Genomic DNA, 104,499 nt, shown 5'->3' with positions numbered 1-104,499 from the left:
ATAACGCTACAAATTTCTTAAAAAAATTACGTCGTGTTTAATTTGGAATGAAGAAAGTACATACGTATTTGATTAATTAGACGGGAGATGCATGTGTCCCTCCTTATGTTATAAAGGAGATGTACAATGTACACATATCTATTAAATTTCTTGTTCATGGCCGTTTTTAATAATTCGACGATATACAAAGTATAAAAGATTCAAATAGATAAACAATGACTTTATGTCTTTATAGAACCAAAGACAAAATGATGAATAACTAAAATGGAAATCATTCAAAGTAAGCAATAGGATATATAAAGCTAAGCTAAGTAGAGAAGAAGAAGATAGTGCAAGGACTAGTTGTTGTCCTTGAGTTGTGACAAGTCCTATTATTGGAAACACATACAAATCAAATTATGTGCAAAGAAAATTGACTTAAAAAGTCCAAATCCTTTGAATCCACCACATTTTCTTAATTTTCCTTGTGTAAAGAGGAAAGCCATAACCCATATCCATGTGCTAAAGCAATGCTTTGTCGATTTAGTTGCTAAAGAAACTTTAAGTGGCCATTTATCATAATTTAGCATTTGTTATGATGAAGAAAAGAGGGGTATAAATGAGTGGTCTCTAATTTAACTATATACATAAGCTTAGTATTTGTTTAATTATGACATAGGCTCCACTATAAACCTCCAATCATCATAATCAATTGTGCTGATGCGAGTAGCTAGTATTTAATGTAATTTTTTTCTGATATACGTTAATCAAAATATAATTAATATTTTCGCCATTCTTTTATTACTAAAACAATTACATATTACATAGTACAATTTTCTACGTAACTGTTTGATTTATTTTGTTACTCTTGATTAGGTTGTGTTTTAATAAAAACTAGATTAGTGTCCGTGCGATTGCACGGTAGTAATAATCTTTTTTTACATAATTAATTTGTCATATATTATAAAAATGAGGCAAGTCATGTGGAATAAACAAATGCAATGTACTTCCAAAAAATAAGCTAAGTAGAATAATTTTTTTTTTTAAAAAAAAACTTAAAACTGACATCATATATTGTATTAACGGGAAATTTTTAATGATAGCTTGACATATGTCTAAAATAATCGATGTAAGCATGACTTGTTTTAATAATAATTAATAGTTTTTTGAAGAAAAAAATAATGTTATAAGTTGGTACATTTATTACAAAAATATTTAACAGACAACTAACTCAATTTTTAATATTTCACAAGATTTCAAATCAACACTACAAATAGAAATGTTTTTTTTTTCCATTGAACCCCATTATTATACAACTATATAATGGTAATTTAAATGTTAATATTGTATTTTACTTTGGCTTTGTCCATACTTCAACCTTATAAATTATTGCTTATTCTCCCTTAATTAAAAAATCTCAAGAATCTTGTGTAACTATTTTAAGCAAACAAAACACGAAATAACAAGAAATATTATAATAAAGATAATATATAAAATTAGAAATAATATATTATTATAATAGTTGCATTATACAAATATTCCAAAATAAAAGTTTTTTGCTAAAAAAGGAGAGGGAATTTTGGAGGGAAAAAATAGCACCAGAAAGTGACACGTGTCATTCCTGATGTCTGTTTTAGTATTTGTTATTATTATTGATTATGAAAAAGTATATATTTTGCAAATACATATACTAAGACAAATTCCTTAGTCTTTATTTAATTATATTCAAAGTGTTAAAATTTGACCACCATAAAGAAATGCTGCATAATAAAGGGGACATATTTATTAATCTAGAAAAGAATAAATACTAACTCAAATCATACTTGGTATATGAATTCAAGTTTAGATTAAAAAAGTTAAGCTATAATAATAATATAGTGAAATTAATTTTTTACAACTTGCTTAGAAAGACTATTACTCAACACCTTAAGGGCCAATGGCATGTGGTCTACTAGTTGGACGTACGATTAGGACGTCTGATTTCTTGGATCACAAATTTGGTGCGCATATTATAAACGTTTGGCCTTAATTTAATGTTGAGAAAATACCCTTTTCATCTAGAAAACACTGCTTTCATTATCAAATAATATGAATTAACTCCTAACTAAGAAAAACATCATCTATCTTTTCATTTGCATGGTTGATATATGTGCTTGATCACCTTTGCTTCGTCTTCTACAGTCACAATCAACTACATAGTTAGATTACATATGAAACACAAAATAATTCCTATGCTTTTTTTGATTAAAGTCGGACCATAAATACTTATAGAAAAATAGGAAACAAAGATATTAGAAAGAAAGTTAAGAATAGCGACATTAAGGATAAAATAAGATATAATCGATTGCATTGTTTTGATATGTCATGCAGATTTTGGAAAAAGTAATGATAAGGAAAGTAAAGAGTTGGGATCAAAGAGGTCTCAAAAGAAGCCGAGGAACACCAAATATGACTTCGATGGAAAGAGTTAAGAAAGGCATGAAGAAGTTAGGTTTGCACGAACATATAACATTGGTTAGAATGAAAGGTGAAGATCACGGTTAGTGAGTATAGCCGTACAGGACTACAGGAGATGAAATCTTAGTTTATGTAACCGACCTTATCTTTAGGATAAACTCTTGATTGATGGGAAACGCATCAAAATTATATTATTCAAATTCAAATAATTCAAAGAAAGTGAAACAATTACTACTTGCACCAAAAAATATCTGGCAAAAAAGAAAGAGATTTGGTATAAAGGGAAGAGAATATATGGATTCAGGTGCTCCAAATTATAGTACTTTAGACATAATATGCTGTGATGATATCAACATGATTCCATGGAAATCCACTCTGGAAAAATAACACATAGAGTTGGCCATAACATTAGCACCCAAAGCATTCCACCCAAACTGAAGGGAAAAAATATGCAAGTCAGATGTCACCAATAATTACACTAAAACCTAAGTCAAATGTCGACTTGTTTACATAGACTATATTAAAGTCTTAAGAGTGGTACTCAAGACTGGAAATTGAAAACCCGTTATGTAGGCTCCCTACTCCACCAAATTAAACTATCTTAAGCTCTTATTAACTACTAGTACTGCTTTATTGGTTAGTGCATCTTTATGATATAGAGCATTCAATATATTCATTTGTAATTAAAAATTCCCACAACAATTAAAGTAAAATATTTTTTATTTATTTATGTATGAATCTAGCTTCTTTATTGGTTTAGGGAATAAAATTTTCATGTTTGAGCTTTTGGGGAGCATAACAAAATAGCTTTATGTTTCCATTGATTCGATCAGTCTTTTTGCAAATTGCATGCTTAATTAGAGAAATACAAGCTGATTAGAGAATATTCTGTCCCCTAATTACCACTAATTTAGTTTTTTATGCACAAAAGTATTAGGTAAGGGTTATAATGCTCTTATATCAATTGTCATTTTCTGTTGTCCTTTGTTTATTAAACAAAACTAAAACTACTTTGTGTGTGTCAATGTTGGGGTTAGTGGGATCTAAGATTGGGTTTATCATTTAATACATTTTCAATCTTAAAAATCACTACTTTCAATCTTAAACATCACTACTTTCAATCATTAACTTAAAGCATTTGTAATTCTAAAATCAAATTTGATACTCACTCTGTCATAAAATAACATGCAGTGCACTGATGCAACATTTCTATGGTTCATCTTAAAATAATACTTTGTAGTACTATATGTAGCTCACTTATACACTATAAAATTAATTATAAGGTGGGAGATTTAAAAATGAAAATAGACAAAGAGTGATGATTTATAATGAACACTTTTGATAATTTTCTTTTATAATGATACCAAATCAAATTGCCATATTCTTTAGGGATGGAGGTATTAGAGTAGGGATTAACTAAATGATTCAATCTCCGGGATTGGATTATCATTAGGGGTCATTCAAGTTTCAATAATTTAATAAGGGATATTTCTAAATTAAAAACACATGAAATTTCATCGATCTTGGAGTGTGGACAACATTCACAACAAGATTCATCACAACTTCATTCCTACCTAACCCCTCAAGATTCTAGCTTCATACATACATCATACCCCTTAGAATCAAACTCAAGTTGCAACTGATCAGAAAAGTGTTTTATATGACAAATTGTTCTAAACAAAGTGGTGCCTACTGCCTAGCAATAAAAGCACAAAAAAAAATAAATAAATAATAAAACAAGTTATTTTTAAAATTGGACGTATTACCATTTCTTTAAGTGCCCATCTATAATGCAACAAGAATATTCTTTTAGATTCAAAACCTTATAAATTATTATGCCTCTATCAAAACCACTGGACTAGTGGAGCTACTACATCCAACAATTTTTATACACTATTATAAATCTTCTAAGTATGCGAGTCCTTCCACATTTTATGATCTTATTTAGATCGGATATAAGGCAAGGGTGATAACAAGCCGAGCCGAGTTAAATTATGCATTGTGCAAGTTTTTAAACTTCGTATTAATTACTAGTATTGTTAAACTTGAATGGTTAAAAATGCATTGAGATTGTTAGCAATCTTTGGAATGATGCTCGTATATGCTCGGCTCATTGAAATATCGAGCCCGACTAAGCTCAGTAACCATAAAGCCATAATTTGATCACAAAGTGACCGAAGATGAAGAGTGGACTATACCATAAAGGTGGATCAAGACCAGAAAGCATCTAGAAACTTGGCATATAATCAACCACTTCAGCTCAGTTTCTTAAACAATTACATTTATAACACAAAATCAGTAGATATTTCAGCTATAATTTCGAATCGAGGGCTTGAGCCAAACCTCCTATTTCAAGAAAACCATGTTTAAAATCCAAAACTCACAATAAGGGTGATACCCATCTACATTGCACGTCTCGATGAGTTCTATAAGTAATCCACTTAATAAGCTACATAGATGGCCAAATTAGTGTATAACTATTATTTGCGGAGAGTAATCAGAAAAGTAAAAAAGAGCTCTAACCGGCCATAGATTGACACAGGACAACCTAGTCCTTCACAGTTTTCAAGTCACTGGGGTGTTTTTTTCCTAGTGACTGATCAAAATTAGTTTGCTCTGTAACAGTCCAAACTCTAAAGCAAAATCATTATCCACAACTTTAGGATCTAAACAGTCGGCTAATGAAGCACAAATCTGAAATGAACAGCATTGATTCACAGAACTGGCAATTAATAAACAGAGGAAAGCAATATGAAATAGCTTATAGAAACCTAGAATTCTCATAACCTTCAAACAGTAAAATACTACGCTCAACAAAATTCTCATACAAACGAAACATATTAATTGGCTGAATAACGTCTCAGCTGTAAGACAGACACCAAAGTAAGATTTTAGAGACCTAACCCTACAGTGCGACCATCTCTTCGTCGGAGCCCAGCAGTGTATTGCTTCTCTAGATCCAGCTGAAGCTGCTCTCTCTGCTTCTCTGCATCTTGACTGCTCAGAGGTTCCGTGTCCGCCTTCACTTCGCCTTTCACACCCTACAATTGGCCATATGTACCAAGGCAACCTCAGACTCTAAAACTGTGTTAGTGAAGAATACTAATTGAGAAAACATCATGCTTGAGTATGTACAATATACTAACTTACTATTCCAAGATTATCTGTCCATTAAATTATTTTATAACCAAAATGTAGCCTGGTGCGAGAATATTGCCAAAAGGAGAATTACCATGAGTTTGTTGAACTTCTCTTGTCGTTCACGATCAGAAAAAAGAGATGTATCCCAGTGATGACTAGGCTGTATGCATCAAAAAGCATTCACCAAAACAATATATAAGCAGCAAAGAAGGTGAATTATATAAATAAACAGGATATATCATGACCCCTTACTATCAGGAAACTGGGATTGTGAACTGCTCAAGTACTCATCAGTAATTCAACATCCTCAATTGAACATGAGAGTGCCATCTCAAAAATTAAACAGATATGACAAGCCTTAGTGTGATTATGGTTGCCTATGCATAAACGAGAGAAGTTTCAGAGTAGGTGGATTTTTTTTAAGACCGCGGTACGACTTGAATAAATAACACAAATGATAATCAGACAACCAGAATTTGATCATAATCCAATTCCATCTTCCTGCTATCAAAAGTAGATAGGCGTATAACTAATCAACTGCCAGGATTAGATATCTTAACAAGCACCAAATTTACAAAAGCAGAAGCCAATCAATGAAAAAAAGAAATCTTGACAAAAAATAAAAGAAAAATTGAGAGGTACCTCTTCAGCAGTATGACTCTTTTTATTCCCCCATAGTAGCTTCTTCTTCTGATCAGCGGTCATGAACCCCGTACTTGTAAGGTTCTGATTAACTGCATTAAATAACACCATTTACAGCCAAATTCCCAAAAATACATAGCAGTATACGAGTGTTAAAAATAAAAAGGGAAATTCTCTTTAGTAACACCCAAGTTTCTTTTTTTCTCTTTGGTAAAAAGCCAAAAATTTCATTATCATTGGTAACATTGTATTATTGATTACCAAATATAATCACCATTTTAATAAAAAAAATTTAACCATGGTTATTTTTTAATAATTACAAAAAAAAAAAAAAAAAAAACCAACCCCCTCTCCCACCCATAGAATAAAAACTCGCCCGTTAAATCGCGATGCGGCCGAGATGTAACGGATTTGAAGCCTGCCGTTACGAGATTTACCATTTTGTAACGGAGTTTTAAAAAACCCTGCATTTTCGACCGATACGACCGTTACACGGCTGAAACGCCAGGGAAGGAAAAAAAAAATTGAATCTGTGAGTTGGTCGGAGTTTTGTGGCGGACTCCATTGATGCCAGCGTGTAGCAAGTCGTAGCAACCGCATGAATGCATGAGATAAATAGAGAGAGAATGAAGAAGAAAGTGAAAGGCTGAGGGGTGATGAGAACGAGGTAAATATGTGGTAAGTGGGACCGCTGTTATTAATCAAATAAAGGTGGAAAATTGTGTGATGGTTTTCACTTTGGTTATATTTTAATATTTTTTTGACTTTTTGACCACTCAACCTCTTTTTTACTTTTAATAATATTTTGATTTGAGAAAGTTGGAGCTGTTATGGACTATAATTACTAGCGACAGATATTAATTTTTTTTGATAAGTTCAATCTAAATCTATTGGATAAGAAAATATCTACTTTAAAATTTTAAGCAAATTATCTAAAAATATTTTTTCTATGATAGCTCTTAAAATAAAATTCTACCGCGATAACCGCAATTCGATCCGCAATGAACGCATCGTTTCCGTTATCGTTACACCGCAACCGTTCCCGCTATCGCGACCGATACCGCATTTTTATTCTATGCTCCCACCCACCAGCCCTCCCCTACCGGCGTCAAGCACCCCCCACCCCCGGTCGGCGCCGCCCAACCCCCGCCCCAGCCTCCCGTTATTCCTCGACCCGACGCCCCATCCCCTCCATTTCCCCCACCCAACGCCCCCACCCCCACCCCGACCCCAAACCACACCGAAAACCAGGCCCCCTCCTAGAATCGACCCCCATCCATTGTTCGTCGGCCCGGAAACCCTAAACCCCACCCAAAAAACAAACCTGTTTAGGTTTAAAAACCACCCAAAACCCAAACACCCTACCCGTTTTTTTCGAAAGGTTTGGGTTTTTATTGGTCTTGGGTGAGATTTAGGGTGTATGGGGCCGGCGAACATGGGAGGTGGGTCGATTCGAGGAGGGAGGGGGCTGGTTTTTGAGGTGGAGGTAGAGGGTCGCGGTGGGGGTGTTGGGTGGGGGAAATGGAGGGGATGGGGCGTCAGGTTGAGAGAATGAAGGGAGGGTGGGGCGGGGGAGTCCCCAGTGCCGGCCGGGGGTGGGGGGTGCTTGGCTCCGGCAGGGAGGGAGGCTGGTGGCTGGGTTGGGATTTTTTAAAAAATATTTTTGTAATTATTTAATTATTAAAAAAATTAAAACTAACCCAAAACCTCTAACTATAGTTAAAAATTACTCATTAATGTTATAAGTAACTTAATATAATATTATAATATTACCAATGATAATGAAAGTTTTGGCTTTTTACCAAAGAGAAAACAAAAGAAAGTTGGGTGTTACGAAAGAGAATTTCCCAAATAAAAAAAAATAAAAAAAATAAAAAACACTATATATATATTCTGGCATACATAACAGCCTACTTCCCTTGCCAGAAACAGTTCACTTACACTATAATCCACATATCATAAAAAAAGATGCAGTGTTTCATACATTAGAAATTAACAGTTAGAAAAGAAATAATCTGGTACAAAGGTATTAAATCATGGAAAAACCATGAGAGTAGGAACAGTTGCCAGCTATGTAAAACAACCTAATATGACTCATCCGTATTTTATAATTACCTTATTTTGCCAAATCAAATGCCAAGGTTCAAAGAAATGAATACGGATTATTAACAAATAAATGCCCCCATAAAATAGTCCAATCCAATGTTAATTACTACCTCTGTTTTTTTTAGTTGACACGTTTTGACTTTGTGCACTATTAACATAACCTACTTTGACTTCGTTTTGTGATTTAGTGTTGGATAAATACAGTCATGTGGGATCTTGTTAGATTCATCCTAATGTCTATTTTCCAAATATCAAAATTTCATAATTTTTGCTAATACGTAACTAAAGATATTTACATTTAAAAGTATGCGTTGGCAAATGTGCCTAAATGAAATGTGTCAACTTGTAAAAAACAGAGGAAGTATTATTTAAGTCTAAATCATCACAAAACTGCCTTAATATTACTTGGTAATTTGGTATAACTGTAAGTTATACAAATTGCTTCAAAGATATGCATTTACCTAATTGAGCAGCTTTAATGGCAGCAACTTTAGCAGCATCCACGCTTGTAGCAGACTCATCACCAGAAACAATGCCTTGCTCAGGTGATACTTTAGCCGCAAAATCCTCACTTTGCTTTGAACCTGATGATTGTCTTTCATCTGCTGCAATTTTAACGTTTTAAGAAACTTCAATGACAAGGACTAACAACCTAAGCTGAGGAAAAATATATAAGAGCTCACACCTTTCTTGTCATCACTGCCCAAGCTGAACTTAGTCCTTTTGGAAGCTTCACTCACAAAAGCAGATCTGTCTTCGGACCTTCCTCTAGCTCTAACATGCCTATCTTCAAGTCTGTCAAGCCCCTCGCTATTACTCTTCTCCTGGTTGACCTTTGAACCTTCTAAATCCTTCATATCACTAGTTTCCTTTTTTGAGCTGTGCCCCCTAGAACTCCTGTACTCCCTCTTCTCATCATGGTGATAATCTCTATCCCTAGAATGCCTATCACGGTCATCAAACCTATCTCCACGCCTCCCATCATATCTGGTCCTATCAGACCTACCTCTTGCATACCTGTCCACATCTCTGTAGCGGTCTCTAGTCCTATTATAGTCACTTTCTCGATCTCTATAGTCAGAATTAGTGCCTTCTCTTGACTCTCGTCCTGACCGAACAGATGCTTTTGCAAGACTTCTGTCGTCTTCATCTGCATGCTTCCCATACCTAGAGTAATCATCATGTCTATCACCTCTTGAAGAATGTCTATAAGAATCACTGCCACGGCCATGTTGGCTCCGGCTGGACCTTCCGTCATCAACTTTATCATTGTTCCTTCTCTCATTTTTGGCTCTTGAGCTGTGATCACGTTTTGGGCTCCCTGAAATTTTAAAATTGGTCACTGATTAAACTACACTACATACTCCAGCAGGTCAGCTATGAAAATAGACATGCAATGGTATAAAAGAGCAGGTATAGATACAAAAAGGCCACTGTAGAGAATAGAACACTCAGATGATCACATCAGAAAAGATGATAAAACCTATTAGGATAATACTTCTACATTTCAAGTCACCACATCAAGTTCATTACACCTACACAATTACAAGGTAAAAATGTGCATGTCCTCATCAAACGAGCAGTATGCACTTTTTAGGCAACATTTACCATGGGCAACACTTTGAAGTTCATAAAATAGGGCAGTGCACATCATAATCAAGAAAGGTGTCCCAGAATGATGAGAAAGGACCTACTACATTACACATAGCATATAAACTAAAGAGGGATAAACAAAGCCTCACAAATGGGTAAGAGTGTACGGCTGTCCACAACTAATTCTTACGTGCAACAATCAAGAAGCTTCCCTACAGAGTTGCACTCACTGTTCAAACACACTCAAGGGACAGCATTTAGAAAGTTCATTTACAAAAAGAGACAGTTTCAACATCATACACAAACTACATTATAACATACCGAGCACCACTTACAAGTTCGATTGTTCAATACACACTGTGCGTCAATGCAAAGAATAGAAAAGGTTTACAAGCATTGATTTATTGACCTTTCCAGTGTTTAAAAAAAAAAAATCCAATGAGATGGTAGGAATCAAAACTATTGGCACAAGCAAATGAACAAAGTGTATGCTTAGGCAAAAAAGATAGAAAAGGTTTACAAGCATTGATTTATTGACCTTTCCAGTGTTTCAAAAAAAAAAATCCAATGAGATGGTAGGAATCAAAACTATTGGCACAAGCAAATGAACAAAGTGTATGCTTAGGCAAAAAAGAGCATACAATTTTTTTTCGAAGTATTAGGTTTATAGACATTCATGTTATAAAAAATAAAACATACTATGTATGTTATAGAAGATACTATACTCCATAATACGCAAAGCTGGGAATAAGGATCAGATATCAATGCATAACCAAGTAGCAAACCTTCATTCCTTCATGTTGCAAGATTCTATGATATAGGAACTCGGTTGGAATAAAAGGAGCACTCTTTGGAAACATTAATAAATCATTAATTTGAGAAAGAGAGAGAGAGAGAGAGAGAGAATCTTATGAGAAAAGCTCAAAAGGTAATGACTGCAAAGCTTCCGAAGTACTATAAATAAAACAATCGTTGCCAGCCTTGTCGATACGGATGAAAGTATTCACTTGCTTTATGTTGGAACTTTTCATTCTTTGTTGACTATAAAGTATAAACCATGTTTCAAAGCAAAACAATGAAAATTAATTTGAATCAGTTTCCATTATACTTATTTGGGGGGGGGGGGGGGAGGGGAATTCAGAAGAGGCTATCAGACTAAGTCAATTAGTCTTAGAGCCTTGCACCTTAGCACTTCAGGTCACTTTTGTGATTGGCATGACCAAGCTAACTGAAATGGCAAGCTCATAGGGTATTTCTGAAAATAATAAAAGACTCATAAACTAGCTGAAAAACTCCTTCAAGCCAGTCCAGACATAACTCGAGTTTTGAGTGCTTCTCAACTAGCTTATCAGTAATAATCTAGAGCAAAAGCAACAGATGATATAGTAGGAGAAAGGTTGCAAACACAGCTATACTACATTACTCTTCCACACAAGATAAAACACCATTCAAGATCAACACTATTGAATGGCATATACTTCCTTTTTTTTGGTATGTCACAATCAATATAAATTTCACATACACCAATGCACAAGTTTGATCATAAAACTTGTAGAAGTGTTGCGTTTCCACAAGTGAATAGTAGTACAAAAGTCTATATGGTGGAACTTATTAAAAACAAAAATTGTAAGAAACAACCCAAAGGAACTATTTCTTTCTCTGAAGGGGCTTAATTGCATGTTATTGCATTATAATTTTATACAAGAAAAATCAACATGGATCAAGCAATACAGAAGCAAAAGAATATCAAACATGTCCATTCTATTCCTTCACTATCCTTGAAAGACTAATAGTGTTGAATGCATCAATGTTATCTAAGAAACAAGCATGACAAGAAATCATAGGTAAAAGGGTCAGGGAAAAAGAAATAGAGATAAGAACCAATTATTATGTATTCGTTATGTTGGGATCTCCCGCATGAATGCATGATAATTCCTTCATAGCTTTCAAACTACATGATCCCAGACAAGAGCAAATGATAAAGCAACTTTAAAAAACTAACCATCTTCACCAGAAGATCCAGAAACCGGGGAGTGACGCCTATATTTCCGATTGGCTGTGTCATTGGTAATCTTGCGAAATTCAGCCTTCATTTCATTACTTTCTTGGGTTGGCGAGGACGGGTTAGAATCCATAGTGGTGAGACAAATATAATTTTAGTCCTACATAGAATTGTGAAAACATAACAAGTCATCAGGCTATTCAATTAACCCATAGAACTAGACAAAGTAGTACCAAACTACCAAGGTAAGCAAAAAATTCTACTATAACAGTGAAATGCCCTCTACCTCTGATACAAGTACTACAGCCGAATCGAATGTAAATCAGTATGGGAAAAAAATGAATAATATATACATGTTGTATCAGTATTAGACCATAAGTCCAAGCAAATAAAAAAAATGCTGCTTAAACAAATTTCTCCAGTTCCATCTCTTAATAGCCTTAACTAACCATGGATGTCCATGAGTCAGAACAAATAGAGTACAGAAACCTATCATCCACCTTGTTTCAAATACGTGCATGAAGATTCTCCCCCGATCACCAGTTCACCACTAAATTTATCCATTGCTGAAAACAGAACGTAAATGTATGGAAAACTGATGTTGCTCTAATTATCAAACTCCAATCATCAAAAAACTATCACAAACCCTAAACCGTAAAACGAATAACCATAGTTTGACCTTTTCATCCCTAACCCAACATAACTTAAGAATACAAAATAATTTTACTATCCAGGTGCAATTCAAGAAAAGTACAGTTATCCTTCCACTCTCTATCATGCTACCACCCCACCCCTGGCCGAGCGCGCCCACCGCCCGGGATAAATTATTACATAATACTGTCAAATTAAGATTAGTCCTGCTAAACAAATTAAGGATTATACACCATACTATCAAAATACACAGCTTTGAGCACCCCAAAACCAAGGTAACCAGCATTTCATGAAGTACATCCAGAATTTCAAACAGCTTTTCACAGCAACAATTTCAAAATTAACTATAAAACACCAACATCGAATCAACAACAACGGAATTCAAGGGAAAATTACGAAATTTCAACTAATTGAAGAAACCAAAATGAAATATAATCATTTGAAACGATACAGAAAACAAAACACTAATCATTAAATAGTCAAAATCAAATTAATCTACATAAACCCTAAAATGCTGCAGCTTGCCATAAAATCATCACCAAAATAATAAAACTAAAAACCCTAGAATCCTAGATTCAACAAGTTGACGCTGCGAAAATCAAAATTCGAAGAAATGGAAGAAAACTTACAGCTATTGATGGTTTAAAAATGGCGTATTTTCTCTCTCTTTTTAATTTCCGTCTGATGTTTTTGATTCTTCCCCTTTTTTATTCTTCGAGTGTAAAAATTGCAGGTACGATGGGGGTTCGAAAATATCCACTTCGGATAAAAATACTCCAAACGTTTTCATAATGGCTCCACTCTCTATTTCTAGCCGTTTTTAAATATTTGCTCTATTTTCTAATTTGAAAAGTTTTTATAATATTTAATTCATTTCTCTCAACTAGTAGACCCAACATAAGCCATATTTTATTAATTTCGTATTCTCTCTCCTCCAATTTTCTCAACTACTTTTACTTTTTACAATTTTTTATTCTTTCACTCTACCCCACTACCTCCGTATTTATTACTTTCTCCTATAACTCCGCACATGGAGAAATGGAGCAAGTATTTAAAAACGAATGGAGTATCTTTTAAGTTTTTCAAACATTATTTTCACATTTGCAAATGAGTAAAACTATACAAGTTGTTTGGGGTCGTTTGTTATCGCTGTTGTTTTTTGTTATTTGGTTTTGTTTTTTTTGTCAAAAGTATATAACATATGTCATATAAATATAATGAATAAAAAAAGAATCAAACTTATTGAAGTTATGATAATTTTGAAAACCGACAACAAAAAAGTGGAAATACACTTAATGATGCCAAACAAGCGCTTAGTAATCGGCGGTTGGCTTTTGATTATTGGTTAGTTTGTCTGCCTTGTTTGACTAGTTGAAAGTATTTGTTGTATGAATTGGCTTTGAAAATTTGATTGTTTAAATCACCGATTTTCAAAAATGTTTGACAAAATTAAGTTAACCGTTTATTTGTGAAATAGTGGACTAATAAGCCAAAAGCCAATAAAAAAGCAATTCCTACAAATGTCATTGTAATAATAAATTTGATATGCTATTAGTAATTCTCAATAGGTGAAATCAAACCCAAAAAATGAAAATGTGATGCTTTGGGAGAAAGAAATGAGGTAGAGAACTAAAGGTGAGTTATGGCTTTGCCCACTTTTTAAGTTGGGTTTATGGGAGAAATTCTCAACCTATACTAGCTTTAGTCCTTAAGGACTCAACTAAGGACATAATAGTAATTACACAATTTATCAAATGAAAATGAAAATGAAAATGAGATGAAATGAAATAGAAGTGGGACCCCATTGAAGTCATATTGGTTGTGTTTGGTAACTAGCTCATTTGAGCAAAATTAGCTTATCAATTATTTGACCAACATTAGCTTATTGACTATTAAATAAGCTAATTTAAGGTGGTTGGTGGCCTGAAAAGCTTATTTGAAGAGCTTATTCCACTAAATAAGCTCTTTTTCAAAAAGGAGCTTTTTCAATTCTTATGGTGAAATGACACTTATACCCCAATTTAATTAAAAATCCTATATGAATTACCTACCCCACAATTAGCTTATTGGCCATTTCACATAATCAATCAGCTTTAAACAATCGGCTATTTACCAAACACTTTTCTACAATATGCTAATAAAATAAGTTATTCAAATAAGTTAATATAATCAGCTAGTTAAAATCAGCTAACACAATCAGCTTCAGCTTTTGCCCAAACATGGTCATTATTTTTGAATTTTTTTTTTTTTAAAAAAAAAACATAACAAAACAAAAAAAAAAAAAAACAAAACAAAACAAAGACAACCATAAATCGCTCAAGAGAAATAGTCGAAGGTGAAGTACTGGAGTTCTAGGTGTGCATTCGCAATTTGGGTCTCAATTCCTCCCTTGTTGTTCTATCAGTGTAGGTATTGAGGAATTGTCATCAGTCAAGTAAATACATAAGGTTGGTAAAATAATTGACACTGAAAATATCAAATTATCCTCCATTGGTATGTAAATACATATAGTTGGTATCTCCTCCATACCGTCTACACATCCAGTTTTTGTTCCTAGTGTATAATAATGTTGGTATACCATCGAAAAGGGGCTAAGCTTTGAGATACCATAGTGAAACCTGAATGTGTCATTGGTTCGGAACTAGTCACATGCCACTAACGGTTTCAAGTAATATACGTATGTAGTAGTGTAGTATTACTTAAGGGGGGAAATAACAAACACTAAACAAAATAATGCTCACTAGGAAAAAATACAACTCTCTAGCAACTCAAACAACCTTGAATCAAATTAAGTTACCACCCAAAGCAGTTTTATGTAATATATTTCAACCCATTGGAATCTAATACCAAACACGAGCTTGACTACCTTCATGAGGAGTATTCCTACCATTTTTTTTTTTAACGGTAAATTACAGGGAGGAGCCCTCACCCTATCACAGGAATGGGGTTGTGAAGAATCGAACCCCATCACTTGGGGGGAAGATAATGGAGGGACTAACTATCCCTCCATCCCCTCATTGCTCATGAGCATTACTACCATGGAACTATGGAAGTGCACATACAAATTGAAATGTGATGTTCTTTTTTGCATTTTATTCATTAAGGGGAAACAAATTTTCTTTTTTTTTTTTTTTTTTTTTTTGAAAAATTTGGGGAAATAAGGGGTCAAAATTTTCTCCAGCCACATGTTAATAATTTGGCGGAAATAAGACCATTTCTGACATTAAGTCCCCACGTCTGAAATGATTTTCTTACCTATATTCCCTTTATCTTTTTTCTTTATATAATTTAATATATTTTATTATTAGTTGAGTCCTTGAGGACTAAAGCTGATATAGGCTGAGAATTTCTCGACTTATGGAGTTATAAACTGCTATTATTTGGGTTGAATAATTGTAGGCTTTGTTTGGTTAATGAGATTTGACCAGAAAAGAAAGGAAGTGGGTTTTATTACATTTCCATGTTTGGTATGATAATTGATAAATGATATAAGAGTTGGTAAGAAAGGAAAGGAAGTGGAAGGAAGGAGTCTTTACAAAAATTTCACTTTCCTTTCCTTCCAAAATTGGAGGAATTTCTTCACTTCATTTATTTACATTTTACCAAATATCGGAAATAAAATCACTTTCCCTTCTCTTCTTTTAATCAATAATAACATAATACTAAAACAGACACCAGGAATGACACGTGTGACTTCCTGGTGCTGTATTTTCCCTCCAAAATTGTTTTTTGTTTTTTTTTTATAAATATACTTAATATATATACATCAAATCATTTGATTGTGATTCACTATCCTAATAAAAATATATATTTGTGATTCACATATTTTTCATATCTTTTATTATATATTATATATTATTATTATTATTATTATTATACTATTCAATCTATAACGTAATATATTAAAACAGACACTAGGAAGAAATCGACTCTAGAAATAACACGTGTCACAATTTGGTACTGTTTTTTCCTCTAATTTTTTTTTCCACGGTGACATCAACTACTTATTGTAAAATATACTAAAAATATTCACCAAATCATTCACTTACTTAAACAAAATATATATTTGTGATTCACATATTTTCCATAAAATGTTATTCTAACGTCTATTACTTTGTATATATATGGAGTATATATTATTTCTTAATCCTTAAGCAGTAATTTATTCCTTCAAATCTTCAATATATTATATGTGCAGTAATTTTGTAACAAAAAAAATAAAATTATACGTTTTAGAAATAATTGATTCATACTTGATTATTACTATTATTATTACTATTACTATTATTTCCTAAGACTTCTTTTGTTATTCATATATTCTCTATTTAGAAATTTCAAAATGTTTTAATTTCTTATTAGGAAACGACTTCCTAATAGCATAATATTTTTTTTTACAATATCAACCTTATTTGAATTATTTTTAATTTTTAGTTATTATGTATATCAAAAGCACGACAAATTAGATATGTTTCCACTATCCTAAATTGTATCAAATACACTATAGTAATTATTTATGTTACAATCCCATAATGTTTAATATACAATTTTAAAATACTTAATTATTTAGTTAATAAAAAGAAAAACGATATCAATTTATCATTAAAATTTTAAACTTATTTGTCTAATTATTTTGTCGTCATTATATGTTTCATTTCATTATATACATGTATAAAAAAAAATACTATGGTTATATATTTTGTCCACATGCATTATACAAATATTTTATTTTTGTTTTTTAAAAATTTTGTGTTGAATTATAAACAGTAGTGAAATTAATTATCGTGCATGGCACGAGACCTAATCTAGTTTCCATTACTAATATTGAACAAAAATTAGAGGTAGTTGTGGCAAATTAATAATGGTAAAATTACTAAGGGTTGAGTCGGGTGCAACTATGGACCTGTGGACCTGTGGTAGATATTTGGTAAGCGATATATGAGGAGTTGGGTAGGAAGGTATTAGGCTGGTATGACTTTGAATCCAATACACCATGACGTATACTCCGTATGACCTTTGTACCTATACCCGCCAAAGTAGTATCCATACTCTACAACTGCAAAACCCACATTTTTATACCCACCCATCATCCCTATCCCTAAATAGACCTGGCAGTTCTGACCCAGACCCGATGATCCGACCTGTGACCCGAAATTGACCCAAAAAATCGACCCGAAACTCGAAATCGATTTGATCCATACCCGAACCGAAAATGGAGTTGACCCGACACCCGATTGTACTCGACCCGAAATTGACCCAACCAAAAGTTGACTCGAACAGACCCAAAACCCGAAATGTCATGAACTAAAATTACCTTATAACTGAATTAAAAATGTCTGATGCCAAAAGTGACTGAAAATGTTCATGTCTAATTGTAGCCAAGATCATAAACTGAATTTGATAGATCGTATTATAGTAATAATAAAATATAAAATTATCGATTTGAGTTTGATCCACAAATGGAACAACCCGAACATGACTTGCCCAGAACTCGACTCGATGCCTAACCCGAGTCATACCCAAAACCCAAATTAACCAGACCCATACATGACCCGAATATTAGTTGACTCAAAATGACCCGACCCATACCTGACTTATATGACCCGTTTGCTAGGTCTACCCTAAATTTCCAAAGGCATAGATACAACAAGCCCGTATAATTTGGGCCAAATCAAACAAATCCATAGAGTGTAATTTGGGAAAAGCTCGTTTCGTTCAATTACATTACTCTCTCAGTCTTTCTCAAGGGTTTAAGCTTTGTTCATTTCTAGGGTTTATCACACTCTCTCTCAAACTTCGATCAAATTCTCTATATTTCTTCCCTAATCTTCTACAATTTTCTCAGTAAATCATCTTCGAAGCTGCGAATAATGTGGGCTCTTCGTCGAGCTTCTGCAAATTCTATAAGGTATTTTCTATCTCTTTCTCTCTGTAATATACGTCATTTTGTTTCTGATTTTTTGATTTGTTAGTTGCTGATTGCATTTGTTCACAGAACATTGGATGATTGATGCATGTGATTCACATTATAAAATAATGATTTTTGTTTGTTTTGAGTTAAATCAAATAATGTGTTATTTTGTTTTGAATTTTTACTGATTTATTGTGGTTTGGAATTGGGATTAAAGATTTTTGGTTTGTATAATATTTGTAATTTCTCACCTTTTTCCTCTAAAGATGGTGATTTTATATTGAGATGAGAAAATATGAGTATTAATTATTTGTGGTTTTATTTTGGGGCAATTTATGATATGAAATGACCCTGCTGTTATGATACTTATGAGGAAGAAAGGATTGCTTGAATTCGGTCAGTTATACAAAAGAAATAAAGTTCTGTTGTGTTTTTTTAAATACATTCTCCTCATTTCCCTATCTTTGTTTTGGGATGCATTATTGCATTCTTCAGGATTTGGGGATGGGTGGATAAATTGAATGTCAATATTAAGAATTGTAAGATGATATCTTTTACATGTCGGGTTTTGTTTTTTACAAGTAGAATTGGTTACTAGATTAAGCTCGAACTGTTGTAATGGTTTTAAGCTATATAGCTAAAAATGTAAAAATTTTAGGAGTGGCAAGTGTGCTTTTGGACTTGATTCCTTCAAATAGTGGTTGTTTCAACACCTTTGACTTTCATCTATTATATGTTGTCGACTCCTCATATTATCTATATGAAATGTGCCTTGGCTTTCGCTGTTTTAATGATTGGTAAAATTTGCTGTTATCATTGTGTATTCAGGGCTCAAGGATTAAATGTAGCAGCATTTCGAGCTTGTGCTGGACTTGGACAGTTCAGTGGCCATACAAAAGACAAGTCAAAGAACTGTGAGCATCGTGGTTTGATGCGTGATAAGTGGATAACATCTAATGCATGCCAGTTTACCGCACATTTTCCAAATAAGTTCTCAGCTGGGAGCCGGAGTCTTTCCTCAGAAGCTGGTGCTAAGAGTGGAGAGGAAGAGGATGACTTGGAAGAGGGATTTTCTGAGCTTGAAACACCTGATCCCTTGGAGGCTACTGGGGGAGGTGTTGAAGATAGTGACAGTTCATCTGATTCTGATTCTGAATCCGAATCTGAATTATCTAGTGTTGATGAGAATGCGGAAGAGACCCTGGAAGCTGAGCTGTTGAAAGATGCTGGGGAGATACCATCAACAAAGAAGTTGGGCCATTCGCCTCTGTTGAAACTAATTTTTGAAGAGTCTGGTCCATCTCTTTCTAAAGCTCTTGATAATTATGCTACTGAGGGCAAGGACTTAAATCGTGCTGAAGTTTATCATGCTCTTTTGAATCTAAGACGGCGTAAGATGTTTTCAAAGGCCTTGCAGGTGCTCATGCTTGCATCTTCTAATGTGTTTTGCTAATTATTTGCTGCATCTGCATTTACTCCTTTGTTTTTTTGACTTGTTGTTCAAATCCAATTCAAGTGCTTAGGCTATGTTCTCATCACCGAGAAAAAAATATTGAAGTTTAAATAAGCTCTAATATGTTCCAATTAACTTTAATTATTTTGGATAAGTTCCCATAAGGGCTGTTCAGTTCACATTACAACTAAGTTGCAAAGTTCAGAGAAATTTGTAGCAGTGTGAAAAGTTCAGATAAATCAAATTTGATTAAAGAGAAAGCACTCTTTGCTTCATAATATCCAGCTCAAAATGCCCCAATATTTGTTTTGGTATCAAGGCATTAGTCATCTCCTAAAAATGGGATGTGTTAGAAGTGGCTTCTTAGAATCTACTGTTCAAATTTGAGACGAGTAAGGTCATATGACTTTTCTGGTCATATTCATGGGTGTAGCAAATTTGTCAAGAATAAAGTTAGTCTTGTGCTCAAGAATTTATTGGATTGTTTTTTTTACACACTGTTCTTAGTAGGATATGGTTTACTGTAAAGTGTAAACTGTAAATCACATAGAAACTCCATTTGCTCTTCTAATATTCATCAAATTCATGAATGATTTACATATTTGCGCTGTTGTTTGTGGCAATGTGCTTATGATGGTATGATATTATTCTGAGATCATCCTCTTGTCATGTTCATTTGTTGTTTTCTTGAATGGTGCATCTTCAATTCTTCATAGCAACATCATGTCATTATATTATTATTTTTATTTTATTTATTTAAATTTTTTGTATTTATTTTTTATGTTTATTATACAACTAATGATTTATTAACAATAAAATTTGCATTTTTGGTAAAAAGAATATCCAATCACCTCAATGTTAAATTGTAGCTACATAGTGGCTGATTATTTGTGCCTTTTGTTTGTATCAAATTAGCAATAAATGTTTAGATGGGTGGCCGTGGCCTCTTCATCTAGATGCTGGTGCACTTTTTCAATCCTTGCAAATTAATAATCTTGTGATGGTGTTTTTTTTTTCAACCTCATTTGTCCAAACCTGAAGCAATTTTTTTATCAGTAATGATTATCAGTATAATTTTTGTATGTTAATGCTATTAAGTGTTGCCACAGTCACTTTTAGCTTACATCCATGGCAAAGTTGTGAACTTTGAAATTATGGCATAGGAATGAGATTACTCTTTGCTGTGGGGTGTTTTTTTTTTTTATTTTTATTTTTACTTTTATTTTTATTTTTATTTTTATTATTATTATTATTATTATTATTTTTATTTATTTTTTACACTTCTTTTTCACAAGGTAGAGCATTTTTGAATATTTTTTGTGATTACATTATACATTACAATTTCTGCAGTCTGCTGTATGGAAAACAAGTTGCTGTATTGGAAGCAAAATGCATTTGTTAGATATTTACAACTTTACTTTATATGCTTTGTTTGCTTGCTGGACTGAATTTTGTGTAGTCTACTGTAGGTTTGTCAAGGAAACAGTTTAATTTGGAGGGAAGTGGATTGTGTATTAGAAGCAACTTTAAAGCCTTTTTGTTTTGTTTTAGTTGTTCAAGATATGAATATCTATTTGGTGATATTTTTATTTGGCTTCTAGCCATAATTAATATTTCCTTTACGGACGGATCAGCCATTGGGACTAAGGCTTTGTTCTTGTTGTAGTCCATAATTTAGGAGTCTGTGACTCTGTGTGTAAGGAAGTCAATGGAAATGGTTACTTATATCGTTATATGCTTATGTCTTTTCCACATAAATACATAATTCTGGATATATGGACTTTATATCTGTATGATAATGTTAATATTGTGCTCATATTAATGCTGTTCTTACTCTTTTAAACATAATTGTTAGCTGTTGGAGTGGATAGATAAAAGAGAGGATTTTGAGTACACTGAGCGGGATTATGCATCTAGAGTGGATCTGATTGCCAAGGTGCGTGGTCTTCACAAGGCGGAGACTTTTATTGACACTATCCCTAAATCCCACAGACAAGAAGTGGTCTATAGAACTTTGCTCGCCAACTGTGTGTCCCTCACCAACGTGGCTAAATCTGAAGAGATATTTAATAAAATGAAGGACCTTGGCTTTCCAATTTCGCCCTTTACTTGCAACCAGTTGCTTGTTCTTTACAAGAGAACTGATAAGAAAAAAATTGCAGATGTACTTCTAATGATGGAGAAAGATGATATTAAGCCCTCTCTTTTTACTTACCAACTCTTGATAGACACAAAGGGCCTATCAAATGACATTATTGGTATGGAACAAATTGTTGAGACAATGCGAGCTGAAGGCATCACACCCAACTTCCGTATCCAAGCCACTCTTGCTCGTCATTATGCCTTTGGTGGACTCAAAGAAAAGGCGGAAGCAATTTTGCAGGAGATGGAAGGGGATGACTTAAACTCTAATCGCGGAGTCTGTCCCATTTTGCTCTCAATTTATGCAAATCTAGGCAAGGCTGATGATGTTGAAAGAGTGTGGAAAGTTTGTGAGCCAAAGCCCCGAGAAGGAGATTACCTGGCTGCTATTGAAGCTTTTGGGAAGCTGAAGAACGTCGAAAAAGCAGAAGCTGTGTACCAGAAGATGACCAAATCAACCAATAAGCTTTCTACTAGGCATTATTCTTGCATGCTGAAAGTATATGCAGAAAACAAAATGCTGGGCAAGGGAAAGCAGCTACTAAATCAGATGGGAAACAGTGGCTGCCAAATTGGGCCAGTTGCTTGGGATGCTCTTGTGAAGCTCTACGTGGATGCTGGGGAAGTGGAGAAAGCAGACTCTATATTGCAGAAAGCAACCTCACAGAATCAGCAGAAGAGGCCGTTGTTTAGTTCTTATATGTCTATCTTAGACCAGTATGCTAAAAGGGGTGATGTCCATAATGCTGAGAAAATTTTCCTTCGGATGAAGCAGGCTGGCTATATTTCCCGTGCGAGGCCATTCAGTGGACTGCTCCAAGCATACATAAATGCCAAGGTTCCAGCATATGGGTTTAGAGAGAGGATGAAGGCAGATAATATATTCCCAAATAGAACTCTTGCTGGACAGTTAGCCCAGGTTGATGCATTTAGAAAAAATGCCGTGTCTGATTTGCTCGATTGAAGATTTTGCTGAATGATCCATTGCATTCTTGCAGTAGAAACTGCAGATCTGCTTTTGTTGAATGCCTAAAGTTGGTAACTATTCCATCTCTGTTAGCTAAAATACAGCTCCTAATTGTAAGTTCTGTTGTTGTTAATGTTAGAATATTCTGCGTAGTCTTTAGACCACTGTAGAAATATGCTTTTTCTTTCAATAGCAAATCTGATATCATTTTTCTTTCAATTATTTCCCTTTTCCTTTTTTATGGAATATAAGGACATCACCCTTTGATACTGCCAATGTGAATATATTGCTTATGATTCATATGACAGCAAGGTACTAGTGATTGAATTATCTATTTGTTGTTCACTTTGTCTGGTACTCTGTAATAAATACTTCCGTTAGGCGGCCTTGTGCTCTTTTTATCCAGTTCCATCCTTTGAACTAATAATATATATAAATTCTATTTGAATAGTAATCAGTTGTTCCCTGGATGAATTATGTTTTAGACTTGCAACTGAATGAACTATTTTATTTCTTTTTTTTTTTTTTTCTCTGATTTTGCAAGTACGTGCTCTGCTACTAGGTTATCTTTGTGGGCATTTCGCTGAGCCTATGTCTTTTTTATCTATGGATTGCAGTGAACAGATTTCAGTGGTCACTGTTGCAAATGGTAACTTCGTTTTGAGCTGATTGAGCTACACTATTTGAATCCGTGTTCCGTGTGGTTTGTTCTTTTGCTGCTGAGATTGGTGTACGTGGTGATCAAAATTGGGCTGATTCTCGTTGGTGATATACTTGATCCTTAGGCCAAATGAACCTAATTTCAATTTAGACTAGGAAACGGGCTTGTTTGCCCAATCTTAACTTTGATCATACTTGTGGGTCAAATTTAAGCTAGAAGTACAATTTGTCTCTTGTGTGGTAGAGTTTTGCGTAGTGGCTAACTGGCTATTAACGGTTTGAGATAGTATTGGTAAATATATATACAGTTTGGCTCATGTCATAATATTGGTAATAGTTTCTTAAAATTAGCTCATGGTGCTCTTTATTTTATAATATTGCCCCTTTAATTTTGAAAATTTGATATATGGTTCAACTAGGTCAAAAGGTATGTAATGTAATGTTACCTCTATTAGTCTATTTCCTTCAAATGTTATTAGTTTGACTTTAACACTATACACACACCAACTTTGATCATACTGTATATTTTATCGATAGGAGATGGTACATTGTATATGATAAATGTTGGATTATTACCAATGCATATTTTCAATATTAGACCTTGTCCTTTGGAGTTGAATTGATGAACTTAAAAAATGAATTAAGCTTAACTGAATTGAATTGAACCAAACCGAAAATAAGTTCAAAAGAACAAGTTTTAGAATTGAACCAAACTAAAAATAAGTTCAAAAGAATAAATCTTAGAATTGTACTAAACTGAAAATAAGTCCAAAATTACCGCGGATTCTTAATCCTTTTAAATACAACCAATATAAATAAATAAATAAAAAGATCGTGAGATCATTTGGCAGAAATGAACCATATGCTTATATTGAGGCTACATTCGTTTTTTTTGTTCAACGGCTACATACAGATGAAGTCATGAACAATATTGCTGTATGAAATTTGTTATAAGTGAAACTTATAAAAAAGTTAAAATCTTAATAATTTACATATAGACAGTACAAATCTAACAAGATTTCATTTGCTATTATTTTTCTTTTATATGAAGTATATATAATACAATTATATATAAATTACACTCAAATCTATTTAATTTAACGACATAAATAGTAAATGATGAGTTAATTCGTAGAACAGAAGTATGTATTTTAAGTCAGTAAGAAAGTGCACTAATATTCTAAAGAATAACTATTACAGAGTATATAATGAAAAATTTAATGGTTACTCGTAGATGGTCGAGAGCATATATGGAGTCCTACTTAGCTTTGTGACCAAAGACATAATCAATTCATCAAACAATTAGGTGGGATAAATCTGTCATGCGAGATGGAGAAGAGTCACTTGGTTGTGTATACTCTATAATCTTCATCTTTCCTTAAATTTCTCCAGTTTTTGTTTAGATGCATGTCTGAATTTACCAACAAGAGTTGGCTTGTTGGAAGATTCACCCACCATAAACCAGTGTGCGACCCGAGTCGAATCTAGATGTGCTCCGGTGAACTAAGTGGACATCCTAAAAAAAATGTCTGAATATAAGAAGGTTTAAAAGACCCTATATTCTTGGTTTGTACAAAATCCTACATATCATGGCCACATTCATCATGAATTTAGTCACTTTATGTGGCAAAATTCAAATCTTTCTTATATATTCCAACTATATAAACAAAAAGTCTTAAACATCTTTATTACATTTTGGATTACCCTTACTAATTTTGAATTAACATGATACTTGTATGATGAATTATTGGGCAAAGAATACTTTTGGATTTAATGTACAAATTAAGAGTTACTAGTAGTATGAAATGAGATTCTTTAAAAGTTTATACTTTATAGGAATAGTCCAATAGATTATTACTACGGAGTACTATGAAATAAAAAAAAAATTAACACATTAGCATAACAGCATAAGGATTAATTTGTTTAATCACAAAGATAAAGTTAGTTTAATTTAATGAATTAGTTTGTATAAACTCTTTCCCGCAAAGTATTCTTACTTTGACGGACATAGATTCGCAATAATAATTCCCTTATCTTTGTTTCAAGAAAATAATAATTTAATGACATAAATATTGTGATTTGTGAAACAACATTATATTACAAATTAAATCAATGAAAATCAACATACAAATAGTAAAAATCATAAATGTTAAAATTGCGAGAACAAGATAGCAGTTTATTGAGAAGATTGAATTTAGACCCATTATTCAGTTGCATGCATCGTCGTTCATCGAGCATGTCTTCACGTGCGTTTTGGCCATAGAGAAGAATAGGACTAAATAGACATATTGCAAAATTTACGATAACCCATTTGCTGTGACCCAATATTATTGGTGTTAAAAATTAATACAATCTGATTAGACTTGATGTATAAACGCAATAATTTAACACGTTTTAAATCCAAATTAAACTCGACCTGACTGAACCAAAATAAGAAACGAAAACACTTGTTGTGTCAAAAAATGTTATTACATGGTACTCCATTATTAGTTATATCTATATTGCTACTTTACTAGTATAGAATATTAACTCATACACACAATTTTGTTAATGTATTATGTTTCTAATTTTCCTATAATGGTTTTATTAAGCTTAGAATTTAGAAAAGATATTATCAACTACTCCACTACCTTGTCTACCTAAACTCAAACTTAAAATTTTTACTAATACGAGTCAATTCATACTTGAACTAGCATACGCTGCATATCTTATACTAGTAGTTTCATACGAAGTACTTGATTATTTTCTTATTTTGTTTTGGTTGGCCATTTGTCATCTAAGAAGCTTCTTCTTGTTTATTAGCAGGGTGTTTAATATGAAAATTTGAGTTCTAATTGGTTAAAATCTTTCTAAAAAAAAAACTTTGTGTTCATACTAGGCTACTAGCTGTTGATGACGGCAAGTCGGTCAAAGTTGTCCAATTCAAAGCAAGAAGTCAAAACCAAAAAATTGGAGTATTGACAAATCCCATTAATTTACAAACCTGCCAATTCATGTAGAAACTCCAATTTATCTCCTTGATATTGATAAATAAATGAAATTTTCTTAAAAAAAAATAAACAAATGACAAAATTGTAAATAGATTAACATAGTATTTTTGTAAATAAGTCGGCCAACAACTATGAAACCCATATTTAATGAAAAATATTAATTTATTTATAATTTTCCCACCTAATAAACTTACAAATGTGTATGTATTTGTTTATCGAGTAGATAAACTTGTATTTCCTCTCAATCCAAATAAACTTTCTTACACCAATCGGCCAAAGTTAAGCAAAAATTTCTATAAAACAGACGTATTATGTACGTATTTTTCACTCCATATAAAAAATAATTGGTAAGAATAATAGAAGAACCTTTTATATGATTTGACGTGATTATGGATGTTCGACAAGGAGCCATGGAGGGCAAATGTATTAAATATCATTGGTGGTCTAGATGTACCTCATGAGTCATGAATCATACCCTTAACTTTTAGAATCTATAAATGGTTAAATACCTACAAGATTCAAATTGAACAAAAACTAAGGAATCAAACCAAATCAATTTTGCCCAACAAATTTTCTCTCTCTTAATAATTTTTCCCCCCTAAAAATGACAACTTCAAAACAATAAAAAAACATCATAAACATTTCAATAATCCTTTTCTTTCACCCCCAAAATCTCTCCCTCTCATTCAAGGTACCCTATCTTTCAATCCTCTTTCACTTCCTTCTCACCATTTTTACTCCATTGGAGCCCATTTCCAAGCTTTTTGGACCTCCAAAAATGGCGGGAATATCTCAATTTCTCATCTTTCTAAATCCAAAACATCAATTTGGTCTACAATTCCTGGAAAATCCTTTGTTTCTGCTGCAATGGCTGAAACAGAGGTTGAAGAAAGCAGGGGATCATTCGCGATAAGCGATAGCAAAATCAATTTAGTTTGTAAACACCAGTATATTGAAGAGGTTAAAGAGATCAATTTTGATTCAGATGGAGATTTAGAGGTTAATGATCAAGATTTTTCATCTGGGTTTATCGGATTTGATCTTAAACAAGATTTAAAAGGGGTGAAATCCCCTGTTTTACTAATAACAGGGAGGGTTTATAACAAGAACAAGAAAATTAAAATTAGAAAAATTTCTTGTTATGCTAAATATTGGGCTATCTTTTATCAGAAAAATGACCATCAAATTGGGTTCCAAGTGAACATTGATAAACCAAATTATGAGGTTACTAATCTGAGATCAAAGGGTGTTAACAAGAAATCGGGTCGAATTCGGAGGCGAAAATTCGGGTTAAGTTGGTTACCATTAAGGCCAGCAGTGATATCAGTTGAAGATGATGAAAGACAGAAGAAGTGGTTAGCAAAATCAATTGAGTTTAACAGGATTTGTATGACTTATTCAAGTGAAGAAAATGAGAGATTTTTTGGGTTTGGAGAACAATTTTCACATATGGATTTTAAGGGTAAAAGGATTCCTATTTTTGTTCAAGAACAAGGGATTGGAAGAGGAGATCAACCCATTTCTCTAGCAATCAATTTGGTTAGTTATAGGTAAATTATTACACTTTCTTTTCGATTTTTTATTTACTTCTCGTAATCTATACTTCATTCGTCCCTTAATGTTTACAGCATACCTTTAAAACTTTTTCGAAATATTTATTTAGTAGTTGTATTGGTGGGTAATTTTGTCACTATATGAGGTAGGAAATAAAGTAGAGAGCGATTGTGAAACCATGTTAACTAATAATAAAACGTCAAAATGAGGCAAATCTAAAAGGACAAAGAGAAGAGGAGGAAGTAACTACCTGCTTTTAGTATATTTCAAGACTTTGAGGCATTTTAACCTTTTATCTTTAAAATACAAGTCATTCTACACTATCAAAGTTATACAACAATGTGCATTAACAATGCTATTCAAACTAAATTTAACCAAATAACAACATTTTTATTTTTTGTGGTTAAACTATATTAATAAATCCATAGTTGTCTCCGCTATTCTCCAAAAAATGCAAATATGCAAGAAAATACCATACTTCATAAACTCATATAGTTCACACTACACAGTATGATCTACAAGTTATAGAAATATCTACATTATTATTTTAACATCATAATTCAATATACTATGTACTATGTATGATTTAACAAATTTATGGTCAAAGATTCTTATGTGGCCAACTATATTATTTAGGGACGAAGTTAGTATAACAATCACAGAACGGGGTAAAGGTTTCACACTAGAACCCTGCAGAATGCCTGATATTTTCAGAGTTCCTATTAATAATTATTGCAAAACTTTATTTGTATTTTGAGTGATTGTGATTGTGATTGCTAACGTTTTGTTAATATCTTCCGTTTTCATCTCACCTTATCTTAAACAAGGAAAACACGCTCCACCTAAGAACATCAACTCTCATTATTGAGTAGACAACGCTTGTAAATCATATCTAATCTAAGCTACCCCATCCAAATTTCCTTTGTGTAGTCACAATCACCTTGATCTCTAAAAGAAATGAGATGACCGATTTTTTTAATCTATGTTATTTGAACTCTTTGTTTCACTCAAGTACCCATGTCTGAACCTCGACACTTTAACCCATTTATGAAAACTTGACTCTTAATCATATAACTGTTGTATAAATTGACCAAGTTCGACTCTTGAACACACACCTGCATTAGTCCGCTTAACATAGAATCTTGAAATTAATATTTGATCTCTTCTATCAGGGCAGCTGGTGATTGGAGTACAACCTATGCTCCCTCTCCTTTCTATATGACATCAAAGATGAGGTCTCTTTACTTAGAAGGATACGATTACACCATTTTCGATTAACTATGCAAGATAGAGTTCAGATTCAGGTAAAGCATGCTAAATGATTTACTCGGTATAATCTATACAGAATATGAACCAATCGAAATGATTAGCATTTCATGATTTAGTCGGAGGAAAAGTACACAAAAGTTAGGATAGTCATACCCTTCTGACTTGTTAACAGTCTTAACACTGGCTGTATAGGTACATGGAAACTCGGTTGCAGGAGCAATATTGCATGGAAACTCGCCTACTGAAATAATTGAAACTTTCACAGAATCTATAGGAAGGCCTCCTGAACTTCCTCATTGGATTATATCAGGGGCTGTTGTTGGAATGCAAGGAGGCACCGAGACTGTACGCAATTCTTGGGACATTCTTAGGACTTATGATGTTCCCATTTCTTCATTCTGGCTGCAGGTAATTTCAAATGCATATATATATATATATATATATATATATATATATATATATATATATATATATATATGTAAGAGAAAAAACCAAAGTTGATGAAAGTATAAGCCAAATTTTATTTGGGGGTGTATATCATCCCGGATACACTCCATTTTATAGTCCTTGCCCTGCTAGGCCTGGCCTGTGTTTACCGGGGATTGAAAGGGCTGAGTTTTGGCAGCTACCTCAGCTTGGCCCATGATCAGTCCTACAAAAATAAATGAACATGAGAAATTGTGCTAGTACTAAGGATGACAAACTTTGTTTGAAATCTTAGAAACTTGTGCCATAACTAATGGAAAATTGATCAACATTGTGAATGTTGCTAATGTACCTTGATGCACAATAATAATGACAAGAAATTAAATTCTGCAACCACAGGATTGGGTTGGACAAAGAGAAACACTAGTAGGATCACAACTATGGTGGAATTGGGAAGTAGATACAACGCGGTATAAAGGATGGCAGCAACTTGTTAAAGATCTAAACAATCAGCACATCAAAGTCATGAGTTATTGCAATCCTTGTTTAGCACCAGTAAGTAGTTTGCTCATCAGTTTTTTTTTTATACATGTGCTTTTTTCTGTAGGACAGGTTCCCAGTTGATGTGCATCAAACAACCGCGCATAGGATTATTGATTGATTACATGATGTTCTGTCACTCTAGTTCTGGCCCATGATTACTCTAGTTCTGTCACTTGCATATTTAATATGATTATTGATTGATTACATGATGTTCTTGCCAGACTGATGAGAAGCCAAACAGGAGAAGAAACATGTTCGAAGAAGCAAAGAAGTTGGACATACTAGTGAAAGACAAGGATGGAGAGCCATACATGGTTCCTAACACGGCCTTTGATGTGGGGATGCTGGATTTAACACACCCAGAAACCGCACCATGGTTCAAAAACATCCTACAAGAAATGGTAGATGACGGAGTCAGGGGTTGGATGGCTGATTTTGGTGAAGGCCTCCCTGTTGATGCAACCCTCTATTCAGGTACTTTACCATACTTCAAGTAATAAAGGGAAGTAAGAAACTCTTCTGCATCATCTGAAGTCTAAAATTACTGCTTTAAAACACACTAACCTCGGATAAATCTGAATGCATTCACTGCTCAGGTGAAGATCCTATAGCTGCTCACAACAGATACCCAGAGTTATGGGCTCAGATAAACAGGGAGTTTGTCGACGAGTGCAAATCGAGTTGTTCAGGCAAGCATAAGGAAGACCCTGAAGAGGCACTAGTGTTCTTCATGAGGGCTGGTTTCAGGGATAGTCCGAAATGGGCAATGCTGTTCTGGGAGGGAGATCAAATGGTCAGTTGGCAAGCAAATGATGGGATTAAAAGTGCTGTTGTCGGTCTGCTTAGCAGCGGAATTTCTGGTTATGCTCTTAATCACAGTGACATTGGAGGGTATTGTGCAGTAAACTTACCTCTAATCAAGTATCATAGAAGCGAGGAACTGCTTTTCAGATGGATGGAATTCAGTGCTTTCACCACAGTATTCCGGACGCATGAAGTACGTTTAATTGTTCTTCCAATCTTAACCAATTCTTGAAACTAACAAGGCAGAAAGTATCAGTATTAATCACTGTCAAATGCATGATCATATATATAAATGCTATTTTCGACTGACATAATTTTTAACAAATTTACCATCCTGTTACATTCGTCTCATACAGGGAAACAAACCATCCTGCAACTCTCAATTCTACTCCAATCACAAAACATTATCACATTTCGCCCGCCTTGCAAAGGTGTACAAGGCCTGGAAGTTCTATAGAATCCAACTTGTTAAGGTAAATACCTATATTAGGCAAAGAACAACTCTTTTTGATCACCTACATATCATGTCATTCTCTGAACTGTAATTTGTTATAACAGGAAGCTTCAGAGAAGGGACTCCCGGTGTGCCGGCACTTATTTCTTCACTACCCTGAAGACGAATACGTGCAGACACTAACATACCAGCAGTTCCTAGTTGGATCAGAGATTCTGGTGGCACCTATACTAGACAAAGGCAAAAGAGAAGCAAAGGTGTATTTTCCCTTAGAAAATAAAGAAAGTTGTTCTTGGATTCATATTTGGACAGGAAAGGTGTACAACTGCTTAGGTACTGAAGCTAAGATAGATGCTCCTTTAGGTTATCCAGCAGTATTTGTTAAGTCTGGATCTTTTATTGCTGAAACTTTCCTTCAAAATTTGAGGGATTTAGATATTCTATGATACTATACTTATATGTAATTTTTTTTTATAAACTGTAACAAGTGTATAAAAAAATTATGGAGCAACAAACAGAAATCAGCATATTCAAGTATACGAGTATACAACTACTTGACCAATGTTTAATGTGAATCCATGTCTGACACAGGTTCGTGTCTAAGCATATGATGACCCGGCTATTTTTTTGAAAAAAATTTATAATTTTGAACTAAAATTGACCAAGTGTGAACCCATGTCCGAATGCTGAGGGTTCAACTAGGGTAATTGAGACGAGATGAATAGTCCGTGTAAAAGAGATTGTGAAGGAGCAAACTTACACGGGCTCACACGCGCCCATACAACACACACACTTAACAGAATTTAAGGTTTTTGACAGTTTTGAGCTACAAAGGCTACCATATAAATATGATCATCCAATAGAAGTAAAATGAAAAAGTTGATGACAGAAAAGCTATAATATGGAGCAATAAAACAAGTAAATATATAAATAAATGAAGTAGAAGACTAATAAGTATTATAAATTGATATTGAATTTAGCAGACTGATTACCTGATTAAAAGAGGAAGAAGAGATTAGGGTGATCATTAGCTCAGTTCAGAAATTCTGAAACAAGGATAGTGCAGTTTTATCAAAGGTTGTTGTTTAAAAATGTTTGTTTTGTAGTAAGATTCTGATGCTTTTGGTATATTCGCATTTTTTTCTGTCGTATATTCTCCCTCTTGTGCTTTTTATCTAATAAAATCCATTGTTTTGCTATACAAATCAAAACAAAATCAGGTAAAGGGAAGGAATTGACCAAACCAGAAATTATAGAAAGTAAATTTTTTTTACCAAATTGTGGTCGTTATTTGAATTTTTAATTTTATTTGATAGATGTAATCTATCCAACAAGAAATGATATGTAATCTTCCCTCACTTTTAAACTAAAGCAGCAAATAAGGCTCTATTAAAAAAAAAAAAAAAAAACAAAAATCCTTGTAATAAAATAATTATTTACTCGTATTTTGTAAAAAATCAAAGGAAGATTAGCAATTACAGAGGATATTAGGTCTAATCCAAGTGTTGTTGTAAAAGGAAAAATAGCATTACCTAATCAAAATGCTAATACATCAGTTCAACTAATCTAACCAATATTACGCTGATGCTAGTTCAACTTCCCTGTTCCTAGTTTGCCAATAGTTCAGCTAAAATAGCCAACACTACATTGATGCAAAAACAATCCTTAAGTAATAAGTACTGAATTTAAAGAGAAGCAAACACTTAACATAATTTCTGTCGTATATTCCTAGTTTGCCAATAGTTCAGCTCCGGACTTTGAATTAGTTACCTTCAGAAACAAGGTTCAATTTGTAAGATTTAATAAAATTAGTGCTTAGTGGCCTATTCATGGTACTATCAACGTTAATTTTAAATTAGAGATTATAATATACTGAGGCAAACTGAGCCTAGCAAACACAAAGGAGCAGATTGTCGACACACATAGGAGCAACAACAAATCCCCTGCCTCAGCCCCTGTCACGTCCACCCCTACATTTTTCTGTCTCACCCCAACTAGGAAATCCGGGAAGCCGAAAACAAGCAGCCCTATCATGACCCTCGCTATTGCAGTGAGTATAAAAACGGCGTTCACCTCTAGCCATCACACTCACAATGTAACGTATACAGCAATTTCTCAAATCAAATTATAAAAATGAACTCTCAAATCACAACTCTCAATTAAAAATAAAATGTGTGAACTCTCACAATTGTATATTGTCACTCAAATATACGATCCCACAAATATATGATCACGCAATATTCCTCACAATTGTTTCGAAACACTCTTTTGATAAATTAAAAAAAAAATAAATAAATAAAAAAAAGCCTGTAACACAATTCCATAACTATTATATGTAGGCAAACAAACACACGTAAATAATATACTTCCTCTGTTAAATATTAATTGCAATAAAGGGGTATTATTTGTGAGATACTTTGTTACAATTAATATTTAACGGAGGAAGTACAAACATACCCCCTCTCTCTCTCTATATATACATATATATTTTGTTTTGAAAATGTCAGATTATGTCTAAGGACCAATTTAAGAGTCACAGTTGCAGTGATCGAAATAAAAACCATGCTTTAAAATAATATTTCAGAGACCATTAAACAGATGATAATTATGATTGAGTTGTGCAAATTAAGCGAGGCAGAAAATTGATGGAAATTGCAAATCATGCAGAAAATAGACAAGAACGAACCTCAGCATCATGTTGCATTTGATTTATCGCTTGTAACTTTGTCTCTCTTAAGTGTTCCAGACATTGATCTGGTTACTGCCATGTTCGTTGAAATCTTGCAAAACTACCCTGGGGTGGTTTGATTCGCTAGAAAATGATGAACTTTTTAAATAAATTAAATTTACCAAATACCAACAACATTTGTTTGGGGAAAATATATAATGTATCCTTTATTTATTTTATCTTTTATGCTTTCCTTAGTTAAATGAGGATTGTAATTAGAAAAGTAGATTTTAGGAATATAATCAATGTAGGATTATTTAGGCTCGGAGAGCAAGTAAAATATTCTATTTCGTGTGGGTTTCTATGTTTAATTAGGTTTTCCCTTTTATTATCGTATTTTGTTATTTATTTTATTTCGGCTTGATTACTATTCATCGATAGGTAGAGTATTTATACAAAACCTTGGCATATCATATAAGATAGGAAACAATCTTCCTAAAAGATATATTGTATTACCATAACTATATATCCTAAAAATATATTCACTAAATAATAACCTGACTTAAATATCTTAAATATATTATTCTCCTTATTATATCTATAGAAAATATATCACACATATATTTTCCGATATCTCATATCTCCATTCTTAACAAATCTCATGCTTATGGTACATTCGCATTTTCTTAACATCAATCATATGTTCGCGTCCATAAGCCAAATTACCCAATACTCAACTCATTAGTCCATTTGTTCCCAAATCCCGTGACTATTTTTTTCATACTTGATAAAACTTTAAAAATTAGCCTATCAACAAAATTATAGTCATGTGAAATTTTGTCGAATTATTATCAATGTAATTTACTACCTCCGGTCATCATTTATTGCAACATTTGCCATTTTAGGCCGGTCCAAATTAATTGCAACAAGTGAAAAACTTTCCATTTTTAGTAAGGTTTAGCACTATAATTAAAGGTTAATGAATATGATTATAGTCCTTAAACTTAAATTCTAAAATAATTAAATTTTCCAATTTTTTTTTTTTTTTTGCTTTACTGAAATTATCTTTACCAAAAAAAAAAATAAAAAAAAAATAAAAAAAAAAGTTGAAAAATAAAAAACTCCAAGTCAGAGTTCAACCACGGCATTCAATACCAAGCTCATAAACCCTAGATCTAAATCAACTTTCTGGGTTAAGCCATTCCTCTTCTTATCATCTTCCCACCATAGCTCTGCTTCGCCTCTATCCAACAAAATTGAAACCCTTAAATCTGCTTTGAAAGTTTGAAACCCTAAGTCTCAACACTTCCATTTCTTGATGGACTTTACTCCTTTAGTGAATGCTCTGTTTATGAGTGAGGATGAAATCGAGCAGGGCTTTATACAAGCTCTAATCGATAGTTTCGAATCGGAATCGAACTGGCCTGAGCAAGTGTACACCTCTGGGAGAGGCAGAGACTTGATGTCGGAGTATTCGTGGAAGGCGCTGGGTGATACGCTTGCTGGTGCGCTAGATCTAGCGTCTTCAGTTGAAGAACCACCACAAACGGTTGTGGTTACTGAGTCCCGCCGTAAAAGAAAAAATCCTAGCAACATGAAACCTTTGAAGAGGGTTACTTGTGCTGAAATAAAAATTCCTTATAAAAATAAATTCCGGGAAAAAAAAAGAATTTTACAAATACCACATTTTCTACAAATTTAGAAAAAAATTGTTACCGAACAAAAAAATTTATTCGATTTTTCTTTTTTCTGTAAATTTATATTGTCAGAGATAGGTTTTTTTTACAGAAATTAAAATTTTTTTGCTAAAAAATAAATTTTCTGAGAAAAAATATTTCCTAAAAAAAAAATATTTTCTGAAAAGAAAATATTTTATGAAAAAAATAATTTTCTTTAAAAAAAATATTTTTCTGAAAAATAAAAAAATCCAGAAAAAAAATTTCATGAAATTAAATAAAAACAACTTCCTAAATAAATGCCTACTACATTAATCATAAAAACAACTTAACAATATTATACCCCATTTTCTCTCTCCTCATAAGTACACCACACAACATAATTAACACACTAACAAAAATTGCCTCGATTTTCGAAATAGGCCTCTTTGTTGCAATAAATGATGACCGGAGGTAGTATAAATTATTAATTTTATAAAAGTACAGATATAGAAATATTAATGATTTAAATGTATTTAGAAAGCTATGAAAAGTCTTTCAATCCGTCTAAATATTTAACGCCACTGTAAAAAGGGGCTATTTTTTATATTATTTTTATTTTTTTTTTAAGGAAAAGCAGAGCATATATCAATTAATAAATATCCATTTCCGGCAAAGTAATGATACTTTGTGAAAAGGGAGAAAATCTCTGTTACTCACTGTGAGAAACGTTTTTGTTTCTCACAGTGGCAGTTTCGTAAATAAAATATACCACGGTGACTAAAGTGATACAATTTTATCATCCATTTTGTAAATAAAATGTACCATCGTGACTAAAGTGGTACATTTTATTTACGAAACTGCCACTGTGAGAAACAAAAACGAGTCTCACAGTGAGTAATGGGGGCGTCCTCGTGAAAAGGAGTTAACCGTACATATTCCAAGTTCATACATGTATCCCACCTTGCAACAAGATGAACAACGGTAGTACATGCTCTCTTAACATGGGAAAATAAAAGCAAACATTAAACCATTCTCTATCACACCAAATATTATCATAGGTAGCAAAGATCAGGGAGAAGCCAATCACGTTCGCAGTCACATTCTTGATTACATACGCTGCATCTGATTCGATCCAAACATTCATGTTCCCCATTCTACGAGCCAATTGCATAGCTAGCATACCTGACAGCTTGGGCCTCTATGCACTCTGGGTGTGACAGTGGTGCCTTCTTTGTTGTTACCATCAGAATCTTCCCGCTTGTATCTCTAAAGACCACACCAAACCCTGCATTGCCTACCTCTGGCACATGAGCATCCACATTGATCTTCACACACTCATTGGGGGGGACAGATCCATGAATTGCAGCTGCTATAGCTTTGTGTTGCTGTTGCACCTTTGAAGACCCGAGCAGAGTACGATTGTAGTCTTGGGATCAGCTTGCTATACCCAGCAGCAAGCATCACAAAGTTGGGTCTGCTATTCTCGAAATGATCAGATTTCTGCAGCGCCAAGCAGCCCAAAATAGAGCAGCCATAGCACTAAGATCCCCAGGGTTGCACTTCCTATTCAGCCAACCCCAAAGATCAGCAAACGACTCAGTTGGAGCACCCACAAAATTCTCTCTAAGCGCGGTATGATCCCAGACGGCAGTGGCAGCTTCACAGGCATTTAACGAATGTATAATTGACTCCCTAGCAGCCCCAAATCGAGCATGAGGCATTATGGACAATGTGACGTTGGACAAGCCCCTCTTTATCAACAAGGTTACCCTTGACTGCACTCCACAGAAAATGATGGAGCTTCGGTGGTCCTTTTACCTTCCAAACCTGACCCCAAATATCATCATAATTATAATAATTCAAAACAGATCACTAAATCAATAAAAAGAAGAAAGAAACTAATATTTGTTGAGCCCATGAGAAGACCCACATGTGAGTGAAAGTGTTGTCCCACATTGAAAGAGTATAAAAGTGAAGAGAAATATTGGGATGTGTATCCCACATTGAAAAAAAGAGAAAGTCGTGTCCACTTTATAAGGCTAAGGGGCTATTCCCTCATTGCCATATGGTTTTTAGGTGGAACTTCCTTGGTAGTATAAAGTGGACAATTGAATATTGGGATGTGTATCCTATGCAATACTTTCTTATATATCTAACTGCTCAAGCTCGATAATGTTAGCTGCATTTCGTATAAGCTCCTTGCGTCCATCAACCTGGAAAATTACAGCATAAGCATCATGCCAACTCATTTAATTATTAAATCCCATAACGGAAAGCAATAGCACTGGAACGAAAGCCCCGAGTGAGGCAAAAACAAGATTTGCCTGAGCCGCATCTTCTACTGTCAACTGCTTCAGCAATCGGCTTTCTGGATCCATAGTTGTCTCCCAAAGTTGAGCAGACATCATCTCACCCAACCCTACGATACACTTAAATCAGACAATTGAGCAAAAAAAAGTACTGTTAGTACTGTTCTAATTCAGAACATAACTACATCAATAATATCTGCAAACATATCACATAGATGAAGCTGAAGCCCTGTTCCTTCTAACATACGAACTGTTCTAATTCAGAACATAACTACATCAATAATATCTGCAAACATATCACATAGATGAAGCTGAAGCCCTGTTCCTTCTAACATACGAATTAGAATTCGGGGTTACCAGCAGGAACATCATTGATGGTGCTTTAGTCATTAAGTCACCATTAGTAATAACTGTAACCAATCTTTTCATATAGGAAAGGGCCAAAAATTTTTGTTTCCCCAAAATATGTTCAGAACCCAAATGTACATGTTAAAGATGCAAATACAGAATTAATTGTTGGAGCTCATATTTACATATATATGATCGCATTTAACTATGGAAAGCAATTATAGAATTTCGGAAAGAACAATCCTAAAAACAAGATGATTAAAGCATGGTTCAGTAAAGAAGACATGAAAACCCATATGCATCTATATGTATATATGATAGCATGTCATGAATGAAAGCGATTCTTATTATACCTTTAAATCAATAAATGTTGTATGATGCATTTGAAGGTAAGGTACTCTGGAGTTTCTTAAGTTGAGCTTCACTGTAACAATAATAAAATTGTTTCCCTTTCTCAACCTGAAGGCAAAGGAACAAATTAAATAATAGGAATCCATAAGCGAGGAGGTGTGTATGAGCTTAAAGTCCTCAACTCCTCCAGACAAGTAGGTCTTTGACAACAGTGCCAAAGGAAGAGTAGATTTATACCTTGTATAGGTATAAAGTTCGAATATGAGCAACATCAACCTCAGCGTCAGTGAAAATAATAATCTTGTGATAGCGAAGATCTTCCATCTTCCCTGGTAAAAGATAACTAGTCAATAAAGATAACAGATTTTATATAGGGTAATTCTCTATTTCTCGCTGTTTTGTTTCTCATGGGTATATGTCAAAATCTGAGACTCCCACTCATAACACATACGCGGTTCCCACCAGTAAAAAAAAATCACATTATTTTCCAAAATGTCATTATGAGAAAGTGTTTCTCATAATGAGAACTGAGGCTCCCTCTTTTATATATATTAAAATAAGATCCATTGGTACTTTCACTCCAAGTCCAAAGCAAGAATTAGGTTCATAGCATGCATATTACTCAAAGCGTCAGTCAGAAGAATTCAATAAAAAAACAAATTCACTTCTGTGTCATCCAATGTATTACAGCATTACTTTGTTCTCCCTCTACCCTTTAAAGGTTGCCCCATCCATCCATAAGCTCAAGGAGGAATTGTTGGGACCATGTCAATCAATTAGGGACAAACCAAAAGGAGTAATAAAAAAAGGGTGATATAAACTTTGTCTGAAATCTCAGTAAATTTTCGCTTCGTAGTATTTTAAATTCAAAGCTGGAGACTTAAAATAATATTCAACTGATGGCCTGGGAGGGAGATCAAGGCGCCTGCGAGCGATAGCTCGGTTGCACACAAAGTTGCGGCAAGGCCGAGCTATATCTCGAGGAGGTGGCGTTAAGTACCTAACCTTTCATTTTACTGTTCAGATTTCACGATCTCTGGTCCGTTTGCATTAGTGGGGGATTGTCGGAGTTATGACAATTGTAATGCAAATCGGAAGAAGTTATTACCGAGCTACCTAGAAAGCTATTGTTCTCTTGGTGACGACACACGAGAACAAGGCCAAGCTATAGCTCGCAGGCGAGCGAGCAATAGCTCGGTTGCACACAAAGTTGCGGCAAGGCCGAGCTATAGCTCTCAGGCGAGTGAGATATAGCTCAGGTGTATGTGTGTGTGCGGCAGGGCCAAGCTATCCTGCGAACGATAGCTCAGCTACTCGTGTGTGCGTGGAGTATGAGACAAGATATATCTTTTATTTCTTTTTCTTGTTTGCTCATATATACAAGTCATCAGGAAACTTATACCGGTGGTGGCGTTATTTTGAATCTAATGCAGTAGATTCTGTTCTGCGACATAACTGTATTATTGAGATTATCAATCAAGTATTATTCCCTTTCTATCTTCCTTTTTTTTTTATTGGAATCGACAGATATTTTACTAACAATTTAGAAGCAAAATAGTATATAATTTATACTGTTGATTCCTGAATTAAGCAATTCGAGATGGAGATTATAATGATTCGGACAATTATTTTTGGATCAAGAAAAAAAAAGGGGATATTTGTTGCGAAAATAATTTCGATAATGTAAGTCGGTTAATCAAGGAGTATTTATCCTCACTGATTTGAAGAGTACGCCGTCAAATTGAGTTTTGATATTGGAGCTTAATTAGGCTTCAAGAATATATGCCGAGTTAGGCGAAAATCGCTATCAAGTTAGAGGATTAAATTTTTATTGGTTAAATAAAAGATTAATGGCACTCAACTGAATTGGTTTGATGGGGATTTTATACTTTGAGTTATTAAGGGAATCAAAGTGGTGCGGCAGTGAGTTGAAGAAATATAATCAAATTTTTGATAAGTAAACTATGTCGAATGGATGGTTTGATCTCATGATTGTAAATTCATGAAATTTAATAAATAAAGTTCCTGCATCAAGTGAATTTATTTCAAGTTTGTTGGAGACAAAGCCTACGATGGTAATTCGTTTGTGTCATCAACAAGTGGCGAGATATTGTGGCATGTGGTGAAAATCAAGAAGCCATGGTTAAGCTGGGCGCGGTACAACAGAAAATCAAAGTTGTGATTTGTTCTGCTAGAAACTAGGGAAGTTCCTCCTCCTTTTACTGTTGTCATTTAATTATTTCTAACTTTACATAATATGGTGTTTATTATTATCTGCTCCTATTACGCATAATTCTACTATTATGAAGAATTGCAATACAATGTGGGGGTGAGAAGAGTTAGATCTTGAGAGTAACTAGTATGTTAGTTTTACTCTTGTTCATGAGTGGTTTTGAGGAGGAAGGTTTCCGTAAGAAACTTTTATCTGTGGCTATTTGCTTGTTGACTTGTTGTTTTACAAGTAATTGATCTCTGCTAAAGTATGGTTTGTCCGATGATATTTTATTGATGTTTATGGACTTTAAAATGTGATTTGTCCTAGTAGATTAGGGATGTTATGTGTTCTATCTTATGATAGTGTTATTATTGTTATAATCCTAATCATGGACAATATTTTGTTGAGCATGGAGTATGTGATAAGCTTGTAAGTGTCCTTTTTTTAGTTTGAAGGGGATTTGGAATTATTGATATTAATTCTTGTGATCTTAATTAGCTCTGTTCACGAACTTGAAATGTGTTTATTTGCTAGAGGAGTAGCAATTATCTTTTCTTGTTGATGGTCTAGACAAGACCGGTTTTATTTCCGTGCTTGTTAGCAGATGAAAAAATGTTTGACAGCAAAGCCAGAAAGGTCGTGCAAGTTTAAAGTGTAAGTGCCCCACATGAGGTAAGAATGGGAATTAAGATTCCATATGTCTTTAATGTTTATGAATGTTCTTGAATATTTGTAATGTGGGGGTTGCAGACATGTTTCAGCTGTTTATTTGATTTATTAGTTCACCCAAGAAATTGGATGTCACTCCCTAATTTTGTTACCTGAGTCATGATTATTTTCATGTGGTATATGTGATGTGGGGGTTTCCGGGCCAATTGTGAAGTATTGTTTTCTATATGTGTTTCACGTAAAGCATGAAGGCTTATGGGACTGTGGGTGATGTGTATGCTGAATTTCTGCTACGTTTACCAAGTATGACCTTAATGATATGTTGAATCATGTGAAATGTCTCAAGTATATGTTTCTCATAACATGACATGTTAGTCTTGCTCGTTCGTAGAACTTGTTTTGGCTTCCTAAGCTTTCTTCTGGCTAGTAAAGTTGATGAGTGGATCATCTAAGGTGTGTTTGATTAAAGCTTGAACTAGTTGTGTACTGTCTTGTTTCTACTTACTTAATTGAAAGATGTAGATGGGTTATTGTGTGGTATATATTCAAGTAGTGGTGGATGAAAAATCCTGAACCATATGAATAGACCTTGATTAACTAGTTGTGGAAAGAAGTATGTTAATGCGAGTGTGCGCTCCTTTTGAGTCTTATATGCTTGAGAATAGTATATCTTACCTTGCTATCATGTATCCATCATATCATTTGAAAGTATCTTTCAAGGTGAGTTGAAAGGTGGTTGATTGGAAATAGGCCGAGGTAAGATGTTGTGATGTCAGGATTTATTCTGTAAGTTTGGTGCTGACCCACTTTTATAACTCACCTGTTGTGTTTTAAGCTTGTCTGTTTTGCAGTAAGGTTGCTTAAGCTTCCTAGCATGAATGATTATAAATCAAGAGTGTGTATTTAAAGTGCATGCACAAGTGACAACTTAGAATGTGGGGTATTATTCTCATGTTGTTATATCCTTTGTGATATGTATGGTGAGTGGGGGTTAGATGTAAGTACCCAAACTTTATTACTTTAAGTGTGTCTTAACATGTGTGTTGAACCTCTTGCTGCATGTGTTATGTTAATATAGTTTGCATTGATAGTGTTCATATGCTAGAATGAGCATATGTTGTTAACTTCACAATGCATGTTGTTCATTGAGATAGAGATGTATGTAAGTCTCAAAGCCAAGAAACAAGTACGAGATAATGAGATAAGCAGTATGGTTCTGGGTAGTAAACTAATGAATCTTTAAAGGTACGCATTAATCTCATTTCCGTGATGTAAGGAAAGTGTTTTGGTAAACTATGTTTGTCATGTTTAAGCCAGAGTTACTTTTGTGTTCTTAGCCTTTGATGTTTGTTTCAAATTTGCTAATATTTTGCAAGTTAAACGAGTTAACAATTTATTCTTGACATGAAATTGTTTTGTTGGGAAGCTCATCATTTATTATGTTTTCAAGAGAGAATTACTTAACTATTGTTTGAGCTTTGAGTAATGTAGGGATGAAGGTTAAGTGAGAAAGATTCTCAAGTACCTGTCCCAGTAGGATCTAAGAACAATGATTGAAGGAACAACGATGATTAGTTGAACCTCTTCAGTGTATGGTTTTTACATGATGAAGGATGGTGCTTTGTTTCGAGTGAGTTGCAAAACAAAATGATGTACGCTATCCATTATGAAGCAAGGTTCATTAGATTGGATGACGTGTGTCAAGAAGATGATTGTAGCAAAGATTGATCTCTGGAAGTTTGTCCATTGTGGGGGTAAGTTGATCCTCTTGTTCTCTACATTATTTTTCACAAGTGTCTATGTATGTGGTCAAGAACTACAAATGTAGTGACAGAGTTAGACATCTTGTGGAGGCGATACTCATGTTAGAGTATGTGAAAGAAAAGAAGAATCAAGCAGATCCCTTATATAAGGATGAAGCACAGATAAGTGATTGATTGTCTAAGGGGAATGTATTTAAGATCCTGCGTGGTGTTTTAATTTATTCCATTGACAAAGTTGTAAATGATGAGTCTACTTTCTGAAGTTATCTGGCTTGATAACCCTCTAATTTATATGGTTATGAGATGCTTTGGTAGACTTGTTTCTTGATGTTAACAGGTTGAGCTTTAAGTGCTCTTAATATGTCCATAACCCAGGTTGGGTGGTCAATTGAGACAGCTTACATGGACACACCGAAGCGCTTTAATTAATATGTTTGAGCTTTTGTTCTGAATAAATCTGGAGCCTTGTTTTGGTTGACTCGTTGTTGGATTTACACTATTTGTTTATGTTGGATCCATAACTCTTTTTGAGTGGTTTGTTGGCCAGGTAGATTCAGTTAGGTTGAGCGTGGCTCTTAATGTCATTTATCCAGTTATTCTTTGAGCAGGGATTGATAATGGTTCTTAAGTGGATTTAAGACCATTAGCCTAGTGGCTCTTAGAATAGGATTGATAATGACACCGAAGGTGGAAGATTGAGTGTTGCTTGCTCTTAATTCTACTAGCCCAGTTGCTCGAGAGCAGGGAATGATAGTGGTTCTTAAGTGACTTAGAATCACTAGCCCTAATATTACTCAAGTAGGGAACGATAGTGGTACGAAATGATTGAGGTTGGGAGTATCCCTTAATGCATCTAGCCTAAGAGCTCGTTGAGCAGTGGATCGATAGATGCACTGTTGAGTTGATAGGGTTGAACTTTACGTTCGTAATGTTCTTATTCCATTGCATAGAGAATCTTGGGTTTGCAAGGTGCTTGAATGTGTTTTAAGCCTGCAGGGAAAGACCCTAGATGTGCTAGGAATGTGTAATTTATACACAAACAGAACACCTACGTGAGTACAAGGGGTGGCCTCCTTCAAGGGAAAATTGTGGTGTTGTTTTCCTGAAGCACTCATGAGAGCCCTATGTGTTGGCTAAGAGTGGCGGAATTGCTCAAGCTCTAAAGGTGAAGTATGTGATACATGTTCCTTCCTCGCTCATAGGAGTTCAAACCTTTGGATACTCACCAGAAGGGTGTTGAATACCTGTGTCACTAAGGCATTAGTTCAAACCTTATAGATACTAGTGCTTAAGTACCTAACCTTTCATTTTACTGTTTAGATTTCATGATCTCTGGTCCGTTTGCATTAGTGGGGGATTGTTGGAGTTATGACAATTGTAATGCAAATCGGAAGAAGTTATTACTGAGCTACCTAGAAAGCTATTGTTCTCTTAGTGACGACACACGAGAACAAGGCCGAGCTATAGCTCACAAGCGAGCGAGCGATAGCTCGGTTGCACACAAAGTTGCGGCAAGGCCGAGCTACAGCTCTCAGGTGAGTGAGCTGTAGCTCGGGTGTATGTGTGTGTGCGGCAGGGCCAAGCTATCCTGCGAACGATAGCTCAGCTACTCGTGTGCGCGTGGAGTATGAGACATGATATATCTTTCATTTCTTTTTCTTGTTTACTCATACATATACCCTCTTCAACCCCAAATTGAGATATACAGTTTTGTTATCTCTGTAACCCTAAACACAAAAACACAAACCTACCCTTTGAGATCTGAACAGTTCTTGAGTAATTCCACTCTTTGGGTTTGGGTACACGAATTATGAGGAGAGTTTTGTTAATATTGGGGGGCGTGCATCATCAGGAAACCTGTACCGGTGGTGGCGTATTTCGCTTCTAATGTAGTAGATTTTGTTCTTCGCCACAACTGTATTATTGAGATCATCAATTAAGCAATATTCCCTTTCATCTTCTTTTTTTTGTTATTGGAATCAACAGATGTTTTACCAAAACTAATTAGGCAGGAAGTATCAGTATAAATCACAGTCAAATGAACACAAATATATGCCATTTTCGACTGATATAATTCTCAGCAAATTTACCATCCTGTTACATTCGTCTCATATAGGGAAACAAACCATCCAGCAACTCTCAATTCTACTCCAATCACAAAACATTATCACATTTCGCTCGTCTTGCAAAGGTCTACAAGGCCTGGAAGTTCTACAGAATCCAACTTGTTAAGGTAAATACCTATATTCACTACTAGAATCAGGTCGATTTCCGACGAAATGATTCCGACGAACACGTAAATCCGTCGGAAAAACGAAAATTTCCGACGGATTTAAATTCCGTCGGATGTTTCCGACGAATTCAAAACCGTCGGAAAACATGTACTTTCCGACGGAATTTTCGTCGGAATATTTTAAAAAAAAACTTTTTTAAACAAAACCCTAAAACACACTACACACCCCCCCTCCTTCCATTCCGCCCCTTCTCTTTCTCCTTCCCCTTTCTCTCTCATCCGTTCTCCTTCTCTCTCCTCTTCTCTTTGTTTCTCGTTATTTTTCATCTGCTCTTTCTTTCTCTCTTCTTCTTCTCTTTCATCTTCTAACCACTACCGGCGAAACTGACCGCCGAAACTGAACCAACACCGATATCAACAACAACCACCAACAACAAAACCGCACAACAACCAGTTCGGGTTTTAAGATTAAGGCAAAACGGTGTTTTTTTCTCCCTTTCTCTCTCTTCCCATGTTCAAAATGAAGGCTTTCAGGTCAAAATGAAGGTTTGGCCTCGTAAACCCGATTTCAAGGTTTTGTGCGGTTGAATTAAGGTATGTATCTCCTTTTATTTTAATTTTGATTTTATTTTGTTGTTGTTTTTTCGGATCTAGAGGTTTATTGTTTAATTGTTGGTTGAAAATTTATGGTGGTGGCGGCTGGTGTTGGTGGGTGGAGGCTTTTGGGGTTCGGATTTTGGGCTGGGGGTGGCGAGGTGGTTAGTAGATCTAGGTTGTATTGTTCGAATTTTTTGGATGTTTTGTTTTTATTTTTTTCGGTTTGGGTGGGTCTAGTGAGGGTTTGGGCTGATAGTGTGATGTAGGTGTTGGTGGTGTGTGGTGACGGCTGGTGGTGGTTTACGGGTTTTGGTGGGTGTTGAGGTGGTTTAGTGTGTTTACAGGTTAGGTGGGCTGGTAGGGGTTAGTGTGTTTACGAATTTGGTTTCAGTGGTCGGGTTCTGGGTGGCGTTGGGCGTCTGATGGGGTGGTGGTACGGGTTCGGTGGGCTTGTAGGGGTGGTGTGGGGCCTTTTTTTTTAATTTTTTTAAAAGCATTTTCCGACGGAAATTCCGTCGGTAATTTCCGACGGACTTTTCCAGGCCGGAATATCTCTTTCGATGCATGATTTCCGTCGGAAATTCCGTCGAAAAAGTGTTTTCGACGGAAATTCCGTCGGAAAAGGTCATTTTTCCTACAAATAGGGTTTTCCGACGGAAAACAGAGTGTTTCGGTCGGAATTTTCCGTCCGAAATGGCCTGTTTTCTAGTAGTGATTAGCCAAAGACCAACTACTTTTAATCACCTACATATCATGTCATTCTCTGAACTGTAATTTGTTAAAACAGGAAGCTTTAGAGAAAGGACTGCCGGCGTACCGGCATTTATTTTGTCATTACCCGGAAGACAAATATGTGCAGACACTAACATACCAACAGTTCCTAGTTGGATCAGAGATTCTGATGGCACCTGTACTAGACATAGGCAAAAGAGAAGCAAATGTGTATTTTCTCTTAGAAAATAAAGAAAGTTGTTCTTGGATTCGTATTTGGACAGGAAAGGTGTACAATTGCTTAGGTACTGAATTTTAAGAGAAGCAAACATATAGGAGCACCCACTCACACACACAAAGACTAAACAGAATTTAAAGCCTTTTGATAGCTTTGACTTTTGATCTACAAAGTCTACAAGATTCAAAGTGAAGAAAAACTAAAGAATCAAACCAAATCAAATTGTCTAACAAATTCTCTCTCTTAATGATTTCAAATTCTTGGCACATTCATCCAGGTAGCTTTTCATGGCCTCGTCAATATATGGAGTTCTGTCCAGAAAGAAATTGAAATAATAACATATGACATCTCAACTTAACTAAATATGTTATGCAAAATTACTTACACCATTATTGAGAGTCTCAAATTCATTCCATCCGGCATAGTAGGTTTCCAAATCCTTTGATAAATAGCAAAATAAGAAACAAAATTACACACTGAATTCTTTTAAAAAAAAGAATTTGATGCTGAAAACTGAAAAAACTGTGTAGCAAGAAAAAAAAAGAAAAAAAAAAAGAAAAAAAAAAGGTTTTACATATCTGAAACTGAATTTAGGGGCCGTTTGGTTCGCACTGGGGAATCGGAATGCAATGCAGAAAGAAAATGAAGGAGAAAGGAAAGGAATTCCCCTAATTTGGGCTAGTTGTTTGGTTGTGTCCGGGAAACGGAATGAACTATTCATTGATTCTCTTTGTAGCTGTTTGGTTCAAACTAGGGAATCAAACCATGATTTTTAAATTTTCTTTTTTTTTTCTTTTTCATATAATAACCTCCATTCATATAATAAGCAAAAAAAAAATAAGGAAAAAAAATATTTTACTGTAATATGAAAAAATAGACCTGTAAAATGAAAAAAAGTGATATGAAAAAATATTTTCATATTTTCCATAGTCGCATGTAACATGAAAAAATATACTTTTATACTTTCCATACTTTCCTGTAATATTCCAAGAGAGACCTGTTTCATATATGTTTTGTGAAAATAATACCAAAATATTGTTCATAGACCACGACAGTTTTAATCATACCAAAATACTGTTCCAAAACAACAACAAAAATTTTAATCATACCAAAGTTAATAACACCTAATTCAAAACGAACTAGGTAACCACGACAATAGTTTTAAGCATCACCGTTTTCCCTAATAAGACTCTTAACATAACTACTTTTCAAAGCATTTGGACACTTTGAAAATATCATAAGCTTGTGTGGTTTCGAAGCTAGATCTTCAGCAACTTCAAACACTTGTTTAGGAGTTACACCCTCTAAATTGAGATAGAGTAGTTCCTCTAGCACTTGTTCACTCTGCTGCACTAATTTTTTCTCTCTTTCATGTGTAACTTTTTCACGTTCATTAGTGCTTGCCATTACATTAGCCATAGTGGAAAGATGAACATTCATATCTTTCATGAATGTTTGTAAGCTGGCCAACTCGTTCGAACTACCAGCACCATCACCTTTTCTCCTTCTTTTTGTAGTTTTTTCAGTCTTGATTTTTTTTAGGGAGGAGAATTAACAGTGCCAGAACCACCGACTCCCTCATCATCACTTGAATCAAGTGTAACCTGCGAAGGGGCAACTTTTTCCAAATGGTTAATTGCTTCAACATAACCTTCAGCTGGTTTATCAATAGCATAGTCTTTGCCATATATATTCTGCAGTTCTTGAAAGTGCGGAAAGGAAACTCTATATAAATTTTTGCAACTTGGATGACTCTTCCAAAGACAAAACAGCTCATAATAATCAAATATAACAAGATCATCAAGTATCTCAAACATTATTAAAATGATAAATGCAGTTTTTTTGAGCAATCTATAAATACACATAATTATATGTGTCGGATATATGCAGTATAATATTTACGTATATATATGTAATTTTTTAATTTATAAATAATTTTATGTAATTTGTTAATACATTAATAATTTTAATATTATATTATTTGTTTTATTTGATTTTTTAAATATGATATTAAATAATTTTATTTCAATTAAAATAACGATGTAATACACAAGTTTAAATTTAATATATACATTATATAGAATATTATAATATTGTATTAATCATATGAACATACAAAAAACATATGCACTTTAGTAATGATTTGTAAAACAAAACATATCCATAATGCAATTTTTGTTAATAAATTATATTTGTTTTGTAAGTCATTAGCAAAATATATTTATATATATATTTTAATGATTTATATTAATAGATTTATTATATTTGATTAAAAATTAATTTTTAATATTTTGAACTCATTTATAAAAAATACTAGATTTGCCATTACCTACATAGATTTGTTTTTTAATATTTTGAACCTACTTATAAAAGATACTAGATTTGCCATTACCTACACAGATTCGTTGGGTGAGCGCTTCAGTGGTGAAAGAAAAGTAAAGGTGTATTTCTTCTAACTTAATTGGGAGGGATAGAAAAATGTGCAACTAGCTCTATGAGTGTATAATTCTGAAAATTAATGGGTTGAATCGAATGTAACTCACCTAAGTGATCTTGAATGCAGTCTCTCAAGCGGTTCAGTATGTTTTCTTGGTTTAGATTTGCAAATTCTTGAGGATAGGGAATTGCATGTCCTAATCATGCCACTTCATTTTGGGGCAAGGGGAGGTGTGGGACATACGTCATTAAAAAACGAAAGCGTAAATGAAGAGAGTGTTAAGGGGTGTGAAAAGAGAGTATAAATTGATAGATATTATGTTTATGATAATATTTGTCGCAGATTAAGATTTTATGTATATTTTGTATCCTTATCATACTAGGTTTTCCCACCTTACACACCCCCTCCATTGAGAGGTGTTATGCCTATTCGGCCAATCCAACCACTCCCTCTATCGCCTCGTGTTACTCGTAGCCAATACGGTATTTACAAACCAAACCCCAAATATCACCATGCTCATATGACCATTCCCTCTCATAAATAATCGCTTCCTAAGACATATAAAAATGCACTTAATGACCTTAATGCGGCGATGCAGGATGAATATGATGCTCTTATTAAAACAAGGACTTGGGATTTGGTACCTAGGTGTGATAGATATTATATTTATGATAATATTTGTCGTAAATTTGAATAGATTATATGTATATTTTGTATCCTTATTATATTAGGTTTCCTAATATGACTAAGACTAATATTGTAAACTCTATATAAATATTGATCAATGGTACACACTCCAATTTGAGGAGTTTTCACGAAATCTAACATAAAAATAAAGAGAAAGAGAGTGTTGCGTGACAAATCCTTAAGTAAATACTGTATGGGAAAGAAGCAGAAAAAATTCTTGTTCTTCTGCACTCCTCTTGAACTCTGCCATTTCATTTGCATTTTTGGAACGATTGTCTAGGCTTAACTGTACCAATTATATTTATTTTGTCACTCATTTTTTATGGACTGTACTTACAAATTGTAAGGCATTTCTTAGGTAGTGTGTTTTGAGAACCTTTTATATATACCCGGGTGTATATAGAGGTAGGTGCACCAAAGGTGTTTTTTTGCTCATTTGATATAATTTAGCTCATTTTAGATTTTAAAATGAGCAAAAAGAAATTATCAAATGAGCAAAATATATTGGGTTGTACACCCGAGTGTATATAACAAATTCTACTAAAAAACGATGAAAAGTTTAGGGTTAGAATGAGCTTCCAAGCATCACAGGTTTATATTTATCTCAAATTTTGAATTTCAAAATTCATAATAAAATCTAAATAAAACCACCCAAAACTTATTCAAGCGGTCAAGCCCACAAATTCTAATAATAAGTTTTCTTAAAACCAATATGGCAATAAAATCAGTGTGAAATGAACATATATGCTATTTTGAACTGACATAATTTTGAGCAAGAGTTTACAATGTCTGTCTCTTTCCACTCAATGGATGACCAAAAAATCTTGGTCATGAACTATTATATAATTTTTCTCTCTTTCCACTCATCCATGACCAAGTCACATGACCAACAATGACCAAGACTTTCAATGGTTGCCCAAAATAACTTTGCCCAAAGACTCATGATAGTAAATCACAATTTCTCTCTCTTTCCCATTTCCTTCCAATAATATTTTGCCACCTGTCAACTATTATACTCATGACTAAAGCTTTGGCTTGGTCATTCCAATGACCGGGTCATCACCATCTCTCCTCCCTTATTTTCTTTCTTCCAATTTTTTAATAACAAAAGTTCTTTCTCTCTTCTAATGACGAGGTCATTGGACCTCCCTCTAAGTACAGAATCCAACTTGTTAAGGAAACTACTACTTAAAATTTAACTAATCACGCCACATCATATCATATAATATCATACCATATCGTATCATATCATATTATTCTCTGAACTGTAACCTGCTATAAAAAAACAGAAAGCACAACTCCCGGTGTGTCGACATTTATTTCTTGACTACCCGGAAGACGAATACATGTAGACACTAACATACCAGCAGTTCCTGGTTGAAAACTTACGCACACTAGACCTGGCAAATGGGTCATTCGGGTCGGGTCATTTCGGGTCAGCTAACATTCGGGTCGGGTATGGGTCGGGTCGGGTCGATTCGGGTATCGGGTCAAGTTCAGGTCGGGTATGTTCGGGTCGGGTCAATTTCAGGTCAAGTATGTTCGGGTCATATTCGGGTCAGGTCAAAATCTGGTCGGGTCATATTCGGGTCAGGTCAAAATCTGGTCGGGTCATGTTCGGGTTGTTTTATTTGTGAATCAAGCTCAAATGAATAATTTTATACGGAGTATATATTTTGTTATTGTTATAATAAAAACTATCAATTCAGTTTATGAATTTAGCTACGGTTGAAGATGAACAATTTGAGTTACTTTTGGTACAAGACATTTTAAGTTCAATTATAAAGTAATTTTAGTTCGCGACATGTCGGGTAATCGGGTCTGTTCGGGTCAATTTCGGGTCGGGTCAACTTCGGGTCAGGTCAGTTCGGGTGTCGGGTCAGGTTCGGGTCAACTCCATTTTTTGGGTCGGGCCGGGTCAATTTCGAATTTCGGGTCATTTTCGGGTCATGGGTCCGATCATTCGGGTCGGGTCATCGGATTTGGGTCAGGATTGCCAGGTCTAACGCACACTAATCATGATACAAGTTTACCAGTTGCACAAGTGCACAACTTTACTATAGACCCACCTTGTGCTAGGTTTAATTATATGCCTACAGAAGCTCAAAATTTTTGGTATTCTTGACAAAAAGCTGAATGAATTTACTCTTGTCTTTCTCGTCTTTCTCGTCTTCCTCTAGCTGCTTTCAACGAAGTAAAAGAGTATAGTTTGCTGTTTTCTAAATTTACAAAAATACCCCCTACTGCTCATGATTATAATGCTTCGTTGAGTAAAGTATAGTTTTATATATATATATAAATGAGGTAAAGACTACAATTATAAATCAATATAGAATTTAGCAGTGATTACCATGATTAAAAGCTGAAGAGATTAAGGTGATGACTACCTCGGCCCAGAAATTGTCCCATAACATTTCGTTTTTTCTTTGTTGATCAAACTAAAAAAATTTGATGATTAATTCTCATCAACCTATCTACAAAATACAGATATAGAAATATCAATGATTTAAATGTATTTAGAAATTCTTTCAAAAATTAAACTCATAATTTTGGTACACAAATCTGTGCTTGAGTAAAAAGAGCTGCACTATCTAGATTACAAACTGTATAAATGTGATTGCTACAAAACTATACATATGAAATGAATGCGACAAATCTAATGGAACATTAGCCAAAACCATTCATTTCTACGCTAATTGGGAGGGACTATAATCATATGCTTGAACATAAATATGACACCTACAAAAACTAGCAAAATCCTGAGATATGAATAACTTCTAGCACTTGAAACCTGCCTGAAAAGACAAGAAATGTGGAAAATGCTTCCACTATTCTGCAGAAGAGCATTAGTTTCGGGATTGATCTTTGAATACTCATAAGCTCGAAGAGGACATCCTATGCGACACTTCAGGCTATATGGCAATGTCTCGGGTAGAAAGCTGTAATCAGTGCATATCCACAGCATATTTCTTATATATCTAACTGCTCAAGGTCGATAATGTTAGCTGCATTTCGTATAAGCTCCTTGCGTCCATCAACCTGGAAAATTACAGCATAAGCATCATGCCAACTCATTTAACCTGACATACAAGAAAGAGCCAAAAACAGAGAAATCTTATTCCTGTTCATGCATCCCAAAATTACTACCATCCGAAATTCATATCAACTTGGCATTGTGAATTGAATAGTAATTTATAACAAATGAAGATATTATATCCATATTAAATCCCATAACGGAAAGAAATAACACTGGCGCGAAATCCCCCACAGTTAATGGAAAATAATGAAAAGAACAAGCACACTGAAATGACTTACCCGGGCTCCCATGAGTGAGGCGAAAACAAGATTTGCTTGAGCCGCATCTTCTACCGTCAACTGTTTCAGCAATCGACTTTCTGGATCCATTGTTGTCTCCCAAAGTTGAGCAGGCATCATCTCACCCAACCCTACGATATACTTAAATCAGACAATAGAGCAAAAAAAAAAAAAAAAAAAAAAAAAAAACACTGTTCTATTCAGAACATACTACATCGAATAAGATCTGCAAACAAATCACATGTATGATCACATAGATGAAGGAGAAGCCCTGTTCCTTCTAACATACGAATTAGAATTCAGGGTTACCAGCAGGAACATCTTTGATAGTGCTTTAGTCATTTAAGTCACCATTAGTAATAACTGTAACCAATCTTTTCATATAGCAAAGGGCCAAAAAATTTTGTCTCTTCAAGATACGTTCAGAACCCAAATAATTTACATGCTAAAGATGCAAATACAGAATTACTTGTCTGAGCTCGTATTTACATATTTATGATGCCATTTAACTAGGGAAAGCAATTAAAGAATTTCGGAAAGAGCAATCCTAAAACCAAGATGAATAAGCACTGGTTCAGTAAAGAAGACATGAAAACCCATATGCATTTGAATATATGATAGCATATCATGAATGAAAGCGATTCTTATTATACCTTTAAATCTCTGAATGTTGTATGATGCATTTGAAGGGAAGGTACTCTGGAGTTTTTTAAGTTCAGCTTCACTGTAACAATAATAAAATTGTTTCCCTCTTTCAACCTGAAGGCAAAGGTACAAATTAAATAATAGGAACCCATAAGCAAGGAGGTGTGTAGGAGCTTAAAGTCCTCAACTCCTCCAGATTGACCACAGTGCCAGAAGAATAAATGATACCTTGTATAGGGGAGGAACTCCCACATAAATGCAACCTGCATCAAATAAATCTTTCTGCAAGAAAGAGGCCTCACACACATTAGACTTACTGGTATACACAGCTTTAGATGCATAACTTACAGTTTTTCCACCAAAGTCTAGCATATACCTGATATCTATAGAAAAATGTTAGCAATAAAGTTCTAATATGAGCACCATCAACATCAGCATCAGTTAAAATAATAATCTTGTGATAGCGAAGATCTTCCATCTTGAAATCTTCACCCTGGTAAAAGATAACTAGTCAATAAAGATAAGTTAAAAATCATAACAGATTTTATATTAAAATAAGATCCACTGGTACCTTCACTCCAAGTCCCAAACCAAGAATTAGGTTTTGAATCTCTTCATTCTTGTACATAGCTGCATCATCCCTCCTCTCAACATTTAAAATTTTACCTCGCAAGGGCAGGATAGCCTGCAAGGAAATATTTTCAGGGAAAGCATTATGTAATAGATTAAACTTTTCAACCAAAGATCATGTGCATACACAAAACTGTAGCCTCTTTCACCTCAAGACAACAAGGTAAGTCCTATCTTACACTTTTAATGCTAAATCTGTGAACAAAGCCCTCAATAGCATAAATCTTGATCGTACTGAAGCACCAGTGATGTTCAAAGACAACAAGTAATACATGCAAGTTAAATAGTGAATTTCATCTAAGCTCACCAAGTAAGTGATGAAGTCAAGAGGATGGAAACACAGATTTATTTATTTTGCCACATTGCCAAAGGGGAGATAAAAGGCAGTAGATGAAAGGGATTCAAGAAATATCATAGCAAGCATATTACTGATAGCGTCAGTCAGAAGGAAAGTTGAAGAATTCAATAAAAAAAATTCACTTCTGTGTTACATATAAAGGATGTATTACAGCATCACTTTGTTCTCCCTCTACCCTTTAAAGATTGCCCCATCCATCTCTTTTCACTTGATTAAGAGTTGTATAAATGGTTAGGTAGTTTTGTCGTTTAGGATGTGAGGTAAGAAATGTACTAGAGAGGATTTGTTGGAACCATGTCAGTCAAAAAGAGATTGAGACACTTTTTAGGGACAGACCAAAATAAAAAATAAAAAAAATAAAAAAAAAAAAAAAAAAAAAAGGGGTAATTCTTTAGATACAGAGGGAGTATTCTACAAATTTTCTCAAATTTGTCAATCATCCTAGAATAAATGGAAGATACTAACCTAAATCTAATATCCATCACAGAAAAACTAAAATATACTCCCTCCGTTTTTAATTTAATGAAACACTTCCTATAATCAGCCTTTTTTTTAAACGCAACACTTCCTTAAATGGAAACATTCTACACTATTTTATTACATCTCTCTCCTCACATGGTCCCCACTTCTACCCCACTCACACCTTCTTAATATTTCTCTTCAATCACGTCAATTACTATATACCCATTATCACGTTTATTTTTATCATTTTTAATTCCCCAACAAACCCCACTTACACATATATAATAACTTCAACTCAACCGCATAAAAATCCGCATGGTCAAAGTGTTGCATTTAAGAAAAAACAGAGGGAGTAACAATTTATTTCAGTCACATGAAAAAATATATATCAAAGAGAAAAAGGAAAATATAAGCTCCCTTGCATGAAACATGTTTTCAAGACAGCACATAAAAAGCACCAACAATTCCTTAACTATGGTTTGTGACATCCTTTAGCTATTGACTGTCTACCTTCCTCCCCTTACAAGGAAAAAGCTGTTTGATGGGAAGAAAGTTGAACTCCTATCATTGATATTCTTACTCCAGATCAAGTAATGATATTCTTTTCTCACAACTCAACAGAAAAACTAGTTTGAGAAATAAGGTGAAAAAAAAGCACATTTTACGTAAACAATTCAATGCAATGGCAAACGAACCACCTTTAGCACAGATTTAACAGTTGCCTCAAGTACAAGGTGTAATAACTCACTTGAAAGCGTCTATCTCGGCCTTGTTTTGCACTTCCACCAGCTGAATCACCTTCAACAATAAATATTTCTGCAGGCATAATTCAATATCAAGATAATTTAATAAAGCAATGGACAGAAAATTAAAACAATATGGACCTCCAAGACTCCACATTGTTTTTGAGGTTTGATTTCTTTAAAAGTCTTCCAATTCTTTAACACATAACACAATGATATTAGCAGATCTAGCACCAGGAATAGCTATGAAATCCCTCAACTTTTGGGAACAAATAGATTTAGAAGTAGCAAAGAATTCATCCTATGTGTTATTCCTATTTACCTTTTGCATGAGGTGGGGAGGGGGGGTAGGGGAAATTTCACCCAGATACTTTAAGGTTGATTGTTGGCATTACTTTCTAATACAATTATAGATATTGCATGTACTAAATTTCACGATTACCTACCACTTAACGAAATATCTACCTTCAGTTCATCAGGAATAAACACTTCACTAAGATATTAAGAACACAAATCTCATAAAAATTTGAACATTTGGGGAGGGAACCTAGTACTATAAACCTACACATCAAGATTCTAGACTTTCTAGTGCAACTTTCTCATATAGTTTTCTTCAGCAAATGTTCTATTCTAAGTATTCTACTTGCAGTTTTGCTTCCTTCGTTAAAAAGCTACCCCAGAATCTAGTCTTACTACCAAACATAAAGATTCTTGGGATATGTCATCCAACGTTAGATAAGTAGTCTCACTCCAAAATCACATTGTTACTTACAATTAGAGACAGATATTAAACGGTAAAAAAAAGCAACGAAGATATACTTGTTAAATATTAATCAACAGGAAAGAGGATAATTATTGGCACACAAAAGCCAAATTAAAAATAGCATAAAATTTCCCACTAAAGATGGATACTGACCCTAGGACAAATCAACATTCACCAAAAAAGAACGCCCAGGTGGTGATTGTAAAAAGATAAATATTTAATAGATCAAAGAGATAAGATGGAAAGGACCCACTAATCAGGCTTAAAGTTGAGCACTTGAGTTTTACATTTAGCCAATTTAGCATATATAGTTAATCTCTTTGATGAAACCGCCACATAGAATGTTCATTGCAATATGCATGTGCATATGCAATAGATAGTGGAAATGCGGAAACCACTGATGAATTGGTGCTAGCCCCATAAAACATGATGTAATTTGACTAGTCTCATCTAGTTTTTTGAGTTAAACAGTAAATAACAACTAGTAATAGGTTTGGAGAGCTTGTATCTGATTTTGATGCCCAATTTCAACCCTTTAGGTTCAAATTTCAATGCAGGTCAGTCTGAACTCAAAAGGCCTGATCTAGTTTCTTATTGCAAAATAGAAGAATAAGGTTCAGAAAAAATATATATATTGACAAATTGGAAATGTAGTGGATAATTACTTGCAGCAAAGAACGCATTTTAAAGATCAGACGACAATAATTAAATGAGAAAAGTCACTATAATTACCTGCTTCCTCAGGGTTTGTGGCAGAGCAATCAGCAAGTTTTCCAGGAAGCGAAGATGACTTCAGGACACTCTTTTGCCTCACTAGCTCCCTTGCCCTTTTGGCAGCCAGAGCAGCCTGAAACAAAAATTAGTAGGAGAGCCTTGCAGTTCAGTAATAAGGTCAGCTACACAATGTCTACTGAACATAAATTTATAAAATCAAGATTTATCACAAACTTACCTTGAGAGCATTCAAAGCCTTTGAAACGATCGAATCTAAAACATCAGGATGCAACTCTAAATATTCCACGAGATAATCTTGCACACATTGATCCACCACCTTCCGAACTTCTGGATTTCCTAACCTTGTCTATCAACCATGGACATCATAGCATCAGTCTTCAACTTTCAAGAATGTAATTGCAAACATCTTTAGTTTATTGAGCCACCAAAGAGGAGAAAAGGAGTAATAAAAAAACCTTTGTCTGTCCTTCAAACTCTGGATTTGGCACTTTGACAGAAATTACACAAGTTAATCCTTCCCTTACATGTTCGCCACTTAAAGTAAGATCTTTGTCCTGAAAGTAAAATTAAGCTCTTATATTATACAAACAAAATCAATACAAATTTAAACACGTTACAAGAAGAGATGTTACAGGAATTCATCATAGTTTGAAAGTGCATCCTGTTTCGTAAAACAATTATCATAGAATACTAGTACATTGGATCCAAGGAAAGATCAAAAGTGAAGAAAATCAATGCACCTTGTTAGCTTTTGATTTCTTTGCCAAACTGTTCAGAGTTCTTGTCAATGAAGTCTTGAAGCCATCAATGTGAGTACCGCCATCAACAGTGCGTATGCTATTGGCATATCCCAAGATTGTATCTGAATATGCATCCGAACACCTACAAAAATTTAGCAGTTTAATCCAACCGGGTAGAAAGAATTCGTCTCATATACAGCTAATACAAGGGCAAACGTAGTTGCAAAATCTTAACAAACAAAACTAACGTAATGTTTAGTTCACCTTATTCAAGTACTTCATAATTATTTCAGATCAGATTAGAAAATAAGTTCCAACATATCAGATTAGAAAAAATAAGTTCATAACAGACCTTATCAATTTATTTGCGGTTTTTTATCGCTAAATATCTTTAATTTCATAATGAAAAAAAAAAAAAAAAAAAAAAGTACAAATTTGGAATATATACATTAATAAAAATCTAATATAACCTCATTTGACATAATCTTTCCAAGGATTAGCGTACAATCGTACATATAAGGTCAAAGTTTAGTCAAATGATTTCAAGACTAAGTTTAGCTCAAATCAAGCAATCAGATCATATAAAAAGAGAAAAAAAAAAAGTTCAGATTAGATTAGATTAGAAAAAATAAGTTCAAATTAGATAAGCAAAAATAAGGTGAACTAGACATGGACTAACATCACATTAAGCTTAGCAAGTAAACTCAGAGAAATCAACATCTAAATAACCAATATTAAATAATTACAGAAAAAATGCCGAAATCTATAGCTATTGAGAAGATTAAAACGCAACTGAGCATATCAAAATTCCTACAGTATTTTCTCAGGGATTTTGTGGGGTTGTCATATCTAATGCCTACTCTCAAAATCAGATAACAGCCAAAGGATACAAATATAAAGCAAAACCTATACATTATATCAAAACCAACACAAACAAATGTAAAAGAATAGACAGAGGCAATGCAATAAACAGAACAAAAAAATAAATGCAATGCCTAACAATAAGAAGCGATGAAAAGTCCAGATATAAAAGCCTACCACTGTAAAGCTGCATCAATAGTTACACCATCTATTTCTCTGTGAAACCCAACGACATCATGAATTGGTCTCTGGATGCACATTCCAGCATTAGCAAGCAAAATAATGTAAAAATGTGGAGCAATATTCAGAAATGGAATGTCATCGTAGAAAACATACCTTATCAACGTTTAGCCATTTCACATATTCAACCAACCCACCAGCATAGTAATATTCATTATACCGACTCTTCTCCGGATCTTCACTCTCCTTGCTAAAAGCAATGGTAAGCTGCAAACAGGAAGTAAAAGCAGAAAGGAGATGCTTTCAGTCAATAGCCCCAACTAGAGAATAGAAGTTATACATATCCTCCCCTGCAATTCCAATAAATTAAAAAGCAAAAGAAGAAAAACAAAGGCACAATGATCAATTACCAATATAATTCATACAACCAATTAGCAAAAGAATTAGCCTCATATTCTATCAACACCAAGCCACCACCGCATATAAAAACATCTTACTCAAAATTTAGAGTATCCAGATACATCGCCAATACTTTACCTTGGGATTTAAAAATGCAAGCTCCCTAATACGCCCAGCTATTGTGTCATAGTCGAACTCAATTTCAGTGGTAAATACTGCAATGAAATTGTCATTATAAAAGTAGAATTAGCAGCCAATTCCAAAAGGAAAATTGTAATACAAAGAAACAGCATTTGCCAAGTAACAAAGCCAATACAGAGAAAACATAGCAAAGATACACTGCTCCTCAGTTACCTTCTTTATCAGGCCAAAATCTGACAGATGTTCCATTGCGATCCTCAGAATCTGGTGGAAGCACATGACATGACAGATTTGTCACAGGCTTTCCACGGGCATATTTCTGCTTGTACTCCATTCCATCTCGCCAAACTGTGATTTCTAGAGCCTACATAATACTAGAGCATCAGAGGCCGAAACACCTTTGCATGGTAGTTGCATCTTTCAATTTGATAGTATTAAGAGAGATTCTTTTCTTTTTTTTGGCCTCCATCCAGAAGAAACATAAGACAAGAATATGAATATAAATGCGATGCAAAAGCATATGCAGTGGCAACTGAATGAAAACCCAGGGTCTTAAGCCAATGTCAATAAGCATACTGCAATATCAGATGACAGAGCGCAAAAAAGGCTATAGGCCTAGAGCAATTTTATTGCTCCTAAATCATGGGATGCCTAAGGCTGAATTACCCAATGTATTTGTGTACCCAGAAAATGTCTGTTGTGTGTTTGAAAGTAGAATTTTTTATGTGTCAAAGGTCAACCATTAAAGTCTTCTCCAAGGGGGAGCAATATTGCAACTAGCATAATTGTAATCACTTCGAAATTTTTTCTCAATCTTGCAACAGACTACACATTAAGACAAAACATGAGAATCACACACAAAAAAAAAAAAAAAAAAAAAAAAAAAAAGTAAATACTTCTGAATCATAGATGAAGTACCTACCGCTGATAATGCATTGACAACTGATAGACCTACACCATGCAATCCTCCTGATACACTGTACCCACTACTCGAACCACCAAATTTCCCACCAGCGTGTAAGACCTGCATAAATTAGCAGCCATCATTCAATACTGTTAGAATTTACTAAGGAAGCGCATGTTATGCAGCAAAATAGTTCAATAAACAGAGTATATTTACAGCATGAGCAATGAATTCTAACAGACAATCACAGCTTCCCATGTTCTATACTCATATGGCCACCACTGCCAACCAGATAAATTCTTTAAAACCATATCTTCTTTTCAATTAAACGCAGCAGCCCACTTTCTGCAATTACTATCTGTTAAAGCAAAGCATAATAACTGTATCATAGAGGGTATAGATTACTACTCTTGCTACTCAATTACAAATCCCATTTGCAACACTCATCCTAAATTTTTGACAGCCATATGTTCTTAAACCCATCACCTACTCACCGGTTCGCCCAATCACACTAAATCAACAAGGGGCGGAATACCACTGTAACTTTGCACATAAACCAACCATTCACAAAGCAATCACGAGTGCAAAAAACAGAGGAGCACAAAGACGATAGATTAAACCAAGCTTCATTTTAGCTGGTATATCCAGCGTTGCACCCAATATAATATATCCTAGCAGAAGTGGCCTTAGTAGACTCAAGATGTGATACTTCTGCATGAACTAGGCAAGCTTCAGTGTTTCTTAATCAGGAATGCCAAATTGATCATTAAGCTTCCTAGTCACCTTTCAGTACCACAAAAGTTGTGAAAGCTATTAAACACAGCTAAAGAAAAATAAATGGGGGAATATGCAATGCAGACATAACAAGCCAAAATAATTCTCCTCCTATGGAGGGTTAAAGACATCTTATTTATTGAAGTTCCTACGGCAAAAAACCTAATACACAAAGCTGAACAATGCTACAAAGTGGCTGTCAATTTTTCAGAACGTGTATGTAATAACACAAACTCACAAGTTCTGATACCATCAGTCAATTTTTCAGAACCTAATTAGGGATTTCCAAAAGCAGACCAACAGGGTAGGGAGGAGAGGGGGGGGTGATATATTGCAATTGTAACGTAAAAATTGGAATGAAAGAAATTTAATCCCATTGCAACTTCTATCCTGATTTTCTTCTAAGGTTTTACCGTTAAGACAGTTTCCAAAGAAGATTTCTTCGTTACTGGATGAACATCAGTTGGGATCTGCAACATACAGATGAGAAAAATAATTAGGATAAAAACAACAATATGAAAAGAAAAGAAAAAAGTCAAAATCTGCAATAAAGTGATATGTCACTCCTTATATGACTAAATATATTAAGGAAGATGTCTACAATATGCAGTTTACACATGAATTATCGTGGACACTAGCTTGATGCCTCTAGGTAAATAATTATAAATATCACAACACTTAAAATATATTAATCAATCACCAGCAAGCTTCATGATTTAGCCAGTAATAAATATTAATGATTGTACTATAATGCTGACGCAGAACCTAGATAAGTAGTTAGTGATAACATGCAATACATTCACACAGAAAAACGCAGAGTGGGAGGTAAAAAGGTATGAAGGGACTGAAGTACTCAGGCCACCTTTAAGATATGCATTATCTACAAAAAGATATGACGAAATTATAGGTCATGATAAAAGTCAGAGCAATTCCACCATGAAACAGCTAAAGGTAGAAGCAGGATTCAAGAAAAACACCATCATAGGCAAAAACGCTAATAATCGTCTAAAGTAATACTTCCTCTGTTTTACTTTACTTGAACCATAGCCTTTGGCACAATATTTGAGAAGGGGGGGGGGGGGGAGTGTAATTGGTGCACATGGTCTACTTTATTATCCTTTGAAAGAACATGAAATGTTGTCCCCACATGCACTTTATAAGGGCAGTTTTGTGAATCTGACAACCAAAATCATACCTAATATAGAATGGGTCATGTAATATGGCATTTCCATTTTAGGAATGTTAGTCAAGTAAATAAAAACGGAGGAAGTATTTCGTAATTATTTGGTCATGATGCTTGCGGATAAAATATAGCCCCAAAGTTTCTCCAACTACCTTTTTTTGTATGTGTCATAGGAATTATAATTGTACATGTATCTGCAGTCATTTTTGCTTAGCCACATACTCATCTTCTCAAGCACACAAAATATATAAAAATCATTGTTGGAAATGTAAACGTAAATGTAAGCACCAATACACCTCATAAGAGAGTATGGATTGCAAACATGTCTTAGGTTGGAATGGAATACTTATCCTAATATCCTATTACTATTGTTTGGTTCAAACTTATCTATGTATATTGTTATATTTTCTTCAAATTTTTTTGTATGTCCACCTCATATATAAGTCAGCATTTTCTACGTTGGGGCCCACACTCATTTTTTTCTCTCAATCTTTTCATTATCCTTAGTCTCCCTGCGAAAATAAAAGATATTAACTTAAATAGGGACTGGAAAGAATAGAATTATTTCGGTGTATTTAATTTATTCACTGTTTTCACAGGAGATTTTATCCACCAAAGAGGGGGGGGGGGGGAAAGAAAAGGAGGATTATATGAACGAAGTTCGGCGTCTAAGGCAAATGGAAAGTGGGCAGAAACCAAACTTATCACCAATGGATGATAATGAAAAACCAGGGGAAGCCAAAGCAGTCAACTGCTGTCTATAGGCACTGTTTGATGTTTATTCAGCAATGCCTTTGGGTAAAGGGGTTGGGATGGTCTACCACAATTAACAGAAAACTTTGTGTGAATTATAGCACTAAGTTACCCTCAAACATAATCAAAGAAGTGCAAATATTGGAATTTGATGTTCCATACCCCACGCCCATTGTCAGTAATGCTAACAGAGTTGTCAGCATACAAGATAACATCAATCTTTGAGGCATATCCTGCTTGAGCCTCATCAACAGCATTATCGAGGATTTCATAAACCTGAAAGATCCCACATCAGAGTCAATTTAAATTCACAAGTTCTAACCTCTAATTTCTAACCATAATATTATAATAAGACAGCATTTGGACCTCAAATAGCTAAAAAAAAAAATTCAGAAAGGTAGGTACCAAGTGATGCAAACCCCGAGAACCTGTACTTCCAATATACATCCCTGGTCTTTTTCTAACAGGATCCAAGCCCTGTAAGACCTGTGCCAAGCAAATATCACAAACATATAAGACATACATATATCATACTATATAAACTAAACCTCAAGTGGAGAACAAATTTGTGCAGTAAATCAGAGAAAGATGCCACATATTCATCTAATCTATAATGTAGTCACATCAATCTTTAAGAAAAAACAAGACCAGATCAAAGAACAACATCTTCACCAAGGATCTACTCTAGTCCTCTCTTCAGTCAATGATTAGAAAGATACTAAAGCTGCCCACACATTGCATATTAACACCCGGCACTCATAAGGTTGCTTAAAAAAGGTCAGGGAAACACAGAGATATTCCACATGGTGAACATATACAATAAAATTATCCTCCTTTCTTGGCGTGTTTGGCTAAGTTGGCCCCTAAACCAAGGGTAAATTGTCAATGCATCATATAAAACACCCTTAATAATGATTTTAAGTAGAAAAAAGGCACTCTACAATACCTCAAACGCTACCACATGATGATAAACACCTCATTACCTCATAATTTACTCCGATTGTAAAGTCCAATTACAGGTAAAAAAATATATGCAATTAGCACATATCACAATCAATACCATATTAACTCCTTCATTATCAACATCAAGTAGATGGATAGCACAACACAGAACAACACCAATGGAGAAGCAAAAACTCATTGGCATACAATATCATGATGAAGCTAAGATTAATAATACTGGCCGCGAACACGATGAAGCTAGTAGTATACCTGAATTTGGTCAGACCCATAAGATTTAGAAGCCATATTTTCCTGAGAAGACTCGGTGGCAGTACTAGAAGATATATATGCTCTGGGAAATGCCACATTTCTAACCACTGCACCATTAGAAACCCTCTTCAATCTGAAATTAACCCTGTACCCACAATTTCCCAACAAAATTAACAACACCAAAAATCATCAAATCAATTAAACAAAGCATAAACCCTCAAAATATATATGGTAATAATCAACAAAACAAGCAAAATACAGCACAGTTTATAATTCCCAGCTACAAGCATAAACCCAGAAAAGACTAATTCTAAACAACACCAAAACCCCAACAAAATGCCCAAAAAATTTTTGTAGTAAAGATGAAATTTTCAAAAAGGGTCGATAAAAAAAACACCAATTATACTATACCCAGATAAAAAAATGCAAGTAAGAAGAAGAAAATGAGGGAGAAAGAGACCTGAGAGAGTGAGGAAAAGAGGAGGTGAGAGAAGGAGGAGGACATGAGTGAAGATAAGAGGAAGAAGAAAGGAAACGTGAAGAAGAAGAAGAAGAAGCAGTAGCCATGAGAAGGCGAAGAGAGAAATGGCGAGGTCTGAAGACAAGAAGCGCCATTCAGTTCAAATTCATTCAGAACCTCTGTTGTTTGGGGGGGTTGCCTATTACACTCACTGGTGTTTTCTGCGGCGTAAAAGAAGGATAATAGAGTACGGGAGAAGGTGAAGGTGAAGGTGAAATGGTTGGGGCACTGGGACGGCTAGGCAAGAGTTGATCGAGTTGATCTTCACCATATGACCGGTTGTACATTCTGTCAGGGGTAATTAAGTAAAATTTAATCATTTTCAAATCTATTATTAATAAAGTTTATAATGCGACATGTAATAACGCGTTATAAAAATAAAAAATAAAAATTATTAAACATTGTAAGCAAAATACTGAAAATTACCTGCATTTCGTGAAAAAGTGACCATAATGCCCTTAGTAACTTCACCTCTCCCTCTTACCACCATTCCCCTAAGAACTTGCCACCGCCACAACTTGTACCACTTCTTTTCCCACTTCCCACCTAGCAGCAGCATGGAGAAAGAGGTGTCCTTTACTAGCGGCGGCATCGACAACCCTCCATCTCCTTCTCATCAACGGATTGATTAGGGACGCGAGAAGGGTAACGGCCGACCGGTGTCCCAACCAACGTCATAAACCAATAAGGTCACACGATTAAGTATTTTTGTGTAAAGAGATCTGCAAAGAACAGTGATGTAGACGAGATTTGATCTAATGTCTTGAATACCACCTCCCAAGATTTTAACCAATTAGCCTAGTTGGTATCCATTTCGTTCCCTAATATAGTGCAAATGTTTTTTTTTTTAAAAGTCCCAAAAATGTTGTGTTTGTTTTAATATTTTATTTTTTAATAACATATTTCTATCATGATCCATGTAATTTTTTTTAACTTTTCTCATATAAATACTCCTACATTTCCCCAAATTTCATTCATTATTTACTTTTTTAGGTTTTCCTTATAAAATTCTTGTATTTCTAAAGTTCCATTAGATGTTACTAATTACTTTTTTTTTTAACTTTCTCATATCAAAAATACTTTTACTTTTAAGAATATTACCCACTATCTCTACTATCCTAAAAAAAAATAATAATAAAAAAATGAGCTCTATAACATAAGATGGAGGGAGTATGATTTTCAAGGTAATATGTTTTGAAGCCATAATAAAGTCTATAATGATTGGATACAACACATTGTATCATTACCACGAAGTTTATTACGAAGTAATTGATACCAATGTTTTTCTTATTTTATACAAGTATAATATAATCAAATTCTGCTAGCAGTCCGTTCAAAAAAAAAAAAAAAATCTACTACCAGTGTATGTAGCTTGTTTGAGCAGGTTGCTTATTCTACTACAAGTAAAATCCCCACTCCAATAGTCATGGTAAGCTACTTGCAAAAATTTATGGAGAATGTGCAAGAAAAATTCCTTATAGATACCATATGTAAATTGTAATTGAAATTACAAACTAGTTTAATAGGTAATGAGAGTCCTTTCAAAAATAATAATAAAAATAATAGGCAACGAGAGTTTGAGTCTAAAAATATGTTATTTGATTACCAATTGTCTATCAATATTAAGAATGTTAGTGGGGCAAAGATGGATAACGGTAACTAACCCTGCACTCCCCCAGCCCCCAAGGGTGCAGCTCAAAAACTTTAGCACTAGTCAGGGTTTTCGCCCGGTATGCAAATTCTTCTTGCATTGCAACTCAAGTTTCTGGTTAGTCTTGTTTAACTCTTTAATGGAACTGAAGATAGTTTCATTTCCTAATACAATCAATTATGACAAACATGGAAATTGGAGGTATTTCAGAAAAGATCTATAATCCATAACTAGTTATGAAGTCAAAGTAGCTTTCACCCGTACTTCAAGTTCAAGAGTAGCAACTGGGGCATGCAACCATGCCCTTTACAGAATATCAGCAATCCTTCAAAATCAAATATAATTGAAAGATGACCACAAAAACCTAATACACACCACTACTTTCACATAGATTCACACTCATGTTAATACAAAAATATACACGATTGATGTAATTCTCCGTGGACCAATTTAGAAGTCAGCTCTTTACAAATGAATAGCAGACTGGGGAAGCCTCTTGAATAGGAAGCGGGAATGTCAGAAGAAAGCGAGTTGTGGAGGGAGAAATCTGTAAAATAAAGCCCTATCATCCTAGAGTTCAAGGACTGAATCCTTACGAGTGTAATTTTACCTTCCAAGGATCATTCCCTACATATTCCGAATGTTCCTGAATGATATAAAAGATAACCTGGTTAAAAAACAATACATCCCATATAAAGAAAAGAATCAAATTAAATAAATAACCTTCAATATGTCCCAATACTTTACCTTGCAGAATGTGGCTGAGAACCATTGACAACCCCTCTAGCCATACTCATTCTCCGGTTCCTTTGATCATTTTCCTTGTTAGTACGCATGGAAGCAACTTCCTTTTCCATCGCTGCTACTTCTCTCCTCATTTTCTTCGCTTCAACTTCCATCGCCTTGTTCAAGGTCTCAACCTTCTTTGATAACATCTGAGAAATTCATACATTAAGGTAAGATGTAACCATCATTGGAATAAAACAAAGATCGCGAGTTTGGAAGTTGCAGCAATTTCTAACCTCAATAGCGTCATCCTTGTCCTTGAGGCTCTGAGCTTTCTCATTACAAGATTTCCTGAGAGTAACAACTTCCTTTTGTAACATATCATACAATGCCCCAGATACATAGTCATCACAATCTGTTTTTGTCTTTCCAACTAGATTATTGTGATCATCCTCTTTTTGGGAGCCATTGTGAGTCTTGTCAACACCATTAGAAGTTATGCTTGGCATCATTGGACATGGCTTACCTCCTTCTTGAGATTTATCACTGCCATCAAATGACTGTGATGGATTCTTGGCATTCGTTAGCAATGCAACTACACTATTAGATCGTAGAGTCCCGGATGGTGAATTTGTTGTTCTTTTTGACAAATATCCATTAGAAGCCACCCTTGAGAAATTCTCTACTCCTCCAAGAGATTGGCGTCGTGTTCGACCACTGCTTATGCTTCTTCTTTCCGGGGTGACACGGGAAGAGTTGACACTTGGAGATCCTCTCAGTCTTTCTTCTAAAACCTTAAACCTTAATTGGTATTTCTCCTAATGGAAAGTAATGCAAGTATTAGACAACCATAGAGAATGATGTACTACATCAAAATGAAGAAAATAAAGGTGCCTCACTTTTAACTGTGCTTCTGCTTTAGCTGTACGCTCGGCAACAGCAAGCTTTTCCTTAAGTTGTTGCATTTCTCCCTGCAATGATGCAGAAATAGCAAAGATATTATTTAAACAATATAAATGTTTTCAACATTAACATTCATTAGAAAGAAAAACAGAGACCTATTAAAGAAGAGTAATCAAGACCCACTAAATAAAAAATTTGAGAACCCGAGATTCATGTCATCTACTACAGGCATTATTGTAGGTTGCTGTTTCTTAGATGGCTTTCACAGTTTCACCCACTTGAGGTCATCCTTATAAGTCAAAGTCTAAGAGAAGCAAACAGAAAGTGATTAAGGTGAAAGCTTGATACATAGTTTAGGCCATTGTCATCCTTATCTTTATTAAGGTCATCAAGACAGTCAACTGAAAACCAAATAACTAGATTACATGCCTGATAATATTTTCTCTCTTCAAGCCATTGCTTTACAGGCATTACTTTGTCATTGCCATCTTTCCACTCATTTGCCACAACAGTAGCAACTCTATTAGCGTTTACTTTTGCACGAGCAAGCTCCCTGTCTAGGGTTTTCTTCTCCTCCTGTAAAGAAAAAAAAAAAGAGTTCAGTATCAGCATAAAGCACAAGTCATACCGATCAAGCTGTCTTTTTCTTGAAACATCCGCTATAAGAACATAGAATTACATTCATCTCCTGCACTTTACGTTGGTAATCACGCACAGCATTGGCAGCTGCTCCACCAGCCAACACTGCTTCCTCAAGCTCCCGAACTGTTTGTGTTAACTTTTCAACTTCTGCTACCTTTTGACGATGCATTTTGTCCAAAATTTTGTTCTCCTCCTGATAGAATCCATATAATTTAATAAGCAGCTGAAAAGTGACCATGTTTGTGTACTTTGACTAAAAAAAATTAGAAACAGCAAATCAGTATACCTGACATATTTCAATCTGCTTCATCAACTCCTGGTTCTTGTTCTGCAAATCATCAACCATGGATGCTTTTGCCATAGCCATCTGAACAGTTTTCTCTGCCTCCAATAATGCAGCTTCCTTGGATTTTGTAAGACGATCCAATGCCCTGTTGTCATCCTGCAATTTCGCAATCTAGAAAAGAAATAGACCAGTGAATCAGAACTTTTCTCCAACTCCACAAGAACTGGTTTTACATCCAAATAAGGAAACGGCCAAAGATGAGATACGCAGCATTCATGCAAATCACCTTAACAAATTGACTTTCGAGTAGGAAAATTAATAATGGGTTGATGCAGCACTAAATGAAGAAAACATGGACAAGATGTACCTCCTGTTTTGACAGCTTTAGCTCCGCCTCTAGCGGAGCAATAATGGCCTCTATTGGTGGCATGTCATCATCCTTTTGAGCAGCATGTACGCGTCTAAGTGTGGCTTCTGCAGCAAATTGTGCAGCAAGAGCTGCTTTCTTCTCTTCATTTATCTTTTTTATTTCAAGATTCTGCAATATTAAGTTGACACTTCATTATAGCATCCATAAGCCATCCTCTATGCTTAAAGTTCTGAAGATAAAGTTTCATTAGGACTAATAATAATTATGCTTGGTACCTTGCTTTCCAGATTAGCCTCAGTAGTTTTTAATTTCCCATCCACCTTCTGAAGCTCTTCACTAAGCTGGAACAGAGCCAAATAACGTGTGATCAGCATCAGCAAACAGCCATGTTCATTTGTACAAAACTGAACATGTATCTCAATGAACTATGTGCAAAGTATACCCTTAAGAGGTGAAAGAAGGCAGTGTTCAGCACAAATTACCACGATAACAGGATGTGCACATTAACCAAATACAAAAAAAAAAAAAAATTGTTCTCTGACTTCTCTCTTATACCAATAAACGCAGATGGTATGGTAGATCGTCAATGGAAGACTCCATGCCCGAAATTATGGAACTTGCAATCATGATGTTATTTTGTACAAGAGCACAAATATTAAAGACCAGAAAAGACATTAAAAGTCATTGCAGAGAAAGCATTGTTTTACAGCCCAACCTAGATTCCAATATTTAATTTTTTTTAATTGTATCTTTAGAAGATTTTATTCATATAACAAGTTCAACTCAAATGAGCTTCTTCAGAGGGACAAAAAACATCTAGGAAACTATTAAGTTCACTGTGTACTGTCCTCGGTTTCATTGATCAAACAAAAATAGAGTATGGTTCACTTACTATTTATAATCCTTTTATGGCCATTGGTTCTTGATTAAATTGATCCACATCATGATTGTACGACACTTTGTCTATTATTAAGCATTACGCAAGAAGAAGCTATCATATTTGCCTGTCAATAATATTAGCACAACTGAGATAGATGTGCATCGAGTAGTAATATGGAAACCATGAAAAATATTCACTTATAGGTTCCCAAGGCCTAAGCATATAACGAGAGGCCGAGGTGTAAACCTAAGCAAACGCACATGTATTCCATGGGAAACTATGATCATACACCTAACCAATATTTCAAAGTCTTAGCATAAAAATAAAATTAGCTACAAACATTATAACAATGCACTCATAGTATTTTACAAAAATCCAGGTCCAACTTAGATATACTAATAATTTCCCCTGTGCAGCTGTTCACCTCTTTCCCTTCTCCCGCTCTTCAATTACTTTTGACTCCCATCCCTTAATTTTCCTCAAACTTTCTCTTGATTGATCAATTACTCCCATGTGTTTCGTTATTAGATTTTGTTTGCAAGAACTAACAAACTAATTTCTTTATTGGATTGAGTTCATAATAGTTTCATTACAGCAAATCAACAACATTACTAAAAATTAAAATTAAAAAAAAAAAAAAAAAAAAAAAAGGAACCTTATTTGTACCTTTGCTCGATATTGGTTAGCCATTGTGTCGATGTTTCATCAGTATCCAAAATTTGGAAATATAATTAATCCATACTTTAAAGGTTGTAGTTTTGAGGCAATCCTTCATGATAGCCCACTTTTGATTTTTTTTTTTTTTTTTTTTTTTTTAATGACTCTTTGAATCTAAGTGAATTAAATAATATATAAAATTAAAATCTTCAAAACATCTTAGTCATTTGGATGCACTTGCATAGGGTTACAGCTTGTTAGAATTTAAAGCTTAAAACCGGCAACAATTTTATATAACACACATATACATGACAAATGCTTTTCCAGTGCCTAAAATGCACCAATTACACCTCACTGAGATCACCATGCCTAACGCGTCTCAAATCATAGTACATAGAGTGCCTTTTAATACAGTGGTTTTAAAACTCGAAATCACATTGCAAATTGAGTATTGGGAAGATGGGAAGATGGGAAGCTTGGGAACTATGCATAGTGCAAGAATGTAGGGGAGGCAGATTTATGTCAAAAATACCTCTTCGACTGCCTTTTCTTTGAGGCGTTCTGAATGTTTTAATCCCTTGATTTCTGCATGAGCTTCTCCTAATTCTCTATCCTTCTCTGCAGCATGGGGAAAAAAAGTATACATGAATTAGACACATTTACATGGCATCCATCTGATCATGCACCAGCTTATTTAAGTAATAAAAACAAATATCCTACAATTTGAAGGACAATCAAGTACAATTCGGATTATCAGACCCAATGTAAGTATAACTACTGCAATTTGCTTCCTATTCACAAGACACCACCCCAATACTAGGAGGCCTATGCTAATTTACCCTAATATGCAAGGACAAATCCAAACTTTAACTACTATACAATAACTACTAACTAGACCAGCCGGGTTGACAGCCATTGAACCCAGCACAAACGTTGTCTAACACGGAGTAATATGTAGACAAGCTAAACACCTAAACTGCCTCCATTATTCCACACAGTCATCATGATAAATAGCCACATAAAGCTTGCCAGGAAGAGGGTCTGTATAGTGATGTTTTCTAATCAGTATTCACTCAATATAGTAAAAGTAAGTCCTCCCATACAGTAAGACTATTCTCTTCACTTTCATAATCATATCCTAATAAAGCGGAAAAACATCAGTTCGCCATCATCAAAAGTTAATTATTTTTTCCATAAATATCAACCATTTTCTACTAAACCTCTTAACCTTTTGTTCATATCCAAATTAACCATTGATTTCGTCATCGGTCTCAAAAAAAGTAATTATATGCAAATGTTGCAGCCCTCTAATAGATCACATTTGGACAAATTATTCTTGTTTTAGTAAAGAGTATGCATTACGATTCAAAGTTTTCAAATTTTATCCATAACATTATTAAGTTATAGGGAAAACATAATTCCTGAGGTAGCGTAATCATCTAACTTACCTCTTCAGTCAATAGATGCTATGTTACTTTTTGATGCTATAAAATAGAAATGTACATTTTTGCAATTAAATAACCTAATAAAATTAATCATTTCCATCTAAGGAAATTAAGCTTAAATTTGTCATAAAATACAACATAATCTACCTAAGATCCAATATTAATTCTCCATAATTGACTCTTAATTAAATTATAGCAAGGAGACAACAATTTCATATTAATTAACACTTAATTATTCAATTAAAAAATTAAAACACTAAAAGTCATTCAACTACCTAAAATACAAATTCGATTAATAAAGCAAAAAAAAAAAAACCTTTTACTTAATTAAGAATTGATCAAAAAAAGTGACAGAACCCAGCAGTCACAACTCAAAACGGAACATCCTCTACCTAAATTTACAAACCCATTTTTAAATCAATTTTCTAAATAATAATAAAAAAATAAAATAAAATAAAAAAAACATAGAAAAATCGCATAAATCAATCAAAAGAAAAATAAAAGAGCATTCCTTATATTTTCAGCAACAATTTGAAAATGCCAATTAATATAGATTCAAAAAAAAATAAAAAAATTGCCTCTCAAAATATCCATCAAAAATTTAAATTCCAAAAAATTAAACCACATAACAATCAAATACACCCTTAAATCTTCTTCAAAAATTAAAAAAAAAAAACCCTTACATCATTCTATAAATTTCCATGTGAACACAATAGCAAATAAACTATATATTCATATTCTTCGAGCTATATGTTTGTAATCATTGAATTATAGGTTCATTCGGTATCACGATATTCCAAACGAATACCAAAAAAATTCAAATTTTCAAAAATGCCAACAATAAAATAATTAATTTATTTAACAATAAAAATAATAAATAAAGGGAAAAAAAAAACCTCGAACTTCATTCTCAAGGCGAGTGAGCTCAACGCGAACAGGATCAGAACCGTGCAACAAATGAACAACATCTTCAACACCCGAATTTACTCTCGAATGTCCGCCGCTCTTTTTCCGGTACTTAAACGACGCCGACGTCGTTAACTTCGCCGGCGCCGCCGTCGCTTCACCGTTCGCCATTTTTCTGACCGATTTTTCCGGCGAGATCTGCTCAGATTCCGATTTTTACTCCCAAATTCAACAAACAAAAATAAATAAAACCCTAAAATAAAAATCAAATCTTTCTTCAAAATTACTAAGTACTTTGTACTAGCAATAATAATAACAAGTAGCTCAAAAAAATATTGATTGAATGAATTTCAAAAAAAGAGGAGAGAGAAAGTAATGTGAAGAGAGAGAAAATGAAGGGGAGGGAAGAGTGAATATGGGGAATGATCTTTTAAAAATTAATTTATGATTTTATGGAATGTGCTTTTTGCCTTTTTGGCTGGAATTTTTTTGATTTTTTTTTTGGGTTTGATTTTGAAAGGTATATAAAGGATTTAGGCGGGGATTTAATAAGAAGGATTAAATTAAGGGGATTAATTATTGATTAATTAAATAAAATAAATAATTAATTGATTGGTTAATAATTTGAAGGGTATTTGTATAAAGTTGGTCCACGTTTGAAAGAATGAATAGCAGGATCTGATTTATGTGATTGTGAACACGTGATGGATGTTCTCATTCCCCTGCTTTCTTCCTTCCCTTGTATTCCAGGTGTTGTGTTTGCCAGGGTCCTTTGGATCATATTCAGTGTTCATTATTAACAAGGTCGCTAAGGGTATGTTTGGCAAAATTAGTTTTGACTCACTTGATAACACCGTAAGACTCTTACCTTAGATTCTTAGTGCTTGGAGGAGGGATTTCCTAACCTTAAATAAAAACGTAGGACAAAACGGTTAGGGTATTTGTTTTTCAAAACGACTTGTGTTCAATTTATATAAAATGCTACAAAGTATTTATTAACATAACGATTATATGGTGGACAACCAACTCTTAATAGTTAGTACCATCAAATATACTTTTTTTTTTGTTTTTTAATGGAATAGGAAGGGGTGATTTCATTGAATAATAATAGTCATTCGGCACCATCAATTATTCCTTAAGAGATCTAAATTCTCAATACAAGTATTTAACACCTCTAAACTAATGGCATCGCTTTTAAACTGCTTCTTAATAATTTTAGATGTCTTTGCATCGTTCTTGACGGAGCTCCATTGATATATAGTCGCAAAAGTGATAAAACTTGATTGCTCATCAAGATCGACAAATTTGCTAGACGAATCTTCTACATTTGCACTCCTAAACCAACAGACCCGCAATTCCCTAAATTTGCAAAACTAATATTCCAAATTTGTATCTCCGCACACACGAAAAATAAAAAAAAAAACAATACTAAAAATCCCATCATTAGGGAACCAACTAAACCTTACATAGAGGGACTGACTATAATCACCATACTGTTGGTGATCTTTATTGGCTAAAAACATTAAATTGAAGAAGAATTTGGGGCTTACCATCGATATAATCGATGGCATCCCTATGTTTTATGATGGTGGCTAGGTTTGAAGAGAGAACAGAGTATTTTTTAGTTCCTTACCATCAAATATACTTCGTATTAGATGTAATGTCACTTGTGCATACACGTCATATGAAACTGTTTTTTTTTTTAATTATTATTATTATTATCATTATTATTAATTTTTTTTTTTTTAAAAGATTCTATTCAATTTTTTGTATGTAAGGGAGTAGAAAAAGGGGGAAATTATCTAATCTAATCTAGATAAAAGTGTAAAAGGGTAAGAGACTTATACAACACATCTCAAAAATGCACTTTTTCTTTGGCATTTTAGTATTAATTTGCACTCTTAGCTTATACAAGTATGAACTTATATTGTGGAAGGTTATGTGATGAATTAGGATATACTAGTATGACAATGAATTTCAATTGGAAGAAATCAACTAGTGTTGTATTTACATGCTTTAGCTTTGATTTGAGCTCTACTTGAACTACATAGCTAACTTAAAGGCTAGAGCTAGATACTGAGTTTATTTGAGTCCGATCTCTCACCTTTTCTTTGCGGATGATAGTTTATTATTTGTCCGTGCAAATGAGGATAAAGTTGAAAATGTGCGTGATATCCTTTCTGTCTATGAAGCTGCTTCCGGTCAGAAATTGAATATGGAAAAATCTGAAATGTCTTGTAGCCGAAATGTGAGCATGGAAAAGAAACAATTGCTTCAGATGAAGTTATCCTTTGAGGCGGTAGATGTACATGACAAATATCTTGGCCTTCCTACTTATCTAGGGCGTTTAAAAAAGAGGGTTTTTCAATCTATTCAAGATAGAGTCTGGAAAAAGCTGAGGGATGAAAACAAGGGTATCTTTCTCAAGCTGGTCGGGAGGTTCTCATCAAATCCATTGCTCAAGCTATCCCAACTTATGCAGTGCAATGTTTTTCAATTCCCGTTAGCATTCTCAATGAGGTGGAAAGATTGTGTAGAAACTTTTTTTAATTTGGGGTTAGAAGAAATAACTTTTTTTTATTGCGTGGCACAAAATGCACCTCTCGAAAAAAAAGATGGGGGCCTAGGAATGAGAAACCTTCAAATTTTCAACAAAGCAATTTTAGCCAAGCAGGCATGGAGAATCCTCACCTATACAAACTCCCTTATGGTGAGAGTTCTCAAAGGGAAGTATTTTCCTAATGCTGAGTTCATGGAGACAAAAATTCCGAGTGGGGCTAGCTTTACATGGCGTTTATCTTATCTGCTAGAGAACTCATCTCTAAGGGTGCTATGAAGATTGTTGGAAAAGGAAGTATAGTGGCAATCTGGGATGACCCATGGGTTCCAACGCTGCCCAAATTCCGTGTTCTCCCCAAGCAAATTACTGCCCTGAGGGTCCAAGGCTGGTTAGTGACTTGTTGTCTGATGGTATATGGAATCACAGCATGCTTGGAGCTCACTTTTCTGAGTGGGAAGTTAAAGCAATCTCTAGTATCCCTGTAGCTAAGTATGATTGTGAGGATTTTTGGTCATGGACAAATACAAAATCTGGGTCTTTTAGTGTCCGAAGTGCTTATTATGTTGATTGTACACTCACATAAATGACAAGGCCTCGTCTTCCTCTGTTAGCAAAGATAAAATCTGGGATAAAGCATGGAATGCAGCTATTCCCCCGAAAATCAAGTTGTTTGGATGGAAAGCTTTACACAATGGAGTTCCAGTTCGTGAAAATTTCTCTAAGAGAGATATGATTATTGATAAGGTGTGCCTAATGTGCGATGATGCTAATGAAGACCTGATGCACGCTCTGTGTTTTGTGTTCAGGTGCCTCCAGAATATGGTATTCCTCGCCTCTCCGTCTGGATGTAAGTGGATGTACTCTATCGTCCTTTTGGACCTAATATCTACTTTTGGAAAAAAAGGTTACAGACTCTACTTGGTGGAGTTTGTTTTGGAGTCTGCTTTGGGGCATATGGCTTAGAAGAAATGCCTGGCTGTTTGAGAAAAAGGAAGTCTTAGAAGTTAATGTGATCAAGAGAGCTATGCATATTGTTGGGGAGTTCAAAATTGCAAATGAAGTAGCTAGTGTTCTTGTTCCTGCTACTGCCCCCACCTGTCAAACCTGGAAACCACCGAGTGTGACCTGCTATAAAGTTAACTGTGATGCTGCGTGTTTTGCTGTTGGTTTTGTGGGTTTTGGTGGCGTTATGCGTGATCATGTGGGAGATGTTATGGCTGCTACCTGATTGAAATATAAAGGAGATGTGAGTGTTGATGTTGCTGAGGCACTTGCAGCTAGACACTCCATCAGCATTGCATTTGAGGCTGGCCTTGATAATAATGAACTTGAAACGGATAGCCTGAATTTATATCGCCATCTCAAGCAGCAAAGAATCGAGGCTTCTCGTATGGGTCTGATTGTGCGTGACATTATGGAGCTTGCAAAATTATGTTCGTTTTTCTCATGTTCTCATGTTGGTAGAAGAGGCAATATGGTTGCTCATAGGTTAGCACAATTAAGCAGAAACTTTTACGAGCTTAGAGTGTGGATTGAAGAAGTCCCACTTGAGGCTCAATCTTGTGTAATCTCTGATTCTATGAGTACTTAATAAAAGCCTCTACTTCCCGTCCAAAAAAAAAAAGAAATTGATTTGATAAGAACATTGATATGTAGACAATAATGTGATAAAACAATCATGTAATTAAAAGTGTAAAACTATATGGGTGTATTCATAGCTCTACCAAAAATCGGCAAAAACAACAGTATCACATGACTCTATCATAGTTGCGATGATGTTAGGTATTGGGGACAAAGTGAAGTTTGCAAGTCTATGAGCCAACTACAACTAAAATAAAATTTCAAAAGTACTCGATTAATAATTTTGATCTCAACCTTACATATCATGAACAAACAGATCAAGACGATCCACACTTTTTTACCTCGTAGAGTCTCATAAGTCCACGAAACATGCCCCCTTATCGCAATGTTTACTTTGTTAGTATTGTCAAGTTGTTTGGTTACACAAATACAGCTCCCATGATATGTAAAGATCAAGGAATAAATCCCATTTTCATGTCAGAAAGAAAATTGAAAGACACACATACATGATACATATTAAAGTTTTGTGGTAAGGTGGAAGGTACAAGCCAAGATATCATGTGGATATAAGGTGGTTAGTGCTACAAAACGTCCCACTAATTTAAGTACAAATTTGACAACCTTAATTGAGATTTGCACTTTCCTTGAACCAAGAATAATTAATGCTCAGAATTTATCTTTAAGTTGTTATTAATGCATGGTTTATCCACTCTGTTTATCACATTACCTTGTCTTCCAAGTGCAATCACCTTCTTATGAAATCCTTATAAATTAAAATCTAAAAATAAAAAAGGGTATTTTATTTTTTGAAAAAAATATTAATGAATTAGTTTGTGGGCCATAATTTGATGGTGGAGGTCTACCTAAGGCCTTAGCTTATTTTGTGGGCCACTTTTTTTGGTGCCTATGATCCAACGGCTACTACCAAGTCTGTTTAAGGAATCTCAACCGCCATTAATCTCCCTAGGTGGTCACCTTAATTACTCTTATAACAGTTATAAGGACCATATCTGAACTTGTAAGATACCCGAAATTAGATAATCTGAAACTGACTCAAACTCAAACTATAACCGAAAAGAGGATGACTTTAATCGAAATTGAGTCTACAACAACTATCAACAAATCTGAAATTGACTCAACTCGATTCAGCCCATACTCGACTAGAAAGTATCCACGACCTATTTGCCACATCTTGTCACTCTTGTTTAGGGTGAAAATACCCTAAGACACGTGGCCCAATAAAGGCTTGACACGTGTCAATCTTTCAGCGGTCTGCAAAGGCCCAATTCCTTTGCAGACACGTGTCCCTTATACCCTAATTGAGGTACAGTTCTCCCTTACTATAAATAGTAAGGGTAGACCTCATTTATGACACATATACATTAATTGCAACCACAAAAAAACCAAACAAAGCCAAAACCTACTGAAACGCTCTCGAACCGAGAAGCTTTTACTGTTCTTATTCCACTTCGAAAAGATACTAACTTAATCTTCGGAGGCGGAACTCCCACCCCCCATCCGGAGTCTCCGTTACTTGTGCAGGTACAGGCGCAAGAAGGAAGTCTGCTAGGTGCAGGTACATGCGTAAGAAGGAAGTCTGCTAGGAAATTGTAACTCTCCCGAAGGACACATAGAAAACCCCCAAACATCTGGCGCCGTCTGTGGGGAGAGTACTTTCTAGATGACATCTGAGCCTATACTACCTGGTAAAGGCAATCTGCCTACTGGGGAGGTTGAGGTCCATTCGGACCAAGATACAGCCGATAACTATGACTTGGAAGCCTACACTGCTGCGGATGGCTCTTTGAGGACCAAGAACACCCGTTCCAAAGATAAGAGAGAACGGGAAGGGAACCAGGCGGCTCCTAGCAAGCCAACTAGGGGGCCGCTTGGGTTAACCTCTACCGCTGGAGACTCCCCAGTCTCCAGAGATGAGCTCATGAATATGATGATGAGCTTCAAAGGAGAGATCAAAGGCCTTCTGGACTACACAGTCGGCCCCCGTAAGGGTCAGGCGGAAGAAAGGCGTCACGGTAAAAAGACGGCCAAAACAGTCAAGGGTAGAGCATCTACCCCACATCCGAAGTCAGACATGCCAGCTAGGCTCTTTGATTTCTCAAAGATGCACACTCCTATAGATGGAGTCAGAAAGCCCGTCCGGCACATTCAGCCGGATGGAACCAAGAAAGTCTATTCTGATGCCCGGACGCTCATCCAAGATAAAAAGACTCAGCGATCCGAGTCGGCATCAACATCGACCTTTCGAGACAGCTTCAATGCCACCTCAGGAAGGCACTCGAGAACAAACAATGACAGCCGGACGAGCGAGGTTTCCGCTCGATCCGGCCCCCATATGATCCAACCGGAAGTGCATGGAACACCGTATACGCCCTTTGGATCCCCCTATGCACAGGCAGGTATTTTCGGGGGGCAACATCAGTCGCCCGTCCAGCCTATGGACTGGCAGCTCCGGCTGCTCAACCTTGGGGAACAGCCAACGGCGTTCTCCAGAGAAATCACCGAGATGACCCAGCCGTCTAAAATCAAAAACGTGTTGGTAGGCGCCTACGACGGTACCACCAACCCGAAAGATCACCTTATGGCATACACCAACCTGATGTATTTGCAGGGTTTGGATGACGCCGCATGGTGCCGGTGCTTCCCGGCTACGTTGAAAGGGATTGCTCAACGTTGGTTTGGTAACCTCCCAGCCGGATGCATCAATAATTTCAGGACCTTGGCCTACTGGTTTACGTCCAACTTTTCTATGAACATCCCTGCCAAGAAAACAAGCCTTGATCTAGGGGCAATACAACAGGGAGACAAAGAGGGGCTCCGGTCATATGTCAGGCGGTTTAACCTGATGAGGATCCAAATCCATGGATTGTCTGATGACGTTGCCTATACTGATTTCTTCAAAGGCTTAAAAGATGGATCAACTTTTAAGTTTGACTTGGTTAGGAAGAGGGTCTCCACTCTTCACGAGGCACTCATGAAGGCGGAGGCCTACATTCAGGCAGTGGAATTGTGTGCTGTTAAACTTCCAACGGATTACAAAAGATCCGATAAAAAAGAGAATCGGCCTACCCAGTCGGCCAAAAAGGAAGACAAGAGAAAGGGGGTATGGGCGGCAGACTCATCCGGACAACCTTTCCAGAAAAGGAAGAGGTCGGATCCGTATGTGCCAAAGTACGAGTTCAACAAGGACTGTGCCTCCATTCTCAACGAAGTAAAGGACCGGTTGAATCTTGAAAAACCGTCTCCTATGAAGAGTCCTCTAAGCGCCCGGGATAAGAGCAAATATTGTCTTTTTCACGAGGAAATTGGCCACGACACTGAGGCTCTTCGACCGGCTCGCTGATGAGGGGGCTCTCAAATCTTATCTTTCCAAGTCAAGGGGTACACCTAAACAAGCAAGAGGACCACCCCCAAAGAAGACGGCTACTCAATCGGATACGGATGAGGAAACCATCCTGACCATAGCCGGTGGATTTGCGGGAGGTGGGCCTACCATTCGGGGCACAAAAGACAACATTCGGAAACTGGTCAACTCGGTGGATGAGGGCCAGTCGTCTGAATATTCATTTCCGGAAGTTAACATCTCCGAGAGAGATAGGGGTGAGGTCAGGCGGCCTCATGATGACCCCATAGTCATCGAGTGCAAAATCGCCAATCAAAGAGTTGGCCGGATCTTGATTGATACCGGGAGCTCATCCGACCTCATCAGCTACCGGTGCTTGGAGAAACTCAAGTATAAGCCCAGCAGCATGCTTCCGGCCTCATACCCTCTTGTAGGTTTTGGGGGAGGAGTAGTACATCCGGTGGGCATGATTGATCTACCCATCCGGTTCGGAGAGAAGGGTAAGGGCCGGCATATGGTTGTCAAGTTTCTTGTTGTAGAAGAGCTGACTGCTTACAATCTGATTATTGGCCGTCCAACCCTTAACCTCTCAAAGGCAGTCATCATCCCATCTCTAATGTTGATAAAGTTTGAAAGGGATGATGGCACAGTCGGTTCCTTGAGTGGGGACCAAAAGATGGCGAGAGAGTGTTACCTCTCGGACATCAAACCAACGCTTGACACAGGCGGTCAAGAGAAAGAAATTGTTGAACTTGACAACTGTGATCAAAGCTTACCGGCTACAAAGCCAGCCGGTAAAAAGAGGAAGGCGGACCAACTGGCGCCTGTGAAGGAGAAACAATAGCAATCACTGTCCGGGGAGAGGACAAACGTCCTTCGCCCTCAGCCGGCAGGAGAAATAATTGATGTTGTCCTTGAAGACTGTCGACCAGACAGAACCGTCAAGGTTGGAACGGCTGCGTTTGAAAGTTTGGGATCAGGTTTGCTCCTTTTGCTGAAGGAGTTCAAAGATGTGTTTGCCTTTGAAGTAGAAGAGATGCCGGGTGTAAGTCCGGATCTTGCTGTACATAGACTCGTTGTGGATCCTAAGAAGAAGCCGGTCAGGCAAAAGAAACGGAACCATGGCGAGGAAAGGTCCCAGGCGGCAGCAACCGAGGTCAAGAAACTCTTGGATGCTGGATTCATCCGGCAATGTTACTACCCGGATTGGGTAGCCAATGTCGTCCTTGTGAAAAAGCCGAATGGAACCTGGCGGATGTGTGTAGATTACACGGACCTCAACAGGGCTTGTCCAAAGGATAGCTACCCGCTTCCAAAGATAGATCATTTGGTAGACTCTACAGCCGGCCATGCCCTGATGAGTTTCATGGACGCCTATTCCGGCTTCCATCAGATACCCTTGTGGAAGAAAGACCAAGAGAAGACGACTTTCGTCACAGATCAAGGGCTATATTGCTACAAGGTGATGCCGTTTGGGTTGAAGAATGCGCCTGCTACTTTCCAGCGAATGATGAACTCGGTCTTTTATGATCAGATTGGAAGGAACGTGGAGGTGTACATTGATGACATGATTGTCAAATCAAAGCTGCAGGCGAATCATCTAGCCGACCTCCGAGAAACTCTCACCACCCTCAGACGGCATAAAGTCATGTTAAATCCTAAAAAATGCGTCTTTGGAGTTGAGTCCGGGAAGTTTCTTGGATTTTTGATTGATCAGAGGGGCATAGAAGCCAATCCGGACAAAGTACAGGCGGTGATTGACATGCAGTCGCCACGTACCGTCAGGGAGGCTCAAAAGCTTACCGGTTGCCTGGCGGCACTGGGGAGATTCCTCAGCCGGTCAGGTGACAAGTGCCTGTATTTCTTTCAAGCAATCAAAAAGAGGTCAAGGTTTGAATGGGGTGAAGAGGCTGAGGCGACATTTCAACGGCTGAAGCAACACCTGCATTCTTTGCCAAGATTGGTGAGTCCCCTACCCCAGGAGGCTCTCTACATGTACTTGGTCGTCTCGGATCACTCCTTGAGTGCCGTCCTCCTTGCTGAGAGAGACGGTAATCAGCTCCCGGTATACTTTATAAGCCATGTCCTCCGGAATGCTGAACTTCGTTATCCCATGATCGAAAAATTCGGTCTGGCTTTGTTCAAAGCAGTCAAGGCAGCCGGCAACTGATATGACAGCTATTCACAGCCCAATTCCCTTTGCAAAATGGGGCATGGATATTTTGGGGCCATACACTCCTGCCCCAGGCGGCAGAAGATACATTTTGGTGGCTGTTGATTACTTCACCAAGTGGGTTGAGGCCGAGGCGGTAAAGGGTATCAAAACTAAGGATGTCATCTCCTTCATTTGGAGAAATGTCATCACCCGGTTCGGTGTACCAATGTCAATGGTCTTTGACAATGGCCCCCAGTTCGAAATGCCTGTCCTGAAGACTTGGTTGCAAGATCAAGGGATTTCCCACTACTTTGCATCCGTTGGCCGTCCGCAAGCAAACGGTCAAGTTGAAGCTTTCAACAAGCTCATCTCAGGCGGCATAAAGAAAAAGATCGAGAAGGCAGGCGGGCTTTGGGCAGAAGAGTTAACTCACGTTCTTTGGTCCATCAGAACTACTGAGAAGGGGTCAACCGGTGAAACTCCATTCCTTATGGCATATGGCACAGAGGCGGTGCTTCCCATTGAATTATATGAGCCAACACTTCGAATCATGTTGTATGATGAAGAGGCAAATTGGGAAGCCATGCGCCTGTCTCTGGATACTCTTCCAGAAAGAAGGGGCAACGCCGCCTTGCGTCATGAAATCTACCGCCTTCGAATGACGAGGGCCTACAACAAAAAGGTGCTTAAACGCCCCCTCAAAGTTGGAGATTTTGTATTACGAAAGCTTGAAGCAACTGGTAGGGCATACGAACAAGGGAAACTGACCCCAAACTGGGAGGGACCCTACCGGATTTTTGAAGAAGTTAGAAACGGCACATACCGCCTGGAAACCCCAGACGGAATGCGGCTGCCTCGTACCTGGAATGTAGATAACTTGAAAAAGTACTACTTCTAAGGATTGAAATGTGAAAGCATATAATTTCCATTCATACAATTGTATTTGCACCTGTCTAGTGCAAGAACACAGACGGAAGAACACTTGTTAAAACCACTGCTCCAAAAAGAGCAGTCATCCGGTGACACCCATCCGGGTGAATCACTGAAGAGAACAGCTCCCTTCTGGGTGGAACATTGTTCTAGCGATCCCATAACTCAAACGGCGTTTGTCTAAAACGATTTGCAGCCGTTAGAAATGATCCTTTGCATCTGGGATTCATCCGGCAAGGACCCAAAAGAGGTCCATCCGGGTGAATCACTGGAGAGAACAGCTCCCTTCTGGGTGGAACATTGTTCTAGCGATCCAATAACTCAACGGCATTTGTCAAACAATTTTGCAGCCGTTAGAGATGATCCTTTGCATCTAGCATTCATCCGGCAAGGACCCAAAAGAGGTCCATCCGAAAAAATGAAATTCCTAATGGGCCACCGTAACCACCTAAACGGTTTTACATCCCATCCTATATATAATTGTACCAGACGGGGCAAGGTTAGGTCAGTCACTGACCCCCCATCCGGCTTCCATGAAACGACTGCCTGTCTACTGTTGGGGTAAACAGGTAGCCATTTCAGGGGCATATTGTGGTATCTCTTCTTCATCCGGCATATATAGAACGGCTGAAATACTTGTAAAAATGCATATAAAAAAAAAAAAAAAATTGCAAATAATAGATAGAAAAACCGACTGTGTCGGTTAATAGATTAATTGAAATGTTAGCCGGACCCCTGTCCGGGAAAGATACATCGAAAATACACGGCACGCAGGCCAGTAAAAAAAGAGTATCAATCTTGCTGTTGCTCTTGTTGCTGAGGCTGCTCCAACCCTTGAGCTTGCCCAACCTGAGTCTCAGCCGTCTGCTCTTGCAGCTGCTCCGGCTGGTTTCCCATTGGCACCCCATCCGGCTCTGACCCTAACCCCTTCTCAGCCCACTCGTCGAAAGGAGGAGGGGCAGGAGTGCCGAGTACTCGAGCTTCATAAACTTCAGAAGCATACAAGTAACGGAGGTTGAAATAGTCAAAGTCAGAGTCCGGATGGATGAGGTCCCAAGCCAGCTTCATGCGCTCCTCGCAGTCGGCTTCATTCTCTGTAATCAGGCGGCTGAGTTCCTCGTTCAGCTCCTTTTTGTGGGCCGCCTGAATATTAGTGAGTTGGACAGTCAGCTCGCTGTTCTTCTGGCGGAGGTTGGCATTTTCCTTGTCAGCCCCTTCCAGAGCTCTGAGATCAGCCTGGAGGTCCTTGACCTTGAGCTCAAGTTCATCAACTTTCTTCTTGGCCTCATCCCCAGCCAGCACAGCCTCTTTCAGTAATTCCTCCTGTTGCAACTCTCTCTCTTTAGTTACCAAATCATATTTAATACTGTGAAATTGACTAACGTCAATTAGGTCAAGGGCACGCTTCTGAGCGTCTCTTACCTCCTCTTGCTTTTTACGCAAGGGGACTCGGAGCCCGTCCACTCTCAGCATCACCTATGGTACCAACCGGAAAAGGAGTTAGAACTAATGATGATAATTACTACTCATCCGGCAAAAGCAGAGCTTGAGACAAGCATAGGGCATTCGGGTTATTTACCTCAGCAAGAAGAGAGTTGATGCGATCCAGGTTAACCTGGTGTACAGCCGGCACCGCCTCCTTTTCAGAACGGGTCAGAGTCTTGACCATTCTCTTGGCGTATTGGTTGTAGTCGGGCCGGCTGGTAGAGTCATCTGCAAAGGAAGGGTTATCTGTCAGATACTGGGCATAGGCGCCGCCTATATTCATGCGGCTGCCAGAGGAGCCCCCAGACTGGCTTGCTTGAGTTTTGACTCTCATATGCCCAAGCGGCCAGGGGGGGTCAAAGGCAGAGGTTTTACCTTGTACAGGCTGTGGGGTGCCATCCCCCCCAGCCGCATATGAACCAGATCCCATCCGGGTCTGGCCCGCCGAAGCACTCGGCGTTAGCTGCAGGCTCTTCCCTGCAGTGGTTGGCCTGGCAGGGTCAGACGTCCTCTTTGCAGGACTAGCTGCCAAAGGTGGACCCGGCAGCCTTGGAGCTTTTGAAGCCGGCTGGGGTATCACACCAGCCGGTCTTTTGTGCATGCTTGCTAGTGATTTTGGCATGCCTTGGGTTCCACCCTGAAAATAGTCAAAACAAAGAAATCAGTTAGAAACAAAGGCAGATCATATGTCATCCGGTAAGAAATGGAAGAGGTTTTACTCCATTCTTGGCGGCCAGTGCCGCCTTCTTCTCTTCGATTTGCTTCTTTCTCAGCTCAATAGCTGAGAAGGCAAGTGTCTTTTCAGGAGGCACCATTCTTTTAGCTTTACCTGCAAAAAAGGGAAATTCGAGTTAGAGCGTGTACGCATAATCAGGTGTCAGAATACCGGATGGGTTAATGAACCTACTCTTTTTAAACATTGAACTTAGATTGCAAAGGGACAAGAAGGACTCGTCCCTTAACCATTCCGGGAGGGGTACCCAGAACTTTGGGACGATGATTTCACTACCGTCCTCCATCAGATGGGTCGTTTTGAGGAAGAGACCCGACTCCATTATTTGGTCCCAGGCCTCATACGGCACTTTCGGGAGCGCACATTTTTTGCCCAGTAATGCCGGGTGCTTATTATACCGCCGCAGCCGGTGATTTAGGGAAGTGGAAGGAGAAGAGACGACATAAAATTTGCTCTTCCAGTTGGTCCACTTTGATGGCTTCTCCAAAGTCATCATGTATTCTTGGTTGGTGGTAAGGGTGTACCAGGCATTCCACCCACCCGGAGCCCGGCTGAGGTAATGCATGTGTGAAAAGGCCTCCCAACTGGGGTTTACCTCCTGCAGCTCACACGCGGCAATGTACCCCAAAATATTGACCCAAGAGTTAGGAGTCAATTGCCATACGCCCAAGTCATACCCCAGCAATATGTCCTTGATGCAGGGGTGAAGGGGGAACCGGAGGCCTGCTTTGAATGCCGCCTCATAACAGCCGAAAAAATCATCGGCATGGTCCAAGTCGTCCGTCCATACGACGGTTGCATTAACAGGCGGGACTCTTATTTCCCAGTCCTTCCCAACTGGTTTCCTTTTAAAAAGAAAGGCAGGAAGGGTTGCAGTAAGGGTGACCACGTCTCTTGCAGACATGGTCATGTCAGTCGGATCCCCCTTAGCCGGCCATTTGTAGGCCTCCTCAACAATAGGCTCAGCCTCCTGTGCAGGGGCTTCAGATTCGGACCCAGACCCTTCTCCAGCAGATTCATCGCCGGATCCTTCGGCATTAGAATCAGAGTCTTCTAATATGCTATCACCCGGTGTGCTCGGACCACTCGGGGAATCTTGACGAGTCCCCAGGGTTTCTTCCAAAGGAATTTCACCAGACGGTCCTGCCGTCTGGTCCTCGTTTCTGGGATCAGCCGGATCTTCGGCTGCGTCGTCGGATTTGTAATCCGGGTCAACTGCCGTCCATCTTATCCGAGCCATTCTGTCCTGCACATGAACAGAGACGGTCGGATTCGAGGTAGGTGAAGGTTCGCCCAAATACCCCCAGACGGCAGTCCCAGTCCTAGACTCAGCCGTGCCTGGTGACCGCCTGACAGCAGTCGTAAACTGTGCCGAGTGTATAATTGAAGGGTCCATATCCTATCTATGCAACCGGAAAATTAACAAAAAGAATTGAAAAAGGGTGCAGACGGTACCTTTGGAGGTTGGAATTTGCTGAGATGGTGGCTTGAAACCTACACAGGCGGAAATCTCCGAATGTGTTTGAAGCTGAAATAAAGAAAAATAGATCAGACATGTTTAATTGGAAGCTCATTTAAAAGCCCCCCAAGCGGTGGAGTCCCGGATGAGGGTTAGCAGAGATGGGCTGGAAATTGCTCAAGCGACACCCATACGGTTGAAAGCCGGATGGGGGCTATTTGTATGTTTGAGAAAAAGCTAAAGGCTGCTCAAACAACCCCCATACGGTTAGACGCCGGATGGGGGCAATTTAAACAACGTTTGAGAAAAAGCCGAGGCTGCTCAAACGACCCCCATACGATTAAAAGCCGGATGGGGGCAATTTGAAACAGTTTTGAGCCAAGGCTGCTCAAACGACCCCCATACGGTTAAAAGCCGGATGGGGGCTATTTGTATGTTTGAGAAAAAGCTAAAGGCTGCTCAAACAACCCCCATACGGTTAGACGCCGGATGGGGGCAATTTAAACAACGTTTGAGAAAAAGCCGAGGCTGCTCAAACGACCCCCATACGGTTAAAAGCCGGATGGGGGCAATTTGAAAGTTTTGAGCCAAGGCCGCTCAAACGACCCCCATACGGTTAAAAGCCGGATGGGGGCTATTTGTATGTTTGAGAAAAAGCTAAAGGCTGCTCAAACAACCCCCATACGGTTAGATGCCGGATGGGGACAATTTAAACAACGTTTGAGAAAAAGCCAAGGCTGCTCAAACGACCCCCATACGGTTAAAAGCCGGATGGGGGCAATTTGAAACAGTTTGAGCGTAGGAATCTCAAACGACCCCCATACGGGTAAAAGCCGGATGGGGGCTATTTGTATGTTTGAGAAAAAGCTAAAGGCTGCTCAAACAACCCCCATACGGTTAGACGCCGGATGGGGGCAATTTAAACAACGTTTGAGAAAAAGCCGAGGCTGCTCAAACGACCCCCATACGGTTAAAAGCCGGATGGGGGCAATTTGAAAGTTTTGAGCCAAGGCCGCTCAAACGACCCCCATACGGTTAAAAGCCGGATGGGGGCTATTTGTATGTTTGAGAAAAAGCTAAAGGCTGCTCAAACAACCCCCATACGGTTAGATGCCGGATGGGGACAATTTAAACAACGTTTGAGAAAAAGCCAAGGCTGCTCAAACTACCCCCATACGGTTAAATGTCGGATGGGGGCAATTTGAATGATGTTTGAGAAAAAGCCAAGGCTGCTCAAACTACCCCCATACGGTTAAATGTCGGATGGGGGCAATTTGAAAGATGTTTGAAAGCAAAGGTTGATCAAACCACCCCCATACGGCTAAAGGCCGGATGGGGTTACTTATGACTAGTCTGAATAAAAACAAAGTTGGCTCAAAGGGGTCCCATGCGACACAATGCCGGATGGGAGTGTATTAAACATTCCAGACGGCAAGACGCCGGATGAGGGGGATTTTTGGACTTGTCCCAAGCCAGCCCCATGCGGCAAAATGACGGATGAGGGCATTTTACAACTAGGGAAATATTTCAAAAACCTCACACGGGAAATCCCGGATGAGGTAGGGGTAATTCAGAAATTTTGGACAAAATATACCCAGGCGGCAAAATGCCGAGTGAGGTCCTTAATCTAGGGGCAAAGAGGGAGAAAACAGACGGTACCTTACTAAATCCGCACTCAGCCGGAAGGCAGATGTCAAGTTCTTGCGAAAACCGGATGCTCGAAAGTCTTGAAAGAAGCAGCCGGTATCAGAGCTTCTTCTCAGGAAATTTTTGAAAATAAAAAGTGCGGAGGAAAGAGGTAGCCACCCTACTTATAGAAAGAGGCAGAAGGCGAACAGTCACCTTCTGCACGAAAATTTGAAATTCAAGAGGGGGGAAGCAGACGAACCGTCACTTACCCCATGCACCCTACGTCTGTCACAGATGACACGTGAGTTTGCCACATCTCACCTGTGAGGGGCAGATGTTTAGGGTGAAAATACCCTAAGACACGTGGCCCAATAAAGGCTTGACACGTGTCAATCTTTCAGCGGTCTGCAAAGGCCCAATTCCTTTGCAGACACGTGTCCCTTATACCCTAATTGAGGTACAGTTCTCCCTTACTATAAATAGTAAGGGTAGACCTCATTTATGACACATATACATTAATTGCAACCACAAAAAAACCAAACAAAGCCAAAACCTACTGAAACGCTCTCGAACCGAGAAGCTTTTACTGTTCTTATTCCACTTCGAAAAGATACTAACTTAATCTTCGGAGGCGGAACTCCCACCCCCCATCCGGAGTCTTCGTTACTTGTGCAGGTACAGGCGCAAGAAGGAAGTCTGCTAGGTGCAGGTACAGGCGTAAGAAGGAAGTCTGCTAGGAAATTGTAACTCTCCCGAAGGACACATAGAAAACCCCCAAACAGCTCTCACCTAACGGAATCTTAAATAAAAAAGGGAAAAAGAAATTTATGTGAGAAAAAAACAGGGAGAAAGACTATACTTTAACTTTTGGGTCTGTAGATAGATTAGATCACTTCTTAGGGCCGCAAAAACAGCAAAGATAGCAACCCCAATTCTTGCCCACTTTTGGCATTTGCATAGGTGACCATGTAATTAATATGAGCATATATAATTGTGATATTGATGTGGGATTTCCAATTGTTCGTCACAAAATATCTTATACAATGTTGTCTTAAACAAAATATGATTGAAACTATATAAAATTGCAAATTCTATCATATATTATTGTAATACATTTCGAATGCATAACAAGTTATGATATGCACCAAAGTGAAGAGCATAAAATTGTGGCGATATGATTTTTACGTTAGTAAATGCACAACTCTAAACATCATTAAAATGATAGAAAGTTGACACAAATTCAACGGCAACTCTAATCATATAAAGTTGACACAAATTCAACAGTTTTTTGTACGATATAAAGTAATACGATTCAAAGTCAAATTGTCGTAATATTAACAGTGACTAGTGATTATGTCATAGCTTGATTGGAAAGACAAGATAAATGAAATAACTAAATTAGTGGAGGCTATTTACATAGTTATCGTCTTTTAGGGTGGTAGTATGGTAGTATAGTACGGAGTAACTTGTTAGGGAAATAAAACCTTCCATCACGCATAATTCACTTTGGTAAATTGCGGAAATTGAAAAGCAACTTTTACGAAATTGGTTCATCATTGGTTGTTAACGTAATTAGTCTATATCTATCATGAACCAAAATGTCAATCTTCAAACAGGTTACCTAACGAACGAAATTATGATTTATGAATTTGTATTAGCTTATTTCTGGATAAGACAAAACATCAAATTCGTTAATCACCCTCACTAATCACTTGGCTTATTATCAATCAATCAAAGCTAATTTAATCTTATAATTTATTTTTTATTTTGAAATAAGCTACTCTTATAATTTGAATGCACCAGGTATTAATCATTTAATTTTAAAACTCGATATGTACTAATCTTTCTACTCCATATGTGATAATATAATTAACTACATGAATTAGTGAATTACTCATCATAATCTCTGTTTTTAAATACAAATGATGGGCCGCCTACATATACATTGTACATTTGTTCAAAAAACTCTTAGGGATGTTTGATTAGTAGCTTTTATAAAAGTGTTTTTTTAGTTCAAAAAGCTCTTTTTTAAAAAAGCTTATATGAGGAGCTTTGAATAACAACTTTTAGTTTTTTGGTTGATTATACACTAAGAGCCTGTTTTGTTCACCTTATTTTCACTTATTTTAGCTCTAATAAGTTTAGTTAAATTAAGATAAGTTTAGATAAGTTCAGTTTCGGAAAAATAAATTTAGATAAGTTCAGCTTAGGAAAAATAAGTTCTGATAAAGGTTACCCAAGTTCAAATTACAACTAAAATAAGTTCTAATAATTTTAGTTTAGTCCAAATGAGTGAAAATCAGGTGAATAGAACACATTCTAAAACAACTAATAGCCAACAACTATCCACCAACACTTTTACACAAATAGCTAACCACAACCAACAAGTCAAAACAACTAATACAAACAACTAATAGCTAATATAGTCAAAAGCTATTAGCTAAAAGCTAATTGCCAAACAAGGCCAAAGACAATATTAACAAGTACATACAATTGTATTTAATCTTATGTGTTTCCTCCGTTTTTTTTATTTACAACATTTTTCTTTTCACGCTTGTAAATTTATAATTCCAATCACAAATATGTTTAATAATCAAAAAGTTATAAAAGTTTGATACTAAAAAAATTAAATCGACACAAAATTAATAAGATCATTTGTTCAAGGCACAAGAGAGATTGTTATATACACCCGGGTGCACCGTACATCAATGAGTATTTTGTTCTCATTTTGATGTTTGTTTTTCATTTAATTCTCAAATGAAAAGCAAAAACTAAGCTTGGGTTAGTTGGGTATACGGTGCACCTGGGTGTATAAAACAAATTTTAAAGGCGAACCTTGACATTGAATAATTTTAATTACGTATTATTCCGTAATAAAATTATAATATGAATTATATAGCCTAAAAACACAAACAGTTTTATCAAAAATTGAAGTCAAAGTCATATAATTTAAACCAGTCAAACAGATCATTAATACAAAACAGAGAAAGTTGGACGATGAATAATAGGAGTATGAACTAATTTTAATAGGTAAACACTAACTGTAATACTCCAAATTAGAAGGAAAAAACTACTTAATTCAATAAGAAAGTAGAATTGTTAAAGACTACTTGTATACGTAAAACAATCACAATCAAAAACACAAATAAACGGGAATCTTCATAAGTGACAAGTAACAATGACCTAAATCAAGGAGACAAATAAAACAATACAACAAATCATAATTTGATGAGAAAGTAAGAAAACTGAAAAAGTTGTAAAAAGATTATCAAAATACATTTGATTAATATTAATTAAAAAAAGAGAAGAAAAAAGAAAAGGTAAAGAGAAACGATAACAATAACGGATTTTTTCCCAAATTAAGCTTTATACGGAAATTATTTACGAAATTGGTCTCGTGGCAAAAGTATTTCCCAAACTAAGCTTCTGATGTGAAACGCTGTCTCGGGCAGCGTTTTACACTCGGTTTTTTTTTTAAAAAAAAATTCAAGACATAAAACGCTGTCTCAGGCAGCGTTTTATGGTAGTTTGACTTTTTTCAAAAACTTCGTATTTCATACCTGTTTTATACAAATAAACGCTGCTTGAGGCAGCGTTTATATCTTTAAATGAAACGCTGCCTCAGGCAGCGTTTAATGTACAAGCATAAAACGCAGCCTGAGGCAGCGTTTAATGTACAAGCATAAAACGCAGCCTGAGGCAGCGTTTTTATCTGTACATTAAACGCTGCCTCAGGCAGCGTTTCTTGCGGGAATTATAATGAATTCCAGGCCTTTTTTTCTCAATCTCTTTCACGCAATTTACACACTCTCTCTCACTAACTCTCATTGTCAGCAACAAAGAACCACAGCCGTTGCCAACGCCTCCCCTGCCGTGCCGCCGCCAAAGTGAACGGAAGTTGTTGCCGGCATTGTCTCACTCACTCTTTAAATCCGGGTAAACCCTAAATTCGTAGTACATTGTTGAATTTTACATTGAATAGTTGGTAGTAGATAGTTGTTGTATGTTGTAGCAAATTGTGATGTAAATTGTATTAATTTGTTGCTAATTAGTAATGAAATGTGATAGATTGTTGATAATTATTGATGATAATGTGGTACATTGTTGAGGAAAAATATAGACGAAATTGTTGATTAAATTGTCGAAGAAATTGTTGATGAAATTGTCAATGATAATGTGGTTTGTTTTTGATGAAATTCTTGATGAAATTGTTGATGGTAATGTGGTCTATTATTGTGAAAAAAATGATAAAATTGTTGATGGTAATGCGGTATTAGTATGTTGATAGTTGTATGCGGTACTAAGAGTTTATGAAATTGGTGATGAAAATGTTGATAATGAGAATGGACTTGTTTCATTGTTGTCATATTAGCTACACATGTAGGTTCTCGAAATTTGATATAACTTTCCATTATCGAAGCTATGTATGTTATGTATTGTTAAATTAGGGTTTTTTGACGTTGTTTTAGAATTCGATTATCCTTAAATGTGTTTTGGTTGGTATGTAGAATATGGCTTCACAAAATGTAGTGTTGTTATGCCGGTGGGGAGGTGAAATTATGTGCGATGGATCAAATGTTGAGTACAGTGGAGGGAATATGGAACTTATAACACTTGAACCAAACATGACTGTGAATGATCTGATGAATGAGGTTCACAGTAGTATCGGCTCAAACCCAATGAATGACGTAGATTCATGTAGTAGTTGATTAATGACGTTATGTAACATTTGTAACGCTTGGATTATATTTGAGATTTGGTGACTTATATTTCGTACTTGTCTTTTACCTGTGACAGTCATGTCAATTTCATTGACTAGTAATTCTGTTTTTTAATTGGTTTGGCCATACTGTTTTGAATGAACATATATCATGGTCGGACACGATCGGATACCAGGACCACTTGACCCTTCTGTCCTTTGCAGGATAGACATCGGAGTGTTGACATATGGGAGCAGACGGTAATTTCTCACGTGCCATTTCATATACAGATTTGTCTTGTTTTTTTGTATACTTGACCCTTATTTACAGTTTTTAAATGAATTACCAGGTGGACATAGCGGAAATGTTGGGGTGCAGGCACTTGAGGTCCGGTTGGGCAGTCGATCCACGAGTTCTTCAGTACGTTGACTGGGTTGGCTTTGGTGGTATTCATCGCGTGGGCTACAGAGAAATAGATCGAGGGCTTATCACAGCATTAGTTGAGAGATGGAGGCAAGAGACACACTCCTTACATCTTCCTGTGGGGGAGGCGACAGTCACGCTGCGGGACGTCGCGATACTCACACGCCTTCCCATCCATGGGAATGCGGTGACAGGGGGTGTGGTACTTGATCCCGCAGGTTTAGTAGGTCGGGTTTTAGGGGTTCAGCCAGAGCCAAACGAGATCAGGGGCAGCGCGCTAAGGACCGGTTGGCTACGCGACACTTTTGGACATTTACCTCAGGACGCTGACGACGCCACATTGCAGAGATACGCCCGAGCTTACTTGTTCCTGCTCATCTCGGGCGTGCTCTTTGGAAACAAGAGCGAAAGCCATCTTCAGATTATTTACCTGCAACTGTTAGACCACGACTAGGATGAGATCCGTGGATACAGTTGGGGTAGTGCTTGTTTGGCGGTCTTGTATCGCCATCTGTGTAGAGCATCACAGCGTGGAGCACAGCTGATTGGAGGTCCTTTGGTTGTGCTACAGGTAAACCTCATCATTATCCTTAAGCCTAGTCTGATAATGACTTGACATTATTTATGTTTTACCTTTTATTTGATTTTTAAAACAGCTATGGGCTTGGGAGCACATCCATGTAGGGAGACCAGGTAGGCCTGTTGTACACCGTCCAGGGCAGCTGGACCAGGACGATCAGTACGCAGCATACGATGCTCCCCCACTCCCTGAACCCGATCAGGCATACGGTTGTAGGTTCGTAACAGTATACTTGTGTACTCAAATTTTGTTATAATTAGCTAGTACAACTTCTTAAATAATTTGTTGCCACAGGTGGGTGGTTCCCAGACTAACACATGCGCATACAGCGAGAGGTCTTCTCTACTACCGTGACGCCCTCGATCGACTCTCGGATGAATAGGTGGAATCTTGCACTAAATGTGTAATCGTTTGTTTACTCTTTATATTGTTTATTGGCATTGCCCTAACCTTTTCACGATATATCCTTGTTGCAGATGACATGGGATCCCTATTCTGCTGTGTTGGTAGAAGCCATGCCGGAACACTTGCTCGAGCATCGTGCTGAGTGGCTTGCCAGGACCCCCATGATCTGTTTTGAGGTCGTGGAGAGCCACCTACCAGACCGAGTGTTGCGACAGTTCGGACTTCACCAGCCTATCCCCATGCCCTGTGACACTAGTATTCGCCTCCACGGCATTGACCGTCGTGGAAAGTTGGAGACAAACTGGGCACTGGAGCATCATCAATTCATTGAGCTTTGGGACCAACGGTTGGAGTCCATCGTTGACGGTCACCTGTTTCAGGGTGTTATGGATCCGCGTGATCCTTACATGGTATGGTACAGGCAGATTACACGCCTTTTCATCAACCCTACCTACACCCCACCGTCCACGCACTACCATCCAGCTTATGATGTTATCAGCGGACTTGTGAGTTTTTTCAGTTTCTTGTTTTCCAAAATTATTTGAAATTCTATATCATATTACTAATTCATGGATGATTACTGCAGGCGGGGGATATGGGTGCGATGGTTGATGCACTTTCAGAAGCCTTAGCAGCCGTACCCACCAGAGCCCAGGTTGAGCGGGTGCGAGATATGGGCATACATAGCTTGCAGAGATATGGCCATGGCCATCTCGTCCACCCCAGGGACGATCATGACCCCAACTCCTTCCATTCACAGTTCGACTTCGAACAGAGTAGTGGTGGAGGTCATACTTCGGGCTCTACACAGGCAGAGGATTACTTCATCCATAACACCGCTCCCGGCCACAGCCAGGATGACTCATCGTCTCGCCAGCTGACTCCTCCACCGTCCCGAGACCCATTCACCACCATTCAGCATTACACGAGGCGTCCGAGGCGTGTTCGTAGACGGACGGAGGACACACGGGATGGAGATCAGTTAACTCCAATACATGAGTCCGGATAGTATTAGTTAGTTGATCCTTTTGTGGTACTCAGATATTTAACAATGTTGTATATAACGCTTACATTATTAATACAAGAAATGTTTTCTAAATGACTCTCTGTACAATTTGAAGTTTATTTCCCTTATTTGTCCGAATTTGACTTTTGTTAGTGAAACTATATCTTTTATATCCGTTATATGTATCAAGCAGCATATATTTGGTCTCCTGCACTTAAAGTGCTGTTTCACGATGGTTATCATGCTGTTGGGGTTGTTTCCAGTGTTTGATGGTTGTCGGTGGTGGTCGATGGTGGTGGAAAGGTTGGGGCTGGTGGTGGGAATGCTCTTGCGTTGTTTAGGGTGTTTTATGGTAGTTTATGGGTGGTTGAGAGTGGCGGGCGGTGGTGGTGGGGGAGGTGGTTGATGGTGGTGGGGGTGGTGGTTAATGATGGGGGTGGTGGGAATGTCCTTGCGTTGTTTAGGGTGTTTTGCATTGCATAGGGGTGGTCGAGAGTGGCGGCCGGTGGTGGTGGGGGAGGTGGTTGATGGTGGTGGATGGTGGTGGGGGTGGTGGTTCATGGTGGGGCTGAGCTGATGCTGCTGGGTGAGGGTTATGTGTAGGGGCAGCAGCAGATTGCAGAATTTGTTGGTGATGCAGTGTAGCTGATGCTGCTGGTAATGCAGTCTAGCAGAAAAACGCTGCCTGAGGCAGCGTTTTATGCTTTAACTCAGGCTGCGTTTTATGCTTCAACATAAAACGCTGCCTCAGGCAGCGTTTTAAAGCCCATATACATATTCCAGTATAATTTGGCAAAATATACTAGTATATTTTGCCAAAATACATACCAACAGGTCAACAAGGTAAAACGCTGTGTGAGACAACGTTTTACTTCTTGAATTTTTTTTAAAAAAAAAACTGGGTGTAAAACGCTGTCCGAGACAGCGTTTCACCCCAGAAGCTTAGTTTGGGAAATACTTTTCCCACGAGACCAATTTGGTAAATAATTTACCAATAAAGCTCAATTTGGGAAAAAATTCAACAATAACATGGTAACATGGGACAAGTGCACATGTGAATGTGAGAGGGAAGGCAAAGGTTAAGCACATGGGGTTGCGTACTGAGAGAGACAAAGCGTGCGCACACTCTTCTTGGCTCCGTTTATTATTTGGTCCCATTTTCTTTCTTCATATTCTACATAACCAAGCATAACTGCATAAGTATCAAGTACTCTGTATGAGTGTATACTCAATAGTCAATATTCTATGGATTTTTTGGTCCAATATTTACAGATTAGATACTTTGAAAGTAAGAGGGAAGGATAATAGATCCCCCGCCTTCAACGTGTCTCTGATGGGGATTGAACTCGGGTTAAAAGGTGCAATTTTTTTCATAGACCAAACTTAGCTTGGTTTTTATATACTTGTATATGATTACTTTGTATCTTATTTTATTATTTGAATATTTAGAATTGATTGTGCACTTGAATGTATATAGAGCTAGATGGTCGGGGTTTGCTAAAACTTCATATTTTGCTTATTTTATATATTTTCTTATTGGTTGAATCAAAATGAGGAAATAAAAAGCACTAGAGGTTTTATTAAAAAAAAAAAAAAAAAAAAAAAAAGAAGAGAAGCCATTAAGGAACGAGAGAATAGATATAATTGAGTATTGAGGATTACGAGGATTATTAAATAAGGTTGACGTGATAGATAGAAGGTTACACAATTTTTTGCATGCGGCCTCTTTACCGTGTATCTGAATAACCCCTCAAGTAATCCCTGACTGAACCCTCAAGTAACCCCTGATCGAATTACTCGAGTAACTCCTGACCGAACTTCTTAAATAACTCCTAACCGAGTAACTCGAGTAACCCCTGACCGAATAACTTGAGTAACCCATGACCGAGTAACCCCTGACCGGGTAACTTGAGTAACCCGTGACCGAGTAACCCCTCAACTAACCCTTGACCGAGTGAACCTCTCGAGTAACCCCTGTCCGAACCCCTTAAGTAACCTCTGACTGAGTAACTCGAGTAACCCCTGACTGAATAACTTGGGTAACCCCTAACAAAATAACTCGGGTAACCCCTGCCACACGAGCGGCTTGTTGCACCAAAAAGTTGCTGAAAAGGTTATTGTGACAAAAAATAAGGATTACTCTTATAAATAAATAAAGTTTTTACATAATAATAAATTGATGTTACTAGTAAGATGAATTGGGTTATAGAGTATTTTTACTTTTTATAATGAGTGAAATAAAGGGCATGGTTAACCCTAAAGGTAGGTATTTCACTTCTCCATCGTTTTCTCCATTAAAGGCGAGTTTTCCCTTTTTCCCCATTGAAGCTATAATGGACAACATCAATGACAGCCACCATGAGTACCATTAGAACAAGTTAATTATTTGCTAAATTGAAGCTGAAATTGCCTACAAAACCTCAAAGATTTTGGTAACCATATGGATTTTAAATCTGGGTTTTCTTGACAAAAATCTTAATGAATTTTCTCTCTCTTCCTCTAACTGCTGTCAACAAAGTAAACGGAGTCTCCGTTTTATAAATTTACAAAAATATCTTGAAAGTAATATACTATCCCTAGATAAACATATCCATCCGTGATAAACTTGAATTTTCTCCAAAACAAACAAATAGAACTTTATTCAACTACTCGTATTTACGGAGTATTTGGAAATGACGAAAGTCTCTTTTAGTCCCTCCCAAAAATATTGTTTTCCTATGACGAAAAGTTCATTATTTAATATATATTAATATATAGTCTAAACTACCCTTTTTGTTCTAAAGACTCTAAACTACTCAGATTATGTAATCTCCCTCCTTATAATTCACAAAAACCAAGATAATGATTGGAAGTAGTGGATTATTATACTTCAAAAGATTAATTAAATGAATAAATAAAGTATATAATACGGAGTACAAGTTTTAGAATGTTATACTGTACGAACTACGAAGTATAATGAAATTTTATTACAAACAAAAAAAGAGAAGTGGGGAAAGAGTGGAGTAGAAAAAAGTGACAAATAATGTAGGATCTTAATGAGAGAATTCAAGTTAATCTCTGAGATTGACATGAAAACTTAATCTCCTCTCACAATATATTGTTTTACTTTTATTTTTAAAATAATAAAAGTGAAATAGTAAAGTGGCACGAAAACAAGTGCATAAAATTGTGAGAGGAGATTAACTTAGAGTGTTAATCTCGGAGATTAACTGGGGCTCCCTCATAAATTATAACAATCTTTTATCTTTGTGAAATGGCTAAAAAAAGAAAAGTGTAATTTTCTTTGGAAATGGGGTATAAAAGAAAGAATGATGATAAGTGATGTAATTGCAGCAAAGCAATATAGAAGCATAGATGCCAATTCCATCATAAACAAAAAGTATGTTTCTGAAAATATACGAAGTACTTCATGTTATCTGTTTTTCTACATTAAACGAACAAAAAAAAAAAAAAAAGCTAATAATTAAAATTAAGGCTTACAGCTCGATATGTCACGGGACATTCAGCCCCCCTAAGATATACGAGTAGTACAAAGTACGAAGTATTTCCTAATTTGCATATAGGTTAAATTGATCATTAGAAGAAGTGTTAGACCAAATAAAACTTAAATAAAATTAGTAATGGTATTTAGGTTTAGGAATGGAGAGAGTACAACTTTTAACAAAAACTGAATCGATGCACGCAACGATCAATTCCAAACAGGACTTGTTTTCCTCTCACTAGACATAACTAAGCTCAAACCTTCCACATTGACCTAAAATCTCTACAATCACAATCATTGTGAATCTAGCTCAATTATCAGCTCACAAATGCTCATGTCCCCAATCCAGGCGATTATTGTTTGTATGTTCAAAACTCACATGCTCAATTATTGATACTACGTTATATATTTTGTGCATACTACAAATCCATTTCGCCGTCAGCTATTTCCTTAATTCACTCGAAAACAAAAGCCCTGAGGCTTTCTTTGTTTTCAATCAAATTCAGGATAAATAAAAATAGTAAAAGTTTCAAAAACAACCAAATTGTCTCTCACCTCTTTCAGTTTGGAATTTTCCAGTTCTTTTACAAAGAATGTACATTTGCCTACATAAAAACAACCTGCACTTTTTTTATACTAACTGAGCTTCTACTCAAAGTTTTTTCATACATGTCAGTATCAATACATTAGCTTCCACTTCAATTATCACATGTCATCCAATAATTGGAACACTTTATAGCAGATAAATTTATTTCTAAGACACAAGAATATAATCTGAAATATTACTCAAAAAAAGTGAATTAATTAATTAAAAAAAGTGGATTGCTTCAAGCATGAGGATCAAGAAAAATTAATCTATACAATCATCAAAAGTATTTACAAGAGTAATAAGAAAGCCAAGGTCATTTGAAAGACAGACTGTAGGAAATTAAGGACTCAAGTTTAGGAATCTGGGATTATAAGGGCAGTTTGGTACTCACCAGAAAGGCAACAAGCAATAATTTTTTTGAACGTAAGCTGTTATGAAGAAGGGAAAACTTTGTTACATGCTCCTTTGTTTGAGCAGATATATTGCATTTGTACTGTAAAATGCAGCAGATCCCCCCTGACACATGGTCCTCTAAGACAATTCTTCCACAATAAGAAGTAGCTTAATGTTGAAGCTGAAATTAAGCCGACATAGAGCCTCTTTCCATGGAAGCTTCGCGTTCCATACGACGCCTTTCTCTCTGCAATCAATCCAAAATCAACAACCAAAGTACAAGGACAAGACAAGTCAATACCATGGTCAATGTTAAGTAATACTCCGTGTATTCAAGGTTAACAATAACTTAAATCGAATTTCTTTGTGACCCTAGAAAAGGGCATAAATGATCATTTCTAAACTTATAGGCACATCTCCTAGAACGGTCTATAAAAACGCTAGTGCAAAATCTATTACATTGCAAGGAGCACCAGCTTTTTTGCTCAAGTGAGAAACTTGTCTTGCTCTGGTGAAAATTGATTGCAATAAAACATAATGGAAAATGGAAAGCACCAAAAGCAATAACTTAGTCCTGACCTTGATACTCAACACTAAATTACAGCTACTTGTCTAAAACAGATTCTCTAGTCATTCTCAAAACTTCAATTACAGAGCTTTTCTGTTATGGGTGCCAAAAATAGACAAAACACAGAAAGATTAAGAGAATTATCTTTCTTAAAAGTTTTCTCCCCTCTTTGCCACTGAACAAGGGGCAATTTATTTTGGAAAGGAGTCATCACCCTGGAAGCCATGAAAGACAACTCATTACTATCTTATGTAGCGATTGAGTCACATCCTACCTTTATTTGGTTTACAAAGAAAATAAGAGAAATTCAACATCAACAATCAAACAATGACATTATAGTAATGGCTATAAAGATAATTCTTCACTAGATTGTGAGTGTTATATGTACATCGTGATGCAATTCAGAGTCAAGGTCTAAGAGATGGACTAGATCTGCATCTGTACACAAAGAAAGCTAAAGAATGAAATATTTTGAAAGGACAAGGAGATGGATCCACCTTTAAAAATGCTAAAAAAGAAAGCTTCAAAATAAGACTAATTCTCTCACACACAAAGCAGAAACACTAATCCAAGTTTACAAGAATTAAAGCCAAGTAAATTTTTTTAAATAGCTGAAAGTCATGAATCAAAGTTAGTCTAAATTTGAACTCACGAAGAGGTTTGTAGAGATTAAATTGAGCTCACAAAGGGAATTAATCCAAAATCATAAACTCAAAACAAACACCAATTATACGTTGCATAGGCCTCAATAAGGGCTAAATTTAGAAAGTTCAAACTAATTAGGAAAGAAGAAATAAAATTAAATTATTTATAATCAATATTGTCTAAAAATTACATGCCTAGATAAAGAAAAAATTCTAGAAAGTAACCCATACATTTCAGCTTAGATAGAATTTTATTTTTAGGAAACTTCCTGAATTATACACAACTTTGATAGGGTACACTATGCATGTCAAATCCTCAAAAGGAGGCTAGAACTTCAAGGAAGTTGGGCAGAGTTGTGTCTCCATGAGTGCTAGCAGCCTGCTCAAACTTGCTGCAGTGAACTAGGATCTTGAGAAGGATAATCAATGAAACAACTCCTTACTCATAGACCAGGTCAATGTATAGTTATCCGAAACTGCAGATGTATTCCAAAAGCTAATTCGTGTTTTATGTTCCCATACGACCATATCATGAAACCTTACCCCTGCAAGCTGCAACTGCTGTGGGCTGTCAGGACTCAGGAGTTTTAGGTTGTTCCAGTAGGTGGACATATTTGGTTAAGTCAGGAAAAGTGTTATTGCATTGCTAGCTAGTATGTGTCACATGTTTGATCTTGCATTCAATAGCTGTTACTTTGTTTCGAACACAAGCAGCCCATGCCTTTGATTCATATGAGACATATCCTATGCTTTAGGGCCATGTATATGATGCACCATTCCTTTTGTTATGCAGTTCACTTTCTAAGTTGTTCAAAATTTGGCATTATCTCCTAAAACCAAACTATCCATCTAAAACCAATGGCGTGAATATATGAAACTCAATATATCACCAGAAGTTGAAATATGAGAGTAAAGAGAGGCTAGATATGTTACAGGCTAATTATCATGTTATTTTTATGTGCAGGTTCAAGACTTACACAGGTAGAGATTGTTGATTTCTTTAAGTTTCCTTTGAGGTAAGTCATGATGATCTCCCCCTACACACCTTACATTTCACAAGTCCTTTTGACCCCCTTATTAGGTTCTCTTATTTTCTAATATTGCTGTTCATTTATAATGTCTTGCATTACATTACCTGCCGCTCTTAGGATTTAGGGGATTCAATATCCCTACACAAAGAAAGAAGCTTAATAAAGATTACTATAACAATAGAGGAATAGATGAAGATAAATAGGAAAACATATGCATGCTGCACTTGCACAAGTAATTTAAAAAGCTCAAGGCACACTAAGGTAATCAGGGGTCCGAAGCCTAGGTGTACAGCGCACGAGTGAGGCGCATTTCCCAATATTAAAGATGATCAGTGTAATTTTTTTTTTTTTTTTTTTTTTTTTTTTTTTTTTTTTTT

At 36.3% G+C, this 104,499-nt stretch overlaps 6 protein-coding genes and 2 long non-coding RNA genes across 16 annotated transcripts in view; 3 read left to right on the top strand and 5 right to left on the bottom strand.

Moving 5' to 3' along the window:
- Nucleotides 1-5,010: 5,010 nt before the first annotated feature.
- Nucleotides 5,011-13,353, bottom strand: LOC110711605 (arginine/serine-rich coiled-coil protein 2-like). 3 transcript variants are annotated; one of them, XM_021890009.1, is made up of 7 exons: nucleotides 13,201-13,353; nucleotides 11,921-12,080; nucleotides 9,011-9,646; nucleotides 8,787-8,930; nucleotides 6,220-6,311; nucleotides 5,669-5,737; nucleotides 5,011-5,514 (listed from the first exon to the last, which is right to left on the bottom strand). In XM_021890009.1, the coding sequence occupies exons 2-7, from the start codon at nucleotides 12,051-12,053 to the stop codon at nucleotides 5,026-5,028; spliced, it is 1,563 nt and encodes a 520-aa protein (XP_021745701.1). In that variant the 5' UTR covers nucleotides 12,054-12,080; nucleotides 13,201-13,353; the 3' UTR covers nucleotides 5,011-5,025. The 3 variants fall into 3 exon arrangements, with proteins under 3 accessions (XP_021745701.1, XP_021745702.1, XP_021745703.1); XM_021890010.1 differs by having other exon boundaries at nucleotides 8,787-8,927; XM_021890011.1 differs by having other exon boundaries at nucleotides 5,208-5,477.
- A 4,911-nt stretch (nucleotides 13,354-18,264) lies between these two features.
- LOC110711487 (pentatricopeptide repeat-containing protein At1g80270, mitochondrial-like) lies at nucleotides 18,265-24,073 on the top strand. 4 transcript variants are annotated; one of them, XR_002509372.1, is made up of 4 exons: nucleotides 18,265-18,476; nucleotides 19,308-19,896; nucleotides 21,788-23,108; nucleotides 23,659-24,073. XR_002509372.1 is itself a non-coding variant. In XM_021889876.1 (3 exons), the coding sequence occupies exons 1-3, from the start codon at nucleotides 18,439-18,441 to the stop codon at nucleotides 23,036-23,038; spliced, it is 1,878 nt and encodes a 625-aa protein (XP_021745568.1). In that variant the 5' UTR covers nucleotides 18,265-18,438; the 3' UTR covers nucleotides 23,039-23,495. The 4 variants fall into 4 exon arrangements, 1 of the variants encoding a protein (XP_021745568.1); XR_002509370.1 differs by having other exon boundaries at nucleotides 21,788-23,112; XR_002509371.1 differs by having other exon boundaries at nucleotides 21,788-23,154.
- A 2,627-nt stretch (nucleotides 24,074-26,700) lies between these two features.
- Nucleotides 26,701-32,721, top strand: LOC110711717 (sulfoquinovosidase-like). Its single transcript, XM_021890137.1, is given in 9 exon segments — nucleotides 26,701-28,241; nucleotides 29,418-29,518; nucleotides 29,521-29,549; nucleotides 29,707-29,922; nucleotides 30,340-30,495; nucleotides 30,705-30,957; nucleotides 31,080-31,480; nucleotides 31,644-31,760; nucleotides 31,846-32,721. Coding segments are annotated over 9 exon segments (2,298 nt in total). The 5' UTR covers nucleotides 26,701-27,558; the 3' UTR covers nucleotides 32,188-32,721.
- Nucleotides 30,000-33,337, bottom strand: LOC110711719. 4 transcript variants are annotated; one of them, XR_002509410.1, is made up of 5 exons: nucleotides 32,734-33,337; nucleotides 31,395-31,521; nucleotides 31,048-31,257; nucleotides 30,795-30,970; nucleotides 30,000-30,166 (listed from the first exon to the last, which is right to left on the bottom strand). It is a non-coding gene; the product is annotated as an uncharacterized LOC110711719 (long non-coding RNA). The 4 variants fall into 4 exon arrangements; XR_002509412.1 differs by having other exon boundaries at nucleotides 30,766-30,933; XR_002509411.1 differs by having other exon boundaries at nucleotides 30,795-30,933.
- A 12,910-nt stretch (nucleotides 33,338-46,247) lies between these two features.
- LOC110711745 lies at nucleotides 46,248-47,718 on the top strand. The gene is made up of 2 exons (XR_002509420.1): nucleotides 46,248-46,549; nucleotides 47,340-47,718. It is a non-coding gene; the product is annotated as an uncharacterized LOC110711745 (long non-coding RNA).
- Nucleotides 47,719-53,127: 5,409 nt separating this feature from the next.
- LOC110711808 (DNA gyrase subunit B, chloroplastic/mitochondrial-like) lies at nucleotides 53,128-66,189 on the bottom strand. The gene is made up of 21 exons (XM_021890235.1): nucleotides 65,884-66,189; nucleotides 65,424-65,568; nucleotides 64,617-64,697; nucleotides 64,374-64,487; nucleotides 62,689-62,745; nucleotides 61,520-61,621; nucleotides 60,811-60,961; nucleotides 60,595-60,671; nucleotides 60,214-60,324; nucleotides 60,055-60,125; nucleotides 59,017-59,158; nucleotides 58,732-58,830; nucleotides 58,494-58,622; nucleotides 58,274-58,388; nucleotides 56,784-56,851; nucleotides 55,157-55,270; nucleotides 54,962-55,078; nucleotides 54,814-54,867; nucleotides 54,594-54,699; nucleotides 53,941-54,071; nucleotides 53,128-53,664 (listed from the first exon to the last, which is right to left on the bottom strand). The coding sequence occupies exons 1-21, from the start codon at nucleotides 66,036-66,038 to the stop codon at nucleotides 53,596-53,598; spliced, it is 2,208 nt and encodes a 735-aa protein (XP_021745927.1). The 5' UTR covers nucleotides 66,039-66,189; the 3' UTR covers nucleotides 53,128-53,595.
- A 1,607-nt stretch (nucleotides 66,190-67,796) lies between these two features.
- Nucleotides 67,797-74,900, bottom strand: LOC110711807 (microtubule-associated protein 70-2-like). Its single transcript, XM_021890233.1, has 11 exons — nucleotides 74,400-74,900; nucleotides 72,591-72,676; nucleotides 70,797-70,862; nucleotides 70,519-70,689; nucleotides 70,152-70,322; nucleotides 69,903-70,058; nucleotides 69,653-69,799; nucleotides 69,220-69,291; nucleotides 68,617-69,138; nucleotides 68,342-68,529; nucleotides 67,797-68,240 (listed from the first exon to the last, which is right to left on the bottom strand). The coding sequence occupies exons 1-11, from the start codon at nucleotides 74,578-74,580 to the stop codon at nucleotides 68,222-68,224; spliced, it is 1,779 nt and encodes a 592-aa protein (XP_021745925.1). The 5' UTR covers nucleotides 74,581-74,900; the 3' UTR covers nucleotides 67,797-68,221.
- Nucleotides 74,901-101,679: 26,779 nt separating this feature from the next.
- The window catches only part of LOC110711629, a 5,996-nt gene continuing 3,176 nt past the window's right edge, over nucleotides 101,680-104,499 (bottom strand). The window contains exon 3 of the mRNA XM_021890044.1: nucleotides 101,680-102,126. Within this exon, the coding sequence (XP_021745736.1) occupies nucleotides 102,067-102,126 (60 nt within the window). The 3' untranslated portion in view covers nucleotides 101,680-102,066. The remainder of the gene's footprint in view (nucleotides 102,127-104,499) is intronic.

Source organism: Chenopodium quinoa, unplaced genomic scaffold, assembly GCF_001683475.1.
Source record: "Chenopodium quinoa cultivar QQ74 unplaced genomic scaffold, ASM168347v1, whole genome shotgun sequence".
NCBI classification, from domain to species: domain Eukaryota; kingdom Viridiplantae; phylum Streptophyta; class Magnoliopsida; order Caryophyllales; family Amaranthaceae; genus Chenopodium; species Chenopodium quinoa.
Note: the sequence above shows the minus strand (reverse complement) of the source record. Positions and strands in the feature narration are given on the sequence as shown.

What these genes read in the sequence shown, in the direction of transcription:
- LOC110711605 (XM_021890009.1), bottom strand. Translation starts at nt 12,053, where the DNA reads ATGGATTCTAACCCGTCCTCGCCAACCCAAGAAAGTAATGAAATGAAG. An exon ending in GGGCAGTGATGACAAGAAAG is followed by an intron (nt 8,931 to 9,010) that starts GTGTGAGCTCTT and finishes TTAAAATTGCAG; the next exon opens with CAGATGAAAGACAATCATCA. An exon ending in AGAGTCATACTGCTGAAGAG is followed by an intron (nt 5,738 to 6,219) that starts GTACCTCTCAAT and finishes TGATGCATACAG; the next exon opens with CCTAGTCATCACTGGGATAC.
- LOC110711487 (XM_021889876.1), top strand. Translation starts at nt 18,439, where the DNA reads ATGTGGGCTCTTCGTCGAGCTTCTGCAAATTCTATAAG. An exon ending in GCTTCTGCAAATTCTATAAG is followed by an intron (nt 18,477 to 19,307) that starts GTATTTTCTATC and finishes TTGTGTATTCAG; the next exon opens with GGCTCAAGGATTAAATGTAG. An exon ending in TGTTTTCAAAGGCCTTGCAG is followed by an intron (nt 19,897 to 21,787) that starts GTGCTCATGCTT and finishes CATAATTGTTAG; the next exon opens with CTGTTGGAGTGGATAGATAA.
- LOC110711808 (XM_021890235.1), bottom strand. Translation starts at nt 66,038, where the DNA reads ATGGCGCTTCTTGTCTTCAGACCTCGCCATTTCTCTCTTCGCCTTCTC. An exon ending in GTTTGGGACTTGGAGTGAAG is followed by an intron (nt 55,079 to 55,156) that starts GTACCAGTGGAT and finishes ATCTTTTACCAG; the next exon opens with GGTGAAGATTTCAAGATGGA. An exon ending in GAGTTCCTCCCCTATACAAG is followed by an intron (nt 54,700 to 54,813) that starts GTATCATTTATT and finishes CTTTGCCTTCAG; the next exon opens with GTTGAAAGAGGGAAACAATT.
- LOC110711807 (XM_021890233.1), bottom strand. Translation starts at nt 74,580, where the DNA reads ATGGCGAACGGTGAAGCGACGGCGGCGCCGGCGAAGTTAACGACGTCG. An exon ending in GTAAAGTGCAGGAGATGAAT is followed by an intron (nt 69,800 to 69,902) that starts GTAATTCTATGT and finishes TTTTCTTTACAG; the next exon opens with GAGGAGAAGAAAACCCTAGA. An exon ending in AAGCAGAAGCACAGTTAAAA is followed by an intron (nt 69,139 to 69,219) that starts GTGAGGCACCTT and finishes ACTTTCCATTAG; the next exon opens with GAGAAATACCAATTAAGGTT.